This window comes from Falco biarmicus, chromosome 2 (assembly GCF_023638135.1).
Source record: "Falco biarmicus isolate bFalBia1 chromosome 2, bFalBia1.pri, whole genome shotgun sequence".
NCBI lineage: Eukaryota > Metazoa > Chordata > Aves > Falconiformes > Falconidae > Falco > Falco biarmicus.
Window position 1 is genome coordinate 82,043,646 of NC_079289.1, and position 144,179 is coordinate 82,187,824.

General features: G+C 41.4%; 1 long non-coding RNA gene across 1 annotated transcript in view; it reads right to left on the reverse strand.

The window, feature by feature from the left end:
* Nucleotides 1-138,985: 138,985 nt before the first annotated feature.
* The window catches only part of LOC130145300 (uncharacterized), a 7,419-nt gene continuing 2,225 nt past the window's right edge, over nucleotides 138,986-144,179 (reverse strand). The window contains exons 1-3 of the long non-coding RNA XR_008820472.1: nucleotides 144,086-144,179; nucleotides 142,462-142,562; nucleotides 138,986-140,606 (exon numbers count right to left, since the gene is read on the reverse strand). The exon at nucleotides 144,086-144,179 is cut by the window's right edge and continues 2,225 nt beyond it. This is a non-coding gene — a long non-coding RNA (uncharacterized LOC130145300). The remainder of the gene's footprint in view (nucleotides 140,607-142,461; nucleotides 142,563-144,085) is intronic.

A 144,179-nucleotide genomic window follows, 5' to 3' on the forward strand; every position in this document is an offset into this window, starting at 1 on the left:
TGACAGTGCTTTCCCAGTGGTGCTCCGAGATACCAGCTGCAATTCTAAATAGGCTGCAATACAATCCAGTGGCAGAACAGGCTGAAGACCATATTCTCTCAAGATCACCTTGCATGTTTTTATAAAAAAACCAACATGCTAGAAGTTGGACTGTGTAGTCCATTGCTTAAACTGTGACTCATCTATTGGCCAGAAGTTTATCTGATGATAAAGCCATCTCTGGACCCAGCAGGAGCTGGAATTTTCAAGTATAGTGATTTCAACTATGAGTTATGGATAAGGAGAGTAAGTTACTTATAAGTGTACCTGCAACAGTGTTTAGAGAAACATTTCTCCACCTGCTTCCGTGTCAATTCATCTCTTTTTGCAGGTGCTAAGGGGCATCTAAAATGGCACCATGGTATGTGGTGGGAACTCAAAACAAAAAAAGGTTAGTAATGCAATACTTGCTGAGATCCTGGCATCACTTAAGCCAGTGCTTATCACTGATTTGTTTTCCTGAGGATGGTATTTCAATCTACTGCTTAGTTGGATGGGCGGCAGTTCTGAAGAATTTAGTGTAAGACTACATGTTCCCCATTTCTAAACCAGGTTGAGGTGGCCTATGTATCTACTTGTACTGAGGTTGCTAAGACTGTGAGTGTGGTAAGAAGGAATCATGTGTTGAAACAAGGAAGATTCAAGCCTTTACAAAAGCAGTACATGCAACGTCAGTGGATGCATTCCAAGCTATGTCTCTAAAGGAAAGGCATCTTCAGATGATGCATCTCTCAGTTGTCCTTAGTGGGAGTGAGGGAAAACTTCTGCTTAGCAAAACTGCTAGCATCTCATCTGCAGACAGGCTAACAGCAGGTACTTTCAGCTGTTGTGCATTTCAGCTAGGATATTCACCCATTGGCTTTAGGAACAACAGGGCTGTTCCTAATATCCCTGTGGATATTCAAGAACAATTTAAAATACTGGGAGATTCAAGGTGATTGAAGTCAAAGTCCTTCATGTAGACTTGAAGGAAAAGAGGATCCTGTACTTTAAGTATTCCTAAAAATCTTTTGCTTTAGCAATGGTTTTGTTTTTGTGAAAATCAAACAAAATTCCATGAAGAATACATAGATAGAATTTTTCAATTATTTTGGCTATTGAACCACTGTATCCCAAGAATGTTTAGCCTGCAGCACTGTGTACACCACAAATAGTATATAACATTACCCAGTTAACACTAATAAACTCCAAATTGCAGAACACAAACCATTTGACAGCAGTTCTGGGATTATTTTGGCCTCAGTGAAGAAAAGCAACTATCATAGCTGTGAAGCTAAGAGATTTTGTGATGTAGAATTTATGACATACTCACCTCCAACACTACTTATAAACAAAGAGATCTATGAAGAGACAGGTTGTAGCATCACAATGTGATTTTAAAGAGATCTAATATTTTTTTAAAAAATTGGTGAAGAAGCAAGGTATGAAGGAGAGTGGGGCAGTCTACACTTATGATGCTAAAGGAATCAGTTTATCCTTCATTCAGTGAAACTAACAGGTGAGACAGACACACTTAACTCATTATTTCTTTGTCATTACACCCAGTCCAGTAAGGTTCTGGCACAAACAAACACACTGTGCCCCTTGGACAAAGAAGAGCAGCCATAAGGACCAAATTCTCACTCCTATCTAATAAAAGGAAAATAACAGCTGAGAGATTTGTAAATGTTTGCTGTAATTCTGCAACAGAAAAAAAATGTTAAACTCCACATACTGCTCTGACACTCCCATCCTGATCATCATCAGTGAAAATACACCTTCAGTGCAGCAGCTGTAGCTGCTCTAATAAGATATCTACATAGAGAAAATAGGCAATCAAATTTCTGCAAAGTATGAGATTTTCCATTAAATTGTCTCTTCCTTTTATATAACACAGCTGCAACAGTTCTCACTAGCTTTTCCTATCCATGCCTCAGCAAACACAGCTCTCACTAGCATATTTTCCAAATGAATCTGTTGAGATTCAGAAGGTTTCCTCTAAAGATGTCTAGACCATGACCCCAAAAGTTTATCCTGAAAAAAAATAATTGATCCTATAAACAAAATTGATCCAATCATCTACAGCCATAAGTTAAGAAACAGAGAATGTTGCAAATGAAGAACATATTCTGATAAAATAAAGATGGCTGCAGATATAATTAATGTCTGTGTCATTTGCTTCTAGATGAACCTCTGGTAATTTAGTCGATGTATTAATTTTCAAAAGGCCTGTGATGCTGTGGTCTGTTTGGCTGTGTCTGCTGAACTATATCGTTTTACTTTTAATAAGGCAGGTGTTCTGTGGTTTTCATCTGAGTAACAAGTCATTATTTGTAGACTGAATTGCTTGGAATTACTGTAAATTGCAGTGTTTGCTTGCTAGTTGATGGAGTTTCTGAAGTCCTGGATAAGAGCTGTTATTCTTTTCCAACATTAATGACCTATTGAATCCTGTACTATGGCTTCTTTTGGTGTTGATAATGGTGATACAAACTATGCCTATAAGGTCATGTCATTGCGTCTACAAAATGAGCCTTTGGTGATTTAAACAACAAACATACTTGTCTTGGAAAGATGCAGTTGTTGAAGTAAACAAAATGCCACTCCATGCTTACATTGGGTAATGACAGTCATGGGAAATTCCTGTAGCTGCTGTGGAGTCTTTTTTTACCCCTCTCTGCACTGTCAGCCTGAGGAAGCAGTCAGTTTTAAGTTAATTGGGTCAAATCTGAGCAGATCACTCAAGATGTGTGAAGGCCAGTACAAGTTTTCTTTTACCTTTGAGGCTCACCTAAGCTATGTCACAATGACTTAAATGACACACTGGCTGAGTGGAAATCACGCAAAATCAGACACGTCCTTGAAGAATTTTGTGTCTTTGAAACGATTTTACTTTGAAGTGTCTTGCAATTTTTCGTTCAACCTGAAATGAAGTATTTTGCTTCCTCTGGGTGTGGCTAAACCCCACATGTCTTTAGTTAAAGACAAGGAGAAAGTACAAAAAACCCTTGGAAAGTATTTGAAAAGGAAAAATAAAAACTTCTGATTTGAAACTGAAATAACAAAATACTTTGCTGTTTCAGAAATACTTCATTAGAATCAACAGTTTGGACTTCCAGTAACACCTTGTCATTCATTTTGGGTCAAAAGTATCTGCTAAATTCAACATGTAGTAATAGGTTCAATTCCTATCCAAACTGAAATTTCATCCAAAGTTACTGTTAAAATAAAAATCACACAATGTGCTGCAAAGGTCATTGTCAATAGCAAATTTCACCCCTGTTAACTAGCTTTCTTTGAAGACCTCACAGGTTCATTGTTTTCATGGGACAGTCTTATAGGCAGACACAATACTTATTCCTAAGAAACAGACAAACATCAAAGATGTCTTTGACCAACACTGTCTATGAATCTCAGAGAGAAGACTGAGTGCTGAGTAAGAATTGAAGAGTCACAAGAAAACCCAAGAGAAATAAAAAATCCATGCAATTGCAAAGACTGTAATGGAGTAACATGTTTGTATTTGGATCAAAGACATATGTTCTAGAAAAACAGTACAAGTTTATTAGGCTGGATGCAATCTGAATATATTATCTATTTAAGAGATTTTCCACCCTGTCCAATTTGCAGACCTGCAAACTTCTCCAAACATCAGTGCAAACTCTATAGCTACTCTGACTTCAGCATTGACTTCATGGTGTCATTTCATGGGTTGTTATGAAGTAGTCCACGGACACAGAAGAGTCTGAAGTCTGCAAAGCAGACTGACCTATTGTAGAAATGAAGTTGGTTAAATTTTAACATCAATATACTGTACATTTTATCTGTGTAACAGATCGCTTGATTGGTATCATGGAAAGGAAACATTTGTTTATGTGGTCACCATTTTAATTGTCATATTATTGACATTGCCTTAAGAAAAATGCACCACACTCGTATTTCATTCACTACCCTTCACATCTTCACCCTTCAGCACTGAAAAAAATGCTCTATGTTGGACATCACTTTTCCCATACGGAACAGTAACAGTGTTATTGAATAATGCATACAGTAAATGGAAAGCAGTCTTGCCTGCAGTGGCCCATGATTTAAAATTCTCATGCTTTGGGTGACTTTGAGCAAATGACTTCACTATTCTTTTCCTTGAATTCTCCCAGTATATGATGTATGTATAATACATACATATAATGTTATGGACCAGCTCTTCAAAGCCCTTGGGTTCTCTGAATGAAATTGCTAAATGAGTGAAGTAATAACAATTCCCCTTTTCATTTTCCACTTGCAGTGATAAATGATACGTGTACCTGTTGTCCAATCCTCCTATTACACTAAATATGCATTATTATCATCTATACGTTAAGAGCATAGTGCTGCACGAGACTGGAAGGACCATATATAGGACTAAAGGACTGTGAAGGAGGTGGTGGGAGGTATTGTTCCATGAGAAAACAAAGGGTACAAACACTCCCCAGCTGACTGCCCCTCACCAAACCTCAGCTCTGATGTCCTCAGGGCTGATCTTCTTCCAGAGAAAACACAGGGAGAGCAGACCAGCTGGCCGAAACATCAGCACTTTGTGCGGGTCTGGCAGTGAAACATCCTGGGCCCACCTCAGTGCTCCCACTCCCCTCCTTACTACCTTCTTACGCTGAAGCTTACTTGTACCTATACCTGCTTATCCCTGTTGTACTGTACACAGGTGCGCTTTATGCTGCACGAATTTTTCCAGAAGAAGAAGCAGCAGATGCTCTTGGCAGGTGTAAATACTGTTTAGCACATCCCCTTCCTTTCCCCCTCGGAGCATGGCTGCAGGCGCACACACACACACACACGTACGTACGTGGGCACAGAGCAGTATTATTGCACATTAAATTACTGCTGTTGAAATCAGATTGTGTCGTACGCGATGCTGACAATATTGTGTTTTATTGCTAAATGCTACAAATAATTCCTGACGCTCTCAATGATTTATCATGTAGCTCATCTACTCAGGGATTTTGTCCACCATGTAATATCACCAGAATTTTGCCTGAGGAACAACCACCAGGGAGAACCTGCTGTTAAGCCTTGCTTTCTTCTTCTGGAACATATTAGCATAATATAAATAAACAGCACGGAGAAGTTTGACATATTGTATAAGTACTGATTTTATGTTACACTTAAACTGATAATAGATGCTTGCTGAGAAGAAGTAAATTTTCAGAAACTTTCTTAGCCCATTAAACCATTTTAAAATAGGAAAATGTAAAAGGAGCTGGTATGTCTGTATCCACTATAATCCAGCCATTTCTCTATCCTTGCTTCTTATTTAGCATACACAGAAATCCAGACTGCAAAAATCAAGTTTATACTTTTATACTATAAGCATCTTTCCTTTTATATCAGAGAGTCTGTAGCTGCATATGTACCATCGAGCACATGCGTAGCGTTCCTTGCCTCCGCTTGGTTCACACACAGAAAGTATGTTAGAAATGCCCAGGAACAGCACACACGACTTGCTGAATCAAGGGCATATTCGTCACTCACTGGAACAGAGGTTGCTCCCAAAGGAGTACAGCAAATGCACTAATTGCTTAGTTTGTTAACATAAGAATATAATAAAGACCAACCTGGTTCAGGCCCAAGTAGCCCCAAATCCTGTTTCCCAAACTGCCCAGCGGGAGATACACAGGGGAAGTTCAAGTATAGATGGGTCTTTGGCCAAGAACCTCTTCTAGCAGTCAGTGAGCACCTGAGCTGAAGGTTATACAGAGACCAATTTAATGAGTGCTAATGGACTCGTCCTAATTTAGTTAATCCCTTCGTGAATCTATCTGCATTTTTCCTCCGCAGTTTCTCTCGGCAAAGAATGCCTTCTTCAGTGATGAGCTGCGTGAAGACACCACCTTCTTCTGTTTGTTTTAAAATTGCTGCTTGATGTTTTGGTATTAAAGTCCTATTCATTCCTGTGTGACCAGAACCAGGGAACAGTCCTTCCTCATGCCCTTTCTCTAACCCTGCAATAAATTAAACTTGTTTTATCATATGCCTTTCCCTTCTGCCTCTTTCTGAAGCCAGATGTGATCTGTTTGGTCTCTCCTCCTGGGCAGGCTGTTCAAACTTTTTGGTACCTCTTTTGACTCTGCTTTTTATGAGATGAGGGAAGGACTAGCCCAATGTGCAGTCTTCAGGCATTTGTATAGAATGTTAAAAGTGTTTTTGGTCTGGCTCTCAATTCCTCTCCCTAATAATTTCTAACAGCCTGTTTGCCCTTTCAGCCACTACTGAGCAATGAGCTTACAGAAACAACTTCAAGATTTACTTCCTGACTGGTAACAGCTAATTTAGAGCCAAGAGCACTATGTTCATGGCTAGAAATACTATTTTTCCCAGATGCATTGTATTGCACATATCATTGCTGAATTTTTGTAGTGCATAGCAAGATCTTCTGCAATCATTCACAGTCAGCTTTAGATTTTACTGTACTAAGTAACTTTTTATTGCCACCAAACTTTGCTACCTAGCGCCCTTTTCAAGCTTCCTTCTGAGAATATGGCGGCACCCCAGCACAGTCAACATTTCCCTGATATGAAAAATTCATCCTTGTTTCCAATCCTTTAACCAGTTATCAAAATCCATGTGAGACCTTTCTAAATGACAGCTTTATCTCTCTCAGAACCTTTGGGGATGAACCTTGTTGGAAGCTTTCTGGAAATCCTCAAACACTATATCAACTGAATCACCTTTATTCATACACTTCCTCATACCTTCACAGAATACTCGCAGATTTGTGAGTCATGACTTGGTAAAAGCTGTGTTGATTATTCCTCAATAAATCGTATTTTTTTCCCCCATGTCTAGTAAATCTATTCTTTACGTAAGTTTCTGTGAGTTTGCTGGGTACAAAAGCCAGGTGTGACAGCCTTTATTTTCCCACATCTCTCCTGCAGTCCTGGTTTAAGAAAAAAACCAAACAAACAAAAACAAACAAACAAAAAATACCCCAAACAACAAAAAAGTGTGACACTTGTGGGCTTTCTTTTTTCTGATATCCCAAGCCTAATTTCTCAGAATAAGCCAAAGCCTCTAACTCCTTTACAGTTATTTGAAATTATTTATTGTTATTTATTGCTTTGTTCCATACCCTAGTCCACTGTTTTTTACCAGCTAAGACGGATGTTATCTGGATAGGTACCCCCTAAAGAACAGAAAAGTCTCAGCTCTCTCCTTCACTTCTCTGTGGAGAACATAGAGACAAAGAAATACAGTTACTACCTTTCCCAGAAGGAGCAAAGGATATGCTTCCCACCAGAAGCAGCTGCTGCTACTTCATGCCCTGCAGTACCAGAAGATGTGGTACCAGCTGTGCAGATACCTGTTTATGTCGGGGTTCATCCCCTCCAGCACTCATTCAATATTCTTGCACTGACCTGGTCTTCTCTGTGCGATGCTTTCATATCTTGTTCACTTCTGGACCTCACCAAGTATGATAGATGTCCTACTTCTGATGCTTTTGAAGTTTTTGTTGTGAAGTTTCACACCTTTAGGAAATTGCTTCTCACAACCTCCTCTATTATTTTTTCTTGGATCGCCTTAACAGGGTTTTACATTTCACTTGCTAAAGTTTTTGCTGCTAGTTATGGAATTATCCATTTCTCTCTCTGGCTCAGGGCTTGTTTAATTATTTCATGCAATGAGACAATGTGGAAAGGAGAGGCTGAAAGAGCCTCACATGAAGTGCCCTACAATCCCCTAGGAGCTAGAGACTCATGTTCCCTTGAAGTGTTGAAGGGATTTGATGTTGGGTGTCTTTCACTTCAGCCTGTGAGTAAATTCTGGTCTCATCTTCCCCTTTAATTCCACAAGAGCTTGCATCCTGCCCCCCCTGCTTGGTGTTCCTCAGGGGTGCAGGGCTGGCTTTCAGCACGGCATCAGTGTAACCCATGCCTCAGAGCCAGCTTGTCCCCCTCACTCCATGAGGATCCGAGGCACCTGACTCTGGAACCTGCTTTCTGCTCCTGGGAAGCTAGTCACTGCAAGAAGCTCAGTGTTCATATCAGAAGTATATGCTTCTATAGCTCAAGCCTTCAGGCTGTGTATATATGTTATCCTTCTCACAAAGTGCTGACAGTTTGAAATTAAAATATGTCAGTACTAATTAAGTCAAATACACAGTCTTATGATCATGACAAAGTAGTTTGGGTCAAGATTTGTCTTGTAATCTTTCTTAGTAGTGGCTTCTAAGGAAAAGTCCCTTTGATGCTGACCCCAGCATTAACCTTTCAGAATGGAATGTAGTCAGACAAGTTAGTCTGTTGTTTGTGCCCTGCTCTAAAACAAAATAGTTTCTAAAAGATACTTGTGTATGTATTCAATAATGAAAATCCCCATCCTGCTAACATATATTCAAAATTTACTGTTACCCTATTGCAATGACTTACAGTTTTGGAATGCTGTGAAATACAGAGGAAATTGCTTTTTCATGGTGTTTCAATGCTTCTGAAACACAGCTTCAGTGAAATTAAGCTAACTGATTAAATGAGCTAACTCAATCAATTAAATGAGGCCCACTCTCCCATAGGACTTAAAGGGAACACAGCTTCCCTCCAATATATCTATCATGGCCCTGGGGGTCTTTTAACTGGAGATTTGACTGAATCTAAACCCAAGTGATTGTTATCTTAAGTTTACCATCAAAGTTGCTTGAAGATACTACCGTTCTGGTCTTCTTAAAAACAGCAGCCTAATAGGTCTCTGAGTTTGCCAGTGTATGGTAATGAAAGAAGTAAATTTGAATTCTAATTGAAACTCAAAACTGATCTCCACAATATCTGCCTTTACAGGGTGTATTTAGATTATCTTGCCTTGAAATGAACAGACCAGAGTTTCTTCTAGTGCAGTGTTGGGATACCATCAAAGCTTGGGCAACTGGAGGAGTGGTAAAAATAACCTGATCCAGAGTCAGTACATCATCCTCTGATCATTTATTATGCCTTTGTATGGAAGGGAAATTGAATGAAGTTCCATGAAAACAAATAAAAAGAGGAAATGCTCATCAAGGAGATATGTGACATCTTCAGGAACACCTCTCTTGAGAGGCTATCTGTCTGCTTCTCTCCTGAGATGATTTGGAGGGACAATGACACGGTATATAGGCTCTACAGCCACAGAGGAAAGTAAACTCCTGCAAATTTTTAATCCAGACCTGCTCCCTTTTGTGTCCCTCCCCAGAGAAAGTAGCTTCTTGGACCAAAGCAGGAGGAAGCAGCACCTAGAGGGATGTGGCCCTCACTACTACCTTTCTCAGGATCTCAGGCTTTCTGGACGGACTGAGCATTTGGGACAGCGGATGTTTTGGCAATTCCTTTTCCAGGATTGGGTTCCTGAGCAAGCAGGGAGCAGGTATTTTCTTTAAGCAGATTTGTTGGGCAAGATGGTTTCCTCTTTTGTGTATGAATCTGATCTCTGTGGAGAAAGAGGCAGATTTCTGTCTAATCTTCAGCTCTAGAAAATTTAATGCTACAGCTTCCTCGAGGGAGTCTAAGCCACAGCAGTGCAGAACCACCTCCCTTCTCTCAGCTCAGGCTTTTTCCCACCTGCCCATCCAAAAGAGAGGGGAAACATCAGCAAGAATAGGCAGCAGCTCCATCAGACCAGTGATGAGCCCTTACTGCCTATGGATACCAAGACTTAACTAACGCTTCCTGCTGAAGTTACGACATGGTGTGACAAGAACAAAGTGTTTAGGGGTCCAGAAAGTAAGCAAGCAACTAAAAACCTAGGACTGTGGCCTTAGTATTATATCACAGGGTCAGGCAAGTGGGTTTTGGGGTCCAATTTTATGACATTTTCTAGGTTCAATCACAGTACCGGGTACAGAAACCAGCTCATAGCCTTGTTCTCTTCACTGACCAAGAGGTGATGCCAGTCTGGAGGGAGAGAGGGAGCATGTGTCAGGACCTGTCTCCAGACTAGCACTTTCTTGCGAAAATGGATGTTGCTTTTTGCCAGCAGGGAACAGGAAAACTGCATCTAAGAAACTGTTCAGCGTAAACACCAGCACATTCATTATTCATAGTAGTTTAATGAAAGTTTTATGTTAACAAATCTTTTTTTCAGTGGATGGCTCATAAACTGTTTGCTGCCTTTTCCTGTCTTTTTGCTTCTTCAATTCACTAGGTCACATTCATTGCAGGTGAAGTTTTCAAAAAAGAAAAAAAATAATGATCTGAAGTGAGTCAGTGTTTTTGAGCACTCACTAGCTACAAGATGCCTTGTGCTCTATCTGATTCAGCTCCATTATTCATTGCTTGATTTTTTTTAGAGGGAGAAGCATGTTTAAAATGTCACTTATGATACGAAAACTTGTTTTAATACAATTTAGTCTGAACATTTATGGTTCTCACAGTATTCCCATCTGTGCTTATGAACCTTTTCTTTCTACAAATAGGTGATGGAAACTGCATTTTGTTCAGCTCTTGTCTTCAGTGAGAGTCCCATGAGTTTTATTAAGTCTGTGTTTGCAGAGGTCATTGTGAATAACATTTTGTTGAAACAGCAGTCAGAGATAAGAGGTTTATATGTGGGATCCCAAAGTAAGGCCTGGCCATAGTGATTTTCACTAGTTTCAGGATTTTACTCTGTATTTTCTGTGAGCTGACTCTTTGTCAGAATGACTTCTCCAGGCCTGACACTTTCTCTGCTTGGTCTTATTCTGGGAGCAGAGTACACACATCCACTGGAGGTGTGCTTCATCCACTTCCAATGCCTTCTTTCTTCCCACAACAGTATTGAAAGCCACTCCATTCGAAAGCAAGCTGTATTATTGATTGTCAGAACTTTGTGGATGTCAAGGATCCATCTGCAAGCTTGAAATTAAGCACAGGAGGAAGTACTTGGGCCATTAACATTTTGTCAAGCTTCAGGCATGGGTAAATAGATACGGAAGCAATATGCTTCATATCAGTTAAGCCCTTCATTTACTTGAACACAGTAGTACAAATATTGAAAAGCCATAGTATAAGTGAGGAAAATCAGATTTGTTTTCTTCCAAAAAATGTAGTCCAACAGTTTCACCCTTACATTTAGAAAAAACACATTCCTATCCGTGATGTGCGCTGTATTTAATGTCTGTGAAGCCCAGCATAACAAACGACCGAGATAAATAACCAATACAGAAACCCGCTGTTGAAAGGAGGTGGTGTAAGCACAGCTGGCTACGGCTCTGCAGCACTCTGCGGGCAGCCAGGAGGTCTGGAGGTACAGACCCAGGCTGTGTCCCAGCTGGCAGCTCTGCTGCACCACAGCGGAGACAAAGAGGGATGAGGAACCCAGCAGGGTCTTGCCTGCCCTTCATCCACTTCTATTTTCCTAGTGGCCCCGCTGGTTATGTCAGATTTGCATACTTTTTTACCTAGCTACCTAATGATTCTCATCATCAACATTATATTCATAAGCCCGGCACACAGAGAGGGATAAAAGGATGGTGACAGCGAGAGCACAAGGGGAGGGAGGGCTGTGACACCCGTGGTGTTTCTGTTAAAGTTTCAGCCGCCTACCCAAAGAGACAGGTTCAGTCTCCAAGCATCTTCGCTGATATTTCAGACAGAGCCAGATGGCCAAATGACGAATGGTCATCCCTTTCTGGAGAAGTCCCCCTTCATTCTTTGGTGCAGCACTGGTATGGGGTTGGGCTGCTGTCGCTTTCCCAGATGTGCAACCTGCTCAGTCTCTTCCTGCCAAGACCAAAGGCTCCATCACTTGCCCCAGTTCAGGCTGCTGGGCTAGAAGCCTCCAGCTGCCTGTCTGCAATCTGAGTCTGCTCTGTTGATTTTAAATACTAGCAATAATTATTGCAGCAAACAGGGCACACATGCTGCTGTTACTGTCCAGAAGAGATCTAAACAGTCATGAACACCTTTTTGTCCAAGCCTTCTGCAGCTGTTGTTTTAGAGTGCCGGCTTCCCTGGGACATTTTCAGGCACAGTTAACTTTCCCAGATTATTTGAAAGTTATAAATGTTGTGTTTGCCTCCATTTCCTGAAAGAACTGATTTGTCGATGGCCCTCCTGCAGAATACTACAACTTAAGGCATGAGCTGAGCCTGGCTGGGTTCGCTTGTTGATCCTCTCACCTCCTGTCTCTATTCCAATACAGGCCAACACCATCTCTGCTTGGGGATGCCAAGGCTGGACACTGCAAAGACTGGGATTACCACACAAATGCATCTTGGGCTACTGAAGAAGAGCTTGTCCACTTGAGCTCCACTGATTGATGACCTCAAAATGGGTGCTATGGCTGGGCCTCTGCAAAGGCTTGACAAGTTCACTGAGGTGCCAGTGGAAATGTAATAAATCAGATTTTCAGCAGCTGCACGTATATATTTTTCTCACTGAACTGATGAGAGCTGCAATGTAACAGACACTCTGAACCTGGGCGTTTAAGCTCAGCAAGTGAGGGAAAATGCTGATATTATTCAGGAACTGCCTGGTGTCTGCCAATGCCTACCACCACTGGCTGTGTTTTGATGGAATAGCTGAGAAAACATGTTGAAAATGTAACAGCCGTTGAACGTGTTCTTGATTGTTTCAAATTGGATAGTGTTAGCACAGATGGGGCACGTACTCTGGCTGGCAGGAGTAATGGTTGTGTTGCTTTGCTAGAAAGGGGTTTGTATCAACAGTTATCCAAAATATCATTTTATTGTTATCAGGAGTCTCTTTGTGCTAAAGACCTGGATTTCTCCAGAGCTCTAAACCTGATTGTTTCATCAACACAATACTCATGCATGCACTAAATCAACATTTCTTACAAACGTGAACAGGAGGAAATTAATGATCCTCTGCAACATTAGTTAGCTGGCACAGGAAAAGGCCCTTCAAAACTTTTGGAAATGAAAGAAACAAGTGGCTTTTGGAAGGCAAGAGTAAATTCATGAGTCACAGCAAGCTGGTTAAAGACCAGGATTAGACAGTGAACTGGCTTTCTTTGTCTCTACCACATCAGTGTGTCTACAGGGGAAAGACTGTCTGTTATGATGTTTAATGGCCTTTTTCATGATAAAACCAATAAAAAACTCTTGTCTCATAACTCTTGTCTCATGACCGCTTTCTTTTAGAGCAGTTAGGAGTTAATAATAGGGTCATAAATTAAGAGATCTATGCTGCAATGTCATCAATTCTGGGCTTATATGAGTGAAGTTTTGAAGAAATTATGGTAGAAAAAGACCACTGTGGCCATTTAGTAATCCTCTTGCTGAATTTATAATTGAAAACGTTGTAATTCAAAACTATGGCTGGGCTTCAGAAGAAACTGCAATTCATCCCTACTGATGAAGGCCAGTGTTGTCTTGAGCCAAGGGCCAGGTGGGAAGATGGCCTGACCAGGGCGTAGTGCAGCTGTATAACCAGAATAAATGGTGCAACATGAGAGAGATCTCCCTGCTCTGACCTAGACTAAAAAAGGAGCATTTTGCCCTCATCCTGGTGAAGTCATCTCTGCTGGAGTGCATAACTACCACTGAATTTTTAAACAGCTGTAACACATAATATTAATGCCTGATGAGAACAGTGAAAGAGCATTTCCAGGGAAACAAACCACCACATTTCCCTGCTCACTGCCACAATGGGCTGAGATGAAACTAAAGCTGGCTGCGAGCTAATGGGGTTTAGAAACCAGTCAAAACTGAGAAATACAACATTTTACAAACACACAGGATCATACAATGGAGTAAGCCTGTAGAGAAAGGCAAGAAGGAATATGAAGCTCTGTTTCCCACTTCATATTCCCAGCACATCTCCACCAGTTCATCGCCTTAGATCTGGTATGTGGGAGGAAGAAGCTGGAGCAGAGATAGTAGGAAGGCAAAAGGTGCCAGAGCTGGGGCAAGAAACGAAAGGACAGATGACAAAAATGACCCTGTGAGTCCAGTTTTGCACACACACATCAGAGACGTCCAGGTTTAAACACCTTACCCCTGTGGTGAGGTGCTCCAGTGATGGCACCTCTACTTAGAGAAGTTAATAGCAAGAAAGGGCAACAGAAAGCAGAGGCTGACCCAGCTGTGCCTCAGAGCTTTATTTATGAAGGTATTTGATGTCCCCATGTTGAACAGGTCCCCCCCTGCCACCTGTGGAGCAGTATGGGGTGCTCCTGTGCAGAGGCAAAGTTTTGTGCCAAACACTCAAGTGAGGGGAGAGACTGACTGCAATGCTACACTGCTCTGCAGACCCCAGTACAGGCAGTCTCCAAGCCACAGAGACCCTGCTAGAAATGCTAGTTTTTAACCAGTCCGTTGTGCTGAATCAGTAACTAGAAATTCATCCTTTCCTTAGTTCAGTTCTGGCTCAGGATCAATGAAGACCTCAAAACCCCACAGTTCAAGTTTAGTTCCAGTTCAGTTGAAGTGGGGCAGGGGGTGGGATGTCAGAGATGAAGCATTTCAGACTGGTGTTTGGTTCAGGCTTAGTACATCTCTTTGAACATTTTTGTCTGAAATTCATCTTATAATGCCTCTGGTGAAAAAAACAGAACCTGGATACTGCAACGTAATGACACACACATTGCAGCTGGATAGATCTTGATCCAAGACCAACTGATTTTAACTGCAGTGGAGAACTTTGGCCGGGGTAGTTTGATAAACTACACATTAGGATGGTGGGCAAGGTGATGGAGCTGTTAGCAGCAAGAGATGATAAATCTTTTTTTTTTTAAAATGGGAACTGACTGACAACTCTCTCTGTCTCTAGTGTATTACAGGTTATTTCATCTGCTTCTCCCTGCAGACATGACTGAACAAAGATCAAGTCAAATAAATGACTAAAAGTTAGCTGCTACAAAGTGTGACTTTTCACTGCCTGAAACCTGGGGTTGATTCCCCGGCCATGGCAGGTGTGCTCCCTGCAGCACGTGGGCAGGGTTGCACAAGGACAGCATTGCATGGTGTGGCAAAGGTTTGTGTAGCTCATTATTCTGTTTCCAGTAGTGACTGTAAGGGGATGGCTAAGGAAACACATACAGTCAGGCCAGGAACGTAGGTTCCTTCGCCCTAGCAGTTAACCAGAGAAACGTTCATTCTTTGGGGGCTCTAAAATCGCAGCCTTAGCATTGCTGGCATGTTGTTCCAGCCTCCAGAGGCAGGGATCTCAGGACCTGCATGCAAAATCTGAGTCACTTGCAAGGCAGGACATAATGGCTTGAGCACATTTGCATGTCAGTATGTCTAAATGGCATCACACACAAGTATTTGGCAGAGTTTGCGTGTCTAGGTCTCTGCATCTTAAATGTGTGCTCAGGATAGGAACCCAGAGAACCAGCATACTTTAATTCAAGTAATTGGATGTGGTCTTGGAAGCAGGGATAAGGCTTTCTCCTTTACAGGTACATGCCCGAGCCACTAGGGCGTAGATCCAGACCTGCCATGGCATTTTGTCTCCTGCATCCTCAGATGCTTTTTTTCCATGCACTGTCAGGATTTCAAGAATGGAGAACACAAAAACATGTCTCAATTTAGCCCACACCTGAAAGATGTGCAGCATCTGTCTAGGGCCACCTAGGGCACAAGAAGGACCTGAAATACATTCTTTCATTTCCTATGTAGATCAGTCTAACCTGTAAAATATTGCATAAAGCAGGGTTGGGAAATGACACTTTTCCTCTTTTCCATTTTACAGAAAAGAAACTGCTGTAGTAACCGGCAGGAAACCTGATATGGACAGCATATGCCCCCGCTGGGCATCTTTGCCATTAGATCTTAAACACTGCAATGCCTAAATTCTGTGGTTTTATCAGGCTTGGGCATAAATAAGGTGTTAAAAGGTTTGGTGCTGTCAAGTTTGGTGCTGGTCTGTTTGGGGTCACACATGGCTGTAACTCTCTAGAACCTGAAGGTCTATGTGCAAACTGCTTCTAGCATTTATAAACCCACAATATGAGTAAAGTTTTTTGTGTCTCACTTCTGGAGTCTGGCAGCTCTGACCCACCTAAGCCTTACTTCAAGCACCCTTAAAAATACTACTCCATCACTGAGCTTGTTCTGTACAAATTGTAATGCAGATAAAAATTGTTCACATAATGCATTTATGTAACAGTTGGAAACAGGTTTCCATTTTGACCACAGAATATGTCCCTAATTACACAGAAGAAAGTTACTCTACTTCTTTTTTTTTTTTTTTTTTTTTTTTTTTCACTCAGTACCTACAGCAAATTCAAAGCCAGCCACAGAAAGGTAGCCTTTGTTTGAACTGTGTTGAGATTGACTTTGCAATTATTTTTTTCTTTTCTTTCTTGGAAAGCATACATTTATTTCCATACCTTCCCTTTCCACCGAGCAGCAGCATACTTGAGGTGATGAGTATTTTGTAATGGCTTTATGAATCATAGCTCATGTATTAACGCTGTGCCCAGCCCATGACTTAGGAGTGAAAGCCAGGAGATGGAGGCAGTCTGCATGGCCTTGTTAACTTGTTGTGCAGGAAAGAGACAGAAGAGTTACTGAGCTGTTAGCCTGTGACCTGAGGCTGCTTAAGCATAAATGACCTGTGCAGGCAGAGGAGAGGAGCCCTGTCTGCTCTCGGGCTGGTGAGACACACTACAAAGCTGGGCTTTGAAAAGAAGGATCAAGCAAAAAGGAGGACTTAATTTAATTTTTAAAAAAAGCAACTGGAGTTACGCTGACGTCCAGACAGGACGTTTCTGAAAAAGGCTCTTGGGGTTTTGACATATGTCAGATCATTCTAGTCTTAAACCTCTTTAAAAAACATTTAAAAACTTGGATTATCTGAAGCTGGTGGAAGGAGGTTTGCTTAAGTGCCAAAATTCACAGGTTAACAACTATGCCCTTTTGGGGAGGATGACATTTTAAAAAATGCTAAGACAGTGACGGCCCTTTTTTTCCTGCTATGCACAGGTTGGGAAATCAGGGCATCTTTATGCTGTTCAAAGTCCTCAGACAGAAACTAAACCTTTCCGTATAGGCAGTTTCAGATAGTGGGGAAAAGTCGAACTCCTGAGCTTGTTGCTAAGGTTTAGAGGAGAAGGAGATATATGGAAATCCATTCCTAAACAGTTGCAGTGCTGGAGACCTTGGCAACTGAAACCTGGTAGATAAATGTGAGTAAAATGTACCAAGTAACATGTGGAGTAGAAAGCATTTACTATTATGTTCAAGTGCTTGCAGAATGTCTCTTTGTTGTTATATTTACATGGAGCACTTTGCATATAGAACATCAATCTCTTACAGAGCCAACACATTACTGTGATAGAAATAGTAAATTAGCAACAATACAGATCAGGTAGGGGGGCTTTTAGCAAAGGGAATTTACCTTTATCACATAAAATGAAAGAGGAAAACGTATTTTATACCTTTATGTCTTTGTCAGCCCACAGTTACCCCTGCTGCTAGATGCCTTTGACAACATTGTAAAAAGGCATGCATAACAGAACCAGCTACCACAGGGATTAAATAGCCTGCATGCTTTATTTACAGTGACTGCTGCATTCATTTCCCCTTTCTGCCCCTCCTATCCCAAAACCTGAGCAAGGAGCAAGTGGAAGGGCTAGAGGGCAGATGTGCTCCAGAGGTCAAGACATTGACACTATTTTGGACCAAGGTGACAGCATCCCTTTGGAGACTTCAGGGCGTGCTTTGCTTTGCATGCTTTTGCAGGCAGGTATTGTAGAAGTAGGAGGTGGGGAATGAAGAGAGGTCATAGACAGGCAAGTCAGAAATATTTCTGCATTTCAAGAGACAAAAATAAGCCACTCTGGCCTCCACTAGAAAAGTGGTGGGAGTGAAGGTAACCCAGTTGAAGCTCAAGCCAGAGAGGCCAGGGCACAGCTAGGCTTGCCAGTGTGTACCTTCAGTACACTTCCACACTCACACTTCCACAAGAACTTGCCTCATCTCCTGACTGCAAACAAATATTGAAGCTTCAGCTTTGAGTAATCTCCTCGGCTTCCAGATCTGAGCTCACACTGCCATTTCACATGGACTCAGCTGACATAAAACTTGCATTGGTACCAGTTGACCGGGATGGGTGCTCAGTGCTCACCTTTGGCTGCTCCATCGCCTGCAATGACTGGTACCGATGTCTGGCAGCACTCTTTGCAGAGCCAAAACCAATGTGTTGAACCCGTGGCAGTAGATATGAATGGAGGGGCCCAAAAGTATTCTAAAGCAGAGAATCACTGCTGAGACGACTACCACAACCTTTCTTTTGCAGATCTCCGTCCTGCTGTACCTGCAACAAAGACTATGCAGTTGAAACTCACTCTATACACTAAGATACACTGATTTAAGACCTGAACCTGCAACTGCTTCCATGGAGAGGAGCTAGAAGGAAGGCTCTGTTTTTTTTCTGTAAACTAGCTCTATCCACTTGTTTTGGGCTGAGTAGATTTCTTGTTCTTTTTAATAACAGACAGAGTTGTCTCTTAAACATTTGCTTGCATATCTTGCTGGTACCTAATCATTTTGAGAGACCAATAAAAGAAATACAAGAATGCCAGTTTTACTTTATTCTGATATCATTTAGGTTACGTATGTATATACTTCTGGACTAACACTAGAAGAGCAAAGTGTGGTCTAAATTAATCCCATATTTGGTCTTTCTAAAATTGCCTCTACAAGAAAATCCGGGCCCATGCTGAAGTTTTCTTCTTCTTGTGATACAGCCATCTTGTTTCACATAGTACAGGGTTTTGCTGCTTAATTATGTCTGAGTATTTTCATTGCTTGACTAAGATGTAGAAGATTTTTTGCCATTTCAATACACTTCTGCAGGGAAGGGAGAAATAGTTACATAATCCATTACATGCTGTAGTTTGCTGAAGTTTGTAAAGACTGCAGACAGTACATTGTATTCAAGTTGTCCAGATGTTACTAATTTCCCCATTTCCAAAGACTTGCATGACTCCCATTTATTTTACCAGAGGCTAGGCAGTTAAAATCTCACACGCAGGTTTGAAATTCTATAACAATGCAAGAACAGAGATAAATTCCTATTGTTGTACCAAGATTACAGTTCACAGGTCATAGAGGGTTACTAAGGAAGCAGAGTTTGAGCTTTGTGAGCAAGACAAAATGAGAATTTTCAGTTTGATTCTTCAGTTGTCTTGGTTGTCTGAAAAGAATTGGAATTGTTATTGTAATGAGCCTTAAAAATAATTAGCTGTGCTCTTTCTCGATTACTTTGAATACAGAGACAAAAAAGAAAGAGATGTGCCAATCCAGTCCCTGTGCTTAAGAAAGAGGACTGTTATGTATTCAACACGTGACCACAGCCAGGATTTCACAGTTATGCAGCTGAGCAAAATAGTATCTGATGCCCAGGCAGTCAGTCTGTCATCTGGCAGATTTTTTTTTTCCTTACCCCAGTGGCTTTGTGCTGCTAAGGCTCCTTGTGGAGCACCTGCAAATTGTGCTTCCATAAGCAGGTTTGGAAGCCAGTCAGCTGAAGAGGGAAGGAGAACATATGTGTGTAAGTGGTTGGTCTCATGCACATTGCTGATAGATGATGGCAAATGCATCCCTTGGTATGGAGTCCTCAGGCAGTGAATGCCACCCTGGAGGCAGGCACCCAAAACAGTTCATCCAGGGGCAGTATGTTAACAGTACAGTATCCTAAATCTGGGATAAAATAATCAGCTATCAGAAACCAGGGCAGATATAATTTAGCCCAGAGTCTCTCTAATGTGGAGACTTTACACGTTTCACAAGTTGAAGTAAACCCAACATCTGCTTTCTAGACCTCATTAGCACCATTTAATGGTAAGGAATAAACATATCCTTTCTACAGTTTGACTATTGAGGTTGGAATCACTTTAGGCATGGATTATTATATTTATGTATGCCCATGTCTGTGGGCCTACCATTAGCACTGACTAGAGTACACTCATGAAATATGTTTTTGCAGAAGAATGATGTGCATTTTGAAAACGAAGTATTTTCCTGCTACCTCCTCAAGGATGTTCTCATCCAGAAATTGAAGTTATGAAGTTAAGGACTGTCTGGTCATTTATAATCAGAAAAAGACTAAAATGGAAAGTTGACCATTTTAGAGAGAAAATGCACGATTTCACATAGTTTTGTTTTTCAAAACATTCAGAAGTTTTTGGTTTGTCCCAGCCTGATACAAAAGCAAAATTCAAAGCTTAAAATTAACTTCGAAGTTTAGCATTTAGTTCCATTTACCTCTACATATCCTTTTCTTCATTTCCATTGTTATAAAAATCTTCATAATAGCAAAGATGATGATTACAATAACACAAAATAACTATAAAAGCTGGGGGTTTTTCTGTTTCTGGATCAGAAGTATTCATTTGGATGTCTTACATTCTCTGTGAAAGTGATAGATAAAAAACTATCAAACTATATCAGAGTATTAAGAAAGCTGTCCTATTCGACAGCAATAAAGCTGTCAAGATCTGCTGTCTCACAGCTCACTTGGGAAAGCTTTAATATGAAGCTTTTTTACTCATTAACATGCAGATTATTGATGTTATAGCCTTGTTATAGCTCACTGCATGAGAGCATCTGCATCATGATTCCTCACTTGACCACCCACTAAGTTCTCTTCCATTCTGTCCAGGTTCTTCCAACATATCCTTTGTGCCTGAGGTGCCCTCCAGCACCTCATTAAGCAACACATCTAACATCTGCACAGTTTTTTCTCTGTCTTCTCCCAAGGAGGACATCTAGGTGCAGAAGTGTTCTCTTATGGTGGGACTTCCTTGACATTTTTTAGATAAAAATTTATGACCATAGGTATGAAAAAAGAGAAGTGAATTGAAATGCATTACATGATCCACCAAAAAAAGCAGCTCAAGTTCAACTCCAGCTTCTTCTGAATTGTGTAGAAAATTTCCACAGCTATTATCATCCCTTTTTTCTGCTACTTAGAAGAAACAATCCCAAAGTTTTTCTTTTGTTTTAAACACAGATAAAACCTGTTGGGTAAGAGACTTGGGCTGATAATTCTCTTATTTTTTCACAATGTTCAGAAGAAACTTTTGCAGGACAAATGGCTACGCTTCCTGCCCCAAAGAATATGGACCAATATGAAAAAATAAGGTAATATTGTTCATTTTACATAACAGGGAGGGAAAATCATAAGCCTCTGAGTATAAAAGCCAGTTTTTTCTTGGGATAGTGATCTTTCCTTTGTCCACAGAACAAGGTGACACAGAGGAGACAGGAAGGAGTGTGGCTGTAGTCCTGCTCCAATTCCCATCCTTCCATAGCCTTGCCCAGGAGAACCACCAACTGTTGGGAGAAAAATGAACCCTGAACCATGTAGGAAGCCAAGGAGCAGCCTCTGAGGTCTGTGCAAGTTTGTAGATATGCTCTACACCTTTTCATGTGGAGACTGTTTCATGGCTATGCCCAGCTGGCTGTGCCTACATTCATTTTCCAGAGGATCAAACACTCTTAAGAGACAAGTGCCCCCTACTTAAAAATACCATCCTCTCCTTAAATAAGGTTGGGTGCCACAGAAGCATTGTGTCTAATTAGCTCCTTGTATGTTCTCCTGCAAAGGGAAGAGGCTTGAAGTGGGAGCAAGAGCAGACTGAAGGAAGGAAGTGTTTGTATTTTAAATTCCCAAGAAGCTAAAATATTAAAGGAAAAAAATACACAGTCACTCAAAGCAAAAAGAAAAGAGGAACAGGAGAGGATTAATTGAGGGAGAAAGTGGAAAGTCCTGAACCACATGGATTTAACCACTCAGTGCTAAATAGAAATACCAAAATTGTTGGAGGAAAATGCCAGATCAGTGCTACTGTAGGCTGTGTACCTCAGCTTTTGTCCCCTGTATAGCCCCAGACCAGGACTGCAAGTGCGGTCAGTAAATAGATGCTAGACAATGAAAGTTTAATATTAGTAAGACTGTACCTGAAAGTTCAAAGAAGTTTCTAAGAACAGAAGACCCTAACCTCTAGGAGGCTGAGACAGTGGAGATTGTCTATTGTGATTACTCAGAACTGAGACGTGCAGAACCTGAAGCGATCATCCTTGAAAGAAAAAGTAAAATGGTGAAGTGGTCAAGATATAGAACAACTTGTGAAACCGACTGTCAAGATAATGACTAATAAAAGACTTGTTTGAAACCAATAGATTAGGTAATGCTTTGTAGAGACTATAAATGTAGAGCTAAAAATCCTGTAACCCTGTCACTCTCTGTGGAGGTGACCCAAGGCTGCTGCACCGATTAAAACTGCAAACCTAGAGTAACCCGTAAGAGTTTGAGTCTCTTCTTTTACAAAAATATTTATGAAATACACTTGAAAGAGATTGAAAAGAACTCATACCATCATGAAAGTATGAAGCCAAATTACTTCTTTCAACACTCTCAAGAAGATCCTTTCTTCCCCGTCTCGACAGCTACCTCTCCTCCACACTCTAGACAACACAATATATTTGAAAAGACCACTGTTACCTGCAGCTACCAAAAAAATGGGCCTAAACAGCACCTTTTCTCCAATGTAATACTCCTTGATTTACTTTCAAAAGAAAAGTAATTCAAACTCTGAAGAAACTAGCTACATCTTTATAAACATAAGCATCCTGTGTAAGAAGAGCATCTCATCTTCTGCTGGGATCTGTTGGACGTGGGTGTGAAATGAACCAAACTGGCTTGAGGGTAGCCACTGTCGGCGAAAACCAAGAGAACCGCACAATGGGCAACCTCACAGCTGAGTTTGCAGTGGGTAAGTAAGGGCTGGCCCAGATGAGGGCTCCTGCTGGGGTTTGTTATGGCCAGTTCTCACAGACTTCATCAGTTCTCCATACTTGTCTCCTGTTGCCTGATCAAATTAATTACACAGGCCATGGAAGCAGCAAGGCAGAGGCTGTCCTCACATGAATCTATTTGCAGGCTCAAGCAATCCTGTGTCCTAGACACACATAATCTAAAGAGCCTGGCACATTTTTTTTTATTTATTTTATTATTTTTAAGACATCGCAGAATTCATTTGGTCAAATGAAAACATCACTAAGGCACGTGTTGATGTCTGAACTACCCTTTCTAGTCTTAGCGGTTTTAGTGGGGAGTGAGACTGCTCCTCACATGAAAATCATCTCATCGTAATGCAGATGTCTAAAACTGGTCAGAGGAATTACTCCATAAGATGCCTGTTTCCCTTCTTGGCTTACCGAGGCAGTTCAGGGTGCCTGACACCAGCAGAAACTCACACTGCAAAGGCTGAAATTTAGCTGCACCATCATAAGTAACCAAAACCATAAAAACCCACAAAAGGATACAAAAGCTCTGCAGAGCTTCAACAAAATACTACATAGCAGAATTAAAATTTAAAGTACACTTAATCATTTGGCTACATATTTAAAACTCGGGGTTTCTCATTCTCCATGTAACTTAGTGAGAAGCCTACCAGTGCTCTCTAAGGAAGCTGGGCCAGCCCATAATTAATTGCTGTCACTCCAAAAGACAGCAGTCAGTCATCCACCAAAGACAGGCTAGCTCAGCAAGAAATGATGGAGCAGCACTTAAAAGCATATTTTTTTCTCCAATGAACAAACTTGATATGATGATCTTTGTCCTTCCCCTCACATCACCTTGATAGATACCAATTTTTGTGGATATGATTAAAAATTGATTGAAAGTACCTCGTCAGAGTCTTCTTTCTTTATAATAGAGTAGAATTATTTACCCAGACAGGTGTTTTTCTGCTAGAGGTCAGATCTCCAATCACTGGCTTTCTGTGGCATAAAACCAATCAACATTTGTGCCATGGTGTGTCACTAGGATGTCTCATCCACAGATTTCAAGCAATAAAACAGTTTTGCAGCTTTACACTCTGATTCTCTTTGTCATGCTAAGTTATTCTCATGATGGGTCATAGCTTTACTGTCGGAAAGAATTGGCACCGTGTGATACTGGGTGATAAATTGTGATGCTCACACATTAATCTTCTGGCTATCATCTCTCCCCTCCCCTTCAGTTTGAAGGGTTAATAAATATGTTGTAAACATTTTGCCAGAATGAAATTTGTCATAGAACCTGCGGTGTGAGATATCTGTGTAAAAGAAATATGAAAACAGGGAAGTATCTAGTTTGAGACTGTTTTCCTCCCTAAATTTGAGTTAAATGATTAATGAGTTAATAATTTCTGCATAATTAATTGTTTCACCTGCCGAAATTTTAATCTCAGGGTGCAAAACAAAAGTACACCTGTGCATATGTTAGTGTTTCTAGGAGCTTATTACACTATACTAATATGTATGTATGCATATGTATGTGTGAATATATGTATATATATATACATATATGTATAATTAGTATAATCTGTCAGGAATATAAAGTTTAAAATGGTTTGAAATCTGAAAAAGATTAATTTCTCAAAAATTCATGCCAAACTTGTCTACTGGTCATATAGGTTGCATTCACTTGGTCTTCCAAAGAGTTCCTGAAGTCTAGAAGAGCCATTACCAAGTCACTGAGTATCATTAAAGGCAAACTGTGGGTACTTGGCCCTTCAGCTATCTCAGCCTTGTGTGTACTGAGCAAACCCAATTTTGCAGCAACTCTCTCTGTGGATCACTGATTGGAGTAAAAGATTTTGCTGCCATGAAGTTCATGCCCAGCTGCTTTTTCTGTATGCATTTTCTTCCGCTGAGGATATGGTTTTGGTTTCCCAAACAGGCCAGCTTTTCTCTGGTGGTGAACAATAAATATGAAAGTCTTTTATCATTTCTCTCTATACATTAAAGTGGATGCTATACTGCAGCTCCAAAGAAAAAACAAATGACTAAAGCAGTAGGCTGACAGACTTTGGGTTCTGAAATCCTTGAAGAACTCCTCTTTTTCCCAGTCTGTTTGCTCATTTAAATGAGATTTGCATTAACTCCAGATAAGAATAACCATTCTAGTCTGTAGGCTATTTGGAACATACATGTGAGACAGTTCTGTGGACTCCTGTACAGTCAATGACAAGATACAGGCACATTTAGGGAGAGATTAATCTGAATTATTTTAAACATACAGAATCACCCAAGGACTGTCTCGCTTCTTTTCCCTTAATGCCAGAAAAGTCTGAGGGGCTACCTCACCTATAAACATTTTATAAACTCTTAAAAACACAGTTCATACTGCATGTTAACAGCTTATGCTCTGAAAACACAAGTATCATTACGAAGCTGTGCAACAAACCTGACAAGAAAACCCAGCAGCTCCTGCACCCTGAGGGAAAAGCAGCACCTTGCAGCCTGCTCCAGGGACCAACCCTAGAGCCCATGGCCCTCGTGAGAGTCAGCCTCCAGACTGTCATCTGCCAACAACTCTTCTTTTATGCTGGCAAAACCTCCCTTCATGAGTCTTTGCTCTTTACTACCATAGCTGGCTATTGGTGGCAAGGTGATGGTTTCTTGTGTAAGTTGGTTGTAGGTCACTTTGGGATTTCTGATTTTGTACAAAAACCAGTTGCATGAGACAGGAGGAAGCATTAAAATTCAATTTTTCTGTATTTCACTGTCTTCTATCCACCATGGCCTTGTTTTATAGTGCATGAGGCAACACGTTATGAAAAGAAGGAAAAAAAGCATCTATCTGCCCAAAAGAACAAGAGTGTTCTTCACACCAAAAGCCACAGGACATAGGTTCTCCTTCAGTTCCCTGTTGTATGTGGGAGGCAAAAAATTGTGTGATCACACTCGGCCTTCAGGTTTAAAGGTTTTCTGACTCCCTGCGGTTTGCACTGTGACCCAAAACGCTCTAACAGATCCCAGCCTCAGGGTCTCGTCACAAGGTCCCAGTGGGCAGAGCGCCAGCTCCATGAGGTGTGAATGGTGACTGACTCACCTGCTCCTCTGACAGCTCCAAGCCATGGGAAGGACATTTCCCAGGTGGCCCTGTCTCCACAGGTGGGAGGCTTCACTCAGTTTGTGCGAAAGAAAAGACGTAAGCTAGAGAAGACTTAAGCACACCAGAAATACTGAGTGAAACCCCATTATTTGGGTGAGATACCACACACCCTAATATTATGGGCAACTATTTACTTTACTGTACGTAGAACAGATTTAATAGCTGTCAGGAAGAACAACTGTTCACTTAGAAAGTCGACTTAATTATTAATCTTCAGAAGTTCAGCAGCAGAAGTGGAACACATAGAGGCTTGTGGTCAGAGGCTGCTCCGAGGCGCACTAGTGTGCTGTCATTTATGTCAGTGCAGGAGCTATGGAAGAACTGGAAGCAGAAGGTGAGCCTTAAGACTTCTGAAGAACTGACTCTGCTCCTGAGATGAAGAGTTACCTTATCTCTAATGTTAGCACTGTAGGGGGAAGGAAAGCAAACAGGGAAGGAAAGTGCACCAAGCAGTAAATGTGGAAGGAATGCAAGCAGGTAAAACAGTGATGGAGGCCAGCTTCCCTTCCCTTTACCTTCTTTCTCACATCAAAGTACAAGGTGTTAAAAGAATGACTGTGTCGACTGAGGCAGGCAGGGAAAACCCAGGAGGGTCACTGAAACAGAGAGCGTGTTTCACAGGCTGAACACAGAGCAAAGGTGGAGAGCGTTAGCGGCACAAGTCGTGCTGTAACTTGTGATAAGGGAGTGGAGCAGTCAGCTCCTACAGGACATGTTCAGTATCTGTTTTTCTTTCTGTTTTGGAGTATGTCAGTGACAACCGTGTAATTAAAGTGCTGCAATGCACCTCTCTCTTGAGCAGGCTTTGTGTGGATTTTCTCAAAATATCTTGTCTGAAAGACATCTTCCACCAATAGCTTCCTTAGCTCCAATGCTGAAACACTGAATACAGCCCAAAACCGGAGGGGAATCATGTTCACTGTTGAATCCACATCACTACTTCCTGCATTATTTTGGATTCTGGAAAGAAGTTTCAGAGTCAGATATAAACTCGGCTCAGTTCAGCTTACTTCGTAAATCTGGTGAGGTCACAACTTGAGAAAGCCTGGCAGCTGGCTCCACTGCTAAACCACACGTGCTTATCTCAGGGATGAATTATTAAGCATCTGCTTTGGTGTGACATCCATCAGGGTAAGGCACTCACCATTTTATCCAAGCTGCTGCACGGGGCGCAGTGCTCCCTGCACACATGCCAGTCACCTCTAAGCCCTGTTGATTGACTATTGTCTGCAAATCAAGCGCAGAGTACTGATTAACAGAAAGACTTTTAATTGCCACTTCTCTTGAAGTTCTTAGCAGCAAGGGCAGAGATGGAGGTTTCACAGTGACCCCTTTTCAGGGCCTTAATTGAAGGAGCCGATGGAGTGATGCCACATGAATGCACTGGATTGCTCCTATTCAATGACTTGAGGGCCTCCATAATAAAGCACTGGGCTTAACTCTCATTCTCGGCTGGAGATGTAGGAACAGAAAAGTAGGCCCGGTAGCTCTTACGTTTCTGTTAAACAGGCATTAGACTGTAACTCTTCGGGAACTTTCCATACCTTTCAACTTGAATCTGAATTTAGTGATGCTTTTTTCAGCGTTTTCAAGGTGGAAAGGAAGGTTTCAGCTATTACATTTCAAATTCAGATATGCATGTTCATGTAGCCTCAGGCCAGAGACTGAAAAGAATCTATAAAGTGGTGAATAGGAGATGGAATCTGTGCTCTCTGGTAAAACAGCTCTGTTTTCTTCTTTCTTTGTTTTTTATTTAACAAGGCATGAACGTTGCCTCGCACTGCAACTGCACGCTAGAGAGCAGGCTGCAGAGCTTTGAAACGTAAATGCCATTTCTTTCTACCCTCCCTGGAGTTCTCTCATTTCTATTTGTTTTCATTAGTAGACATGAAAACAAATTAAGGCATGCAACACTCAATAGAGTAGGACTACAGCAAGCACAACTGCTAGCACCTGGAGCATTTTATTACTCCAGTGGAGTTCCTACATTTGAACAAAGCCCAGCTGCCTCAGAACTGTTGAAGGCTGGAAATCCTTCTCCCCTCCCATTCATACAGTTGTATGAGGTTGTTGATCTCACAGCTCAGTTCCTCTTTTACCCACAAAGCCAATTCACCCCCCAGCCTCCCCCTGAAAGATCTGTTTGCTTGAATGCTCAGGGTCAGATTCTCAGCCAGTTCAACTGGCTTGCTCCATTTGCTGTATTAACTTTGGGTTTAGTATCCTCATTACGAATATGTCCAGATATATTTTAATAGTAATATCAGACTAGGAATATGATAAGCACTTTGTTTCCCTCCTGTGCAACCTTCACACTTATTAGTGCAACCATGTGCTAGTTCCTTAGTTTTGTTTTCTAACCAAGAAACTTGGTTGGAAAGTTTTCTTGCTGACACAGTTCAGTTTTTCACTTATTAAAAAGGTTCTGAAAACATGGGACATACTTTCTTTGGCTACACAAAGGGTCTTGGCCTTTCCACATGTCAGTCCACCTTTTGCTGCTGTTTTCTTCCATTTTTTTCTTAGATATGTTGCTTCTATTTTAGTAAGTCTTCTTAATTGCCTGGAGAAGAAACTTAAAGCGCAGCAATAACAAAGCCAAGTGTTCTGGGTCTTCACTGATAGAGTGACATGAGGGGAATTGTGCCTGAACTATGCTGGTCACAGAAAAAATGACCCCCTGAGAAGGGGAAAGGTTCACAAAAATGAACCCAAGCATTAAAATATGCGCCTACAAAAATACTGAGGTTTTTGGTAAATCATCTTTCTTATTCTTCCTGTTAGTAAGATGACAAAACTTGTAAATGAATAACTGAGAAAAGGTAACAGAATGTAGGAGGTCAGAATGAAAAGGATCGATATTTTTTATTTCAAACTCTTTTTTTCCCCAAGAAGAAATGCAGCCTCTTCTCAAAAATAAAACTGAGAGTATCTTGAAACTTCCAACAATTTAGAAAGAAAATCTGCTTTACTACTGAAAATTTAAATAACAGTAAAAAAATAATATCATATTCTAACATTTAATAATGTGAATAAGAAATAACAAACTTTTGCAAATACTGTTTAAAATATTTTTCAAAATATTGTTCACTTTGAAAACAAAAAATGACTGAAGAAGTTAATTTTTTTAAATTAAAAGGCTCTCCATCCTAGACTTTCAGCTGGTGTAAGCTATAGCTTCTCCTACTTTATAGTCTAACTGAAGCATATTTTCTTGCAAGGAACTAAACCCCACTGTGACACATTCCATAAGGTAATTAGTTTCACTGAGAGGTAAGACACCTGTGACATTTCTGTGGCTACCGTAAGCATCGCAGGGCAGAGAAGCAAGATAAAACTACAAGTGTATACCATTACCTCAGCACCAGCCACGCTGAGTATTTTATTGCTCGTTGGTGGGTCAAAGTCCCATGGTAACTCCAGCTGTGGCATGCTGCTAGATTGCTTAGGAAACTAGTGGGGTTTCATCCCCTCTGCAGAGGGCCCCATGGCAGCATGCAGATCATACACCTACATCTTTGCATCCTGCTAGCAGAGGAGCAAGCCTACAGTGGTATGGAGCAAACATTTTTCTAGATGCTTGCGTGTGCTACATAGCTACCACCTGCCAGTATGTACTAATGGACTGGGCACATGTGAGAATCCACTCCTGTGCTGTGCCAAATTTAGGCACAGATATTTTTCAGAAGTAGAGGGAATTTTAAGGCATTGTGTGTAGTTCTGTATCTTTCCCCTTGCCACACTGCCAGTTTTCATCTTCGATTTTATTTTCTGTAGAGCTTCTTCCCAGTGCCTTCTCTTGTTAATTAGGGTGGCATCATGCCAAGTAAAGGGTTTTGGCGATTACTAGAGCTCCTGAGACAGCTTTTGTAGAAAGTTGATACAATTTCCTTCACCCCCTGGGAATGCGCAGCCTTAAAATTGGATTGAATCTTCATACTCCTGAATCAATGAGGTCAGCATATTCCTTGAATCATTTCCCTGCTTGCAAAATACACACAGGACACCAGATAGACTTACATTCAGTGAAGACATGATTATGTGCTGATCTGACTGCTTCTGTTCCCGGACGGAAAGAAATGCCTAGTCTTTGACCTGACTCTGCAAAGCAGTAAGCAGTTTTGGTGGTCTAACTCTAACAGCTCTTCCTTTACCTTTCAGTTTCATTTTTACTATATTAGTATTATTTTCTTCTGGAATTAAAGATTACAGCTCTGGCAGGACATTTTAGCTGTCTCCAGGTTAATAAGGGGGTACCTGGGTGAACATTCATTAATTCTGCATGCAAGCTTTTTAATAACAGAACGGGGTTTAGACACCAAGCTGTTTCCATTTCAGACTGGAACATTTACTGCTTGAAAAAGGGCATGGAATAATACTGGTCTGCTTACTTACCCACATTTTCTCAAGTGTCTGTAAGCTGTATTTTTGGTGGAAATTAATGCAGGTGAAAAAGCCACCTCCCACGTCTGACAAACGTAATCTGGAACCAAAGGGAGAGAGGAAAACTGTGTTGGTGCCACTCCCCCCATCCCTGGAAGGAAACTTTAAATTTCCTCTATTTTGGAATACAATGACATACAGAAGAAGAAAAAAAATGTCACCACCCCAATCAAAAAACTTGAATGAAACATTCAGAGATATTCTGTTGATTTAAAATTCTGCAGTGTGACTAGCACATGTTCTATAGAATACAGAAAAATGAAGAATGAAACAAGCTTAGTCTGAAACAGAAAAGTTGAAACATTCCATATTGAAGAAGTCAATCAGAATTGCCTGATTTCTTCAAAGTTTTCTCGTTACCCTTCAAAACAAATTTCTCTGAATTGACAAATCTTCATGAAGTGTGTCATTTCTGACAAACCAGTAATTTTGGACAGAATCATTCAGCTGCAACATTTCTAGTCCTGTGTGTAATCTTGTTCTGAAATGCTGTTTCTGATTAAGATAAGCAAATACTGATCAGCAGTGGCTGATGCATAAGGAGCTCCCAGCATCCTCAAGCATTTGGCTGCAGCACTGCTGCAGTTCCTCCCTTGCCACCTGATGCTGGCCAACACCACTCACACCCCCCAGGCACCACGCTGCCTTTTGCTGTCTGAAGCTGCTTCTGTTCTTCCGAGGATGCTTTTAACAAAAGGACACGTACTAGGTAGGTTCCTTTGGTCTAACTCAACTATGTTATTTTTATCTGATCCTGTTTTATCCAAGTTAGTCCTTCCCACCCTCCCCATGATCCCTGGACAACTGGAAATGGATCATAGCTGGTTTATGCATTCACTGCACAGTTCCTGCTTTTGTTCTCTTAGCCACTGCACACAGGAACACGTGTTGTCTAACTTCAGAGCTCACCTTCTGACCTCTCGACTTCCCAAAGATGTTCCAGTTTTCCTCAAGTCCCAGATTTCATAAAGCACCAGTACTTCAGTAGGTGTTCCTGAAGCTGGTAGCCATCTCTACGTTTTGGAGGGGAGGTCATCGTAACTATGTAGATGCATACCCATCCAGAGGTGCTTAGTCTAGGTGACCACATGAGCTTAATGTGACAAAGACCTTTTAGAGAAGTATATTTTCCAGGTGTTACAAATCTGTCTTCATCTTGATCATGTGATAAACGCAGTCATGATTCATGTCAAAAATAGAATGTACTGTGGTAAGTGTAATTGTTGTACCCTGTGTAAATCTGGGACCTGTATCGTAGTTGTGGTGAGTGGGCGCGTGTGGTTCTCCTTTAAGACAATGTGATGGCTTCCCTTTCCCCTGAGGCAATTGCTGCCTGGAAAAGCCCGCCTAAGGAAAGCAAACCGTGCCAGAGAAGGCCCGCTGGAGGAGGCAAAGACCTTGAGATTTGAGAAAGCGTGCCAAAGGAAAGCCAATAGGAGGAGAAGGCATACCCTAATGACCCAGTGGGGAAAGAGCGGGATGAACATCTGGCGAGAAGAGATTGGTCAAGATCTGGGCGTAAAAGATGCTGCTTTTAGGACTCGGGTGCGCGTGTGGTGGAACTAATTGAGTTCTCCGCGCACCCAGTGCTGTTTTTACTTATTGTTTCTCAACCTAAATTGATTGAACCCAAAATAAAGTTGTTTTAATTATTATCATTTATAACAATTAGGAATAGATGGGGGGAAAACTTATTACATCAGTCACAAAAATGGACTTTTCTGTAAGCACCCGCACTTTCACACTTTGTTCTAAAATGAAATTTTGTTCACGCTTTGTTTCCTGAGCAATTGGATAAAACCCCCCTACAAACACTCCACAGTAGCAGTTTTCAGACTGCTCCATGCCGATGCCTGGGGCAAACGCATGATCCCATCAAGGGATACAAAAGAAGATCGTGAAGTGATAGCTACCACCCTTTTTGTTATGTCAGTGTTTTGCATCTTAACAATGAAGGCAGTAGGGTAGACTCTCCTTTCAAATTTTGTGAGTAAATTGCTTTCTTGTAAAAACTGGATTTTCCACTGACAGATGGCAGCTACAAGCTGTCAATCATTTTAAATTCAAAGGACAGATGAAGCGCAACAAATGTATTGTTATTGCCTGCTAGGCTGGAAATACGTCCAAGCTGGTGTATTGTTCCTTTGTGTTATGCTGGATTCATAGATTTCACAAGTATAATACTTCTGCCAGGCACTAACTGGAAGAAAAAAAAGGCCACATGCAATTTCTTATGGACTTCATCAAAAACACAAACATCATCAGACCCAGATCCATTCATAGGAAGAAAAAGAGTTCCCTCCTGTACAAACAGTCGTTTAAGCAGATAGACCTAAACAAGCAGAACTTTGGGGGGGGGGGGGGGGGGGGGGGGGCGGGGCGGGGAATGAAAAGGAAAAGAAAACTGTGCTTGCTTTGGAAAATTTGTGTGATCTCCAGAACTGGAGCTGCTGCCCTCCAGAATATATGAGCAATCAGCCCTGACCACCTCCATCCTCCCAATGCCACGAGTGCCTGTGCTGCTTCCCTCCTGTGCTCTGAGCCCCTGACGTTCAGAAAAGCTCCATAGGTATTGCCCAACACATGCCCCACTCCCGTGCCTCACCAGGCTCTTTTTCATGGTGAAAACTCGCTGAAGGTGCAGCTGACTATTGGCCAGGCTGCCTCCAGCTTCCCCATGCAGGGCTGGCATGGCCACTCCAGCTAGTCCCATCCATCACCAGCTGCGGCCCCCAGCCACGCTGCCCTGCAGCCTTTGTTCCCAGCTAACGTGGTTTCTGCTGGCTGTTGCCACTTGCCAGGACAAATCTCAGCAGCCCCCAAGATGCTTCAGCTGTTCAGAGAAGCTGTACAGAGCCACAAGGGATCACAGCCCCAGAAAAGACTGTCATCTGAAACATGATGGGTATCTTTTGCCTCCCTAAAACCAAACCAAAACAAACCTCAGAAAACCATTATCAACAAACCCGTCCAATCTTTGCTTGCTTAACGTTTCTTTATCCCAAGCCAGCTTTGGGTTTTATTGGTTCATCTGTGTACCCTGTGACAAGCTTATGAATGCCTGGTTTTCTCACCTCTATCATATGATGTCTAGCTTAGCAGAAATCTCTCTGTTTCAGAGTGTAGATGCAAATAAAAATCTGTTTAGACCTAATAATTTATCAGTTCTAGTCAACTCTTTCACCTCTAAAACAGGGACTAAGTATTTTTGCCCTTTCTGGAGCCTCCTGGAAAGGGCTGGGTTTCTCCCTGAAGCATTTGGGAGAATTTATTCTTGTAATTAGGCGAGAAAAACAGGAATAGCCAGATTGAAACCAGTATATCTGTAAGAGTAAAACAAGCAGGGATTAGTGCTGTAATTTAGGCTGAACTAACTCCTGGCTGACTCCACTTAAGACCATACATGTAGCTTCTGGTCTGGAAGCATGCGACAGAAGGACAGTAGGAAAGGGTGGAAAACCAACAATTGTAATGAAAGTTACATTGCATTAGTATCTTTATGGAAATGCTGACTAGTCTCAACCAGGGTAGTGGTCCTATTTTGGTGAGTTTGTGGAACAACTCTCAACAGCTCTTTCTCCCTGCTATCTTTTCAGGCAAAACCTGATCAGTTTTAAAGAAAAAAATGGGTTCTGTTTCTTCAAGTGAAGCTGAAAGCACTAAATGACAGTTTAAAATCACATTTTTATTGTCAATTTCATGCAGGCAAAAATAAATTAAATTAATAATAAATTTTTGACATCTGAGTTACAGAGCTAGGAAAGCAGCCCTTATGGCAGATAGGGTAACTATTGCTAAAGAAGACCAGGTAAGCAGACTTGATAAACATAGGGGGAATTGATATAACACTCCTCTCTTACCATAGGTCCTTCACAACACTGGTAGTATAGCAGAAAAGTTCTTTGAATTGTGTATTTTTTTTTACAAAAAATGATTATTGGTCTGTACAACTCCAGTGAATGGTGAAATTGGTTAAGACATTCTTAGTTGATGGCATTTGTACAGTACATTGTGTTAAAGATACTTCAGGCTGGGCAACAGGAAGGAAAGCTTCCTAGTTCTGGTGGCTTTACTATGGCTCTGTGGCAAGGTGCAACCCCTGGATGAAGAGGAAGGAGCTTGTTCCTCACTCAAGAGCAGCTCCATGTGGAGCTCAGTCTCAGCAAGAGACTGATGAAGAACTGGGAAGGGCAGGCTCAGTGAAAAGCAGGAAGACAAACAGCTGAATAAGTGAAGTATGGGAGATTAAGTTGGAAAAAAAAAAGGGGATCTTCTTTTGAAGTTCTTTTGTCAGATCTAGGTTCCTGTCATTACAAATCTAGAAAGCGATAAACACAGATAATCTTCCAGTTAATGTTTCTCAGTGTTACAAAGCCCAGGCCATACACACAAGATTAAAAAAAAAACCAAAAAACAAAAAACAATTTTTTTTCTTCCTTTGTTCAACAGCTTTATGGCCTGTTAACAGGTCACTGCAAGAACTTGTATTGGTGGTGCAGATCTAATTATGTAAAACATGAACAGACTCAAAGGCAGAGCAACAGAAGCCACACAGGCACATTTATTTGATGCCTGTAATTTTACACTCATTGTCTTCTGACACGGCCAAAATTAACATAGGTACACTTCATCCTTTAACTTCAAGAGCTTTTGCTGCCTTAACAGACTGGGAAACAAATATGCAATCTTCCTGTTGCAACAGGACAGATGTTCAGTGGCTCTCAGAGGGCAAATTCTAGCACAGATCTTCAAGGTGCATCAGGAGTTCCCCTTAATTTCTCAAATGGCACATCTGTGCCATCTTCTCAACTGGAGGTGCATGTCCTGGCTTCAGCAGATAGCCTATGTTACTTTTTTTTTATTTATTTCCTAGAAGGTCACAGTTCAGGATTTCAAGGCTTATGTGACAGTTTTCAATACATAACATCTCTGAATCAGTGGTTAAAACCCCTGAGTCAGGCCAACTGCTTGCAGACAAATTTAGACAAATTCAGACTGCTCTGAATGTCACAAAAGTTTCCTGCAACAGATGACATGTGGTTAGATGAGCATCAAAATGGAAATCGTGGCATACATGAAAGAAGCGAGGCACCCGTTTTGAGAATATTTCCTGTAAAACATTTGATTTTTTTCCCATTTCCTTATCTGCCAGGTACCTGAGCTGTGGAAGTCTGTCAATAATCTGATGGTGGCTTTGAATTACAGCCTGCATAAAAACCTTTGTTAGGCTTCGGACACAACAGACCATTGTCTCAATTTATCAAAGCAAACTATGTATTTTTTTTTAAATTATTCCTTTCTCTCTAATCTGTCTTTGTGAGATTGAATTTTCTGCCCTTCTAGCAGTGAAGACCAAGTACCATCAGCCACTGAAAACAGCTTGCAGCTGAAAGTTTTCCTCCCCCTTACTGAGACATTAGATGAAACAACAGGTACATCTATCACACTAGTGGACAAAGATTTCTTTTATCATTATTTTCACTAAACACCAATGGGAATTTAAGCCTAGTAATTAGAGCAGATGCACAGATCACTGCTGGAGCCATTTTCCGTGCCAATGATGATACTTTAAAGATATTTCTATTTCTGGCTAATCCTGTCCTTTGGCTACTAAAGTGACCCAAAATGGTCACTTTCAGGCTTTGACAGTAAGAGACTCATGCAGCACTCACCACTAATAAGGACACTAACAAAAGATGACAAAAGTAAATGGGCCCAAGTTTTTGCTCAGTTGCTCCATTTCATTATTGCTCTCAAAGTTTAATGCTGCTTAATGCCTTTCAGAATTAAATAACCTACTCACACTGATAAGCAAACGGCGTCCTAACTATACGACCGATTTTTTGGAAGGGTTCTGTAAGCATATTGCCATTCATGGGAAGGAAAAAGTGAGCAACAGTGCAGATAAGGCACTGAACTTTAAAGCAGACCAGTGAAGTCACTCTCCATATTGCAGCTCTGTGCCCTCACTCTGTGAACCAGTTCATCTGCAGTTACCTGTCACTGTCTCACGAGCACACTCTCAGCTTTAAAGTTCATGAGCAGAACTATAAGCAGTGCAAATGTGCTCGCCACCCTGTTAGCCAATAGCCCAACCACGCAGAGACTAATATACAAAAAAGCATTTGTTCCATCACAGGAAAATTATCTCAGGGCACTGCATTCTACAGATATCAGGGTTTATTACAATTCAGATAAGATAAAATATTCCCTCTTTGTATTTGCTGCTCTATGTGGAAATGAAATGATTCTCTCCAGTATTAAAGATTTTTTTCCACCCTCACTTGATTCTTATAAACCAGATGACATCTCCTGCAAACACCAGCCAACCCTATACATTGGCCTAGACTTGATTATTATGAAGCTATTATACAAGCAACAGTTCTATCATTTCTTTGTATTCTAGCCTCCAAGTAGTTCCTTTTTTTGTGGTGGGTTTTGTTGTTTGTTTGGTTGGGTTTTTTCCTTTCAGACTACTGAATGCTTTTAGGCAGTTTCCTAGTCAGAAGAATCTCTGTATCACAAGGACATTAGATATAATTTTGACTGCAGTGAAAAGGATGTAATCCAGGAATAAATCTAGTGAATCCATAAAGTCACGCAAAAGAATTACCCACATGAGATCAGAAACAGACCCATAGTTGTGGCTAATTAAATTGGCTTCTATTCATATTGTCTTCTGCTTATAAAAGAGGTACTAGGCAAGATGCCCACTTGTGCCTTGATTTTTCACAACTGCCTTCCAGGGTTTCCACCAGCTCCTGTGGAAAGCATTAAGTAAGCACAATAAAGAAGTCAGAGGCTGCAAACAGAGGCAGGTTGGGCTGATGAAGTTTTATCACTTAAATTTGAATTAAAAAATTTCAATTCCAGCAGTGATTCATATTATAATTCAGATTGGTAAAGTATCAGGCTTTAAAATCAATTACACTGGATCAGAAGCCATATTTGCAGATAATGCGCATAGGGGCACTCTTACACAGCAATGACCTTTTAAGCTGGCACAAGAGAGTTTCTACTACTTGGCAAAGTATCCTCACACAATGCTAAGTCAATTGTATTAAACCTATTTCAGTCTGTTATTGAGTATATAACAGGAGAGGACCGCTGAGGGCAAATCCGCCTATCCTTCCTCAGAAAGGAAAACCACAACTGACCTGACAAAAACATCATTTATCCCATGTCTATCCTGCACACCTCCTCTTGAAGGAAGAGAAACAGTAAAGAATCAGGAAACATTAATCCATTTTATATATCACCAAGCTTTCCTCAAAGCTTTAGTGTCATTAAATTACAACTCCACAGGTAAAAACAATAGTGTACTGTGTGATCATCATCGTGTGTACAGGAGGGACCATTAGCAGATGATACTTAAGATAGCAAAACCTCAAAATTGCTAAGTACTATAATCTGTACAACCTTGTTTCATGAGAGATTATCTGATGATTCCTTGTTATTTGCACGGTACACAGGGATTTATAGCCCAGGCAGAGACTGAACACCACCCTAAGGAGTGTGATGTTCATGCTGACATGTGCAGAGCAGCAAGCACTGCTGAGAGAGGGAGAGAATATTCAGAAATACAGCAGTAAGATTAGATGTCATATGCTGTGCTCTGCTATATGCATATGGTTCAGCAATTTTACAGGGAGATTTTTTGCTGTTGTTAGGAATCAAATAATTTGTGCCAGAGACACTCACATCTCTAATGTGGATGTGGTAAAAGAGTTGAAATGTGGACCAAGGGGACTGAAACCAGAGCATGGGAGAGGTATGTCTTGAAAAGTAGGACTCACAATAAGACACTTACAGCTAATATATAGATCACAACAATAAATTGGATGAAAGACAGCAGTAGAGCTAATTTATCAATAACAGCAGTAATAGGAATAACACCTATTATTAAATATTCTAAAAGAAATTTTTGAAAAATGGTGTGCAAACAGGCCTGTAGTCCAGAAGCAGTATGGTGGAATGGCTTGTGGTACCATGGAGAACACCAGAACAAGGTCAGACCATCAGGCTGGGAAGGAATGGGGAAATTTTGCTCACCACCAGACTTTCCTCGGTTATATAGAGTTCCTGAAGGGCTTCCTGGACCAGAGGGCTGCTAAGGGGAGGAGTGCAGAGGCACACAGCAGCAAACAGAGCAGCAAGACCCAAGAGCTGCTGCATCCCAAAGATCATAGGGAGAAGCTGGCAATTTGCCATTCTCCATGTGTGGGGAAAACAGCTGTTGATAGATGTCTATGTTATTCCACCACACCTGCAAATGGCCACCCTTATGGCTGGCTGCCAGCACAGAAAGAGATGACGGCCTTCTTTGTAACCACACCTCTGTAAGTGCCTCACATACGTTGTTCTCGCTTGGCTCAGTGTAGCCTGTTGCACGAAACCCACAGAGAAAAATGAAGATTTTGTACACCAGAGATGGAGCCATAGGACAGCGGTAAAGGAGACAGATACAGTGCAGGAGAGACTTACTGAAGACACACACAATCAATAAAGGGAATAGGAAAAGAAGCCAGCCTTAGCAGCCCAGCCACTAAACCCTACAGCTTCTCCTCTCAGCACCTTCACTTCTCAGTTTTTTTAGACAGAAAAACATGTTTACCTCTGTTGCTGGGATATCAGCAAGCAAGGAATATGTCTGTCTGGCTACAGATGTATTGTGCACCCTGAAGATGAGGCAGCTGGATGAATTGCTCCACTTTTGTCTCAGATCATACATTTGGAGCAACTTGTTCACGTGTTTCTGCAAGGGCAGGGCTCAGTGAGTTTAAGGAAATATTTTTGCTTGATATCAAACATCAGTTTTGTTTAGACTGTAGGACAAAATCATCACAGTGTTGTTAATACTCTGTTTCTGCAGTCAGAGTTCTGCTGTTTGGGAGGCGCTTTGAAAAGGGAAAACCAGACAAGAATCAATGTTTGGTGCTGCATCAGTAATCCTACATACAAAAAGCTATATGCAATAACTCTTAGCACAGCAAGTAAAACAGAGCTAGCTTTCTGGTGCCTCAGAGGCCACCTTGATGGCAATGCCAGTTCTCAAACCAAGTATTTTCCTCCCCGTGGGTGTCAACAGCCCTGCAAAGGTGTATTACTTAGCCATTGGCTTATTCATGAGCAAGCTGTAATGAAAGTGAAAAGCATGTTATCTCATACCACAGCTTTAAATCCATGCAGAATATGTTGTCCTAGAAAGAGTGGGAGAAGAACATAAGCAAAAAGGGGAAAGGGGGATGGGGGTGGGGAAGGGGAAGTCTCTCAGCAATATTTGAAAAAAATATTCCAGGAAAACCTGGGAAATAACAGAGAAAGGGAGCAAAAACTTTTTCATAAACAACTCAGACAACCATTCTATATAAGAAATAACCAAAGGTATGATGGAGGTATTAAAAGTTACATCCAACATAATGCTGGAGATGGTGCTTTCATTAAAAAAAAAAAATGGAGGCAACCTTCGTTTTCTCATAATAGCCAAGGCCTTTCAAACATTAGGATAGATCTGGGTCATCCCAGTGAGGGGACTGTTATACTTGTTCAGTCATCCAAGGCTTCCTTTGCTTTGTAGGTTCCCAGAACAGAGCTGAGGCATCATTGCAGTTCCCATACCTGTCTCCCAGCTGTAAGTAGAAGAGACATTGTCAGAGGAAAGCAGGCATGGCAGGGCATCCCTAGGACCAATTAATTTGAGTTTCTGACAACATAAATTAGCACAGTTTAAGTGAGAATGTGACCAGTCTGGATTTGTAGAGCAGATCAAGCAGCAATTGTCCTATGTAGTCAAAGTCAATGGAAGTGACAGATTAATAATTACGGCTTTATTCCATGCTTCAGTCATAAAGCAACCCACTAAATCTCACTGAATTATCTGATTATACAGAATATCATGTCACAGTTCACCATACGCTTTCTTTCATATTTTAATGGTGGTAGTACGTCTAACAGTATTCTCAGGTCCACTGATTTTGCCCTTACCCCTTATTCAAAGCTCAGTTTTCCTATCCTAGTTGTCTGATGCTTCCTCCTTTTTTTATTGTCTCAAGAAAAGCACTTAATGCTTATGACTGAATATCCCACTAAAAAACCTCATTAGGACTAGTACCCAACAGAGTAACTGAGTACAGTACATCATTTCACATGCTGAAACCATTTGACTAGAAATTGAACATGTCAGAAATTTTCTGTGCAGAAAAAGCCATTTCATCTAAACATACATATTTTGTAAACTGTCAAACTATAACAGATATTTTTGTATGAACAGTAACTAACCAAACAACTTTAAGTCTTCCAGTTTATAATGGATTTTGAGTTTGAATGAGAAGATTGGGGTGGGGTGGTATTAGAACAAAATGGCTTTTATGCAAGTGAAAATGTTTTAACAGGCCTGACCATTTAGTACTTGTCCATAATTTTTTTTGGGGGGGTGGGGTGAGTGGGTGGGGTGGTGGTGAGGAGGGCAGGGGAAAAATAGAGCATCTGGCTCAGCTCTTCTCGAAGTGACATACTTATTACACAGGTATGGTATGTCATGTGCAGTTTGGGACACTTCTTCCCTTAGATAAACACACCGACATTGTTGGGTTTTATTGTGGCTTTGCATTAATGTAATTGCAAAGTCTTGGCCCTTCTGCTTTAACATCCTAATACGTAGGTCACAGAAAAGCATGCATGATTAGGGAGTTCAAGACTAAAGAAAACACAAATGCATTCTTAGGGACTATGTTGCCCACAGCATGCAATTCCAGGAGGATTCAGCAATGTGAAGTTACATTTTTTTTACCCTGCTAACACCAAAAGGCCACCCGTAGCTACTTAATGTTAGGTTCACAGACTCCAAAGCATCCCGCCACTGATTCCTGTGGAAACCCTTGCTGAGCTGCATTAATCAGATCAAAGTTGTTGTTAGGATGCTAAATGACTACCTGGTAACACCACACAAGACCTGACAGTGTATTACTGGAGTTATTGTTTGCAGCTGCTAATACGACAGAGGAGCCATCCCTATGGGGCCTCTTGTGCAAGGGACCAATTACCTTGGTAGATGATCATTTAGGTCACACACACCCCAGCTGGCTCCTTGGCTTCCCAGATAAGGTTCTCCATGTACTAAGAAAATACTTCAAACAACACTGTTGGCAGGAGGTAAAGGAGAAGGCAGACAAAGCTGCCGGTTCACCCAGGGAATGAGTGAAGCACCATCCCTCCTAAGCAGGCTGTTAGCCATTAAGTTGGCAAACGTGATCCAAACGCTTTTTACACCCTGAATAATTCAGCAGATGAATTTACCACCAGAACCTCTGGCAGTAGATCAGTCTGGGATTACATCATCAGCAGAGAAAATTAAGTGTGTCGTCTTTCGGCAAGATAAAAACATCCATCTGTTTCTGTTCTTTATTAATTTTGCCTGTAAGTAGAATACAGAACTATACATTAATTAAATGCATATGACCGGTTAATAAATTTGTTACAAACTGCTCTCATGATGCCTGTTTCTTCATCAAGCAGAGACTGAGAATGTGTGAAAGGAGGACTTTTTACAACAATCGTAGATAGATGACAACTAAGCCATCTAGAGTTTTCTCCATAGAAAATGTCAGGGGCAAGAGGAATTCCAGCAATACTTCAATTTTCTTATTTTTGCAATTGGGCCCCATGTGGCCCCACAGGAAGACAAAGGTCTTCCCCCTCCTTATTCTGCAAATATGATCAGTAGCAATTTTCTCCCCTTTGCTTACAAGTGCAGGGAGCTAATGCCAGTCAGGATTGCTACTAATATAATTCTGTGAATCAATGAGCAAAGAAGTGCTAAGAAAATGGGATAGCAAGCACACTTCCCACGTTGCCCTGCCCCTTGGGGTCTGCATGCTTCCTCTGTGGCCATGCACCACCGAACCAGGACATGAGACCAAGGTAAGAAGATGTATAGAACAAGAGAGGGGGAACCTCCTGGGTCAGCCAAGCGAGCATGGCTCCTACCGCTAAAGACACCAGGGATGTGGCAGTCATGGAGTTTGTATGGTTTCTGCTATTGTTCAGGTGCATTAACTTGGAATGAAGGTAGAAGTAATCCTTAAAAGGTCAGCAGAGACTTGATAAAGGAAAAAACCCACACTCTTACATTACACAAGAATCTATTATTAAACAGAATCTGAATAAGATCCAATGCTTGCAATAATTTTATAAGAACCTTTCTAACCAGGTTAGGGGGGAAAGTGCCTTTTATGAGCACTCCTTCAAGTCATTATTACCTGTCAGTATCTAGCATTAAAGAAATTGGAAGACAAAGAGAAAAGCTTCTGCTGGTATTGCAGATGTTAGCGATAGCTTGGCTTTACTAATATACTCATTACAATAGTAACAACAATGAACTACTACAGACTACTTTTTGTGACAGTGTTTAAGCACATACCACCTCATTGCAAATAGGCAAAAGCCAAGGTTATTGCAAAGGAAAAAAAGCATATCTACAGAATATCTGGAAATGGAAAACACAAGGTAATATATTGCAACTGATACAGCTACATACATTTTTGATGGAACAGATTTAAAAGTTAGAATAGTTTCCCTGTCAGGAAAACTAAAGCTCAGCTAGGACCAAAATTGGCCAAGGATGCCAAGTACAACAAGAAAGGGATCTTCTGATACATGAGCAGTCAGCAGAAGCACAGGGAAGACATAGGCTCATTGTCAGGGCAGGGCAACAAGTCATAATGCTGACCAGGCAGATGGGTCAATACCTTCTTTGCCCCTGTCTTTACTGGTGTAGCTGGACTCCAGGATCAAGCGCGATCACCAGATCAAGTAGCTACAATGACACATGTGTCGACACACCAGTAGTGGAGAAAGGACTGGTCCACAGCCTCTTGCAAGGGCTCAAGCAACAGAAAACTATGGGTCCAGGGGGAAACTACCTCAGGGTGTTAAAAGAAGCAGCTGACGTTGTTGCAAGGCCGTTACCTCACATTTGAAAGGTCATGAAGATCAGGACATGCCTCTGATGGCTGCAAGGGAGCAAATACCATACTTATCTACAAGCAGGGCCCAAAAGAGGACCCAGAAAACTACAGGCCCATTAGTCTTACTTCAGTCTCTGGGAAAGTAATAAATCAAGTCCTCACAGAAACTATTACGAACCAAATGAAGCAGGTGACTGGGGAAAGCCAGCACAAGGGCAAATCATGCCATAGTAACCCAATCACTTTCTACAACATAACATCTGTCAGCATTGGGAGCACAGTGGATATTCTTTTCCCAGACTTCAGCAAAGCATTCAGTAATTTCCCATGGCCTCTTCTGGACAAGCTGGCAAGGTATGGATTGGATGGGTGGTCTGTGAGATGGGCAGGAATCTGGCTAACAGGTTGCACTCAGTGGTGATCAATGGTTTCTACTCAGGCTTGCAGCCTGTCAGAAGTGGGGTTTCCCAGGAATCAATACTGGGCCCCATGGTGTTCCACATCTTCATAAATGATCTGAATGATGATACTGAAAGCACCCTCACCAAGTCTGCTGATGACACCAAACTGGGTGGTGAGCTGGACACAACAGAAGGGAGAGCCATCTTACAGAGAGACCTGGATAGGGTGAAAGAGTGGGCTAGAAAGACCAGTATGAAGTTTAACAAAGATGAGCATGAAGTCCTACACCTGGCACAACGTAACCAAAGAGCCCAGTATGGGCTAGGATATGCGTGGCTGGGGAGCAGCCTTGCTGAAAAGGATCCACGGTTCCTGATGGACAACAAGCTGAATATGAGTCAGTGCACCACTGCAGCAACAAAGGCAAATCAGGTCCTGGGCTGCATCCACAGCAGCATTACTAGCAGACAGAGGCATGGTCATCCCACTGTAGTCAGCACTTGTCAGGCCATGTCTGGAGTACTGTGTTCTGTTCTGGTCCCCACAACTCAGGAAAGACACAGACAGACTGGAGAGGGTCCAAAGGAGGACCACAAAGATAATTAAAGGGCTGGAGAACGTTCTCTGTGGGGTAAGAGCGAAGGAGTTAGGTCTTTTCTCGCTGGAGAAGAGAAGGCTCAGGGAAACCTCATTATTTCGCTACTTAAAGGGCAGCTACAGAGAGGATGGAGGCTCTCGCTTCACAAGGAGCCGCATGGAGAAGACAAGGGGCAACAGGTACAAGTTGCACCAGGAGAGGTTTCATCTTGACATCAGAAAAGTTTTTTTACAATGAGAACAATCATTCACTGGAACAACCTCCCTAGGGATGTTGGTTTAAACTGGAGGTTTAAAGATATGATTGGACAGGGTGCTAAATTATCTCATCTAGGCTCCTTTTCCAATGGAAGGTTGGACTGGATGATCTTTCAAAGCCCCTACCAACCTGAGTTGTTCTACAGTTCTATGAGTCTAAAGTATGAGGGGGAAAAATGCTTCATTTCAAGCTGAATTGCCAATGTTTACTGTATCCCACACAGAATACTTCAGCTTGAAAAGAACAAAATACCTACCCACCCAAGCCCAGCACAGCCCCGCCCCCCCCAACTTTTCTGAATAATATTCATAAAATGATATTCCTCCTGCCATTTTTTGAATGTTTTGAGAAACAAAAGCTTTTGATATTTTGGCTTTTTATCCTTTTGGAAAAAGACTACTGAATGCTTTGTCCATGGTAAGTAAGCTCTCTCAAAGCCAAAGCCACCTACCTCTTCCTTAGAAAGTTCCTCTCAGACATTTAAATTAGAAATTCCAAGTGTTCTCAAAAGTAGTAACATGGTAGCACAGGAGTAAAACAGATGAGTAGAAGTAATTAAGCAAATTACACATTTTCTTGAGGAAAAAACCATAGCTTAATGGGAGTGCTCATCAGAGAACTAATATTTAGATAGCAAAATTTACAACTACAGAGAAGAGTAACAACTGAAGAGTAACTTCATAGCACAATAATTAGTTGCATTCTAGCAATTACTTAGGAATTCCTCAAGAGGTAGCATTGATTAAAGCTATTTTCTAAGTATATTAGTAGGAAGTCTTTAAAAAAAATTGTGTCATGTTTTTGTTGATGATTCAAGGGAACCAGAAAACTAGGGAAACTGCATTTCATTAAGAAATGAAGCAAGAAGGAAAAACATACAAAAGAGGTGAAAGGCATCAAACAAAGAAAATGAAGGAACAGGTTAAGGTAAATAGAATCCTATATCATGTAAGTAATACTAAAATATATTATTTTTTCTCTCCTGAAGAATGAATGAAAGCATATGTGGGAAATGCTGTTCTAGCAGCCCTAAAGCTACGTAGCAGAGCTAGCAGCAAAGGGTTTACTAGCACATACTTCTCTGTCCGGTCTCACCTGGGCATCCTAGTCTTCACTTGGAAAGAAGAAATAGTTCAGGGTCCTTGCCCTAGTACTGTCCCATCCCACCTCATCCCAGCTACACAGACCACAAGAGCTCGGGCTCCTAAGGACATGCACATCTTTTCCAAGAGAAGAATAAATGGATGGATAGATGCCAACTCCAGAGAGTCTTTGAGCCTGCAGATGACAAAGCAGTAGAAACAGGGGGCAAAGAGGTATGCCCTTAATAGCTCTCACCTGAAAAAATTCAAGTCTCTGCCTGCTACTGATCCCAGGCTAATTTTGTTGAAGCCCATAAGGCTGCAACAGGGACCCATTTAGTTTTTCAGATACCCGATATCCATGGCAAACATGCTATTGTTTTCTCTGCCCTTTGAACAGGAAAATTACCGCAATTCTCCCTGACTTGAAATCTCATCCTTTAGCACAAAGCAGCTGTTTAGCCTCTGGTTTGTGTTTGGGCTTACCCTGCTCCCCTCGCTGTCACACAGGTGACAGAAAGGTGCCACAGAAAGGTACAGGTCAGCACAAGGAAGTCTTTACATCTCCTGAACACCAGAACCTTCTCTGTCTGCATGCATCTGTGAGCTCTGCGCACAGGATGCTGCCTTGATGCCTACCCAGAAACGGCACAGTACCACCAGCCAGGGGCAGACCTGAGCAGCCAACAGCCTCTGAGGTATAGGACCTGGCCACCAAAGATAAATAGAAACCAGAGCAAAGCCAGGCTGGGGCATTTAGCTTTGGGGAACTGAAGGTGAGGATAAGCAGAGCGGCTGGTCCTGTCCACCCAGGCTGCTCTTTCCTCATCACCACTGGTAAAAAACTAAATCTGGTCATTTTCGTGCTGCTTCAACATAGGACTCATCCATCGGTCTAGTATCCTGGTCTCCTTCCACCTTGTTAAGATTTTGAAGAGTCCTGAAGTACCAATGGGGGAATGGTGTGGTAGTATCACCTGCTCCACTGCACCATGTTGCAGTGTGTGTATTTGTGATCTCAGATAACCACAGACACAGAACTGTCACCAAGGCTTAAGGAGCTCACTGCTGCCCAGGTACCCCCTGACTCCACACCTGGGCCAGTGCTCACATGCCCCAAACACACCCCCAGGTGAGTCAGTATAGGCAGTCAAGGAAATTGGCCTGAAAAACAGTCAGGAAGGAACAATACAAACACACCCTTGTGGGATCTGGGACAGTCCTTTGCAAAGTCCCATCCACAGCTACTCTGTCACCTCTGTCCTCCTCAAATCCCCATGCTTGCCAGCACTGAAAGGGGAGGACAAGTACAGAATGAATGGCACTGCTACAGGCTCCTCTAATTGCACAGTCCCTCCCTGCCAGCCCCCATAGACTTCCTCTGTGGAGGAGGCCTGCAGTAAATCCTGTCACTACGTTTTACTTCCTAGAGATTCAAGATCAGATTTTCCCCTCATTTACATACAAGTCTAAAGCCATTAACCTCCCGAAAGCAATTCCTTCATCTGCTGGTGCAAGGAAGAGTAGAATTAGGTCATATGGACCCAGTCAGTCCTTTCTTTTTTTTCTTTTTTTTTTTATATCAGCAAAGGCTGGCAAGAATATTTTACCGAAAATTTAAGCAGCAGTTCTCTATACCCCTCCTGCTCTTATTTAATCAAGTAGTCACATCAATGCCATACAGCCCTGCAGTATAACCTGCAGCAATATGTAAGCTTGTATTCATCACACTTTCTGTCTAAATGCTCTTGCTAGACACACAATTGTTTTTCCCTTGAACCATGAATGCTTATGGCTTTCAGGTTTATTTTGTTGTTGTTGTTGATTCCCTCCCCACCCCCCCCGCATCCTCTTCTTCAAAAAATAAGTTACTTCCAGAAACACATTAGCATCCACACACTGCAACTTACAGCCATGAACCAGCCCCTACCTCTCGTTCTGTCCATGTTTGCTGGTTATCTGGATTTGCTTCTTCAGATGGTAATCACATTTTTAAAGCACAAATGTTACTGCCTTTGTCTAGGAGTGTGCAGTATGGCAGCAATTAAGAGTCATGCACCTACTACCCCATTTCATTCCACTCCCCTCAGCACACTAAATTATCCAGCCCTGCTAACATTTGTTTCATCTAAATCCCCAGTTCTGCTTGTTTTTTAGAGGAGTAACACACATTGGTATGCCTCCGCTCAGAGACCCTGCTCTTTACTTTCAGTGGGAACACCCACTGGTGGTTTTGCCTGATGTTCCTTTGCTGCAGAGCACAAGATGCTGTGCTTTCAGGGCTCCACTTTGCTGCAGTTCTTAGCTGTCATACCACTTGATCTCTTAAGCACAGTCAAACAAATGCAGGCAAAATTTAAAACACTACAAGATGTAAAGTTATTCATGAAAGACTTTGAAACAAGACACAAATCCCCACATCTCTCTGTGAATCAGATCCTCTTACCTTTGCCAGCAAAAACCCTTCTCACACTAGTCCTTATACTAGCCAAAGATCATCTGGGTCCAGTATATAGCTTTTAAAAATCCACTGTAGTCATTCTGCTACCTAAAAGTTATCCCAAGCAAAGGAAATCCTTAGCTATCTAGCTTGTTTGGCAACCTGTTCTGTTCTCCAGTATAGGTGATAGACAGCTTCTTCTACCAGTCATCAAACAGCTTCACCTTTGAAAAGAAACTGTCAGGGTATGAAACATGCGGATGTCCAAGACAAATAGTCACTGCACACTTAGCACAGTACACACAGGAACGCCAGCTTTTTGCAGACACAGAGATGAGGTACATAGTGAACTCATCTCATGCAGTTTCTGGACTGCTGGCATAGACAAGTCTGGAAATACACCCTACAAAATAAGTAAAGAAAGGCCTGAAAGATTCAGGCTACTCAGTGAGGTCACCTGGAGACAGTAATTCCCATTTAACTATATTTTATTCAACTACCTCAACTACGCTAAGAACAAGACCCTGAAACCAAACAGGCTATCAACACTTCCTACAGCAGGTAACAAAAGTATTGCCTACTGTTCTTTTACCCTTCCTACCTCCTCTTAGTTGATTTCCTTTTTTTCCCTTTCTTTTTAATGCTCAACTTTTATTCTTGGCTGGTTGGAGCTAATGAGACCCACCTGACCTGGCAGCTTGTGTGAGTCAGCAGAATGACTTTCCACCTCCCAACAAGGTTCAAGAGCTACAAATCTGCTATAAGGATAGGAATACTTCACCTCTCAGGTGCTCTGGGGATTAATTAGCATTTCAAAATCATATTTTGAGATCCTCATGTGCAAAGTGCTAGAGAAGTGGCTATTATTATTCTTGCAAGCCATAATCCTGGATTAGTTAAAGCAACTAGTCAAACAATCAACAGAATTTGTCAATGATGAGGTAATGAGTTACAGCCAGTGACATTTCTAGGACAGAAAGAATGAATTTTATAAACAATCAGTATGTGCTGCATAGAGTGAATAATTTGTAATGAATAATGTATGCAGTTAATTTAGCCTCTTTGCCAGCTTGCAGAAAGTCCATGAACAGAAAGAGAATTTCATGACCTTATTTTGGGAATGTAAAAAGGAAAAATGTTTTTTACTCTATGGACATGTCCTCAGTAGGTCTCCATTTCTGCTTAAGGTGTACTGACACAGTGCAGAGACAGAGGTAGGTAAAAGGAAGGACATCTTTGTCCTATATGGAGTAGGAGCTAGGGGGATGACATGACCATAAAATCTCCCATGCCTACTGTATGCTTAGCCTGTCATGTGCAAATTATGGCAAAATATTTGCCCATGGGCTTTGTATGTTGTATACATCCACATACCTAGGCTGTAATGAGAGCTGTTTTAACAGTAGCAGAACTTACTGAAGCCATGTGTAGAAACAGTGTCACTGTTCTATGGATATTTTAGAAAAACTTATTTAGATAATTTCTTGGCTGACCATGTGGCTATTTCGTTACTTCACAAGTTCTGTCCTGGTCACCAACTGGGATTGCAAAAGACAGAAACAGATATGTTATATACCACCACCACCACCACCTTACCTTTTCAGTTGTAGAATGGGAATTACGGTGGTGGCTTCTCCTTCTGCTAATCCTGAACGTCAGACCTCACTTGTTCATGATGATCTTGTCAGAGCTATAGTAAAGCTTGTGTTTGAAAGTCAGTAGTTAAGAAAAGTGCCCTCATGTGGAAAAATGTAGCAGAAGAAGGGATGTGAGATCAGGGGTTTCCTTATTTTCATCGATTTTTTGTAGGTTTCAAACCAGCAAACATGAGAAATTCTTAACTCTGGCTCACCAGGACCAGGCTGTGAAGATTCACATACAAGCTTGAGTTCTCCCATACAGTTCACACTGTTCACTACATGACCAGAAAAGTTACCACGCTTGGTGGGGACCATGCTGGCTGAGCAGGCTCCCTGCCACAGGTCAGCCACCGCTTCCCACCCATGCCTTTTCCCACGGCAGCTTCCCGAGGCAGACCAGGATTGCTCCCCACTGCTGTTGCAGAAGGGAGCGTGTCAGGTAACCTTGTGGCTAAAATGAGGGTTGAATTGGTGAAAACAAATGCTGCTTTCTCATTTGTAGAATAGATTTGCCTCCCAGCATTAAAATACACAGAATATGAATATTAAACAATAAAGTTGCTGTTGAGCTGGCTCTCCCTGACTGTACAGGCTCAGCTTGCAAGGTCCAAGATGTGTCCTTTTCAGTGGGCTGAGGACATCTGCCCCTGTGTGCTGTACTTTAATTTCTCTCCAATGCACTTTTAAGCTGTCGTTTTTGCAAATTATTTTTTTTGAGGAAAACTGAAGTGGGTGCATGAGTAAATACCACAAGGCCAGATCCCTTAAATTATTTCAAAGGGGAAAACCAAGGCATTGCTTTAGGATAAGAAGAAATCAGCAAGGAGGAAAAAAAGGGGATTAAAAATATAGACTGCAAAAGGTGGATTTTGAAGGTGACTGGGAAAAGATGAGTAAAAAATGAAAGGTGTGTATTTGTGAATCAAATTAATGTATAAACATGTAAAATATGCCAACCTGACACAGAGATGAATGTATATTCTTCTCTAAAACTACAACTAGCTCATCACTTCACCCTAAAGAGCCATGCATTGAGTGCCAATTCACAAGAAATCCACTGTATGTGTGGGCTCTCCCTGACAAGTACAAACGTAACTCCCTGTGAACAATTGTCAGCACATGGAAAAGGATAAATTTAAGCATAATTTTAAGCAGACCCATCATTGCTCCCTCCATACACCTGGCACAGTTACCCAGAAGAATCTTAGCCAGCTTATCTGTGCCTTGGATAGTGCTGCAATGAATTTAGGAGTTCAAAACAAATACAGAGCCAGGATAATATAGACTAATGGGAAAGCTGTGGTGTATGTGTAACAGGAACAATTCTTAGCTTAGAGGAACATAATATTAATGCTTACACCTGCTGCAGCTTCCTAAAAGAGTTCATCACATCACCTTCCTAAAACTCGTGTCTATCTCCTTTCAATAAACTCCAGTTCTCTGCCACTACAAATTGAAGCCAAATTAGAAGCTGGGGCTCCATGGAAATGTTTTTGAGAAGTTTGCAGGTGGGAGGCGTTTTCATTGTTCTGTAGTTGAAGTTGATGGGAATTTTCCTTTTCCTCCCTCTGGCTTTTTTTTCCTTCTTTGTTTGGCACGCCAGTAATTTCATTAGTTTCTTTCTTAGTAAATTATCCCAGGTGGCAATGTATCAAGCAAAAGGCAAATATAGCTGTCATCCATAGCACTACAGGGTCAGATTTTTTTCCTTTCTGAGTGACTCTACACTGCCACTGTGCAGACTTTTCCTGGTTAAGCATGTAGAAATGCATAATTTATCTGAGTTAATTCTGGAAATTGAGGACAGAGCTACAGGCACTGAAGATGCAGGATGCAGCTGCATTTTGAGTCTTCACTCTGTAGGTCTCTGTTTGCAGTAACTGTACTGGGGCAGGAAAACTTAATTTTTAAATTATTCTCTGTATCAGCTTGCTGGGGTAAATTACAAGAGCCTTAGGGTTGTTAAACTCACATTTCTGTAGAAAAGCCCATTGTTCACGGATGACAGTTCAAGAAAATGTGTATAAAATGGCCATTATGACTTTAAACAGCAAATTATACCTGCAGTGGACACCATTTGTCAGCATTAAAAAGCCACCAGACTCTTAGCTTCCTTTTCTTGGAAGCTGCTGTGGGCATGAGAGAGAAGGGCTGGGCTGGGGGTCAGGAGGACAGAGAAGCACAGCTGGGGGCTGCTTTTCGGCAGGAAACCTACTGAGCATCCCCCGAGGCCACAAGCAGGCTGCACATGAGCATGCTCCCCATTTTTTTGTGACTGTTGCTCCCATCCTGCAGGCAGGTTTCCTTCCTGCAGTCAGCGAGGCAGTGGGGCTGGTGCAGTCCCACCCCTGCACCCACGGGGCCAGGGTGCACCCGTTCTTGGTAGATGCTTAGGCACAGCTGGCATCCAGCCATAACCCTTTCTCAATATCTGAACTGTGTAGCTTTTTGTATTCCCTGCACCACGGTGGCTTTCAGAAAGAGAGGGTAAGAAAGCAGGGAAGAGCCCATCCCAGCATTTTTCTAGCTGCCAGCAAAGTCAGTTGAGGGGAAAGGACATCCAGCTCAGGTGACCCACCTTCTGGAGAGGGTACAGTCCTTATTTTACCCATTCCCTTATTTTCAGAAACACCTTACAAATACCTTCCTGACTGATTGCAAGAAACCCTGTGCTGTCCTCAAATGCTAGCTCTCTTCTCCACTCAGGGACTATCAAAGTGCTTTTACTGTCCTTATTTCTGCACTTTGATTTTTCCAGATGTGCCTTGTCTGATAATCAGCGAAGTGCTTTTATTTCTTGTTAGCAGTCAGCAGCTCTGACTACTCCAGTTAAATCTTCCCTTTCATATACCTGCAAGCCCAGAAAGTTCTGTGCTGGTATCCAACACTTGTTTTCCACATTTTTTTTTGCGAGGAAAATATCTGTAGCCAGAGGTTTTACTAAGGAATCAAAAATCCAGGACTACACGCTGTCCAGCTGAACTAGCAATCAGTTGCTCGTTAACATCAGAAAGCAGTTACTTATTAAAATCATTGCATGTGTCATTGACATGAGGACCTTCAATGTCCCAGCTTGTCCTTGATTCTGGTGACTTCTGAGGAGTGTCGATCAGACAAGGTCCACAGCACCACCAAGACTCTTTTCTAGGGAGAAGTCCTGGCTTTACAGGCAGCATAGAAATTGCAATAGGCCACAAATATTCCATCATCACTATTTGCATTATTTTCTCTTCAGAGCTGATGAAGGTGGGGTCATCTTATCCTCAGTCTTCCAGTCTGCTTTCTCTTAATAAAAAGTTGATACTGATTTTGGGTGGGTTTATGTGTCTTGAGAGATGAGGCTGTCCTTCTCATGATTTCCTACATAATGTTGGGCACTTCTTCAGTGATAACAACGATACTAGGAGGAAAGAAAGTCCCAGATTATTCTAATGTATGCCACATCTTTTAAGCATGCCAGAATGCATTTTCTTAGTTCTATTTATGCTTGTCTTACACCACGGTCCAGCAAGCCCTGCAATACTTGAGGCACATAGCCTATTTATTCGGAACATTCACTGGCTTTACACTGACCAAACACCATTTATTACCTGGGTCAACTCAGATGACCTTCAGTGTAAACCCACAGCAATGTTGGATTAATAGTAAAATATCTTAAAGTGTCCTATGTGACTCAAAAGCTTGTTTCCTTTAGCTGTGATGTTATATTGGGAGGGGAGAGTGCTGCACCTATATTTCTGTAAGTGAAAGGCATTTTTTGTGTCCAGAGCTCCTCTGGGTTCAGCCCACCCCATTCAGAGGTCTCCATTTTTTCTCATATTTTTATGGCTACATTTTTCCAAATTCTGTATTACCTTGGAAAATGGCAGAAGAGCTCTTCTATTTGCATTAATTAGTGGGGTGATAGTGCAGTATTAATTAGCAGAGGGTACTTACTATACAATCTCTATACTCTGGAGGCATAGTCTGATTCACACAGACATCCCTGTAGCAGAGTTTCTATTTTTCTATTGAATGGAACTGAGTATTTTCCTCAGAAATAGGCTATTTCTCAGCTGAGCACAGAGACGTACTCTCTTCATGAATTACAAGCTGTTAGGAATTCAGAGAGGTACCAAGCCCTGCATCACAGTTGTTGTTTTGTTGGTTTTTTTTCTCACAGCATTTTTAACTGCTTCTTTTCAATCAAAACTGTCAAAATGATGCTGTAGAGCCCACAGTCAACAAAAAGTGAGCGTGTGGGGCTTCTTTACTACAGTGTCATTGAACAGAAAGATCAATTTCTATTTTGGCAGCCAGTTTAGCTCTCAGTGAAGCCAGTGGAAAAGCGTCATTGCTTTCAGCATGGATTGGATCAGGTGAACTCTCTACATCTCATTATGCAGTTCATTTAAGCAACAGGCCTGGAGTAGCTTTCTATGGCTCTTTCACTTATTTTACACCACCAATATCTCCATTTTGATTTCTTGACAAATTGTCTGGCTATTCCCAGAATACAGATCACAAAGGGAGGGAAGTATGTCTCTTCCAGAGCTATAGGGAACTTAACTGTAAGGAATCATCTATTCTGTATTTATTGTACTTGTTGCCACCAGGTTTTTTAGCTGACTTGGGATAGAACCATATCTTCTTCCCAATTTAATGGTTGAAAACATCTGTGAGTCTAGACCCTTGTCCTAAATCAAAACTTTAGAGATGCCTTACCTGTTACATTTCTTCACAGCGTTCCATTTACTCCCCACCACATTAACCTGGAGTAACAGTTAATTGTGGAAGTAGGATCATCCACTCCTGAAATCTGAGTACTTAGTGCAGCCCAGAGCTTCAACATTTCTACAGAGAGCAGTGTAAATCAGAGGTCTTGAAAGAGGCAGAAGACATGAGACAGACAAGTGGCAGCTTTCAGTAAGGCTAAGATGCATGAAGACAAAGTAAAAAGGTCAGAATTGTTTCTTAGAGAGAAAACAAGGAGAATGTGCAACTGTGATGTATAAAATCATGTTGTATAATGAAGGTAAAAAAAGAGTATATGATTGCTAACAAGGGTCCAAAAGCCAGCAGAGTATTCTTTTCAAAGAAAGATATTTTATATAACATATCATTAGCTTGTAGAACTCATTGCCACAGATATCAGCCTTCTATAGCTCACAACAGTACCATCCAACTACAGTAGACAGATTTGAAAAGTAGATATAATGTATCTTTACCCCTTGTTGGTTTGGAGGTGAAGGGAAAGAGCAGATGAAGGGAAGTGAAACACTCTGGGTGTTGGTGACAAGAGACAGTTACCCTCTGTCCTAAACTGAAAAGGAGGAGCTGGCTGTTCTTCTACCTTGAAGCTAAGATTTAGTATCTTAAAATACAGAGATAAACAGGTTCAGTGAAGATTTCAAACCAAAATTTTCAGGCCTAAAGAGCCAGTTTTGACAATGGTCACAGAAGGAAGCATACAGAGAGGCTCAGAAAAGGACAGCCTGTCAGTGTGTAGCATCTTTTAGCAAATAAGTACACAGCATGACAAACTGGAGTTGGCAATAACTGCACTTGGAGGAAGAACTGAACCTTGCCTGTACAAATGAAATAACTGTACAAGAATGTAGATTCACTGGACTGGTGCTCACAATAAGCCTAATACAGAGCCCTAGGCTGGCAGCCAGTGGCAATGTGTTTACATTTGTAGAGTATAGGCTTAATTTTCAGAGAAACTATCTTGAACTTCAGATGGACATGCCATTGGATCCAGGAAGCCTCCTAAAAACCACGGTGGTAACTTTTATTTCAAGATACTATCTATCTCAGCTCATGGCTGGAGATACTAGATTATGCATTGAATTTGTACAATTAGTGGGCAACAGGGACACTGCTTGATTCCTGACCTTAGGTCCCCATTGCCTGTGAAAGGTAACATTAACATCTCACTATACCAAAATGATATTCACCCTTAGTGCTTTCCAGAAAGTAATTGTCAACTGCTATGGACTAGTGAGTAGCTCAGCCACTTTCATCCCTGGTAATTAATTCAAAAAGATCAAGAGTTGTTTAAGAGCTCTTAGGACTATTAGCTTCTATCATGGTTTTTTTTCTTTTGGTGGCTTTTTTTTTTTTTTTTTTTTTTCCCCACCAGGAAAGGTCTTAAGTGAAAATTCAGTGACACTTCCTTACTTTCTGACAGTAATTGTGATTTCCATATTAAAAAAATGAATCATTGCCACTGTCAGTAGTCCAAGGCTGGAAACAGCACAAAAGCAGAGAGGTACCTGGGATGCTACGGATGTTTCAGTCTGCAGGGTTTCTGAAGGACTGTCTTCAAAGTGAAAAGCAATGTCCAGACTTGCTGCTGGCTGAACTGCCCAAGACGGGTAGGGAAAGCAACTTCAGTGTCTGCTGATTTCTCAGCTCCACTCCATACTCAGCACCTTCCCCTCCTTCCTTCCAGTCGCATGAGGTCCCCAGGTTCAGAGTCAGGTGAGCCCCTGGGAGAGTGGGGAGGACACAACTCAGGCTGCACACTGGTGCTTCTGCAGCCAGTGCATATCCATACACTTGACCCCGATGCCATGTAAGCATGGACAGTAAAACCAGAATGACACCAGTGCTGGCTTTTCAGAGATCATAGATGGCAGACACCCTTGCCTTGATGATTGGTCTTCCGCCTTCTGGGCACACCTCCGCAAGTGACATGGAGCCCTTGGTGATGCACTGTGCAGTAGCAGATCTGCTCTCATAAAATTTTCTTTCCCCCATGCAGTGGAGACAGAAAGAGATTGTACCTCTGCATAATAATTTTCATCATTTTCCTGTTCCTTCTCATACAAAGCAAACAAACAAGTTATTGGAGGATTCGGCAGTGAAATTCGACTAGTGCATCCTTCAGAGGCCGTTGGCAAAAAAGAGGAGTATATACAAGGATAAGGGAAAGGCAGAATATAGTCAAGGAGGTTTGCAAGCAGGTAATTGCAAATGAAATCCACCATATGGTCTTGAAAATCTCAGAGGAGAAAGAAAAAGAGGCTATATATACCTTAGCTCATAAATTACCACATTCCAGTCCCACCCACATGACTACAAAGAGAAACTTTAACAGCTCAAGTCTTCAGCCGTGCTACCATCCTTCCCGTCATGTCTTCTCAAAGCACAGCTCAGAAAAGCTGCACCTCATCACAAGAAGAAGAATTTCCAATCCCTTACCAAAGGTGACTGTGAAGGCAGAACAGCCTAGCTTTCATTTGCGTATGCATTTTTAAACCTTATTTGAAACACTGCAAATCATAAATAAACTTTGAAAATATCATTCAGAGACGTAGTTCTACCTTGCATTACAGGTCCCCTGATACAGAATAATGCAAGGTTATGTGCTTGCCATATTTTAAAAGGGCACACAATATATATAAATCCATGTAATTATCAGCTACTTATTGTTCAGCATTTGAAAAGGAGAAATCAGTTTGATGAATGCAGTACAAGAAGAGTCACAAAAATTTATGGTAAGAATGGCCTTTCTGGTTTTTCATGCTCAAAAGCATTGTTTTGGTTTTAGTCAAAGCTAGACACATATTAATTTTTCATATTAATAAATTATAAAGGTGCACTATACCATAAAATATCCATTAGTTAGAAGTAAACATGGGAACATCTAGCAAATTGAGCATTGAATCACTGGTAATATAACTGGCCAGAAATTTTCAGTGAAATATTTTTTGACATGAAATGTCTCAACAGATTAAATTATAAAACCTTTTGAGGAAAACCCTTGATTTAAACAGGTTTTGCTTGGGGGAAAAAAGTATATATTTCCCATTCAAATTGACTTTGCCTTAAAATGTAATTGTAGTAGGGGGGGGGAACCAAAACCCAATTGGTAAAGCAAAACTGTCAGTTGGCCTTAACTTCTTACTTTTTCTCTTCAGATAATGTTACACCATTCTTGACATCTGCATTTTTCCATTATGATTCAGCATGGGAATTTCTTGTGGTTCCAAAGGATAAACAAAAAATCTGGGTACCTAGGCAGCCTGTAAAGTTTTGTGACTATTAAACATAAACAGATTTTGAAGAAATGTGGCAAACATGACTCAAGAAACTGATGAAGCACAGAAGACATTGGCTTTAGGTTATTGAAGATGAGATAATGAAATCCTGTTCCCAATAAATTGATTTTTAATGGGAATTTAATGGGACTGGAGGGAGAATACCCAAATGCTAACTTTAGCCTAGGGAGATAGATTAGTCTTCCTATGTTTCCTCTTCTGTTGGTTGAGAATTATAAAATCTTGCATTCCATCATCCCCTACGAGAGCTTAGCTGTAGCCTCTTTCCCTCCATTAACTCTAACAGGCCTAGGAAGGATGCCCTCTGTCAGCAGGTACCAGCCCCCTTGCACTCTCACTCACAGGCCCAGTTATGAAGGAGCATGTGCTACTGACTTCATGTGTGATTCTCCACGCTAAAAATAAAGATCACTCATAGAATTAAACCTGGGATTCCTGCAGATAGCAGTTTTCTTAGCCCCTGACTTTTTGTTTGAACGGAGAAAACTGACTCTCTCTGAGAAACTATGCTGTATTGCACTTGTGGACCCCGAACATGCCTTTTGCAAAAATAGCTAACCTGGCACTACGAGTGGAAAAGACCGATGGGTGCATCTATTTTAGCAATTCACTTCTTGTAACAGGAGCAGATCAGCAGCCCAGAGTGGTTGGTGCTGTGGCTCCTCAAGTCTCCAGTACTTTTGATTGAGGGATGTTTATTCAGGTTAGGTATGATCTGCCTGCATGCTATGTATCTTAGTAAACTAAAAGGGAAGGGATGTTGATGCTTGGTGGTAAAATCCATTGTGTTCCATAGAAGAAGGCTTTGAAAGGATCTCCAGTTTGAGCATAATTTCTTTCAAGTGTAGACCTCCTCCTAAGGGAAATTGTTAGGATATGCCTGTGCAACCCTTTATTAAGTAAGGTTCAGGCTAGCTGTAGCATATTGCTGAACACTTCTTGCACTTAAGAAGCTGCATGGCTTTTAGCATGAAAATTCACACCTGGTATTAAAAATTAATAAATAACTTGTCTGTCAGGGTGCAGGCAGGAAGACAAAAATTTAGTACTTCTAAATGATATTATGTCAGACACAGACACTGTCACAGTTCTGCTGCAAAAAGACACAGACTTAACTGCCCTCACTTCCTTTACTGCCCTCACAGTTCAGCTGCCTTCCAACCACAGCGAGCTCTGGGACGTGATTACCTGTGATAATAAGATGCCATATAACCTTCAAACCTTTATGAAGTTTTTCAAACCACTTCCAAACTTCTTGGGAAGCCCAGCCCACTTGCATTAGTATGGAATTTAAGTATGAACATAATCCCGAAGTTATGTATACAGAAATCTTTTGTATTGATGCTTGGAAACTTCAAGCTTCAAATGAAATTGAAGAAGATAGCTTTTCTACAGTGGCGTTTTCATCTGAAGAGTAGAGTAACACAGATTCTCCTTCAGCAAATGTACATCCTGAGACATCAAAACATCCTGAAAAAAGATCTGTGGCAGGGCTGATTCTGTGTGAACAAAGAAAAATTTCTTTGATAGTCCTGGCTAAACGGAAACAACTTCAGGATTTCAGACACAGTCCATGGAAAGCCTCAACAACAGCCATATGAAAGGCAAGACGCTACCTCAACTTTTGGCCATACTCCTCCCACATGGTTTAAATTCTTAAAAATGCACAAAAGACCAATGTCACCTACACATTGAAAAAAAGACTAACCTTGGCCTTTTTTTAAGAAAGCCTTTGAGGCAGAGCTGCTCCTGATGTCTTTCTAGGCCCTTGCTGGACTTTCTCCCAGGACTAAGGGACTCCCCAGGGCAATTTACCTGCAACTGCTGCTCCAACAGCTGGAATGTACTGGTGGTATTGCCATGCTGCCAGCAATACTCTGGCACAAACTGCCCAGGAATAGGGCTGATGAAGAGGGTTACTGCAGGAAAGGTGCAAGTTTATGGTGTGAGTCAGTGGGTAACTGCCCAGACCTAGACCTGGACCTCCCCAGACATGGAGGCAGTCAGAGCAACTGGAGAAGACCCCAAAGAGCCACTGCAGGGATGAGAAAACCTCAGGACTTGTGCCCTTGTGTTCCCAGGCTCCCTAGCATGGGCAGTGATCTGAGCCTCCAAGGGGACATCAGCATCGTTGTCATAAGGCAGGTGGCTGAGCCACCCTAGCAACACTGCTATAGTGCCCAGAAGATGTGTCAGAAACAAGCATGAAATCATAGGGCAGCCTCTCCTACTCCTATCCCCAAAAGGCCATTCCTAATCTGTTCCTTGCAATTCAAATGTTAATATCTTAAAACACATGAACTTTAGCTATTGTAAGTCTGGAGAGCCTCGTTAACAGACAGAAATCCTGCCCTTCTACAGTCCTGCCTAGTGCCTGACCCCCCTGGCACCTTGCAGCAGAGAGTTCCATGGTTTAATTATCTCCTGTGTGAAAAGAGTTTTATTTGAACAGTCTGGAAATTGCTGCTTTTCGATTTATTTGAATATTTTCAGTCACCAGTGTTACACTAGACGGGATTTAATATATCTTTATCATACTCTCCTTTGTTGGTTTCCTTTCTGAGGTGAACAGTCCCAGCACAACCTTTTTGATATGAAAGATTTTCCATGCCCCCAATCATCTTATTCGCCCTTCCATGAACCTCTTCTAGTTTTCTTTAAGATAGAGCACTGTTACTGTACATACATTTGAGGTAAGGCTGCATTATTTTTCTTACTATTCTCTTTCTAGTCCTCATCCATCATGTAACGTTTTGTTTGTTTTTCTGGGCCTCAGTGGTGTACTGGGAAGGTCTAAGTGAGCAGCATATGGGGTACAAGCTTCCATCCCTAACCATCCACAGCTGATTTAAACCCCAGTAAATTGTGTAGATATTAAAAAAAAAACAAAAGAGCATCTGTGTTTCACAGCACTGTAATGCTCCCATTTGATACCAATGAGTGGAACAAATCTTTTAGCAACTCCCAAGTGCACTTTGCCATTCTGGGTGAATTTGTTTCTGTAGCCCATCACTGTTGAGGCATGTAAAACCCTTCCAGGTGTAGCATAGGGTGAAAGGGAAGCATATGGAAGGAAAGGGAGGCTACTTAATGCAAAGGGTGCATAATAAAAACATGACAGCTTCCCACAGCATAGATAAGTTCAGGCAGTGGTGGTGGGGTCAGGTACATCGTGTACTTCAGTCAACAAGCAGAGCTCTCCCCGCTGAACAACACACGAACTTTAAAAAAAACCAACAGAAAACAGATTTAAAAAAACCATGAGGTGCTTAAAAAGGCAAAGAATTCACTATATATACTGTCCCAGCTCCACCTGCTGATCCCACAATGGTGTGTTTGCCCCAGCTCAGTTATACCCCCTGTACTGGGAGCCAAGGGATAAAGAGGGAGGCTGCGCAAGAAAGCTAGGAAACTGAATTTAGTATCCTGCCCATGGCCATAGAAATTGAGTCCAGAGCCCATGGCTTTATATTCTGGACACTAACCCCTCCCAGGTGGCACTGACATATCTTATATGAAGACATGAATGAAATTAACATGTTGCCAATGTGATCTAACTGAGCTGCGAGAGTATGAGACAAAAGGAAAAATGCCATTGGATATGTTTGTACAGGTCCAAACAATCCATCTGGGAGAACTAGGGAGGGTTTTTCCCAGCATCTCATCTCCTCTGGAACTAGTTTGAGCCTCGGCTAGCTGATCTATACGAACAAAGCTATTTATGGCTCAGTCATAAGTGAAGTTGAAACCTGTATCTACTACCACTTTAGCGTATATGTGAAGTATTAACAGTGTCACCATGTTCCACAAGCGAAGCAATCTGGATTTGCTTTAAATTACCCCTATTCCTGGGGTAACAATCAGATCATCGACAGTACATTAGGTAGCATTTTCCATCAAGCCAAGGAAAAGCAGCAAGCAGAAGTGCAGGGAGACCTGGTAAATATCACCCATTGTCAATGGCTCAGGGGAATGACCCTGGTTTTGCAGCTGTCAACCTAACATCAGCACTTTACAAATGACAGTGAGGGGTGGTTGCAGTGATGAAAGGAGCAGGTACAGGTGTCTGGTCATTATTTGTTTGCAGGCAGGTTCTGATAACAGTATCTTACCCTTTCAGCTCAAGCCATAGGAGAAAGGAAGGGGGCTGTCAGTCTGCCAGATATCTTGTTGGCCATTCTTTGGCATGATTCCCTTCCCTCCGCCCCCCCCACCCCCACCCCCACCCCCACCCCGCTTCATTTTATTTCTTCAAACAGCTATGATGGTTTGTATCTGCAGATAGTAATCTCTTGGCAGCTGGTAATGAGCTGGGCTGGACCTTTATAATGCCAACAAGATAGAAAGAGGAAAAATAGGAACATCTATGCATCTCAAATACTGTAAAATGGTGCTCTGCACTCACACCAAGCCACACACTGTATCCCTAAACCGAGGACACTCACCAGAAGAGGCGGCTGCTTCTGCTGAGGAAGAGGACTCAAGGTTCAGGAAGTCACCTGGGAGTAAAAACAGACTAACAATTGCACCAAGTAGACTTACTTGCACCATACTGTCCAGCCCTCTCTCAGTACTGAAGGGTGAAGCAGAATGCATCGCATCCTCCTTTGGGCACCCTCATAGAGGAAATACAGTGGCCCAAACACCCAGTGCTGAGCTGTATGCAGTCCTCGCCTGGCTGCGCAGGGGCAGAGAGGCTCTGAAAACGAGTCAGTTCAGGAAAACCAGTGTCAGTTCAGGAAAACCAGTGTATTGCCATCACATCTGCCAATGCTGGATTCAAACAGTGGCCTGAGGAAAGGAGCAGAAGGATTATTTTTAAGTACTTTTGCTTCCTCGCCCCTTCACATTTTGCTATTTTCACTACATGCAGGTTGTCTCACAGGGACAAAACTGGAACTTGAGCCCACCACTGGTGTGTACCAGTGTGTGTACACTGCATTTGGAAGGCAGGCTGCAGGAGACCGGAGCCTGTGGTCACTTTTGCCTTCCCCTTGCAGGCCCAAGCTGAGTCCAGACACAAGCTCCACCAGCTTTTGCAGCCAGAGATACCATGATGATCAACAGGTGTCCCAGCTTTTCTGGGGCAGCCTCAGGGTTTAAGTCCCATATTTGCGCATCACAAAGAAATGACCTAAGATGTTATTTGGTCCCAGAGTCTAGTATTACATAATGTATAATAGTCCTGTGTACATTGCACTGGGAAGGTGGCATTTTCCCGTCTTCCCCACTGAAGCTACAGCCTCCCTGAGGAACCTGTTGAGCAGAGGAAAGAGGCTGGGAGGTAGGGGCCACACACTTGAGATCTGAATATTTCTGTTATGTAGCCTGATGTGGGATGAAGAAAGAAACACCCTGTCACGATCTCACATGGGGAACGCGTCTTCTGAGGCTTTTTTCCCGCCCCCATCTCATCATTCCCTGTACGGGGTCCTTTTAGGAGGGATCCTAGAACATCTTATCTAACCTGAATCAGTTCTGTGATATCTCCACAAGGGCACTGGAAAAGAGGGACAAGACATCAGATCACCATTTCTCTACACCTGGTACGAAGTTCTGGGCCTGCCCACGCTATGGAGAAGCGCACCCTTGCGGTATCTTCAAAATGCAGCTCAAAACGGTGTTCCCCATACTTCCACTGCTTCGCTGCTCACAGGTGTATCAGCTGAACCATCTCAGAGGCAGCTATGGGGCTTTCTGGTAGGTGAACTCTCGATGTGGCCCTAAATCCATCCTGGAGGCCACTTCTGCACAGCACTGCAGACCTGCCAATCTGGCCCTTTGAGTCTGGAAGACCCTAACCAGTGTTACAGGGCCAGATGGACCTGACACTGAGGTACTTCCATTTCTAGGAGCATGAACCTACACTAAAAGCCAAAGAAAACTTTCAGAGCCCAGAACAGTGGTTTAATTTTCCACCCCATTCGTGCCCAGTGTCTAAGCATAATTCAGGATCCTCCCATAACCCCTTCATAATTGCTTTCTGTAGCAAGGTTTTTACTTCACTTGCTGTAGCAATGCTTACAATCTTGTTGCAGCATGTTTGGGAGGGTCTCCTCAAAGCTGCATCCTTTTGGTTGCCAGATGCTCAGCTGCACAGTGCTCAGACCCAAAATGGTTTCCTGCTGCTGCATTTGGCTTACAAGTAGTTCTCTGTTGTGATCCATGACTGAAGGCTGCATGCTGCAAAGATGGGCACTGCCACTTGTTTAGGGAGAGTCTGACATGGGTTTTAATTTCCTCCCAGCCCTTCATAGCTTTTGTCATTTACCTTACTACACTCTTACATTTTATTACCCAAGTTGAACTGCTTTAGGTTCAATCATAAAGTGCCACCTATCCGACAGTTTTCGGTGTAGGGTTGTCCCTGGGAGCATGTTCTGTTGGCCTTTCATGCTGTAAAACAATTGTGTGCAATGGTATTAGGGCACAAGGAGCCATGATGGATAACTGGTTGTTAGTTTGGGTTTTCCCAGTTAATTTAGTTCCTCCAGCAACATGAAGAAAAATGCTTTGAAAGAATGTACTCCAAACAACCAGTGTCCCCTGTTGGCTTTTGTCAGTGCTGCAGAGACATTTATTACCCTCTCCTAGAACAAAATACAGTGTTAAATATAGAAGCAATGGTTCAAATGGCCATAACATGTATTGGGGCATACTATGGATTAAATTGATTTCAAAGCTTAGATTTAGGGAAAATTTATAGTTAGGGACTTTATTTTTCTAAAAGCTTGGCTTAGTTATTTAATATTGATCTTAAGATTATGATAAAATACATTTCTATTGATTTCTGTGAGGAAAAAAATCATCACTGCAAGAATTACTGGCTCTCTATATTGGGAGGATTAAGATGCGTGCAGCTCTTTCTGGCTCGGGTCTGCACGCTGCAGTTATGAAGTACCAGAGGGGAGTGGATACGGGAGGGTGGGGCAGAATCACTGAACTCCCATGATTCCATGTCTCAAGACAAAGGAAAATGACCCAGGAAAAAAAAAAGGAGGGATCATTCTGGTGTGGTGTGGATTTTGTTAATAAAATGTGGTTGATTGGTCTCTTTTATAGCAGAACAGAGAATATATGACCTTTGCTTCAGTCAACTGGCCAATCTATTTAGCAAATACATAATTCTGCCTTAAAATATATGCTGTTACAAGGTTAAAAATAGTCTTATAAAAGAGGCGTCACCTCTGGGCTAGACTAATACTTTGAGTATCACAGTTGTTACTTAATATAAATTAGGACAGCAAATTTCTGTATTTCCATTTTTTATAATACTTTTCACAGGATGCCAATTACATCTGGATTCATACTAGGTAGCACACAGTTATGGAAACAATCCTCATTTAATCAATAGATTGGCAAATGCTACTCAACATGGGTAAAAAATATTTTTTCTTTCTAGAGTAAAATGAGTGTAAAGTGAGTTAAACAGAGAGTACAATTCAGCAGTGGTGGGCTAAGCTAAGTTAGGAGGATATTCTGACTTCCAAAACCAAATACATTGATGCAAAGTCAAGATTACTTTAAAAAACTGAAACATTCAAAGTATGGAAATGCCCAGATTATGCATTCTAGCATCTTCATCCCTATCCTGTGCTATATTAATAGGCATATAGAAAAAGATAAACTATAAAGTCATGCAGATCTTGAGCGTATTGTCATAGCATGTCATGCCTTTTGTCCATTCATTCCTTAAGGAAAAGATTCATCCAGGACTCACTATAAACCTAGCCTAACTAGCTGATTTATCTGAGTCTATAGCGGCTCTACCTCATCAGAGTACAAAACAATTAAAGCATACCAATGTTTCTACTGCTTGATGTCTTTACAGAAGAAGGACTGAACAGATACTGCTCACATTAAATTCACCTGTTGCCTTTGAAGACTGCAGTCACAGCATTATTTCCCACTGTAAGCTGGAAAATATAATCAAGGTATCACTTTGTGACATGTTGGCTTGGGTGTATGTTTACTGCAGCGCTTTTCTGCATGTAATATATTTGACTTGTTCATGTATACCATCATTCCCTGTGGTAGGTAAGTTAATGAAACTGTTTCACCAGCTTATGAAGCACAAGTCAGAGTTCTGGGGACTTTCCTTCTCTGCCTTACAGGCTATATGTGGCTATTTGACAACTAGAGCAAGTGTACATGCAATACCAGAACACTGATCATTAGCCTTGTCAGGTCCTCAAAAGGTTTGTGTTTAATATTAGCAACTGTTCAGTGCTTTGAAGTAAGTATTGCTGTTACTTGTATTGATTCCAGATGTCATAGAAATCTAGTCTATGACTCGTTAAGATCTGAGGGTTAAACTTTATGCCAATGCCTAGAAATCTTGCTAGCAGTTAGCACAAGTGCGTGAGCAGAATGAGTTAACATCATCAGGGACTCCTGAGCAAATCAGCAAGGAAGGGAGGCTCCAAGGGCACTCAACACTTCAACAGAAAAGGCTTAAAGAAGCAGTGTTCTCCCACAGCTGTAATTCACTTAAAAGGCTTATTGGTAATGAGAAAGCAAGACTATCCACAGAGCTGAGGAAATCGTAAAGCTGTACCAGTTCCTATCAGAGAAGCCCGATTCAAAGCCTGTTGTAGTTGAGGAATGAGTCCCACCAACCTTCATGGGCTCTGGCTGACACAGCAAATGACTTAAGGACTCCACAACATTAACTACTAGAGAAAACATCAGTCTGTTGAAGTCTGTCCTTACAAACCCAGAAAATACCAACCAATCTACAAGAAGCTAATATCAGCATATCCTCAAAAATCCAATTAGTGGCAGCAACCTTGAATTTTACCCTTGTCCAAAAATACATCTTCCTTTTCACAGTGGGTTTGCACTCTGCCCCCTCCCTAACACACCAGCTTCAGTAGCTGACTTTTCCCATCCATGCCAAATTGTAGACTTTCCTGTGAAGTAATTTTGTCTAAATTGCCTGTGCACCCACCTATCCTATCCCAATTTTAGTCCATGGCATTTTGTTTTCAAATTAGTTGCTGTCTTAAACAGCTTACTGCCTTCAATCTGTTCATTTTAGGATTTTGTTTACCTCTCTGACAATCTCCCATTTTACCTCATTTCTTCCTCAGGCTGCAGAGGCCAGCACAGGCTAATCCCTCTTCATAACACAAAGTCCAAATCTCTAGAGTATTTAAGATTTTCCTTCGTAACACCTTTTAAATTTCAAACCTCTAAGCAATTTTACTAGTGCCCAGAATAGTATATAATATTAATATTTCTCAAGTTTCAGTACAGCAAAATAACCTTTACTTATTTATGGTGTATAATACCACTCACATGGAAGTTAAGGGTGCTTCCTTCATAGCTGCAGCTCTGTAACTCCTGTAAAAGCATACAGATGTACCATTTTGCTACCTGCTGTTTCAGTAATAGACCTTCTTCTCACTGGATTAGGAAAAACTAGTTCACTGAACACTCCTTCCCCCAATCTCTTCTGCCTCCTGTTTTTCACTTTTTATGTACAAATGTCTATAGCTCCTTCCCAGTTACAAAGACAACACTGCTCTATCCTTTACAAGCACCAGAGACAATAAGTGTTGATTGCAAATAGGATATCTATTTGAAATGGATCATGCATCCTACTCATTTAGTCCTTTTCTCTTCTTAGGTGAAAAATGGAAGACCTCTCACATATAATTCTCAATTGATGAAATTCACTGCTGAGCAGAAGGCCAACCCAAAGTCTATGCAATGCTTAACTGCCTTTAAAGCACTGTTTTGAAGGTTTCTGAAAGCTTAGGGAAGTGATATGTCTCTGTGCTAGTCCCCCTGCCCAGGGATGGATTTCACTCTTTGTGAACTGTCTAGGAGAAGAGTTTGATTTTTATTCATGTGCTTGTTGTTTGAAATTACTTGAACCATGGTTCATGCCTATGCATTTCATAAGTGCATTGCCTTATCAGTAGTAAAAATATGCAGAGATACCATTATGCAGGGCTTGTTTCCACAAAAGACTCAGATATTGATTTACTCATAGATGGTTATCAGCGATAGTGGTTTAAGTTGTAAATGCTGCACTTCGCTGTGGGAGCAATAGACACAGTTCTATCTCTTATTTCTTTTTCCTGGTGGACTGATTCCCAAATCTACTGTGAGTTTTAAAGCTGAATCCTTCTAGAAAGATATGCAGTGCAGAACTGTAAAGATTCTTAACATTATTGTGGTTTCTAATGTTTTTCAAGCAATTAATTTAGGTGGAATTTTGAAAAGTGAATAAAAAGGTCATTGACTCAAACCCATAGCGTTGATTCACATAAATAGGTATGGGTGAATCTTCACTACTTTGCATGAACAAATAGAAGGTACTCTACACAAAAGTGGTTGTGGAGATGCTAGTGGTTTGCACATTGTTCTCCTCCACTCCATGGATGTTTTATTGTTCAGATAACAACTGCATAAACATTTCTGTATCCTATCCAAGCTCATGAATTTTTCCTTCAGACAAAGAAATTAGTTATCTAGGAACAGTACTGGAAGGAAAAGATCCCAACTGTGCAACCCAGCGTTAGGACTTCACTACTGGGACTGAGTACACAGGACAATAGTACTGGCAGACAGCCCTGAAGCTGATGATCACAATGTAGACCCCAAGTGGAAGAAGAGATATCTAGGGGATCAGCAGCCTAAGGGTTTTCTTGTTCTTTCCCTGTAAATGTGTGGAGAATAGGTATTGTTCCTCAGGATAACATAGCAGGATAAAATCTAAACGGGGACAACTTGGTTTTCCTGCTCCCAGCTCCCTTATCAATGCTTGCCAACACCTTGCATCCGTAAAATTGAGCTGTAAGGAGCACTACACAGTTTACATCATTATTATCTGTTAAGACAGCTTTCATAAATCAAGACAGACTTTAAAATTGTCCACATCCATTTAAAATACTGCAAGGCCTACCGCAGAAAACAACTTTATCCAGCATACCCAAAAAGGTATGTTTGTGTTAGGCTGCGGGTGGAGGGCTTTCCCTCAGGCTTTTTTCTCATTCTTCCTTCCTTATGAGCATTTCCTTGTGGCACCAAGGTGTTGGGCTGGTCAGCCTCCTTACTTACCAGACCCAGAAGGGAAAGGGCCATACAGTTTTGTATTTGACGGAGAACTTTTGCCATGAAGGAGATCTGCGGCTTGTCTTGCAGTAAGCAAGAAAGGGGGTGAAGCTTTTGAGCCCTCTGGTCTGTTTAGGGCTGGGACGTAACTGTGTGACCCTTACCACTGAGAGAGAAAAACAGTCCTAAATGGAGGGGTGGCAATTAGTCCTGCCCTAGGCATGGAGGGCAGGAGCCTGAGCCCCGCTTTGCTCACTCTTCTAAAGCTCTGCCCTGTCCCATGCAGTATGTGCTCCTCAGGTACTTAAGCCCTGGTTTCTGGTTCAGCTCCTGGTGCCTGCGATGCTGTTGAGGGAAACAGCAAGTCTACAGCCACCCCAGCCATTCTGAGTTGCTCAGCTGTGGGACTATCGCTGCTAACACTCAGTGCAAACAGGGGGACCACAGGCATTTCTGTCCTGCAGGCAAGGCACCTCTGCTGTCTTCAGTGAAGAATATGGGGACTTCTGGCTGTCTTCATCTCAGAAAATCTTCCAGGCATTGAAACAAACATCTTTTCAAAATAAACTGCCTGGGCAGATGCTGGAGCACTTTTGGTCTATGCCAGCCAGCATACTCCTAAAGGGTCTCCCAATGAGTTTTGGGAGCTCACATAGGTCAAGAGCTGCTCCTAGCAGGCAATTTAGAGGGAGCCACCCTCTTTTTATGAGCCTGAGAGGGTTTATCAGAATGGAGCACGTCTGTCCCTACCGTGAGGCTCGGCTGGCCTCGCAGGCTCTGTAGCTGTTTCCCCTGGCAGATGCAGAGCTCTGGATGCCACCTATCCCAAGGCTGTGAGACAGTTATCTCGACCCTGCTCATGCAATGAATGCTCTGCAACATTTCTTAGGTGGTATAAATGCTGGAGTCCGAGATAATGCTTGCTTTTATTGCGCCACAAGTCCCAGCCTTGATGTGAATGAACCACTCATACAGTGAGTCTTTCTGGAATCAGCAAACATGTATTTATGGAATAGGGCCCTTCCTTTGGCATTAATACACGCTGCCAAGTATCATTATCCCTACTCTTAGCCCTTGCTACTTTCACCCATTGCTCCATCAGCCATGAAGATGTTCTTTACTGGAATGAGCACTCCCTTTGGTTATTCCCTTCAGTGCCTTTCTCCTTTTTGACTGCTGGCTGATTTTTTAAATCTTGCTGCAGCATGATAGAATACCAAGCACCATCCAACACAAGGGAAAGAATAGATTATACACACTATGTCCCTTCATCCTTAGTATCACACTCATTGTTTTGTTCCAGAAAAAAATGCAATATACCAGTGGTGCAATGGAAGGCATTTGATACGGACACGGATTTCAGCAAATTTCAATCATACAACGATATGGACTATTAATGCATGGGAAGCTCAGTTTGCAAATCTTTTTGCAATCAAAACCTCACACTGCTTTCCTCACTACTTGTTCTGAGGGTCCTAGAGCTCCCATATTTTCTGGCATAGGGGGAGGGGTGGCAGGAGGCTGTTATCCATGCCAGAAGGTTCCAAAGCAATGAGGCAGGGGGTACTACAGCAAGAAATCAGCCAAAGGAAAAGCCCTTGCTTTCACTCCCCTTAATAGTACACAGCATGAAACCACATCCACACACAGCTATAAAGACACGAGTACTCCTACTGCCCCCCAAACTCTATGCTCTAAAAAGTCACCTTGTGGGAAAGCAGCTTCCCCATTTGAAGGCACATGCCAGAAAGTCAGATTGGCAGATCAGGAGGCAGACACGAATTGACTAGGAATAAAAAGAAAGGTGGTAATTTCTCAGAGGCAAAATTGAAACCAAAACAAAAGCTTAGCAACCATTTTGTTAATGCAGATTACACAAAATTTTCTTCACAACAAACAATAAATGGCCTATAACAGCTTCCCTGAGCCAGCGTAGTCTTTGAGACTCCAGACCAAACTTGGAGTAATGGCAGAACTGAGTAACATTTTTCCTTTTTATTTGTGATATTCAAACAATTTCATATCTCTTGTGATTTCAGGGAATTTTCCCTGTCCTAGAGACAAGAAGTTGCCATTCCAAAAGTATTTGTTATTAAAAGTTATTTGATTCTCTCTTTCTTTCTAAGCATCATATATTACCAGTGAGCAGACAGTCCAGGAGACTATGCTGTGGTTTGGTTTGCTGTGACGCATCAGTTCCTTGTCAGTAGCTGCAAGTAAAACGTTTTAAATGAAATCACTCATTTGAAGCTAGAACTTGATCAAGCCTCCTTTGTAAACCTGACAGTTATTTGTTTTATACTTCACTTGGTGTTGGGTCGAGTTACCATTGGTCTTAGTAGTCACTTTATAGTAAATATTGCATATTGAAAACCATCTAGTATGTTGTTCCTAGGTTAAATACGTATTGCTTTATGCAATGTTGCAACTTTTTGGAGGTTTTGATACACACTGTTTCAGATGCTGGTGGGAACGGATGGAAGAATCCTGAAAACATCTGTTTGTTCATTGTATTGATTTCTGCAATAAATGAGTCAGTAAAAGCAGATGAAGGAATTTATATATGCTATAAATGAGTTATAGACACTTTCAACATTCTTCTTTCTAATTCATACTTCAATAACATTACAGAAAATATATTGTGTCATTTTCATGAGTCTTTGCCTTCTCCTTCCATAAATATGATGTAGATATTGATTTTACCAAATTAAAGTATAATCCAAATCTTTGGCTATATGATTATTTTTTTTTTGAGTGTGCTGGTTTTGTAACTATCATCAATTTTGTCCCTGACCTGTACTTCAAACACAAGTATATTAAAATGATTACTGGTTTCTTATATAAATGGCTGTTTATAGTCATGTTATTCTCTCTCCAGTTTGGCTAACTCTTTTTAGGCTGGTTGTGCCTCAGCTCTGTAAGTCTGACACCTGCTGCTAAAAGGGGGGTGTTCATTTTCTGGCAGTAAATAATGAAATGAAACAAATACAATCTGTAATAGAATCAAATGCGAGTTCAATGAGTCCACAATTCAATTTGGATTTAATATAGTTGCTTAATCCTGTTAAGGGGTGCCCTCATGAGAAAGATGCTTTAGCAGCCCCAAGCAGAGCTTGAAATGTGAGGACAGACAGTTAAAGCTGGTTTCATGGTGCAGTAGAGGATGAGAGGGGACAATATACTTTTGTGCCATGCGCAGAGCCAAGTCTGATGACACCATTCCAGACAGAGTGAAGGTTGCTGAAGAGACTTCACAGAAACCATGGAGAAAGATGTAACAGTTATCAGTGTAGGAGATTATTTTCTGTTTTCTCCTTATCCTGAAAGTTCCACAGGGCCAGGTGAGGTGTTACATATATCTGTTGGATATGTTTGCCATTTTTTGTTTTGCTTTGATGGAAGTGTCTCACAAGAAGCCCAACTCATCACTATATGAGGCAAGGAAGCTTCATGTGTGGGAGAAGCAAGACAAGAGAAATACTAGAAATGAATTTTCAATGTACTGACATAGAAACAATCATTAATTTTTGTGAAGCCATTGTTTCGTCTAGGAATAATTAAGTTTTGTAAGACACAACAAGAAACCTATGCAGTTATATCACAAACTCTGTTTTTTAAGACACAGTCCTTAAACATCAATCACACTTTTCCTGCACATGTTTTTTTACAGGCATAGAACATCTTCCACCAGAATTCACTGTGAGAACAGGTGGCACCTTATCACTCCAGGAAGATAAGGAGCAAAGGACTTACTGTGCCCATAAAACAGATTATGGAACTAGCTAGGAGGAAATTATCTGGGTTGTTAGCATCAGGATGTGAAAAACCACACATCTCTTAACTGCTTTAGAGGCTGGCACTGCAGGGAAAAAAAAAAAAAAAGGTCACTAAAACAAGTCTGTTGCTATGTCATACCCCAGTTATCCTACAAAGCTATTGTTTTTCCTGTCTCTTTTCAGATTAACTCCTCATATAAGAGACATCAGCCAAGAAATATTTGCCACCAAGTCTTAGCAATGCAGGTTTCTTTCTGCTCTTCAACACTTGATGTATTTTCTCCTTCCCCTGTTTTGAAACAACCTCTCTTGAATCATCCAGCTAGTCACATTCTTGAAAGTTTTACTAAACTTTATTTGCAGTAAAAGGCACTGGCAGAACTGTCCTTGTCCACTTTATTTGTATCCATTTTTCTGGGACAGTGGATTCCAATTTCTAATATTTTTTTAACTGAACTCTAAAACGTTTGTGACGTGTCCAAGATCTTCTATAGTGGTCATAAATCCATTGACAATGTCCAGGTTTTAACATATTTTCTGTGGACCTCTTGAAAGTAGTCTTTATATGCCTATAGTTTCTATAGACCTTGCACTGAAAATGACCGAGGTCTACTGATTTCTAAATCTGGCTTCCTTGATGGGGCAGTGCTTAAATGCAGTGATTATAAGGTGAAGCTGTAAAGTAAAAGTTGATTCCTGGCTACTTCATGTCCAAAATAGGGAAAGTCATCTCCTCTCCATGTCAGTATTCATAAGTAGAGAGTTGGTTAACAAGTAGGTACGGCCAGGAGCAGACTGTGGTCCCATGCACATACCAGCTGCACTGTCTCAGCTAGCTTGTGGCTGGTGTCCTAAGCGTTTAAAGTACAATTGTTGCATGTCATGCAACACTAATCATGATAAAACTGACCCTTTTACTCAGTGGACTTGCTGCTTGAGCAGATTGCCTGAGCATGGAGAGAGCTGAGTTACTACCTTGGACACTATCATTGTCCACTGGGGACAAGGGCCTAAAGGCCCTTAACTTCTTAGACACTCAGATTAGATGCCTAACATTCACCTGTGTGAATACTTTGTCCATTCCAACTGCATGTCAGGCAAACTTTCCACTTAAGGTCAGGTCAGCTTCTGCACTAGCCTTATTTTTCCCCAATGTCCTTCCTTTCATTTCAGTGGGTGATGAAGTCACATATTGAGACTAGAAGATGACAAAATTGGTCCTTAGAATCACAGGTAAGTTACCAGGAAAGTCACACAATTACAACTATTTTTTCTTAGTTATGCACTGAGCAATCTGAAGGGGAAGTCACTGAGGTAGACAACATCAAACCCCAAGGAGCCACTCCTGCAACATCATTTTTCAAAGCAAAGTCACTTGTCACTCCATTGTAAACTGTGTGTTTTGCAAGAAGGTATAGATGAAAGGAACTGTGTCCTTCAGCCTGGAGAGGTCATGGTAGAGCTGCATTTTGGGACCTTGTGTACTTGGGTGACCTGATCCTCAACCACGTTAAAAGCTCAATAGAAATGCAACTTGACATTATCATTACATTGAGGCATTTAGATAGAACCATAAATATACATACTGCCTTAGAGAACACAGATAGACATATTATTTGCCCTAAAGACCTTAGAATCTGAATAATGAAGTAAAATTACAACTATTACTTAATCTATTGAATATCTCCCGTTGCATGGCAGACCCTCAGCTACTTTAATAATAGGGTTGTATCACCTAATCTCATGTACTGAATATTTAGTGCTGAATTAAAGAATTGTAGACATTGAGTTGTTAATGCCATTTACTGTGCTTCTTCAGTATTCCACAGTGTTCCTCTTCTTCAGTCTTTTTTACCTAACTGCCAACTAGATATAGCACTGTTGAGCTTGTCAGATCATGGTCCAGGCTTCCAGCCAAATGGAAACAAAATTTTAATCCATGTTGCCAGTTGTCAGGGAGGGTGAATTGATCTAATTGGCCTGGTCCCTCAGAACTGTTTTACTTCTGGGTGCTTTTGAGGAGAATGCGCTGCGTTATTGAGCATCTATTCCTTTTACTTTCCTGTGTATAATTTGGCATCACTGTTAGAAGAAGGTTAAACAGAAGGAAATGGATTGTAGAAGGCTGGATATTTCACATAACTGATCTGAAATAATACTAGGAAACTATAATTTGCCTTTGAGTCTTATATATCTACTGAAATAATCCCAACATGTCCTGCTGGATTAAGAAATAAACTTACTGTCAGACATCCAAATATAGTTTTCTTGTTTGTTATTGTGACTGAAATGCAAGTATTGAGAAATAAATGCAAAACATTGGTGCTCTAACCAAAGAAAGATGTTTGTGGTTTTAAGACTGCCAGAAAACAGAGAACAGCTTCTTCTTGGCTTTTCTGTCTTGCTATCCAGGGGAGCCAAACATGGTTCATCTGTTCTGAGCAGCAGGACAGAGATCCTGTCCGACCCCCTGGTGTCATCTCCCCTACAGAGAACACCAAACCCCACTGAAGAGTCTCTTCCTCTGGGATGAAAAAGTCAGTTCTGATGCCAGCTCAGATGTTGCCTTTAGGAGAGAAAATAATGTGGATTCTGAATGATTCCAGATTGCTGGAACTACTAATTGTGTTCCTGTGTGCATCCATTAAAAATACAATTGTATCTTTTAGAGAAGGAAATAATTAGACTTGAAATGAAAGTGTTATACTTAGCCTACCTTAAAGGAAGAATATTAGATCACTCCATTCATTGTTACTATTGCCATTCATGTAACAATAAACAAAAGCTGTTGTCCCAGTTTTGAAGTGTTTATTCCACTAAGAACGTACATTCCACTGGGCAAGCTAAACCCCTTTGAATTGAGTTTATTGATTTGAGTTGATGGAAATGTGTATGCGGGATGAACTCCTGGGAGAAGGCTGGCAGCCCCAATGCACAGCAATGATAAGTCTAAATCCTGAAACAATTCTATTATTTAACGTAACTTCCTCATTGTAACTGAGGGGAAAAACCCCATAATTATTAATTCTGCAGAAAAATGAATTCTTCACATGTGTTTCAGGTGGGATTTTTTTTCATGTTTTCCCCCCTCTCCTTTGGAAAACAGAAAGAAGTTTGGACTGTCTCTAGAAAGGAGAGAGACAAAGACAGTAATTTTTCTGGAGAGTTAGCCATCATTATCTCTATTATTTAACATGACATTTGTGGAGATACAGTATCTAGCCCCATATGTAGTGACTGTGGCATAAAAATAATGGAAAAATGCCTCAGCCAATATCACATATCCCTGTCTTTCATCCCATGTCCCATCCTCCCCACAGAATAGAGGGAGCACAGCAGCTCCCATGGAGCATTTTTAACAGGAAGCATTGCCCTTTTTCAGTTGTCTGCTCTTCCTGGAGTATTCTGTACCGGAACTCACAGGCGATTTCTGTGGTGTTTTATCCCGTTTTAGATATGCTTATTATAGAATTTCTGTTTGGAGAGAACTACACACCCTAGAATAGCCAAAATCTCTGTTTGATGGTTTCTTGTTTTCCTGGAGTCGTATAATACAGGTCATCAGTCTTCTGCTGGTGAGTTTTATCTGTTGACTGGAACTGCTTTATAAAATGAGACACAGAGCAATACCAGTTTCCTAACTAGTTTTGATAGTCCAATGGGAAATTTCCAAATTCCTAGTGTTGCCAAAATATACACTGAAGAACAGGTCCTTTGGGCTACTGTCAGACACTGTTTCCCAGAGCTATGCTAACTTGTGATTGTAGCATGTGGTAAATTTGTTGCTTTCCAGGGACACAAACAGTAGAAAAGCTTAATGATAAAACAAAGGAAAAAAATGAAGCTAGACCTAATGTCAAGCTTTTAAAGAGAAGGTTGGGAAAACCAAGTAAAGTTAATAGGAGAAACCAGCTAGGAAAGTGGTTACACTGTAGCTAAAAACGGGAAGTCCTTTTTTGCTGATTAGCATCTCTTCCTGAGGAATATTTCCATCTTTTATTTCAGGGATCAAAGATGGCTGAAGTTTTGCAGAAGTACTCTCTCCCTTTTCTCTTAGGTTTGTCAGGATGCATTTGTATGGTTCTTTTCCACCAGTTATGGCACTAGGCAATTATTTCTTCTTAAACAGCTAAAGGAATACAAACTATTTAAATGTTCTTCTACATGGTAGCCAGCTCTTTCAGATACCCAGATCTAAGATACTTTTAAAAATAGACCTTATTCGTCCTTATTCAGCCTATTAACCTTGCTCCTAGCCCTTTCAAAAGTGTTCCTTATTAAATATTGTACAATATTATATATTGTATATAGATTATACTTACTTTCTGTTGAGTTCATGGCTGCTGGCAAGCACAGGCTTTCTCTGGGGACCACAGATGGCACAAAATTAACAGATTGATTACTTAGAGTTGTTTCTGGTGATCCAGATCTCCACTAGGATGTGGGAGAAGGCAGGACACCAAAGACTCCTGTTGCTTGCTCAGGTGCCCCAGTCACAATGTACCATCCTGTCATTGGCAGCCACTTGTCCATCTCTAAATAAAAAAAGTCAGATCTTATGCTTGCTTCAGACAGAAACAGAAATATAGGTCAAGGCTTCCTTTTATTTCACAGACGAGAATTGTTCTTTCCTGTCTTAGGTCTGAATTCACCTCACTTCACTTTAAGACATTTCTCTGAACCTGCTGGTTCGTAGAGGGGATCTGGGGACACACTAAGGTGAAGGCAGGCACCTCTGTCAGACACATAAAGTTCAAAAGGAGAGGGGGAATCCAAGCTTCTGTATTAGAAGCTGCCAATAACATACCACTGTGTAATGCAAGTTCCTACATAGCTAGGACCCAGCTTCTCCTGGTCCTTGTTACAGTAGCACAGAAATATTAGCGATGAACCTGTTGCCACTACTTCATCTCTGCAGCTTCTACTATGGAAGATACACAAACTCCTAAAAAGGCCTTTACGACACCAGCTAGAACTGGCACAACCAAAACCAACAATCTCTGCCTTTGTTTAAGTGAAAATGGAGATGAGAGGAAGAAGAAAGTCAAACAAATGCTTATTCAGGTAATTAGGACATTATAGGAGTGTGTAAGGGAGCATCTGAGGGCAGTTTTACTACTCAGTCTCCCTCTCTCCCATCTGAAAAGTAGAGAGGCTTGGTACGTATGTCACTGTACTAAGTGGTTGCAATTCCACCCAGAGGAAAGCATGAGAGCACAGCTTTTTGCCAACATTGGAAGCTTGCCAAACTCTGTGGCATTTGAGCAGTCATGACTTTGTCTTCATCTGCACAGATTAAATATGGATGTGTATATTAATTATGTAAATGTGCAACTGCACATCTCAATCAAGTAGAGCCAAGGATACACTATCCTTTGCAAGTGCTGATTGATGCCATACATGCAAGAAAAACAGAGACCATTCAGCTCATTGCTAAGTATATTCTGGAGAGGGGAGGGAAGGAAGAAGGGAAATTTGGAAGTAAACAGTGTTTTATAATGAGAGTGAAACTATAAATGTCATAACTTTCTGTAATACCTAATAGCCTCCACTCAGCAAAACAGAATGCTTGCTTAGCAGGAGACAGCTCTAGAAGACAGTGAAAACACATATTTAGAGTGAGATGAATACCATTAACTATAATCAACACACTCATAACAGTTTTAGTCAAGGGCGGAAACTGGGCTTTGATGTGACATGGTAGAAGTACCCCCATTTTTCTGTAACTTCATGTAAATGACAAACAAGTACATGAAAATCAGTGTTACTACATCAGTGTAAACTTGATGCTCTGGGGCAGAGAATGGATAAAATTTCCATGTTTAGCTTTGTAATTGGTGGCATCACTAAATTTGATCTGTTTGTCTGCATGCTTTGTTTTAAGCAAAAGAATACAATACAGGCTTTCAAGGAGGGTGAATTGGAATGTGCATGTGAAATTTCCAGATTTCTGTCAAGGCACGCACAAAAACGGTGTGTTAGAAAAACCTCATCCTGCAACCGACTAGCACCCATCTCCATTCCCTCTGCTCAGCCCAACAACTGAATGCTCCAGCATCTGCTATCAAGCCACAGATATTGTTAAAGTGCTAGAAAATTCATTTCTCTGACAGACTGACAAGGCCCGTAAAAAGGCTAAGCAACTCACCCATTTCTCAAAGTTCAGGAAGACAGAAAAGAAAACATAGGTTTCAGAAACAGCAGCTGTCCAGCAGCTGGGCAGCGGAAGAGGAGGGATGGACAGGAAGATCACAGGGCAAGGCAGAGACCAAGCATTCTGCCATCACCCAAGTCCACTCCCAAGGAGACTCAGAAGAGTCAAACCCCAGCACTTCTGTGTCTCCTGCACACTGATCTTACCTACACTTACTGCCATCAAAGATGGGCATTGAGCGCTCCCTGCACAGTACCAATTGCTCAGCACAGGAGGTCTACTCAGAAAGACGATTTCCCTGAAAGTCACAAGTAGTTTTGAGTCCTGTTTATCTAGCACCTCCTTCCAAGGGCTTGAGATATTCTGATTTTAGGATGTCCTTGCACTATGAATGGTGTATTGCATGATTCTAGTTAAGTAACACACTTATTCCTCCCTGGGTTTTTCAAGCTAACTTTTGTGTTTGGTACATTCTGACTGTTGGCGTTAAGGTGGCTGTCATTCTCTTTAGTGAGTTCTATCGGGGTTTTCTGGTAGTATGAATGCAAGAGTGATTTTAAAGTGAGATGATTATGATGCCTATTCTGAATAGATCAGTTAGGCATAACAGTGACCTGCAGGTTAGGATCAGCATCCAACTCGCTCTCTGCTGCTCTTGTGCTGCTCCTGTTCACCCAACAAATTCAAGCCCAGAATGTAAAGCTGCTCTGTCTCCACTGATTGTGAAGACTGTGGGAGTTGGTTAGGGGATGCTCTGGCATGCTACATGTGGTTGTACAGTTGCTCTGTGTGCAATGATAGGTGTCAGAAAGCCCAGGAATATCTAAGAAAACTGTAGCACATAAATGCCTCTGATAATCACAGAACTTGGACATGGGGAAGACTGCCTTACTACACACATCCTCTTTTTCACATCTGTCTTAGCTGGATTTGAAGGCTGCCTTTCTACACACATCACCTTTTCCATGTCTATCTCAGCTGACAATATCACAAAGTTGAACTTTTGCTATGGATAGATACAAGCCATTCCAGGAGACAGGTTTTCCTGTTGAACTGGCTTGGGGACTGACAGCCAGTACACACCTTAACAGGTCTTCTCTTTTGAGAACCTGTGAGCTTTCTCAGTTCCAAAAATTTCAAAAATTTTTTCCAAGACACGTGAGAGTGGATTTAGAGACATAGCACTGCCTAGAGTAAGAGTAAGGACAGCAAGACAGTGAAACTATTGACTCTGCTCTGCACCTGGGCAGCCATGTGTATGAGTGCGGAAGGTGGGCTGACTGACGAACTCAAGACCAGCTAACAGATATGCTGGATAAACACATGATCACTTAGCACATGGCACTGAACTGATTTTTCAAAAAGCAAATGTTAACCATACTGAACATCTCCTGGAAGCCTTCTGAGCTTGGAGGTTATGTCTAAGGAGTTAATCTACTCTTAGTACATTTTCTTCATTACCAAAAGATCTGGTAGAAAATAGTAAATGCTGTCTCTCTATACTTAACAGACAGCCCATACCCTGCCTGTACACTGCAGCCATTGAAGAGCAATTTGCATATGGCAGATTCTGTGAAAAAATTGCCTATGATTTTTAGGATATAAGTGAGCTATGTTAGATATATAGCAGTATTTGCCCACTTACAGTCAGCTAAATTAAGTTAATATTCCTCTTCTAATCCCTTAACAACCATATTCCCCTGGACTAATGCCAGGTGTTCACTTGGCCCTAGAAACTCTACCTGAAGTCACACTCACAGTGACATCAGCATACACGGTGTACACAATTCAGACCATGCCAAATTACCTGGTGCAAGTTGTCTCTGTGCTTGGTTTAATGGATTAGGGATGTGCAATTTTGGCTACTTCTCTGAAGAAGACTATGCTGTGAAATACGGTATTTCTGTTCTTGGAATGAACTTGTTGATTAAATCTATCCTATATATTGCTAACTGAGATTTCACTTTCATAGCTACAGAAAGCGGTCCTTTACACCAGGAGCTCCAACCTTCCTGTGATCGTGTATCACTATCACGGCCTGCTGTGGCAGCTCCCACATACATTGTGTCTAGGAGGAGGTACTTGGGTGCTCAAGCCTTCAGCTGCATGATTCAGGAATTTTTGCCCTGTATTATATTTCTGTCTTTAACCTGGTAGGTTATGTATATGTGCACTGACCCATTCATCCCCTTGCATTTCACCTATTGATTCTGTCCTGGTTTCATCTGGGATAGTTATTTTTCTTCTAATTAGCTGGTGCAGTACTGTGGTTTAGATTTGGTGTAAGAATAATGTTGATACCATATTGACGGTTTCAATTGTTGCTAGATAATGTTTATACTAAGTCAAGGAGTATTCATTTTCTTAGGCCTTGCCAGTGAGAAGGCTGGGAAACTGGGAGGGAGCAGAGTCAGGACAACCGACCCAAACTAGCCGAAGGGGTATTCCATACCACAGAACATCATGCTCAGGATATGCACTGTGGGGAGTTGGCTGGGTCCTGCTGATCACAGCTCAGGGACTGGCCAGGTAGTGAGCCATTATATTGTGCATCAATTGTTTGGGTTTTTTTCCCCTCTCCTTTGAATTTTATTCCTCTCCTCCCTCCTTTTCATTACAATCATTGTGATGATGATGATGATGATGATGATGATGATGATGATGATGATGATGATGATGATGATGATGATGATGACGACGACGATGATGAAGATTATTATTATTATTATTATTATTGATTTTATGTTATTTCAATTCCTAAACTGTTCTTTCCTCAACCCTCAAGTTTTACTTTCTTCTTGATTCTCCTCCCCATCCCTTGGCAGCCAGGGGCAGGGAGTGAGTGAGTGGCTGCATGGTACTTAGTTGCTGGCTGGGGTTAAACCACAACAACTCATATAGTTTCCTGTAACAGAAAACTGGCTGGTCTTTCATCTGGCTAAAATGGAAATGAAATCCTGACAAGCAGGTAAAAGAAAGTGGCATACAGACACATGAACTACTATTAAACACCTAAAGCTTTAGTGTGGGCATTTTAAAGTGTTCCTAAGCCTGAATATATGCTTTTAAAGATAATCTGAATTTATCAATGATGTTCAAATCATAGACAAAGTTAGCCCTTCAAGATTTGTTAGACACAGACAAGTTACATATACATTCATATACATTTAAATTCACCTCCTGCTTATTTAGACTACAAGCTTTATCTTCACTTTTACTGCTAGAGTTTATAAAACTTTACTCAAAGGTCAACATAAAAAATCATTAGGAAACTGAAAAGTCCTCTCACCTGATCGAGTGATAACCTTACAATAATCTGAATAGTCTATCTTTTTGACCTCTGCCCATGCTTCCTGCAAACTTTAAAACGTCAAGTTAGGTTTGAGATGCAAATGTAAATTGAGTGAAGTGACAGTCAGTGATGAAGGACTGTGTGACAGGATTCCTTGCCTGTGGACTGCATAACAGATGAGGGGTTTTAGGAATCAGGTTTCCTCAAAAAGGACAAGCTTGTTTAGTGTGTTAACCACAAGCATATTCTTAGGTCTCGTCTTTTATAATGTGCCATAACCGATTCACCAAAGGCAGATCAGTTAGAATTCTCTGGACTAAGGTGGACTGGTCACCTCTGCCGTGTGTTTTACACAGTTAAATTCTACTTTCCCAATTTCCATGTTTCCTGATGTAGATGTGATGTTTAGTGCTATATTTTGAATGGAAAATATAGGGAAAATATGACAGCCAAAAATTAAACTAAGAGTAACTTTAAAATATTTTCTGCTCTCAGATTTCACCTAAAGGACTTTGTATTTTAAAATGCAAAATTTAAAATTAATTTTCTGTTGCCAGATTGCAGAGTCTGTGTTAGGTGAGTACCCATCTGCCCCACCCCCATATTGAGTTATTTGCTCTTGGGTTTGGACCTGCTGTCTATACAATGAGTGTGGGACAGGTCAGAGAGACAGAGAAAAAGGAGGAAAAAACTGTGACGAGTGTGAGGAGTGCTAAATGATCTGAAAAAATAATGTGAATTACAAAATTTTTGTTTCCATATAAAAAACAGTAAAAATAGGTAAATGGAAACTCCCCACTTTTATTCCCCAAAAATATCTCATAGTTTTTCCTTAGAGATGTTTAAATAATTAAAAATTGCCTGATACCAGGCAGTAAATGAGAATGATAGTAGGGAGTATAAGATATAAACAAACTATAATCTGTGCAATAAACAGATGAATAGGTGAATAAGTTATAGAAATAAAGGACAGATCTTGACATGTCCTGGCAAAGACTCGTATGAAACCAACTGCTAAATCAAGGTTACCACTGCATTTGATTCCCAGTTTGACCAGGCATGTCCATAACTTCACAGTTTCACATGCACGTATAGTTTATATGTGCATCCTGGGAAGCTTGGAATTTCCTCTCCACTGCATTTTTAAAAATATTTTTAGAGAATTAAATTAAATTTTGTTGGGGAGAATCAAGGGGTTAATCAAAGATAAAATCCAATCAAGATTTTGCTTGGAAAGTGTATCTACATAGAATTACCCAGTTATACTTGGGATTTTCTTTTTATATCAACAGTTTTTTCATCGCCAAACATATTCTTAAATACATATACACAAAAAAATGTTCTTAAAAAATGTGATTTCATTCTTCATTTGTAATAACATAAATGAAAACAGTAAAATGTGGATAGTAGGAGCATCACCTCTAAGTAATAAAATGTCTTTCTTCCTTTGTGTTCAGAATGACATCTATTTCATTTGATTTAAGGTCATATATTGAAAATGAAAAAGTGTCAGAAGCCTTTGCAAATTTGAAACTCAGAATCAGAATCTGTTAAATAAAATTGCTGTTACTTATGTCAACTTGTTGATTCCACAAGATTTAGTGTTCAGAAAATTATAAAGCCTTGATCACCTGTCTTTGGATGTTTTCTGTTCTTTTCACATAGGTTTCTCTTTGTAGAAAAGGAGTAAAAGATAGTTTGCATTGTGTAAATCAGTTCATTGAAAAAAAAAAAAGTGGAGATACACCATACTGTGTCCCATTTTTTAAGAAACAGTCTTCTTTTGTCACCATAACCAGGTCAAACACATCTTTTAACTCTTTGCTCCTGAGAACTCTACATACTGTATTTCATGGGAGGGTCCCAAAAACTCTTAGAAGTAAAGCTTACAAGGTTCATTATTTTGACTTGTTCAGACAGACCAATGTGATCTTCTTTATTTTCATACCTGAGATGAAGTTCCCTCATCTCTGCCAGGCAAGGATTACCCAACTGCCCAGTAAATAGTTCCAGTTTATACAATAGATGCCTACGTATTACAGTTCTCCTCCACATAAAGTCAGCAGTGATCCCTATGATTTTCATGGTTTTAATTTTATGCTCAGTGCTTTGTTGTGGCAGAACTAGTTGCTTCTTGATGTTTATTAGGCTTATTTTTTATTGTCTTGATAGACTGAAGCCTTATTAGTGCTCTTCAAATTAACATGCCAACTACAGGACATGGAATTGTGTTTGTATATACAGTAACATCTGAACTTCGAGTCAAGTTGCTTGACAAAATGTTTGTTGGATGCTAGTGAGGAAGATCTCACTTACCAACCTGGCAGAACTTCAGGCCATCATACCAGGGCTTTGCATTTTCTCCTCTTTTCAGACATTAGCAGGTTTTGCGTGGCTGGATTTTCTTGCTCTACCATTTTCCAACTCTGTGAAACTATCTGTTTACAATCTTAAATCCTTTGCAAGTACAGCTTCGCTCAGTGGGGCTAATAAATTCACATCTGTTGTCAGATGCAGTGTGCTTGAAGTTCAGGCGTGCTATTAAAGGCAAAGCAGCTTCAGCCAAGATTTCATTTCTGAAGGCAGAAAGACACAGCAACTGGTCAAGATAGTTCCAATATACTATTAGGTAATTGAAGTTTCCATCTCTGTTTGTCTGCATGTTGATGAGATTAATTTGAGCATCTGCAATTAATTCATAAGAAGCCAGATGTTTCATCTCTCTCTCTCTCTCTCATTTTTCCATGTGGCCTGAGAGCACTTTTATTGGTAAGCTCCATACAAACTGACATGTACTAGGGTTATATCTCTTGACCTATTTTCATACTATAGGTGGGGTTTAAATCATTCTCCTTCATAATGAGGCTTTCACATCTGATGTCAAGGTATGCTCCGTGCAAAGGTGAGAAAGCTCATCCCAAGTAATATACTCTTTTATTTCCTAAGGCCCTAAATGACTGGAATCTTGGACTTACTTGTGCTTAAATTTCATGTCTCGTGAGCAGTATCAGATATAAAACTTTTTAGTAGAGGGGCACTTGAAGAGAAAGTTTTGCAGTACGTGTGTGTATGTGCTTGTGTGTGAATGTGTACAAAGTAATGAAAATTTCAGAGAAGAGTTTTGTACCTAAGGAGAACAATATAGGTTACTCATTATCAGGACAATTCTAAGAGGGGGACAGTATTAAACTGGGGAAGCATGGGAAGGAATTCCTTGGTTTCTGTGCTGTTAATTAATCCATGCCAAAACTCTATTGTCATGCACTCAGCAAGTTCAGATGTTTTCAGTCTGTGTTTCAAGATATGCCCAGAGAGAATCATCATTTCTAGAGTTCTCTGGGTACATGTGGGTTTGTCCAGGATCAATCTGATTAAAAGCAGTTATTTCTGGAGTATGCATAACTTTGAATTTATCTGTAACATATACAATTCAATCACTGGAAGAATATCAAACTGTGTATCAAACTATCCAAGATCTGAAATAAATAATTGCAAATCAATCCCTTTTTCTACTTTAGCCAGACAATATATCCATTAAAAAACTGACAGCTCATTCAGTTCTAAGCGGAAATAATGTTAATGACGTTAGTAAACTGCCAAGTACTGATGTGGGAAAGGCTTACTAAGCATATTTCATGACCGTTTCAGAATTATTCAAATAACAATTCTTGCTTGCTTGTCTAGGAAATCTCATCTTGCTGTGGTCTGCTATGGAGTGCCAAGGCAGAGCAAGCCTGACAGTCAGCCAGTTCATGCCACTCCTTTCTACTGTTTTTGCTGTTTCTTACGTGGAGCAGGACAATGCGTGGCAGGAGGAAATGCTCACTTCTGCAAGCAGGAAAGCTGGGGCTGTTGCTGTGTCTTCTGACTACAACATGCAGAACCACTGCAGTAAAATTTTCAGCTGTTTGTGGCATTAAATCTTGTATATCAACTTTCCTCTTTCTCTTCTGCATGCAGTATAACTTTGTATTTTATTTGTATAACTGTACAACAAAGGCAAGACAGCAGGTGCCTCTGAAGGGGTGCAGAGAGTCCCACCCTGGTGCCAAAGGGACATGGGAGCAGGAGTGGCTGCACTTGCTGGGGAATCTGATGTGTAGGGGAATGGAGGCAGAGATCATGACCCACTGGAGACGGCAGCTGAGCCCGCTGTCTCAACAGCTGTGTTGGGGCGCAATGGGGATCAGCGGCTACCTAGGGGCTGGGGCCGCAGGGCTGGGGCTGCAAGGCTCCCTGTGGGAGGGTGCAGGGCAGGCCCTGCCTATCCCACCCCCCAGCCTGGAGCAGCCGGGGGCACCAGGGCAGCCCCAGCTGTAGTCACCAGGCACCTCCCTGGGGATGGGGACGGGCCAAGGTGGGGCCAGGACATGGGACTGTGGGTGGGCCTGGCTCAGCAGGGGCCATGGCTGGGCAGGGCAGGGCTGTGGGGAGCTGGAGACGGACCCTGCTGCAGGGCTGATGGCCCCGGAGGGGCCAAAATGGGGTCCTGGCATGTGTGCAGGTGTGGGAGCCCCAGGGGCTGGGGAGGGACCGCCCAGGGGTGATGGCTGGTGCCCTCAGGTCCCTGACGACATGATGCTTTTCTCAGGGAAGGTTCACCGTGAAGGCTGTCGCACAGAAGAGGAAACCTTCCACAAGCCACAGAGCAAGCTCTGCGCTCGCTCTTTGCAGAGCAGCCCTGCACTGAGTAGGGCTGTTGCTGGGGCAAAATTTCCAGAAGTTCTCAAGTGGCTGAGGGGCTAGATCCCCATCAAATGTCACTGGAGAAGGATTTAAGTTCACAAGTCATTCATGCTCTTGAAAATGCAATGCCAACTCAGCAACGACCTGGCCAGCACATAGGCATGAAGGAGGCCGTGGGTGGGTTAGCCACTGTCTTCCTTCTCAACACCCGGCACGGAGGCTGGTGAACAAATTCAGCACCCCTGTGTCAGACACTGCTCAGATTTGTGCAGGATGACAAGTTAGGAGCACTGGGCCCAGAAAGCAACCACTCTTACAAAACCAGCAAAGCGCAGCCATTTGTCTTTTAATTGACTCCCTAGTGTCTGAATGATGAGAAATTGACGTGTCTTTTCCTTAAAGCAATAAAAAGTCAAAAGAAAGAAGGAAAGGGAATAAAGTAACCCCAAAGCTATACACAATCAGATAAGGAAAGGCACCCAGGGGTATTATTATTAATGAGGAAATTCACCATATTTACACCATCAGGCTGTTATTTCCTTTAGCAATATATATATTTCTACGATGATGACGCTGATCGTTGCTGTTGTTATTCTTTCCCTAGAAACTATTATTTCAGTTACTGATATTCTGTGCCAGATGTGACTATGGCTTTCATTGTTTCAGAAATGGGTATTTTGTAATTATAACACCTATATTCACTGTTACCAACGTTGTCTGGAGTAGATTTCTTTTTCTTTTGTACAGTCAGACCTTCCTCCGATGCATTTCTACATTTCTAGTAAATAGAACATTAGCAAACTACCACCATGCTGAATCTCTACAACTTCCACAGAAATCCCATATGGTGTAGGAAACTGTGTTCTTTCTCCCTTTTATTGTCTGTTAAGGTTTTACTGACCAAATGGAATCCCATGATGCTTTTTCTAAAGTCAGTTTCCCATTGAGCAGAAGGTCTTAAATATTTTTCTTCTTTCTCGCTTTCTTCTTGCTTGCTTTCTTCTTTCTTTCTTTCTTTCTTTCTTCCTTTCTTCCTTTCTTTCCTTCCTCCCTCCCTCCTTCGTCCCTTTTCTTTTCTCTTTTCTTTTCTTTTCTTTTCTTTTCTTTTCTTTTCTTTTCTTTTCTTTTCTTTTCTTTTCTTTTCTCTTTTCTTTTCTTTTCTTTTCTTTTCTTTTCTTTTCTTTTCTTTTCTTTTCTTTTCTTTTCTTTTCTTTTCTTTTCTTTTCTTTTCTTTTCTCTTTTCTTTTCTTTTCTTTTCTTTTCTTTTCTTTTCTTTTCTTTTCTTTTTTTCTTTTCTTTTCTTTTCTTTTCTTTTCTTTTCTTTTCTTTTCTTTTCTTTTCTTTTCTCTTTTCTTTTCTTTTCTTTTCTTTTCTTTTCTTTTCTTTTCTTTTCTTTTCTTTTCTTTTCTTTTCTTTTCTTTTCTTTTCTTTTCTTTTCTTTTCTTTCTTCCCTTCTTTCTTTCTTTCTCTGTTCAACAGACAATAATTTGTTTTCTAACAGATAAATATATCTCACAAACAAAATAAATAAAGAGAAGTACAGCTTTTCCTATACAAATATGAGCAAGCGGGATTTCTGAGGAGTATTTCAGTGTCAGCAAGAAATTCTTTGCATCTAGGATGAAGTTAGTTGAAGGAAAGGAAGAAAGAAGAGATAAGAAAATACATGTAATGGAGGAAAGACAATTGCACAACACAATTCAGTGCCACAATGTGATTCTGAAAGCTCCTAGGACCTACTTCCTACCACTGTATGATGCAAAATCATCTGTATTTGGAGAGGTAACAGCTACAGAGGTTATACAAAAAACTTATGAGAATTGGCCTGCTTGCATGTTTGGGAAGAGAACTACATCCTACTAATTTTTGTAGAGTTGTGGTTTTGTTTTTGCATCACAGAATTTGGATCTTTTTTATGGACCTACCTCTATAAGCAGAGACCAATATATTGTTATTTCCACAGCACAAAATCCAAAATAAAACAGTGATATAACAGTGCCATACCAAATATACTAATATTTAAAAAATTGTGTTCATGGAAATTATTTTGTTTTGATACACAGTGATTCCAAAGAGTTTGTAGTTCCTCTACAGCAACTTGCAGCTCCTGTTTGCTTAGCTCAGTTATTTTCCTCAGGTCATACAGTATTTAAGTCTATTAGCTTAATTTATTTATTATCAGTTTTTTCTTAAAATCATTTGGTTTCTTATTTTCCTGTCCCTAAGATAGCTGAGTTCCTAGGAATGGCATAGCTATGGCACTTCAGTTAATTTTTCAGCTGTCAGATGAATACATCTTCCCTCAGCCACCACTTTAATGTGAACATTCCAGAAGATATATTATGTATACAAGCATGTTACAAACTATGCCATGGCGTACCAGGAGTATGATCAGGTTGCCTGTGATAGTATATATCCTCTCACAATGCCCATCATTAGAGTCTGCTATAGTCTTTCTTCTCCCCTCATGCTTCCTAGACCTATTCTTGGTCACCTGCTGTTCCCCTCCCCAACCTGTGCAAGAAGGTGAAAGCTGGTACAGTGCCATGAAGAGCTGGCTCCCTTTTAAAAATGTACTAAAATATAACCTAATGCACAGCTCAGTGAAACATGGACACCCAGAGGTAACTTCTGCTATAGATAGGGTTACATTCTCAAAACAGCCAGCAATCTATCTCCTACACTAAGGAGCTCCAACCAAAGCATGACAGCCAAAATTCTTTGAACTGGTTGCTCATATTAAGCATTTTCTTTGAACTCTGAGAACCTTTCTCCACCTCTGCCTACCTAAGTAATTTCTATGAAAAAATTATTTAGAAAACAGATACAGCGACCAGTATTTTGCTTGTCATACAAAAGAAACAGATGCAGTTACCGAGGCTGCTGGGCTGCACACTGATCATTGATTTCACCCACTGTGTGTATTTCTGTTTGGGAAATAGATCTAGTGCATTGTAATTCTTTCAAGCTCTCTCTTTTAACAATGCTTTGTATATTAATGAGGTTAGAGTTAATCTATCATTTGCAAATGGCCTGCTGTGAGTCAATAAAGTTTTGATAGGAAATACAAATCCAGCTGGGATATTATTAGAGAAAAAGTCAGAGGCATTTTCAGGCAGAATAGGATGATAATGCTGCTGGCTCCATTGCCACTGTCCTAGTGGGGAGGCAAGAGAAAGGGTCCCAGCACCCACGTCCCGATGACCAGGGTTTCTGTAGCATAAGCAAATAGTTATGTAGTTCTAAAAGTCCATTTGGTTTTGACCTTATTCTTAGGTACTAATGAGGTTTTGAAAAGGTATTTGTCTGGAAAATCAAAACATCATTTAAACTTCTGTCTTATTCTCTTTTTCCAGGGCATTTTTCCTCAAAATAGTTCCATTTTAATTAGCAACATGGCCTCCAAATGCAGGACCCCTCTTTGGTTTCACTTAGTGCTGATTGAAAGGTGTAATTCAACAGAGGAGGGAGCACCACATGGGCAGGCTGTAAATAGAACAGGCATATCCAAATACTTGATGCTGTTGAGAAATTCTGGGCTCACCATGTTTGGTTTTAATTTTCTGACTATCCTTCCTTCTCATACCCTGACTATTAATACTAAATTGGAATTAGCTGGCTACTTATTGTAAGTGCTTATTAGAGACAAAAGACTGGCCTGGAGGAGGTCACTGGTCATTTATTCTTGTTGCAAAGGCAACCCAGCATTAAAGAAAGACAGAAAGCGTAAGAGAACCAGGCAGGGTTGGAACAACCCTGCAAAGACACTAAGGCCTGCATTACAATTCTACTGAATAGAAAGTGGTGTTACCCAGATTTGAAGTTACCCTTGAAAGTTCATCTAGTGAAACTGAAACCATCTGTTCTCTTTAACAAGGATGTATTCAAGAATTGAAGAGCTTGAGTCAGAGAGAATGACATGCATATTAAAAAGCAACATGCTGCTTGAATATTATCAGAATTGAAAATAGCTTTACTCAAGAATGTGCCAAACAACACACACGTAAATCATGTCTACTGGTAGGTAATGTAAATTTACTGATACTGATCTGAATTCTGAAATCAGACTTGCTTCCATAAGCAGCAATTAAGGTTGAACCGCTTGGAAGCCTAAGAGTATATATAAACAGGAAGGTGTAGACTAACCTTTTCCCTGTACTCTGCCCAGCAGAGCAAAGTAAAGACCTAAAAGTTGGAAATGTCAGACTTCAAATTGCCTGTGATTGCTTCATCTGTCCCTAGGAGAGGTGCATTAGGTTACAGTCTCTAATTTCAGGGTCATTTACAATTTTTTCTCTAGGACCCCTGCCTTATTCAGCATCTGAGAGAAATGTTGCTTATTTAACAAGCAGCTCTTCGGTATTTTACTTTTCCTTTGTTATTCTGGGCATACTCCTAAGCTGTATAACATGAACACTTTTCCAGTCCTGCCTGGAAGTTTAAAACCTTAATTTTCTCATGAGGATTTCTATTGTACTCCTGATGACATCATAGTGCTCCGAAAACTTCCTCACAACAGGCAAAAATGGTTGAAAGTAAAAACCCTGCCCTTGGGTGCCTAGTTAGCTATGTCTAAATGGTGGAGTGAGAATGTTCGACACTGAAGCCTTCCACAGGGTTTCATCCAGACTAAGCAACCCCCAGAGATCACAGAAGAACCCTCCAGATTGCTTTCCAGAGGACACCTCTTGCCTAAGGAGATACATCCAAGTCTTGCCCTGACAGAGAGCTAGGGCATGGCTGAGGTGCACAGCACCCGGAGTTCAGTGTTAACCATTAGGACACTTCCTTTTCTTTGAGTGACTGGACTTACACTCATCTCCAGATATCCCAGGATGGCTCTGCTAGCTTGTGTTGGAGTCCACAGCTCTCCTACAAAATAGACACCAAGGCTGCAGCCAGGCAGATGACTAGGAAACCAGGAGATCACAGCTGATTACGATCCGTGAAAAAAACAGCTTCACAAAGGTTTTTGGGCAACTGACATGCAGAAAAAGACCTAGCATGTTTTCCAAGATCCTCTTGGCAGTCACCATAAGCAACTACCTCCTACTGGGGGCACCGAACTACTCAGAAATCTAGTTCTAAGTGGTTTGCCAGTGTGGTATATGAATTCTGAAGCAGAAGAAAAATCATGTTCCTTAAGACAGTGCTGAACTACTCTAACAATAACAGAACACATAAAAAACAGCTCTGGAAGGTCCTTTATTCTTACACAGTTCATTCCCTTGCCCCCAGCCTCTCCTCCCTCAGGGCAGGATCAACTATTTCTAAATTATCTCTGGCAGATATTTTCCTGACCCGTTCTTAACACAGAATGATTGTAAAGCTGAACTATACGCTTGTTACAAAGAACAATGAAGTTAAATAAAAGGCTTAAGAGCAGAATCAAGAAACATATTTCAGGTCCAATCTTGCAGGCACCTTGACTATGGAACACCTAATGTTTTTTGTTGTAATCCAATGAATACATGAAGTGTAATCTGCACAAAGTATCCTTACTTATGAATCTGGTTCAGTAATCCATGCTGTTACACTAAGGTTTGAGTCTGATTCCCAGTGGCTTAAAATTATATAATACTTCATCCATATTAGCTCCCCTATAGATAAGAGATTGCACAGCATTTAAGATATAGACTCAGAAATAACACAAATCCTGTGACTAGAAATTCCCTTTGTTTAGTTTAAAGTTGCTAGAGCATGAAGTTTATTTTTACAACCAAGACAACAAGCAAAGGACTTTAAAAGAAACATCAGAATAGCTGTTCAGTAGGGGCTGATTCAGGTTGGGAGGAAAAGAGCCAGATGAGTCCTCTCTCATAGCAATGTCCAATGTGGTGTGATGAGAGTCAAATAATGGGACATCAGTCAGATTGCTGAACAGCTTTTTTTCCCACCATCCCGTCCAAGGCACCTGCCTCTAGCTGTGCTGCAATATCACATCAGTTTTACTCGCAACGGTTTGGCTGACTGAATATAGAGATGCTTGTAAGGCACCCAGCTACAGGATAGTTGTATGTAGCTGGCGATAATGGCCTGCTAGTGCAGAAGTGCCAAAAATTAGCTAAACGTTAGGATACAAATAGGAGCACTGGAGAGTTCATAGATACAGTAAAGGCGGCCATATATATCCATACATATGTATGGATACACATACCCAGACCTATATGTACTGATTCTATCTTACTGTCTGCAGCAGATAAATAGTGAACAATATTTCTTCCTGCATTTTCATCCTACAAAATGCCTTTTCCGTTTCTATAGCAACTTCTCTTGTTTGTAACTTGTAGTTCGTGTTAAAAATATCCTGAATTAAAAGGGAGAAAATTCTAAAAATTTAGAACAATTGGAAAAGATGGCAATTTTAGAATGAAATAAAGTCATAGATTGTGCTTAATAAGTAGCCTGTTCACCATAAGAAGCACTGAATGTAACATCCATTATGTGTCTTATAAAATAGAAATGGGGGTCTTATTAGTATGTCTTAGGTTCTTTCTTACAACCTGAGTTACTGCCATTTGAATGACTATGTAGTGTTCTCCATCAGAAATCCCACCACTTGGTAATGAGTAGAGAAGAGTTCCACCTCTAGACATACTTGTCTTCCTGCTGTGGGACCCCATCATACTGACTTCAGAGAAATAAGTGCAATTAATGTGCTCCATTGTCAACTGTAATGATTGCAATAGGTGTCCCACATCACATGAAACCAGATTTTGTGAAGAGCTTTAGCAATGGGCAGCAAGAGAAACTGTGATGGATACCATTCTTTTCTAATTCCATTAAATGAACAGAAAGTCTTTTATGGATCATCCTTCAGCTCCAGGTGATAAAGGTCTGAAACAGTCCTTCCACTCACCATTAAAACTTTATGAATACACATGTTTTTTTGAAGGGTAATTAGTCTTTGTTGCCATGCTGTGTTGCTGTAGTTTGGGCAACATAGAACATTTTATAATATTATGTAGGCACAGAAAGGCACACATTCAATATAAAAACATAGCTGTGAACTTTTTGGCTGCAGGGCTACACTACAGTCAGCAGAGCAGGAGGAATGTTCTTACAGTGGGCTCATGGCCTCCACTGATTTCTCTGCTCTCTTCTCCATGCTGTGTCCCAACAGTGACCTACCTTTGTGAAACAGGAAGGACTTAGCATAGGACATGGACAGAGCAGGTCCATCCCAAATTCTGGTCTGTGCCTACAGACTCCTCTCTGCAAAAGAAGAGGAGAAAGAAATTGCAAGAAAAATGGGCAAACCATAAGGTCAAATTTGTTAATAAGCAACTTCCTTCTTGTGTGCAAGAGCCGATAAAAACCAACGAATGCAAGAGTGGGACACCGCAACACCTCTGCTTTAACTGAAGGCACTCTGAAATATCTTAATTAATCTGTTTTCTAGCTAAACTGAATATTTGTGGGGACAGAGACTGCACTGTATTTGTTCTGAACAGAACACATTGTCAGCAGCCAATAAATTAAACTGCAGTAAATGGAGTCATTCTGCTGCCACACAGTTCTGCACAGACATTCCTGCTGGGACTCTTGTATATTGGTGTATGCTTCTCCTTGAACTTACTCGGTTATCTTCATCTTTCTCCAGGCTGATGATTTTCAATTATTTCCTTGTTGATCTCTGTATTTTGCCGGGGGAGGTGCAGAAGAAATCTTTGCTTCCTTCCATTCCTCATTACATTCAGCAAATCACTTTGCTTCAGCCTCCCCTCTACTGCTCCCAGCCATCTTTGCCTTTTAAAAGTTTCTTGGTTCTTTCTAAGTTATTCATACTCCATTTCAGCATGAACAATTACTCTTGCAAAGACATGTAGTTATGACAAGAGATATGCAATTGTATGAGTAGTTATCAAAAAGGTCACAAGATTAAGACTTTTGGTACGCAGAAAACCAGTTTCCCTGCCTGTCCGCTGATTTTCCAAGTAAACTTAAATCATGTGAGTTGAATGTGGCAAACTACAGACTAGCTGTCCCTCTTGTCTTTCTTTCCTCCATCCACAGTTTACAGACTTCTCTGTTTCTTTGTTGCTGTTCTTCTTTACACCATCAGTCTTAGAAGAGGCACTGGGAGGTAAATGGCTGCCAAGGTCTCATCAGCTCTAGACAGGAGTAGAGTAGGTATCTCACTGCAAATTTGCTTTTCTGACTGCAAGCCATTCTGCTCTTCCTGCATGGTAATTTTTCACTCTGTGATGCCAGAAGCAGTTGGTTCATGTTAGTTCAAATGATCCCAAGAGTTATTATCCAAAGAATTAAAATCCTAAAAGGTATCCAAAGAGTCAAGGTAGAGCATTTTTCTTTCACCAGCCTTTGACCAGTCCCTTCTTCCAGATGTTCTACAACTGATGTCAACCTTAGTCACTCATTTCTTAAATTCTTAACTGAAACACAAGGGCTAGCAGCGTTTTGTTTGCTCACAGACAGCCAATCTTAGCTGCAGTAAATCGCTACAGTTCTTAAGAAACTGATGTACCTGTTTAAAGTGGCCAATGATCCACCACACACAAGAGTCTGAAATTCCTTCTGACACTGGATGATCACTGAAAAATTCTAAAGTTCATTTGAGATGTGCATGCTGATCCTTTGGTAACGCATGGATTACCAAGAAAGCCAGATGCCTCTTACGATCTACTTGCTTGCAATGTCATCAGCTTTTTCATGGTGACAAACATATTTCATAAAATGCATTTATATTAAAGGCATATCCTGTTTTAAGAAGGTGCTATGCCACTTTTAAAATGTGGCATTTCAATCTGTACTAAGCAGGTATTTCATTCAGAATAAGGCCAGCTTTAATAGTAATGCAGCCATTTTTCTGCTCAGGGGCATTTTTTGCATGCTATACTAAGCATGCTGAACACAGGATACTTTGCTAGAGCTGCCAATAATTATTCAGAAAGGTCCTTCGATGACACCAAATTCAGTGCAACTGCTGAGGACTGAGGATTTGGTGGAAATGTGTGATGTTTCTTTTCTGTGTTCATCTCTAATGATTTCTGACCCACTTAACATTCAAACTTACCTTTAAAAAAAAGCCACTTGCTCAGCACGGAGAAAGCATGGTGTTTGATTCCCCTCATCTTCTACCCTAAGGAAAGCAAAGGTCCTTAGACCTTCCTGCTTGGCAGACAGCAGTAGGAATTTTTCCACCTTCTTTGGAGAGACCTGAGGATGTCCCGCTTTGATACCTATCCCAGCCTCTGGAGTAACCAAGGAGGGCTCTGCTCTCAAAAAAGTGAACCCTGGTTTTATGATAAGCTCAGTGTTGTAAAGTCTTTGGGAGCTTGCACAGCATGGGAAGTCAGGCAGTGTTCAGATATGGCCCATGCTGCTTACAGAACTTCATCAGAGTCAATGTTTTAACTTTTGAGACAGCTTAATTTACATGAGCCACAATCACCTGCCCACATAGTGAGACCCCTGATAGTCTTACAAAGAAGCACCCTTCACTGACTCCAGAAAGTTTCATCTTGGTAGGGAGCTTAAAGGCTTTCCAATGGAAGGGCAAGTGCATCTTCTAGGAATCCTTGCTTGGAACGGCAATAGTTTCTTTTGTGGCTCCAAAACAAAGGCAGCTTTCAAGAAAGCTGTTAAGAGTGGTGTGTGACACCTCTGCCTGTTCCTGCCCTAGGTGACACAGAGATTTCCACACAAGAAAGTTGCACAAATTCAGGTTATTTAGCCCTGACAGAGATTTTCAGGGTTTTATCAGGGATTGTCTGTTGGATGCACACAAGCCAGAGCTCAATGAAAACCTGCCATTTATTTAGCTGGCTATAGGCTGTTGGGTAGGTATTTATGCCTCAGTGCCTCCAGGGTGCACTTTCTTGTAAAAAGCAGTTGGCTCCGTACAGAAATAGGAGATTGTAATTGGCCACCTTCTGTGCTACATCCTTCCTGTGAGAAGTTCTACCAACCTCAGTAAGAAATAAAGAAACCAGCCACAATGAGAACCACTCCTCTCTTTCCTTGATTACCAGTAACATACACATATTAATTAGTGGAGTGGTTGGCAGGGGAAGGTTCAGCTCTTCCTTTCCCTATGCTTCAGCAAATCTTTACTGTCCTCAGTCTGTGGCAAAGAAAAGCTTTTTCAGTGCAGGTTGTAACACACCAAACTTTAGCCCTAATCAAATCCACATCTGGAAGATATTAGGATGCACTACCATTTTTAAAGTGTGAATGTTAGGACTTACTCATTTACTTTATATTTTTAAAAGTAAAGTGCATGCTGTGTTCCAGACCCCTCCCAGTGCTTTGTACTTAAATGTGCTTGTGTTCCCTTATGTTGCCTTTTTGGTTTTGAATGGTTTTCTTCTGGCCTGTGATCTACTTCATAATTCAAATGGAAAGTTTCTGAAAATAAGAGGCTTTAGTGCAGGAGAAAAAGTGGCTTTAATTTTAAAAAATAGAAAGTATCTGTATCTTGTTCTGAAGTGCAGTGATACATAACCTTCTGAGGGAATGAGGAAGCCTGGGTATTTTAGAAGGTGGGATGGATCTCTAGGAACTGCCCTTTGGTCTTCTAATACCTTCATGAACGCATATCTTGAGGATTTGAAGCCAAGACCTAGGTCACATTTACTTGCAGAGGAAAAACACCTGAGAGCAACTTCTGACAGACCATTATGCCAAGGAGATGAGACTTCCACATGCATCTGGCCTCTTGATTGCTTACTCTGAGAATGAATATGCCTGATTTAAACAGCTTGCCCAGGATAACAGGGCTATATATTTCACTTCTATACCCTGTCGGGTAGAGCTCTATGGCCAGCAGAACTCTGTGTGTGAACCTTGGGGGATTCTATTTTCTGTCCCTGGTCCTGACCGACCCCTTTGGCATGGACACGGCTTGCAGAGACCTCTCAATCAAAGAAGGTCTCTCCCAGCAAGGAAGGCAAAGGCTGTAATTAATTTCCTTTAACCTTCAGTCCCACATAGTGTTGGCCCTTAGAATAACCAAAAGTAGGTACTGGATACTGGCTGCTCACTACAGGCTTCTGAAACTTAGGCACCTAAGGAAGAAAGGCAGAATTTTCCCTCCTTCAAAGAGGAACAAGACCCTGCTCTGTCAAGACGGACAAACTGTGCTTTTGCATTAGGACCCAGGGTGGCTTCTGCAGATGCCATGTGGGGATTTCTGACTACATCCCAACTTAGTAAGGTGAACCAGCCCTCATTCCTCTCCCAAGCTGGAAACAGGAACTACAACACCCAGAAGAATGTTGGTAAGTCCTTTGGGCAAATCCCATATCTGGATAACTGAGGGACCAAGTTTGTAGGGAGTGCCACAAAACACATCTATTCTACAGCCTATATAGCTGGTCTTAGGACCTCTCAGCTTCACTAAAATTTTGAGCACAAAGTAGGAGCCTAAACAAACCTGATCTCCACCTTTACTTTACTTTAAAGGAATATAACATAGAGAGGGCCACAATGGAATGTACAGAGGGCACCAGGGCAGGAAAACGGTGGAAGGTCAGTATGAGCACCTGGAGGTTATCTCCAGGTGGATAAGAGAGTCCTCTTCTTTGAATCTGGGACCATGCTAATCCTCTACTAGTGAACAGATTTATAAAGACAATTTTCTTAAATCTAGAAACTTGCTTGGCACTATTTCTAACCAGATCTGTTATTTTCATTACTGTGGCTGATGGCTGTGAGTTCTAATCCTTTTAAAGTCAGAAAACAAAAGGGAAAAGAGCTTCAGAAATCATGTCCTCCCAGGATGAGTAAGAACGCTGTGTTTTTAAATTGTTGAGTACAGAGTGAGCTTAAAAGGAGAGACCATTTCCATTGTTCTGAGGCAAGAATCACTGGTGGTTTCCTTTCAGCATAGTCCCTTTGCACAGAGCGTGCAAAGCAGCTGAAAGTGTCTCTGCATGGCCTCACTCAGCCTCTGAACAGACTAAGCAGGATGTGTAAGAAGCAGCAGCCACTGGGTGTGTCATGCCTATAAGAAATTCATAAAGTTAAATTTGGCTTGCAACTTCCTTTAAGCCCACTACAAGAAACTACCATATCTGGTTTAGCAGGCCTCTCATCATGCAGTAATTATCTCCCTTTTAGGAACACACTGACAGAAAGCATAATAAAATTCTCATTACAGCCAGCAGCAAAAGTCCTGTTGAATTCAGCAGGAGTTGTAGCAGTGGATGCTAGCATCCTCCAGGCTGAGAAGGAAGAGGGAGTCTTCTACAACTGGAACTGCAGTCTGGTAGAACTGAAAGTGTAATTAGTTAGATACCTGTGTTGTAAGAAACCAACCATTTCTGTTGGTTTTTTTTTTTTTCTTTTTTGCTGAGCAACCTAAAGAGCCTTCATTTGCTTAAAACTTCTCATCTCAAACAAATCCTTTCAATATCAAATATGAACGCAAACAATGGAACACTTAGGCTATGATAAGCTGGAAACTCATATCTACCATTAAAACACCCCAGCACTTTTAATCCTCTGAAAGGTACACTTTGTTGTGAATTCAGCTTCTTCTCTTTCAACTTTTGCATTTAATTAATCTTTGTCTGAAGGTCATGTTCTTGTTACTCAGAAGCATGCCTCAGTGGTGCTAATGTTCAGCTGAGTGACCTCAAGTTGGTTAACAATTATCACCCTATAGTTTTCCAGCCAATTATCTCCAGAGGTACTAGAAAGGATTATTTATTATCTCTGTCTCACTTGGTTAAAAAAACCCCACAAGTATCCCTGAAAATTAATTTAGTTTCCTTAGGGAAGATTATAAATCTACAATGTAAAATTATGAAAAGGCTGTGAATCTTAGACATGTTTTCAATCTATCTGGATATTCATACAGTCTCTCTAGTGCAACAAACAATGGTATGGTTGCAAAGTGTTTTGGGTTGAGTTGGTTTCTTTGCCGTATGAAAGGGCGTGATAGTGGCTACCAAATGTGTTTTGGATTAATTAACTTTATTATAACTGGACATCATGGTGAGCTATAGGGGTAAATAAATCATATTTTATTACGCTAGTGAGTATTCTTCTTGGTACTGCTTCAACACTTAGAAAGCCACCTAAAACTAAGATTTCAGTGGCTAAGTGCTAGACAGAGGCCAAAACCATAGTCCATGCCCCAGAAAACATGCACTATAAATATGAGACAAAAAAATAACTGTTTGGTGACCAGGAAATATGAGACAGGAATAATGGAACTAAATGAACAGGATTAAGATGGCATGGGATGTCAGTGGGTGATAATCAGTCAGTAAGATAACTTGCAAACCACAGCAAATTCACATGGCTATTAAAAGAAAAATACTTTCTCAAATACTCAAAAATAAGACATGCCAGGGGACATTTTTACCACATGAATTTTTGTATTGTTTTGATTACAATATGGGGGTAGTACAACTTGCTGCTACATCTGGAAAAGAAAAGGTTAAAAAATACACTTCTAGCCCCAGGGTTGTGGGCCTGGCAAACCTGTGTAGCATAGGCAACAGTCCAAAGAAGGACTGGCACAGACAAAGGGAGGAGGCAGAAAAAGGGAGAGCTCTGTTGAGGTCCTCTGCTTGCCCTGCCCTGGAAGGAGAGCTATCTTTAGAAGGTGGTCTCGTTCCCCTAAGGAGAGGACTTTTGGAAATATTGAACATACACTTTCTGTAAGGACAGTAAAAGACCAAGACAGATTTTTGCTGTGACTGCCCCAGAGTCCTTAAAGCTGAAATCTCTGGCCACAACTATTAGGTATTTGGCACTTTTACAGTGTAAACCTGACTGCAAAAGGCCCCCATTTCCCCATGTGCACTATGATATTTGTTCAATGTATCTCAAGGAATGACATAGGACTTCTTCCTGCCTCTGTGCAACCTGAGGATCAGCTAGAGGATTTGCATCTGCGGGTTTTTTTTCTTCTCATTCTTGCACCTCTCTATTGACCTTGATTCCTTGTCATTGATGCACTCTACATATTTTCTTTTCGTCCAGCTGCACAGCCTCACTTAGTTGTAATGAAGGGTCTAAGGCAGAAAGCTAAATGAAGCCTATATGTCCCCCTTGTAGACAGGATATCCTTAGTTGTAGCACAGGGAGGCAGCTAATGAAGAGGCTAGCTTTGCTGCATGTCAATATGGTCTGTGCAAGCCAGCCAATTTTCTCTGTTATTCTATGAGAATATAATTTCTTTCTGGAGTGTTGTGAATACTTGCTCTTTAATATTGATGGGTTTAATGGATCATTTCTCTAGGAACAGCACACAATACTGTAGGGCACTTGACATTTATATCAAGGATGTAGGGCAAAATTCTATTGTACTTTATGAATAGCTGTGCCTATGCTATTAGAAACCAGGGGCCAGATAACATCAACTGCCAGAGCATTTTGTCCCACGATGGTTCATAGGGCATGATTCCTAGGAGTAAAAGTAACATCTGTAACGTTTATAAAATTTATGAGATGTGTTTATCTCCACCATAGCACTGTGTGTGCTTTGCTGGACTTTAAACAACAATGTATGATTATCAACCATGAAAATATCTTCCCTTCAAAGTTCCAACAAAGAACAAAAGCCAAAAGCTTTGGGGCCTAGGCCACTGAATTTTCCTGGGAATTTTTCCAGTTTATCTTTCATATATTTAACAGCTCATAAATTGGATTTCATATGTTTATCCTGGAAACCAGATTCTCTTATATTTAGGTTCTTATCTCACCACCCTTGTCTCCTAGAAGAGCCTAAAGCAATACAATTAATAGTCTACTCCTGAAACCACTGATCTACACATCCAATTATTTTAGAAAGACAACGATACAAATGCTGTGAATTTGTAGTCCTGTCCTTGAAAGAGTGGAAAAACAATACTGGTACACAGAGGAATTCAGTTTTAAAGAGAGCTTGAATATTCATGTGCTGTCTAAAATGCCTTCTCTTACCAACAGTATAAGAGTGATATATTCAATGTATCTGGAAAATGCACTCTCTGAAGTAAATCTTCACCTAGCATGCTTATAAACCTAGCCACAGTAAAGACTAATCACAGTTAACAGTGAGTAGTGTGGGGAAAACAGACTAGAAATAAACTGCCAGGCAGTAAAGTCCTCACATAGCAGAACCCTCTTGAAGAGCCAATGCAAACATCCCCAGACTCCTAATTTATCTGACTTCTCTTATTTTATTCACTTTCATGCTTCTTATAAATATCTGTCACATATCTCCTTAGCTGCATTAAGCCACTGAAGAAGGAAGACTTTGAAACAGAGAATTTAAAATGTTGAACAGGCCAGTGATCACAGGACTACGTAATTAACCAAAACAAGTCATTCTCTTCTATGGCATTACACATAAAATAACTCCCCAATGTTATTAAAAAAAATTAGAATACCACCAAACAAAATCAAGGCCCAAGTATCTCTGTGTTCTGTCAGTTTTCAGTTCTCTGTGCCCTCTCAGTCAGAACAAGCATCAGGAATAGTATCTTGCCAGAAAGGTTGCCTACACCACCACAGCTTTGGACTGAGATGTGAAATGGAAACTCATACTATCTCAGGCAGCACCTCTTACCAGTGCCACATTCACATAAATTAATTTGTCGTTACTTCAACTTCTCCTTGAATTCTAGATGGACAGGATTAGCTTACAGATTCAGTGCAGGAATCTCTTGGTAAAGCTGTTGGTTGCTGTTGCACCAGTCATTTGCCATTATCCTTAGTGACTCTTGTGGCATTAAAATCTCTCAGCTTCTGCACTGGCCCCATTTATCCCTAGCCTGGATGGTCCACCTACTCCTCACCTCTCGGAGTCTCTGCGGACAGTAAGCATTATTGACTGACCCAGGCAGCAAACTTAACTTGGAAAGGGGACATTAATTTCAAAATTTCTGATTTCTCTTCAGTTTCCTGAAAGGGCATGTTAGGCTTGAGTCATGAGGTTTAACAGTCCTTGTCAGGCAGGCTTGAATGCTCATATCTGCCTCTGTAAGAACAGACTTTAGCAAAGCCACAGGATTTGTCATATACCATCTCTGTATGTGACACAGCATCTTCATTTCCCCCCTGGATCACCAAACAGGACATTTACCTTCCTGCCTGATGTCTGGTGCTTCTGCTCCAGTCCTCAGCCCAGTCCCTTTTTTAACTCAGGCTATATGTCTTCCTGACAATGGCATCACTGAGGATCAAAGCCAGCTAAGCCACAGGGGTGACTCAGTGACCAAAAAATGTTGGTTAAAGTGCCACTGTAGAGTGGCATTCTCTGGATGTATTGGCATCACCAACATTTAGCGCTCCCCAGAACTGATTTCTGAGGTTAAGCCCAGGGAGAGCTGTCTCCCTGGGGCTGGTGTCATGGGTATTAAATGAAGATAATAACTTTGAAGGTTTTATCCTCTCTCCATCTCAAAGTAGAGAACAGAGCTCTGCGCAGCCCAGAGGGAGAGGGAAGCAAGGATCACTCCTCCTATTTTATTTCCTTAAAGATTAATTTCTCATGGAGAGAGATTCAATCAAGGGGCTGGAGCTTCAGCTGCAGCTTTTAAGTGAAAATTTGTGTTACGAGACTTTCATTTATTTGAGAGAGGTTTGTTTTGTCCTTGCAAACTCTTAAAAAGGATACTTTTCAAGCGTCTTTTTTAATGGAAGATAGTGTAAGTTTAACCTCAGTCTTGCAGCTGATGATGATGCAAGAAAAAAACCCAAAGACATCCACTGACATTGCATATTAAAATATACCATATCCCATGATGGTGCTGGATTCCAAACACTCACAGAATCAATGGAAAATGATGTTTTGCATGGGTGGTGACCACGACCACCTTTTCTACCTCAGCAATCTCTTTAGTTGGCCAAGACTGTAACTGTATAAAGCTGGCACATTAATCAGTTCCATTGAGTAAGGTGTCTTTTGGACTAATACTAATACTGAATTTCTAGTGTGAACTTTCTAAGGTCAGGAATCCTGACAGAGATTCTGAAATGGCCAGAGTAGGGGCTGGAAGGGTATTCAAGCACATATTAAAATGTCAAAATCATGTTTCCTACCTCTCCTTTCCAAAATATTTTATAAATCTTAAGTAATGAACCCCAACAGCATGTAGTTTCATAAAGAATAGTAATTCTTCATTTTACACAAGAGAAGGGAATTCATCCTGGCCACAGAAAAAGCCAGTGTCAGAACTGGAGCCTGTAGCTATCAGTACTAGCATCTAAACGTGAAAGCAGCCCTTTAGATTCTGCCTAATTGCCAGTCTAAATTAGCCATTAATGACTTCTCCAACTCCCATTTCCTTACTGCAGCAGGACAAAAATCAGAATGCAAGAGGAAGAAAATGCCTGTGCTGGGACTCACAAAATCTGAAAAAGAAATTATTTTCAAAAGCTGTTTTTCTTCTTAGATGTTATGATGACAGCTGCCCTCAGAAAAACACAGACAGACAGATGGATAGGGAATACTTTTGTCATGAGCTGAACCCAACATCTATCTTAATAGTTTTAAGTCAGGTGTCCCATTGTAAAAGAAGAGAAATGGAATAGAACATGATAATGAAATAAATTTTCCACTGGATCTTCCTCTTGAGGGATGGGGATAGAAATACTGCAGGGATTTCTACATCTCTCTGCTTAGCCGTTTTTAGAGGGAGCCCCCTGGCCACATTAACCTCCTGAAAAATGTCCTTTTGGGTATCCTTGGGGATATGGAGAAATGGTGCTGTAGGCCAGAGCCAGAACACTGTTCCATTTTTCCTTGCCCTGCCATCAGCTGCAGAAGTCATGGGCTGTGACCCTTGGAAGCCAGGTGGCTGGGTGGGAGTAGAAGCATCTAATTTCCCACAAAGACAAAGGAGTATCCAGTCACAGATCTCTTCACAACAGAGAGGATACCAAGGCCTCCTGCTGACTCTCTTAAAGGCTAATTAGACTGGAAACTCTTGGCAGGTCTTTACAGGAATTGTGCTGCAGGGACTGTTCAGTCATTTCAGTACTTCTAATAAGGAGACTTGACATATAGTACCTGCAGAATTCTGTGGTGTATCTCTGGATGCCTTTCTTTCCTCCCTGCTTGCATGCCAATGTCACTATTGCATGCAACATTTATTCTCATTTTCAGACTTCTGCTGCACCTGAGCACAAAGGAAGACAGATCTGCTTCCATACATCTGCTGTTTTGCAACCGTGCCATGGGCAAGTTCAGCTTGCAAAGTTAAGGAGCATGGTTTAGTTCCTATGTGCTCGCAGATGGGCCATCAAACATAATGTGAGCTGAAACAAAATATCTCAACTCATTGTGCCTGGCAAGAGTTGCTGTAGCAGATTCTGGGGGTGACTGTTTGTATTCATGTGCAGGCTCCCAAAGCATTGCTGAAGTGACAGCCTGTTTCTTTAAGAACTGCTGCTACAGAACATTACAATACAGTGATACAAGGAAATTGCTGCAACTCCCTGCATGTTTGATTTCTTGAACTATCAGTAGAAATGCTCCATCTGTGTCTTCCCATCTGTACTGCACGTTTTGGCAAGACAGCATGCCAAAACCGACTTATCCTCTATCTCCCTCCTCCCCACTAGGACCTCATCCCTCCTCCTCCTCTAGTTCTTTTTCTTCAGAAACACTGGGGAGAAAACAGCATCCAATACAGAGTTGCTGTTTCTGTCTCTTGCTTCATTTCTGATTACCCCGAAGGGAGAGGATAAACCACGTCATCTTCCCACTCTGCCCTGCAAGGACTACATGGGTTACAAAATTCAAAGGGTCTGGCTCTGGGTAAAACTTGTGATGGAGGCAGGAGGCTCCTGAAGAGAAAGATTATGTTGTCTTTTAGCTGCAGGGAACCCTGGGGGAGAGAGCCAAAGCTACTGTAGGAGGAAGCGTGGGGCGTGAGGCCAGAGGGAATGGAGATCCGATGGAGCTGAGCCCAGGAAGGAAGAGGAAGCCCTGCAGGGTCAGTCTCCTACTGCCAGGGGAGAGGGGGGGTCAGCACTGCTGCCCTTTGCCTCCCGTAGTGCTGCTCTTCTCCTCATGCATCCCAGCCCCTCGTTCTCTCTCGGCAGCAGCAGCAGCCTCAATGTGCATGGGTGTGCCACAGGCAGGAGAGAAAACATGGCCCCTTTGATGCTCCCAAAGTCTGCTGCTGGAGGCTGCTGCTTACTCTGTCTGTGGCTAGCTGTCCAAATGAATTCCTCTAGTTTGAATACTTATGGATTCCCTTTGGGTTTTATTCTCATATAGTCTTCTGACTACGGCATTCTAGTAGGTATGCCTGCTAATCCTAAAGTTATCACTTATTTCATCATAAGAAGGCTTGTTTGCCTGGATAATTTTGGACTGACAGGGCAGAGGAGGGGGTAAGACTGAGATTTTTTAAAAATTGTGAATGTCTTTTAAAAATACCAGAAACATGCTGGGTTTGTATTTCTCATTTTTTACACAACTCAGCCACCTGGTAGAAAGCACTAAAAAAAGACAGAGTGACTTTGCTTGCCACAAACATCAAATAATGAACAATCAAAGCAAAGTGATTACAAGCAACCCAGAGGCAGAAAACAATTTAGTAGGGTGACTCAGATGAACTGTCACAAGAAAGGAGAGCAGTTAGAGACAAAGCGCTAAACCTCAAAAATGGCCCAGTGGCACACACCAGGTAATCCTGAAGGGGGTCTGACCTGTAAGAGCTTTTAAAGCTCCTTCCTCTCCTAGATTGCCATCCAATAAATCTTTTGAGAACAGCCTTATATGTGAATGTGAGTAGCTATAATGGAAACTTTCATATGCCTGCAGTTAGGCATGTGCTCAAGTACTTTACTAGATCTACTATGTAAACGTGAGCAAGATTTAGTGTTTTACAGAAGGTAGCTGCAAATAGTAAAATGAGCAGGAGGCACAAATCCTTTTCCCTGGGATTTCTGGAGCATGTATGGTATTTAATTGATAGTTACAGTTTCTCATTCCTACTTCTTCCTCTCTCCCTCCCTCTTCCTCTGCCAGCATGAAAAATTCAAACACTCACACACACAGAGACTCTCACAGTGTCCTGATCTGACCTCACCACCAGAAGCAATATGGGACATCATTTAGCTATTAAAAAAAACAGCCCACAAAGCGTTGTGAAAACAACCTCAGTGGGCTTTTTGTTAAGAATTAACATAGCTTCCTCTCAGAAGAGCAAGCAACTGTGTTTAATCTAGGTCTGGCATCAGCTTCTCTAATGGCACACCTTCGTCCCTGTCCCTACAGGCAGCCTAGCTGCAGGGCACCTGCATCCCAGCTCGGGGTGGGAGCGGCCACCACCACATGGTGCATATTGCTTCCGTGAGAAGGTGCTTGAGTTGTTTCTCCACCAGCTGGTTGCCCCTGGGGTTATTACTGAGCAGCAGCCTGTGTACCATAAGGTGTCGTTTTCATGCATGAGTAAGTAACAAGTCACTAGTCAGTCTTGTTACACCAGTGCATAAAAGCCTGCTGGTGCTATAAATAAGTTCCCCTTTCCCAGTTGTTCCCTGGCATGTTCACACCACAGCTAAGATACTGGTGTCCAACAGTATTGCCTGGCTCAGCTTAACATCTCCAGACCCAGAAATTTTTAAGGCTGGAACACCAAACTGTTCATCATCCTAAATCGGGGAAAAAATTATAAATGGTGGTGTTTGCATAGGGCTTGGCTGTGCATGTCCTCAGTGTATGAAGTGTTTCGGACATGACTGTCCTGCAGATGCCTGGCACATGCTCCTACAATGTTTCACAGCTGTGTTTTCACAAGAACTCCCCCTTGTATGAAGCACTCACTGGGCTTTTAAGGCAGTGCCCTTTGTTTCTAATAGTTATTGATTCCCTGAATGCAGGGGAATATGGATTCAATTAGCTAGTCATAGCACCATAGTTCAAGGCTTGTCAGCATTTCCAGTATATAAGCTTCTGTTTTCAAGGTTTCTATAACATATATATATGTATATATATATATACATATATATATACTTATATAAATTTATATAAACTTTATAAATAAAGTTGGTATTCAAGGTTCTTTTACAGGTGATTAGTTCATAACATGCACTAATTACTTTTTTTATTTTAGTACCAGCGCTTACTGCAAACATATAGTGAGTTTCCAACAAAAGTTTCTTATTAAAGATGGGCACTTCCACTCAAGGCAGTGCTAGGCAGCCATATTCAGAATAAGTTATTTTTCTGATTGGGTGAAAAATTACTTGCAGAGACTTCTACAGGCACTATGAACTGCCACTCCAGAGCACAAAACTTTCCCATTGCAAGGAATGGAAATAATCTAATAGCCTCTGAAACGAACGACCCTTTAATGTAGGCATGACCTATTCCAATGTTTTTGAACAAGCTACTCTACTGCTATGTCTTTTCTCCAGAAATATTCACTTTTTCACGTTTCTCTTCATTCTCCAACAACAATTGGGCACCAGTGCTCTAGCAAAATCTTTAGGCAGTACTTACCCACATCTTTACCTTAGCTTTAAAAAGGGGACATCTCCCCACCTGAATAAAGGACTCCCATCTACACACCTTTAGGCTGTTACTGCACTGCAGCCTATGGAGATCTCACTGCTGGCTCTGCAGTGCCCCTGCCGCCTGGCCCTCCAGTTGTGTATTTCTTCCCGCTTTGCACCTGCTCTAACATCACTTTGCAGCCAGGTCTAGAAAAAGGTCAAGCTGTGGCCACTGACAGCTGCACTGGCTAAGGCAGTGGTTTCCTCCATGGCAAAAATACACAGTCCAAAAAGCCATCTCACCCAGCATGCTCCTACATTTGCAAGGCAGCTTGGATCCTAGTAGTATCTTCCCAGCAAAACCAAGGATTTCCTAGATGGAAGTTCCTCCTGAATTAGCGCTCAGCAGTAATGTGAGATGCTGACGCTTCGGGGGACAGTATCTTGCTTGGAACACACTGGGGGCTGTGATCCAAAAACCTTTGGTGCTCAGTGCAGCAAGACACTGCCAGCCAGCTGACTGGCAATATCGCAGCACTGTGAGAGGCAGCCTGCCTCAGCTTTCTTGCTGCAGCTGAGCCAGGAACTCATCAGAGCTGCTGCTTCTCATCATGGCAGGATAATGCTCTTGTAGGAGGTGCTGCTAGCTTTCCCCTGCTACTGCGATCGCAGGTCAGAGCAACCAGGATCCACCATGTCTTGTTGTGGTGGGCTTTTGTCCACATGAGAAGCAGCTGCTCTTGGCTCCCAGCTCCTGTGGAGCTCAGCGGCAGACTGGTGAGTCTGAAACTATAACCCCTGTCTGTTCTTTTCCTTCTTTTCTGGGTTTAGTGATTCAGTGTTTGAAAATAAGAAGTTCCTACTATCTTCCAGAAATTGCCTAATCCACTTAACTGGAGTTTTTTTGCTCTTCTAGCTCTAAACCTTCCTCATCTTATCAGTTCTTGGCATTACTATACCAGAGCAATACTTCCACCCATTTTGCTCTTCTTCAGGGGCATTCATTCATTCTTTTCCTCCTCCTATTCCCTGACAGACAGCTGAAATACACTCAGGATTTCAGTGCTTGCTATTTTCAGTGCACGCCACTGAGCTGCCTATCATGGAAGGTACAAGTTTAACATTCAGAACAGTTCAGTCTGAGACCACTTTGCATCACCCTGTTTGCTCTGCCTGGGTGCATGTCTTTGCCACTTCCTGACAGCAAGCCAGGCTGGGATGTGGGGACACTGTTCCTTTTTCCATGCTATGCCCTGTTTGGTTTCCATGTGAGGGAAGCACAGTGGATGGGCCAGGTGAGTTGCAGCTGGGCCTCTGAGCTGGGCAGCTTGGGGACAGGAAAGGTTCACCCTCAGAGCATGTGCCCTTCAGGATAGATGCAGCCTGAATATCTGTTTTCAAGATGTTTAATTGTTTTTTAACTTTACCCTTTCTATGATCTAATATTGCTTTTCTAGCTGTAGTGTCTTTTACTGTGAGTGTTGTTGAAATATACCAACTCCTAAAATACCTAAAATAACACGGATGTTTTTAATATACTTGGTATAAGGATGGCATGTTAAAATGTATTTACATCTCAAAAAATTTAACCCGAAGCAGACTTGATACTATCTAAATAATTTGTTTAAGAGAACACAAAATAATTTCCTCCTTTTCCAGGGGAGATATAATATTTACAAAATCTTATCTTCACAAACAGAATTTGTATTTTAAACATGCAAATTAGAATTTGCACACTAAGGACAGTCAAGCTAAAAAGAAATTAGGAATATGTGATCAGCAAAGGAAGAAAAAAACTGCTGGAATGTATCGCCATTACAACATTGATATATGGCAATCTTATGACAGGTAAATGTATAAGGACTTATTTGCCAATGCAGAACACTCTCTATGGAACATTGATTTAAATATAGCCATGCCTTCCTCTCTTCAGTGGGTCATAATGTAGTAGTAGTATGTCCTCTGATGTCCTCTACTTTCACAGTTGATACAGGGACCCAGGTAGAAAGATTAGAGAAAATGGGTGGGAAGTATCGTAGCAGACTGCAGCCATTGCCTTGATATATGCAGTGACATAGGACCAGTGCATTTCTGGAACTGGTAAGAATTGTTATTAACATCATGCTGGGAATATGCATCCCTGCAGTCACTCAGCTATGGTTTAAGGTGACATGCATTGCAGCAGCACAAATTGTACTGGCATCATTAAGGCTGAGATGCCATTGCTATGCCATGAATGGTAGCCTCTCCATTCCTTTTCTTCTATGTGTATCTGTATAGGTACTAGCATAATGACAATTATGTATTCAGATTGTTACAATGTGAGCAACAGTAATGGCTATAAGGGAGCTATAATGCTGTGTCAATTAAACAATATGCATTTTAAAAGTGCTTAAGTCTGAAGCCACATAATAGCTTGCAATCATTCAGAAGGGCTTTTAATAACATATTACCTAAATCAGTCTGTGTCAGCTGTCCTCTGCCCACTGTGGGGTGAAGGTCTTTTTTGCAGTTTTCCTGACTGGTTGTGAACCATGATTGGTTACTGTAGGCTGGCAATAACAGGATGACTTTCTTCTCCAGGACTTCCCCAGGTGCTCTTTCCCAATTGAAACGTAGGCTCATCCCCTCCTAAAGATACTGTGACCTTCACTGGTGTTTATTACTTGCAACACATTTTCAAAACATAGCCAGATAAAAATAAAGGGGTTTTTAATGCTGCCATAACTGCAATATATTTCCTGTGGATTAGATAATTTATTTATTAGAAGCTGTGTGCTTGTAAGTAATCTGCCACTGGGCCATCCCTTCTGCTCACCCCAGCCCTGTGGGGAGAGGCCAGAGCCTCCACCTTAACAGCTTGTCTTTGCCTCCATGTGGTCAGCCAGATGGGCTGCACTGGTCCTGTCCAAGCTCTCTGAGACAGCACAGGCTGCTGAAAGAAGCTTAAGCCTTTTGTCTAGGATGGCACCTAAAGATTTGTCTGTGACTATGCCCATGAGTGCAACAGGAAACACCTGTGCAGCTGCTGGGGCTGGAGCCAGACCCAGGATGGCAGCGCTGCATGCCAGGGCCTGGCGGCTGGAAAGCAGCAGTGAGGGAAGATCTCCAGGAGGCCTCACCGGCCTCACGCTGGGGACCATCCCTGTCCCTGCCAGCAGGAACCTTGTGCTGGCCTCGGGCCCCGCCACCCCCTTGCTCACTGGATTTTGCAAAGATTGTGCAAAACAGACCTGTAAAACTGCCGCCGTTTCCCCACAGCTGCAGAGGGGAGCCATGCCACACAGTGGCTACGTGCCCACCCTCGCTCCTCAGCCCCGGCACCCTCTGGGGCATGAGGACACAATTTCCAGGGCAGCAGCTTCTCTGGTTGCTTAATAAAGTACCCACAGAGGCTCTGGGGCTTTTTTCTTCTTTTTTTTTTTTTTTTTGGCTACATTTTATTGAGATGATAATAGTGAGGTGTCAGACTTTTCTGAATGCTCGGAAAGAGCTCCTTTCTGGATCTTCTGTCTAGTCAGCTTGTCACTCCAGGGCATTGTGTTACAGAGAAGGTGAGAAGAGGCAACAACCACTGCCACATGCAGTTGATGGTGTTTTATGGGGTCAGTGGTTTCTAGCCTCTGCAAAACAACCTAGAGTGACTGAATTTGGGCTCCTCCTCTGGCTTGCTCTCCTCAGGCAGGATGAAAGCACCAGCTCTGTTGGTGCTTTTGCCGTGCCAGGCTTGCACCTCTTCTCACACCTCCCAGAGACCATACCTCTCTCTAACTGCAGGTACTGACCAGCGTGTAAAAGCAGGAGAACTGTATTTTGTAGCATAAGGAGGCAAGCCAGGCTTAATTTTTCTTTAATGTATTATGTTTCTGTGGTGTTTTTTCTCTACATGTTGAGCAGTATGTGCTACACAGTTAACTTTGGGGAAACTCCACAGGTTTGGCATTGACATCGCTCAGGATGAGCCCAAGCTGACCCACAAAGCACTGGAAAGGGGTTGATGGTAACAGGTGTTTCTGATCACTGTTCACAAAGCCCGTAGAAAGGTGCCATTGTCATTTTTAGTCAAGTGCTTGTGTTGCAGTGCGTTGCAGCGTTACATCCAGCCACAATGCTACCCCTATAACACTGAGGGCTGGAAAGTATGTGGGCATCTGGAAGTGCAGCCCAACCTGTGAGGTATTCAGTATCTGCAGCATTTTGTATAATTGTCTCAGCTTGAGGAGTAACTGCTAGAGCCATAAAAATGCATGCTTGGTGGGGTCAAAAATGGCTAGTGCAGGTTTTGGATTTTCTAGATTTGAAAGTTCACTGTGGACATGGGTCTGGTTCTCATTGTGCCAGGAGACATGCCTCTGGCCTTGCATCTCTCCAGCACTGGAACTTCTACAACATTGTGCCTGATTTAGGGAGTTACAGAAAATAAGGGTGAGTACCAGATGAAGGAGAGTCTATTGACCCCTTCCATTCTTTTCACCTAACTCAACAAGAACTTTTTCTTAGCCTTCACTTATCCTACCATTTTTAATTTTTCGTTTTCTATCTCTCAGATTTGTTTCCATGATACGTTTTCCTCCATTTTCAGCTGTTTACTATTTCTCGCCTTCCCTTTCAAAAGATTTCCCAGCATACTTTAAATTTGCTGTTGTGAAGTTTCATCTGGCAAATCCTGCCCTCCATTTGGTTTCCTCAGAGGCACATTTATATGCTAAATGTGTTCAGTTCTTCTACAGAAAATGGAAGTTCAGGCACAGAGGGATGTGAAAGGCATCTAGCTCATGGCTCAGTTCCATGCTTTCTCCCACAGTGCAAATGCAGAGAGTGAAGTAGCCACCACAGGAGTGTGCCATGGTGAGGGAGAGATACCACTGTGCAGTACATCCTCACCTTCCTCTGGTCCAAGTAGCAGCTGGAGGAAGACAGCTTACTCAGATGATGTATGCAAGCCTCCTGCTATCATCCCCACCAAGGACTGACACTGAAAGAACCAGGACTTTCCTTTGTGGCCCAGTTAGATGCCACCTAGATACAGTAGCATGGCAACAGACTGCTTGGTAGCTGTGCTAGAAATGAAGCACTAACCATTTCTCTGTGTTGCTGTCTCCAAGGAGAAGTTCAATATAAGTCAGCCCCTTAACATCAGTTTGACATCAGCCTATGTCTTTGCCACATTAATTCAATTTATTACCCATTTTGATCCATGCTTTGCATTCTATTTAGGATGTCAGGGGACCTGTTCATCCCTAATGACTAAGGAAGCATTTGTGTTTTATAAGCTATTTGGGACACACCATAAGGAACTAAAAGTGTCTGGTTTATTTTCATTGTTAAATTTACCATGTACCCAATTCAGATGCTGTTGAAATTGATAGCAAACTTACCGGGGACCACTGCAACAGAAATGCTTTCTGAAATTTAAGAAGCCCCATCAAAGATGTTCTCCCTCCAAAAAGGGCCTACTGGCGTCTTCATAAATAATGCATGGAAATGTTATCGGGGTGGGGAGGAAATTACAAAACGTTAGTTTGTTGTTCTGTCTTTTATCTCTAGCTAAACTTTGATCTCTAGAAAGTGTATCTACTGTCATGTATAAGAGTTTCCTTAGTCTTTACTTGGTAGCATATTAAAATTCAGCTGACTAATTTCACTGGTTTTCTTTGATCTTTTCCCTTCAACATGAATTACTCTAGCTGAAGAGTTCATATTTGCTGAAGCAAAATTCATCTTCCTTCCTCTGTACCTTCAGACATTTGGGAGTTTCACTGTGCTGCTTTTTTGCCTACCTGTCCTTGCTTATTAGGTGTATAGCTCTTTCTCTTTGCCTATGCTCTTGTTTCCATGTGGTGTTTTGCTGTCTCAAGTATTCAGATTGCTGCAAGTGATGGGTTTCTGGGGCACTTCCCCCAGATGCCCCTATGGATTACAGAGCCATATAGGACAGTTTCCCCACTGACATAACTCTAAGTAGCCCATCAGTGTCCATACTCCTTTTTAAAAGAATGTATTTATTTGGGAATGAATGTTACGGATTTTGGAGTGTGGGATAGGAGATCAGTAGTGTCTGTTAGGGTGCAATGGTAAGACAAGTTTAGTAACAAACCAAGAAAAAGTATGTCAGGTTGTTGGCTTCTTGCATACTTCTGCTTTTGAGTCTGTATTTTTGCAATGCTTGTGATTATATGGATGCTTGGACCACACAGTTTGCCCATCCCCACCCTAGGAAAAATGGACAAGCCATGGCAGGACATGGGCCAGGAGCACTCTTCCTCAGAAGTGCAGCACAACACGTGTAGGCTGGGCTGTGGAAGCAGTAACATCCTTCTCAGCAAACTCCCTCAGCCACCCAGAACACAGATGATCAGAGGCAGATGTGCTCCCTACATGTCCCACCCACTCACTGCTCATTTGCTCCTGAAGGGAGCAAAGAAAACATATTTTTCTTGTCCCCATATAAATAGACTCCATTGCTGTCAAACCCCCAATCTATGAGCACCATGCACATATGCTTGTGTACTCACACTCATACTCCACCTGCTTCTTTCTACACAAGTACTATATTAACTCTCTGCAGAACAAAAAAGCATTTTAAGAAATCCTTAGAGATGAAACAAGGATCGGCTAGAATGCCGTTTACTTGTTGTTCACAATTTCACAGTTATGAAATCCTACTACATATTACGGTCCATGCTTCTTTTCATATAGGCGTGTATTGCCTGTCCTCAGGACATGAGGATGTTTTTTCACAGGACTGTTCAGAACTTGGAGCACAGTGCTTTATCTAGATGGATCCTCAACATGCAGTGATTTCACCTGTCAAGGCTGCCAGGGGATACCTGATGCTTAGTTAGAATTATGTATTAGAGATGGAGATTATACTTTTCCAGACAAACAGTTGTTCATGCTATATTCTAGTAAAACACTCCTTGTGATTTGACATAGATCAGTACAAATTAAAAGAGGAATGAATCTGCAGGGCTTTGTGCTAGTAGAGGGATGCACTGGATAAGAAATTACAGATTCCAAATAAACCTCAGTGTCTTGGGACAAACCCATTAAGCGGTATTCCACCACAAAAATTATTTTCATTCAGCTCCAACTTTCGTCCATTATCATCAAACCCTTGGTAACATGTGGAGCTTGAACTGCAGAAGTTCAAGCCAGTTAACCCAACTGATTTTTTGAGACACACAAACCCAAGGTATCTGGGCAGCTGAGATCTCTGCTCTAACAGTGCCCCACTTAGCCTCCTGGCATAGAAAAGCCATTTGAAGTGCAAAGGGAATTGTGTATTACTCATTCAATGTGCCAGTTCACCGACTCAAGCTAGCTATGACCTAGGCAGCTGTCCATGATACATAGTAGTCAGGGCTGCCTGATGCTGATCCTGAAAGGTGTAACACTATGCCCTGCAACAGTTTTTGTGTGCTGATGGTTTAGCTCTACAAATCTTCACATTATGGCCTGCTTTGTTCCTCTTCCTCTCCTTTTCAAGCCCAGGACATCTCTGAGCATACTAGCTTCCAGTCTCAGTGAGAAGGATTTTCTCTCCTAAAATTATGTCTGGGACAAATGCAGAATGGTCAGGGTTGGAAGGGACCTCTGGAGATGGTCTAGTCCAACCCTCTGCTAAAGCAGGTTAATGTAGAGCAGTTGCACAGAATTGCATCCAGGTGGGTTTTGAATTTCTCCAGATAAGGAGACTCCACAACCTCTCTGGGCAGCCTGTTCCAGAGCTCCGCCACCCTCAAAGTAAAGAAGTTTTTCCTCATATTCACATTGAACTTCCTGTGTTTCAGTTTGTGCCCATTGCTCCTTGTCCTGTTGCTGGTCACCACTGGGAAGAACCTGGCTCCATTGTCTTGACACTTGCCTTTAGGATATTTGTAGGCATTGATAAGATCTCCTCTCAGTCTTCTCTTCTCCAGGCTAAGTTCTCTCAGTTCTCTCAGCCTTTCCTCATAAGGGAGATGCTCCTGCCCCCTAATCATTTTTGCAGCCCTCTGCTAGACCCTCTCCAGTAGTTCCCTGTCTCTCTTGAACTGGGGATCCCAGAACTGGACACAGTACTCCTGACGGGGCCTCACCAGGGCAGAGTAGAGGGAAAGAATAACCTCCCTCAACCTGCTGGCCATGCTCCTAATGCACTTTAGATAGCATTGACCTTTTTGGCCCCAAGGGCACGCTGCTGGCTCATGGGCAACTTGCTGTCCACCAGGATTCCCAGGCCATTCTCTGCAAAGCTGCTTTCCAGCAGGTCAGCCCCCAGCCTGTACTGGTGCACAGGGTTGTTCCTCCCTTGGTGCATGACCCTACACTTGCCTTTGTTGAACTTCATTAGGTTCCTTTCCACCCAGCTCTTTAGCCTGTCCAGGTCTGACTGACTGGCAGCACAGCCTTCTGGTGTATCAGCCACTCCTCCCAGTTCTGTATCGTCAGCAAACTTGCTGAGGGTATGCTCTGCTCTGTCCCCTCATTCAGACAACTGATGAATAAGTTGGACAGGACTGGACCCAGTAGTGACCCTGGGGAACACCACTAGCTACAGGCCTCCAGCTAGACTCTGCACTGCTGATGACTGAACCCTCTGAGCTCTGCCATTCGCCAGTTCTCCATCCGCCTCACTGCCCACTCACCTAACCCACGCTTCCTGAGCCTATGTATGAGGGTGTTATGGGAGACGGTGTCAAAAGCCTTGCTGAGGTCAAGGTAGGCAACATTCACTGCTTCCCCTCGTCTCTCCAGCCAGTCATTCCATCATAGAGAAGACTATTAGGTTGGTCAGGCATGATTTCCCCTTGGTGACTACTCCTAATAACCTTCTTTTCCTCCACATGCTTAGAGATTATGTCCAGGATGAGTCTTTCCATCACCTTTCCAGGGACAGAGGTGAGAGTGACCATCCTGTAGTTTCCAGGGTCATCCTTCTTGCCCTTTTTGAAGACTGGAGTGACATGGGCTTTCCTTCGTTCCTCAGGCACCTCTCCTGTTCTCCATGACCTTTCAAAGATGGTGGGGAGTGGCTTAGCTGTAACATCTGCCAACTCCTTTAGCACTGGGTGGTGCATCCCGTTGGGGTCCATGGATCTGTGGGTGTCAAGTTTCCTTAAACGATATCTAGCATGATTCTCCAGACTTCCTGCCTTGCCTCCAGGGTCTGGGATTTCTGAGGGCTGGCCTTAGCAGTAAAGACTGAAGCAAAGAAGGCATTCAGTAACTGCCTTCTCTGTATCCTGACTCATATCTCAGACAAATGCTGTGTATGACAGCACAACAGCTCTCACCCACAGGGTTATACTGAGCTCAGCAAATCAATGCTGTCTGCTGAGAAGCAGGAAGAAAGTCTCTACCAACAGAGGAGGGGTGAAGCACTCACTATCATGTCAGATCAAATCATCTCATGAATGCATCATGCAAGGCAGCCCCTCTGAAAAAGCAGTTTAACTCTGCGCTGCCATCATGCTGATGATGAGATGGTAATTTAGCATATCAGTACCTGCATTCTTTCCTTATCTGAGCTCTGGGTCCTTCAGGCCAGCAGAGCTAACTGTTGATGGTGTTACTTCATGATTTACCACGTACTTGACAGCCATTTAACTTTGTTACTTTGTGCTGTGTCTTTGCTCTCGATACACTTTACAATGAAACTGCAGCTCTGTTGTTTTTTTCCGCTAGCAGGCAGACACCACAATCCAGGACAGAGATTGCTGTAGGACAAGTGTGGGGAGAAATGATAATTCTTTTTGCCTTAACTCCCTGCATGTCTGGTGGGAACGACAAGCAGAAAATGTCAGTCCTCTCTGCCTCTAATTTGCCTTCTCATTTCCATATATCTCCTCTTCATGCTGACATGCAGCTCCCTCTTCCAGCTTTGCCCCTGGAAATCACAAGAGCTCTGAAGATTACTGCTTTTTCACAGCTCCATAGGTATATGGCAGTTGATTTCTCCCATTGAATGCAAAGGTCATGTGCATCCAAAATCTAGTATTTACACTAAAGCTTCTCTTTCACTTTCATAACACTGGCCAGGTAAATCCACCGAGGACAGCTGGAAAAGTGGAAGCTTGCTGTCTTCAAGCTTCCTGAGTTGCTGCCAGGACATGGAAAGCATGTTCTCTAGTATTTATAGGATGTCATTAATGTCTAGGAGTAAAATACAAAAAAAACCCCACCAAAAAAAACAACCAAAAAAAAAAACCCAAGGGGTTACAGCCTCCTTCAGGTGCATCCACCTGCTCCAGTGTGGGGTCCTCCATGAGCTGCAAATAGATATCTGCTCCACCATTAATTCCATGAGCTGCAAGGGGACAGCCTGCCTCACCGTGGTCTTCTTCATGGGCTGCAGGGTGTCCTGCTTTAATCCCAGCCATCAACTAAGTACCACGCAGCTGCTCGCTCACTTCCCCCACAAACCTGGTGGGATGTGGAGGGTAATTGGAAAAAGGTAAAACGTGTGAGCTAAGAACAGTTTAATAATTGAAATAAAATCTAATATAATAATAATAGGATAATAATAATTGTAGTGAAAAGGGAGACAACAAAAAGAGGGAGAGAAATAAAACATGAGAAAACCCAAGTGATGTGCCATACCTGCTGACTGATGCCCAGCCAGTCTCCCAGCAGTGATGGCCCCTTCCCAGCCAACTCCCCCCAGTTTATATATATACTGAGCATGACGTTCTATGGTATGGAATATCCCTTTAGCTAGTTTGGGCCAGCTGTCCTGGCTCTGCTCCCTCCTGGATTCTTGTGCACTTGCTCCCAGGCAGAGCATGGGAAACTGACCAGTCCTTGACTTAGGGTAAGCACTACTTAGCAACAGCTAATACATCAGTAGTATTATCAACATTATTTTCATATCTGATCCAAAACACAGCACTGTATCACCTACTAGGAAGAACATTATCTCCATCCCAGCTGAAACCATGATGCAGGGGAATCTCTGCTCCAGTGTCTGCAGCACTTCCTCCCCCTCCTTCACTGACCTTGGTGCCTACAAAATTGTTTCTCTCACATATCTCACTCCTGTCTCCAGCTTCAGTTGCTGTTGTGCACTTTTTCCCCTTCTTAAATATGTTATCCCAGAGGTGCTACCATCATCATTCATGGGCCTTGACCAGAGGTGGGTCCATCTGGGAGCCAGCTGGCATTGGCTCTATCAGACAGGGGGGAAGCTTCTAGCAGCTTCTCACAAAAGCCATCCCTGTAGCCCTCCAGCTACCAAAACATTGCCACACAAACCCAACACAATTAGTTACTTACATAAATGTCATACTGTGTGGAGGAATAAAGAGCACTGAGCACCCCATCACACCAACACTGTTTTTGCTGTAGAATCTTGAAGGTTAATTTCTTCCCAGCAAAAGTGAGGGTAGGACAGTATTTGAGCTGCAGCCAAGTAAAATCATTCACAAATCAGAAGACAGTGGTATTTCCAGGGAGTAATTTACTTCCTCTATAACCTGTATAACCTTTTGGGCATAGTTTTTCTTTCCACTGGCTTTAAAGGAATTTTAAGCCTTATATATATATATATATGCCTAAAGTTAGGTGAGGTAAATCCAGATTCTGGGTTCTGTTCCATAAAGGGGCTCCATGTGGTCAGATCCTTTGTCAGATCAGATCTTCAGAGCAGGTCTTCACTTCAGAATAGGTCAACACAAATATGAATTTCTACTTTGGTGGTTTAGAGCCTTACTGGGGCAAGGTTCTCCTCAAAATTCTTTTGCCTCCCTTGCCTTTTGTAAGAAACAGCACCAGTTTTAGCCAGTCCTTGCCCTGCTTTAGTAGCAGTCCTTGCCCTGCTTTAGTAGAAGCCAGCAGTTGTGACATCACATGACTCTATTAGATGAGTTTTAAACCAACTCTACTTGGACTTCTAGTATCAGCCAAGTCTTATTTGACTTTTAATTATTGAAAGCAGCATTGTATTATAAGAAAGCACATGGTATATAAAGACTCCTGGTGGGAGAAAAGACCCATCTTTGCTGCTCTATAGCTCACACTATTGTTCCTGTGAAGCAGCACTGACTGTTCGTAGGCCAGATAGCTCCCACATTCTGCTTCAGAAAAGGAAACCAAACTCATAGGCAAGCTCTTCTCTCTTTCTCAGTGTTTTCCAGACTATTTTGGATGTTATGTAGCACTAGAAAAGGTTCCACCAAATCACAATCACTTGTCTCCTTTAGGAGGAAAAGCACTGAGATATTATTGAGTTTCAGGCATTTTAGGCTGTCTTATCAATCTATAAGGCATGGGGAAGGGAAGCAGGCAACAGAGAGATCTTCTAGAATTCATTGAAGCACAATTGCTGAGCTACTCACCATGACTGTATTGTTCCTTGCGGATATATACAGAAGCTGAATGTGGAAGGTACAGTGCATTTCAACTATCCCAAGCTTACAGATGTATAACGAAGGGATAAGAAGTTTAAATAAAGTTTAATGTAGGAGACATAAACAAGGGCATCCACATGGTAAGACAAAGGCAACATGCTCAGCAATTTCCCCTTCTGAAAAAGGTCATTTCATAAGCAGCAAATACAATTTAGCCTGCTTTCAAGTACATCATCCTATTACACTGATCTCAGTTCCCCTCATAATTTTGATATTATTTCTTTTTTCAATACCCTCACAGCAGACTGTCACATTTTTCACCTAACTTTGCCAAGGGCCAGAGGAAGCCAGCCTTGGCACACACAGTCATAGCGCTGGATTCATCAGCAAATGCTGCCTGGCTAATGGACTACCACCCTCATTGCTGGGCAGACCCCACTGTCAGATAATCACCAAAATCTCCCAGTGTCTTTCCCAGGCAGTGTTTTCACAGGAAATCAGAACTGGATTGAAACCAGGTATCACGAAGCTAAGGATGGAAGATGGATGACAATAAGATTGTGCATTTTACCTAGTGTTTGTCAATTCTAATTTTGTCCAAATGAAGACATTCACTTTTCATGGGTCTGTTTTGCCTTTTTTCCTCTTCTTCTGAGAAGCAGATTGCTTTGTGGAAGGCAGTATCACATTCTGCTCCCTTGGAAGGGCTTTTGTATGTCTGCTCTGATAGAAAAATATTTAGAAACTCTTCCTCCATGTACTTCAGGTAGCATTAGGAATTATAACAGGACAGAAAAACAAGTTACTTAGCAAAAGCTCTAACCTACAAATAAAATAGCCTGCCTATTTTATCACCAAAGCAGACCTGTGGATGATCTGACTCAAAAATTGCAATGCAAATCACCACCGTCAGAAGTTAATGCCTACCTTAGCAGTGTGTCTTAGGCACTGATCCCATGTCAGAGAGGCAGCCAGGTGCTATCCTGATAATACTGTATAGGCAGTCCAGGGTGTAACTTCATCGTTTGACACAGAAACAAGACTTTAAACAACTTAATTCTTCACCAATCTGTTTGAATTCCTTGTAAACCATGGCCTATAGCCAGACCAGCTTGATTGTGATCCCACCAGCTCTTAGAGGTCAAGCAGGTGAGGTGCAAGGGGAGCAAAGGGATGCAGGAGTGAAGGAAGAGACCTAGACATAGTAGAAAGGGTGTTATCAGTTTACCATGTGCCGTGACTGCTTTGGACTCTATAACTCAGCAACCCAACTTTGTTTTAGAGGAAAGGCTATTTTCATGAAAAGTGAAATAACCTTTTAAGGACAATCCTCAGTCCCTGAAGATACCCAGACTCAGTTTTAAAAAGTGTACTTTCTGGAGTTGACTTATCACTAAGGATTTAGCAGTGGTGGAAGTTTCAGAGGAGTACAGAAAGCAAAACTTTCCATCTCTGCTGTGCTATGAATCATGCCTTCCTAGAGAATGTGTCTCATCTTTTCCCACAAAGGCATCTGCAATTGATTTGCAAGTGATCACTTAGCAGAATGGAGCCCTGATCTTGAAAATGCAGTACAATACAAATAAAGGATAATAAATGGCAGGCTTCATAACTCTTCCTAAGGCATGCAGATACAATCTAGTCACCCAAAAATTTAGAGCAGATTGTCAACTGGAGCACTCCACGGTGCCTTTATCCAGTCCTTTAAATGTATATTTAAGAAGGAAAGAAAGATAATCCTGTGATTAATCCCAAGAAATGAGTTCAAGGGGAATCTCAGGCCAGTGGCAGAGTTAGAGATTGGCTTACTCAGTAACTGTCAGTTAATATGGCTTAACATGTCAATGCCTCCATTTTCTGTCAATGAAGGGCAAACAAGAATTCACATCACTTTGGGAGTGTCTGTCTTGAAGCTTTCACGTTTTTGAAGGACTTTGGGACTGCTAGGTGGAGACTGTATATTGCACAGTCTGTACAGCCCTTTTTGTGGTTTACTTAAAAGTTTAAATAGTCCCTTTGGTGAACTCAACTGCAGAAGTACCACCTGTCAAAGATATAGAAAACAGTGTTTATTTCAGGGACATTAGGAGGGAATACATAGCAAATGTTCCTCAAAGTAAAATGTTAGAGCTATACAGAATCAAAATAATGAATTTTTGTGGATGGATCCTCAGTAGTTCTATGCTCATTTGAAATTGGCAAACTTATTTTTCCACTGATTTAGCTTACATTTTTTTCCACTGTTCCTAGACAAAGACAGTGAGGTTTAAATTTGCAAAAGTCTTCAAGGAAATTTGCTCTGGGCAACTCCCAGTAACATCAAGGAGAATTGTAAAGCTAAATCCCAAACACTGGAAAGTCCTGAAAATCTAGCTGAGTTATATGCCATAAAAATAAGGACTTTAATGAAAATCCTGTTAAATGCAGTAACGTGAACATGGAAATGAAAGATATGAGCTATAGAGAAACTAAAGGGAGACAGTGTCTATAATTCTGTAGGCAGGCTATTTTCATAGCTAAACCTGCTTGTGCATGCTGGATGATAAATACCTCGTGCTTTCAAGGAGCTCTTAAATAAAAAAAGGCTCCTTGAGAGATGCCTACCAATTCTGTTGCCATGGCAGCTGCAAGCATCAGTGATAACCCAGGATTTCTAGGTTATAATGTGCATGCAACCCCATTAACAAGTCCCACAGAGTAGTCCGTGTTAGTGATAGATGAGGTCATCTGGCAGCCCAGTCTCAAAACTTGGAACTCAGAGATCTATATCAAAGCAAGGTCTGTTTCTGATACACTGTAGTCCCACATGTTCATGATACACAACTGTCAAAGATGCATAATACCTTTCAGACAAAAATTTTACCTGAAGTTTGCAGGCTGCCCATGCATTCAGCTGCTGCAGTCTGGACTTGGAAGTTAGGAAACCAAAGCATAGAGAAATCAGAAAGCTGGGCACAGAGAACTCAGATCACATGCCAGTAATCAAGAATAAATACTGTTCTTTTGCTGTCCCTCAGCCAGGTGAATGTTGTTTTCATTACTCAAGCATCAGCTCTTCTAAAAAACTCACTGACAGATTCTTGCTTCCTTTCAGTTCAAATCTGGGACATACTCATCTGTTTTAAAGACTCTCTGGAAGCAGAAGAGACAAGGACAAAGCACAGAGGGGCAAAAAGTTACAATTTTTCCTACTGCTTAGCCTCAGATTCACCACTGTGAGGTAATTTCCTACCAGTCATTGGTGTTTAGTGCTGTCTTGCCCTATGTTATTGAAGGAAAAGGTACATGTAGCTATCTGCTTGCTAATGCGTGCCTCTTACCAAAACCCTGCAGAGTGCCTAATAGCATCTTCAGGAGCAATCATGGTTCTGGACAAAAGGCATTGCCATCCTGCCCCGGGATATTCCAGGCTCAAAACACTTCAATTCCCTGTTACTTTGCCTCTGCATCACCCTTACCTGTTCAGAAAATAGAGATGATGATTTCCTCTTCCCCACCTTGCTGTGTGTTCCCTGTCCTTGGCTTGTCAGTTCCTTTGAGCAGGAGCTATCTGCAATGACATGTATGCATGGCATTTAGCACAACCAAGCCATTTTTCAGTTGAGGCATCTCCTAGATACAATAATGATATAACACTGGTAACAAATAATTGCGTGAAGATGGTACCTCCCAGTTCCATAGATTTTAGGCTTCCTTTCTTTTGCATACCTGACTAAAGGAGAGAATTTCTGCCAGAGGGAAAATGAGTTCTGGCTCTGGCTCTAGGGTCACTAGTACATATGTGCAACTTCCCTTTCTGTTTAGATGACTTTTCTGTTCCCCAGGTCCACTACTTTCATACATCTTTTCAGACTCAAGGAAGTAATTTATTGTTATGTCAGATAGTGCTTTAAAGTAAATGAGAGCATTAATATGCCACTATATATTGGCTGTCCTTTTGATTAAGGCATCAGTAAATAAATGTTCAGATTGTTCAAGTGAAAGATAGCTCCTACTCACAGGCAGCTTTCCATAAATCTCAAAAATCCTGAAATATATTGAAACATTCAATATATCTAAATAAAATTTTCTCCTCTTATAAAGAAGATTTCTGTGAATGGACTGATCATCTTAACTACTAGACTAGAGAAACATGTTTATTTCACATATTTTATTATTCCATTATTTTTGTTTCAGAGTTTTGTGGTGAAATGTGATGGAAAAATCTGTTTGTATTGCAAACAATGGAATCTAGTTCATATTTTATCCAACCTAAACTAGACATTTTTTTTTTCATAAGACTGTTTTTAAGGGACACTAAAAAATTGCTGCTCATCTTTATTCCAGAATATTGTAATTGATATTAAGATCTGTCACTGTTGTATTACACTAATTATAAAGCAACACATATATATTTTCTGAAGCTACAGTGGTATAGTCGCACTATCATTAATACTGCATCTATGCACTTCTGGATTTTACAGGACTGCAAACTGGATGCAGATCGGGCTTAGGTATAAAGTTAAACCTGTGCCACATTAACTATAGTGCAAAAAGCTGATGCATATATGCTTGTTTTATGCTAGCTGTGAGAATACAGATGATATCTGGTTTCTTATAAAGACTGCCACTGCAATATTAAACCATAAAACTAACTCTCTGAGATAATCTGAACCAGGAGAGAGAGTTTTATCTGGACCAGTGTTTTGTACTGTATGGCTGCATCATTTTTTATTTTCCATCAGAAGCCCTAGAGCTGAGGCTATTGAATTGTTCAAGCACAGTCCAAATAACTTCTTAAATTCACTCGCAGGCTTGATAGTATATATCTTACCCTCTACAATCTTCCTTAGGACAGCAAACAGACCTATGATAAAAGTACATAATATGCAGAAACGTGAAGGCATGCTGCCATTTCTTGGAAATGGATCCAAGATTCCATTCTGGTTAAGATGAGAGGCAGAAACTTCAGTCATTCATTATTGCCTTAAGGCAGAGTTTAAGGAGGGGAAAAAAAAGAAAAAAAAAAGATCCTCTGTGGTTGCTAAAATGCACAGGCGGGCAATGATGATTTCAGTTCCTCAAATAGCTACACTGTAGAATAGGGCAGGATAAAGATAGAGTGCTCTGAGATCCCCCGGTGAAAGGTATTATCAGTAGGCTGAGTATTTTAATTGCTTTTATACTGCTGATTTCAAACTTGAAACCATTGAAGCTGCATCACTTGATATGTCAGAAAGTTCCTGTAAAGGTGAGGAAAATAGAATCTTCACATTTGCTGTCATTTTCAATCTCTTTCCTTTAACACCCTTCCTGCTGCCATTCTCCTCCTTGCCCCTATTTCCATTAAGTAAACTAAAAAAAAAATAAAAAAAAATCATTTAACATTTTGCAGAGAATGAGTGGAAGAGTTTCAAGGCAAAGTAAATACCCAGACACGCCCATTTTTTTCCTACCACTAAATAATATTGCACACAAACCATTCAAACAGTTAAAAAAACATTTTTTTTCCTAATGATTATTTTCATGTTAAATTCACTGAGGTGAAGAGCATAAAATTTCAACAGGCTGCAGTGCTCTTCTGGAGAAGAACAGCTGGTACATTTTATGCAGGTAGCAGAATTAAAGTGCTCTTTCCAAGGAGAAAGGATAGATATTTCTGGAAGATTTTTTGAATGTTTTCATTTGATAGCTTTTCTGTTTTAGCAGTGAAAGCTGGGAACACCTGGACCTACAGAATCCAGGGTTCATTTTGCAAATTGGACATCTCCTTCCACACCTCTCCCGCGGATTAGGTAAACCAAGCAAATTTTAATTCTGTGCCAGAGAAAGCATTGAACATGGACACCACCACCCCAGATGCTGCTGGCCAAAAATTACTTATACTGGTATGATTCAGCTTTAAATATCTTCCATGGACACCCTGTTTAATCATCCAGCTGTACTGTCACATTCAGCTGTGTGAATTTCCTTACCTTTAGAGCACTCTTTTTGTAACTTAACCTGCGTCTTCCAGGAGCATTTTAAACCTATTGTGTCGAACTTTGCCTTTGATACTTAATGAGAATAATAGGTTTCCAGTATGCAAGGAAGAGAAGTCTGGTGTTGAGCAAAGCCTGAGGGCTGCCCCTGAGAGTACAGACACAGCTATTATCTTTCCTGTGAAGACATTTCAGTTCCATAGCTCCAGGAAACATACAGTAAAATGTTCAATTAAACTGGATTACATGTTCCTAGTTGGTCAGCTGTAATACCTAGGCTTGAGAAAGTATTAGGGGATCCAAGAAAGAATGCTGTTTCTTTAGTAACCTCAGAGCGCTGCCCTTTATGTTTGTAGATGCATTTTGCTTTCACCTTCCTTTGCAAATTTTCCTGGGAGCAATCCAGTTTTACAGAATGACTGCTATTACTACGAACATTATATCCTGCGCAAAATCTGGTCTGAACACCTTTGCATTGCAACAACTTAAGCTAAGAAGGGGGATTTATTTACTTCTATATTCCTTCATTGCATTACATTTTTTATTATGTACATCCAGTTCTTTCATTGCTTGCCAGCACTGCCCCTGCAGATATCGAGGCCTCAAAACCTTTCAAGAGTGAGTTATCCAGGTAGCTCCGTTTCCTTTGTTCTTATCCAAGACTGGTTCAGTTCTGACATGACATAAGAAAGATGCAAGATAACTAATCACTACTGCAGTGCATGCCTTTATTTCCTGCTGTAGCCATGTGACGATGGTTGGGGTTGCAAATGTACCTTGTTATATGGCAGGGATTGCTCTCCATTGGCTCCTGTAGCAATTACTACTAGAGGGAAAGAGCATGGTGAGTATTAGAGTGGAAGAAATAAAGCTGTATCGGAGCAAGTCCCTTAGAGCCTTTCTATTTATTCAAGTTCAGTGTTTTAGGAAGTCATTACTATCCCAAAAAACAGCTCAGCATAAAAATGTATTTAACTGAAAGCCATTTTATTCAGATCTCAGGGCAGACATAGTACATTGTGTTAATTCAAGAATTACAGCTATTTGTTTAATCCCCTTATTTCCTCCTTTAAGCCTGGCATTATTCCTTCTCTTGCTCCCAGACACGCAGGGCTAGGCAGGTCCATTACATTCACTGTGCAAGGCCCAGCAGAAACCTGCCAGCGCATCCCAGACTTATCCTTCCACTGCTTCAATGTTTCTAAATGCAACAAGTGACTGCAGCTCTTGCCTCTAGAGGAACTGCTTAGAAAAAAAGCTCCTTGCTTTACTTTATCACCATCTGGAAAGCCCTCCCTGATTCACAAGCTGACATGGAAGTTTGATTGAATTCTTTCCCAGTCTCTCTCTTCATCATTTTTAACCAACCCCCCCTGAGGAATAAGTTTCCTCACACTAAAGTAAATCTATCAGCCAGCGTTGCTGTGTCTCAGAGTGAAGTGATATACAGAGCTGGCTCCATTTCCTCCTCCTCCAGACTGGAATCTCAGCTGGATACAGGTAGACATGAGCTTTTTAAAAATCCCCTCAGCATCAGAGATGCACCCTTTATATGGAACTGGCAGCTGCTCCTGCGTGAATACTTACACATTTTAAGGTATCTTTTGAATGGTACAAAATGTGAAAAAAAAACCCCAAAACAAATATGAGAACTAATCCAAGGGTTCTCAACACACCCATTATAACCTGTTGCAACCACCATCTTTTCGAATGGGTGCATCAACTTCCATTATAAACCTGCAGCTTATGTCTGGAGGATGCAGCTGAAAAGACCAGGAAACACTATGTAATCAATTATGGCTTCACTTAATGGAATGGTGGTTGCATCTAGCTCTCTGCTTTTTAAGTCAGTGCTGGAGGCACAAGTTTACTGAATAAACTTATGTAAGTGTGTGTGTAGGAAAGGTGAGGAGTAGTCTTATGGAAGGCAAATGGTAAGCATCAGCTTATTTTGTTTCTATGGGTAACAGTTCTCAAGTTGTTTAGAATTATTTTACCCAAAATCAATGAAGACAAATTAAAGAAAGTATTTTCCTTTTGAAATTTTTCTTACAGTCCAAGAAATCTCACTCTTGCTCTTCCAGACTGATCTTTTTGCATATGCAAATTAGCAAATAACTAAATTATGTGCTGTGTAGCAGTCGATAGCTGACACAGCTATTTTTTATTCTAAATGAAAGGAGGACGTATGTTGGCTTCCAGAAATTACTGGCTAGCTTTTCAAAAAGTGTGAATTAGAAAGATGAATATTATGATCCATAAGATCAGAAAATGTTACCATACTTCTTAGGAAAAGTAACAATAGCTGCTGCAGTAGATTTCTGCTTCTTTCTTCAGCAAAAGTGAGCTTTTTTGCTCTATGTTTGTACTAATGTAACTGCAGTGATGGTGTTACACAGCCACCAAACCTCTCTGCTTAAGATATGGCTGAGCACAGTTCTCAATGCTGTGACTTTAGACCGAGTTTATAGAAGCCCCTTTTAGTGTGGATGGCCTGGATTTGTGGAAGTGGGAGGGAAATTGTTATACTACCTTCATCACATTGGTTCAAGCTAATAAAATATCACTCTGAGATCCTACGGTGTTCCAGGAAGATATATCAGCTCATGATTTCCAAAGTCACTGTTTTTCTAGAGAATAATGTGGTGCTGTCATTATTGACCTTAATATAACAGGAGAATTATGCAACCAAGAAGTCATAGTGCCAAGGTCAGTCCTCATGGGAGATGAACCAGATTTTCTGAGGGAAGAGGTAGCTGAGACATGGGGTGTGCATATCCAGAACAGACTACATTTGCATAAACTGTGCTGGCATCTAGTTCAGTAAGGAGTTCTTTGTAACACTATAGTGAGATCTTATTTTAGCATTAGTTAAATACTGCATTTTCTCTTAGCATGAGTTACCACATCATCAAGCCATTAGTATTAGTTAATGGAAAGTGAGCACTATGGCACCACAAGCTATCATAACATTTCCTGGAAAACATATATGATATTTCCAGAAGGCATCCTAAACTACTTTTTTAACTGCTTTACATTCCAGGAAAGAAACACCACAAGCAATAAGCAATTGTAAACATTTTTTAAATAGCTATCATTTCAGAATTAGGAGGAGAAAAAGAATAATAAAGGAAAGAAATAGTCTCAGCAGATGAGCTTTGCTCTTGAGCTGAGATTTGCTGGAGAGCATAACAACTCAGAGCTCTGTACAAATACTTAGGACTTCTACCTTTGCAAGCCACATAGCTGAAAGATGGAAGACAGGAGAGGTGTGGAAGAGGTTTTCACCAGGCAGTCTGCAGTTGCAGCATCTTTGTAAACAACTTGCTTACAAAAAAGTCATTTTAGTTTTGTAAACCCAGAGTGATTTCAAATTGTTACCCAGCACATGGTGTTTGCAATGTGCTGTCTTAAGACCCACTACCAGGAGAGCAGGTGAGTAATAGGTGAACAAAGTGATACCTAACAACAGAGTGAAAAGGTGACACGGCAGGTCTTGGACTGCTGCAAATGTTAATTTTCCTGGGAAACAAAAATATTCCCACAAACCCAGAAGTATGACAGAGGAGAACCAAAACTGTACACAGAAAAAAGCTAGAGAAATTAGGTTGGGGGCAGAGGGTCCTTACTATCTCATGGTGAGTGGACACAAGGGATTGAGGAATCAGAAATTAATGAGACACAGGTGTCAGGGATAACTGAAATATCATATCAGCTTTTAAAGGTATTTGATAACCCTTGACACACTTGTATAACTAATACCTTTAAAGACCTGGGCAGAGCGTCTGGCTTCTCTCTTTAAAAGAAACTACACATGAATGCTATGAGCCCTCCTAAGACAAAGGCATTCTGCTTGAAAGATATGAATGGTTTCCAGCAAAAGAATCAGGGAGGGAGTTCTTCACCTAGTTGGTGGGTGGGTTTCTTTGGAGGGTATTTAGAAAGACCTGTTTAGAGTCCTGGTCTGGTGTGGCCTGGAATGGAGAAATAGGCAGAGGGATAGATGAATGGGTATCAGTCCTCTTTTGGTTGAGCGGCCCTGTTTCTTTTGTTTGGATTAGAAGTAAGGTCAGTTTAGGGAACTCCATCAGTCCATACCCACAGACACTGAACTAAATAAAGCCTGTTTAGATTTTGTAACGTCCCCCCTGACAGCAGGCCATGAGAGACTGTGATATGAGATGATGCCTAAGGCAGCCTCAGGTTACACAAGCTATTAAAGTTTTGCTTACTGAAAGCATCAATATTGTTATTGTGAAACATCTGGTTCAGGCTTTCTGGGTAGATTGCTGAGAAAAGGAGACTCAGCCCTGAGAAATGCTTCTGCGTACCAGGGACTCCTGGGGATAGGATCAAGAGAAGTCAGCAGTGGTTGATTCCCCAGCCGTAGTTATTTCCTTTTGAAGCTGTGGGGGATTAAATGTGCCTAGTGACTCTGAGAACGTTAAATCCTAGCAGTCATGAACACTGGTCAAAAAACGAGAATAAGGGAGAAAACAGTTCAAGAGATTGTGAGTTTAGTGACAAAACAGCAACCTGCACTCATAAAATGTTAGCTTTTAAGAAAGATGGTTACTTCACAGTCATTGTGACACATGAAGGTAATAAAGCCTTATCTGGTATGACAGGAAGGATTCAAACTCCTGTTAATGCCCAACAAGTGCATACTGGCATTGAAATAACCAAAGGTATTCAGGGGATGTTATCAGGCTGACCTGAAGCAGGTCAAAACAACTCCAGGTTCAAAAAAACCTTCCTGCTGTCCTCAGTACTGAGATTGAAAGAAACAACGTACGTGAGCTACACAGAGGGCCAACATAAGAACATCCCAAAGACAAAAAACCATGCAATGGCAATGGTCCCTGGCAGCCAGCAAATGATTGCAAAAAGATGCAACACCAATAGAAATGGTGAAAGACAAGGTTCAGCAACCTGTGTCAAACTTGTCAGGAGGTGGTTTGCAAAGTGTTCAGAGAAGATGCTGGGAAAGGAGTTTACATGGTCACAGCATTTCAGTAAAGACTCTGCTTACTTTCAAAATGCAGTGCTCTCATAGCATTGGTTGTGAATTGATATTTTGGAGCATAGTAGCTCTATTCCAAATCTCTAATGCAGCGCTGAGCAAGGTCCTTTCTTCTCCAGGGGTCTCTCCCCACCCCACACATACTTTGTCTACCTTCCCTGCATAGCTTCCAGGCTCCTTGGGCCAGGAATGTCAGTTGCTATATGACAAGTGATGCCCTTGTTAAAACCTTTTTCCAGGCATCAGCCTCCTACAAATAATGGTGCATGGTACAGCACAATACAGTGACAAAGCTGCACTACGTGCAAGGAGCTTATGCTAAGCTCTGTAATTAAGACATATGGGGCCTTATCCACAGCTTAGAGAAGTCAGTGGAAACACTGTCTCGTAGGCTGGATGACAAGATGGTGATGAAGCAGGTTTTATTTTAAGGAATCACTTTATTCTATTTGGGGATATTGTGAGGCTTCAAGGAAGAACTGTGCTATTAAAAGGCATGAAAATGAAGAAGGGGGAAAATTAATAAAGTAAATAAAAGTATATCAGTGTTATAAATGGGCTTAAACTGATATCTGAAAAAAACTCAAACAGTAAAAATGGGATTTATGTTAGTGGGTCACGTTTTCACTTGTGGTTTTTTTGTTGTTTGGGGTTTTTTGTTTGTTGGGGTTTTTTTTTGTTTGTTTAGTTTTTTAAGGATCTACTCTGAATGTAAGTAAAGACTCTCCTCTTCCTTGCACTGTCACATAAATTATTTTATGGCATAGAGGGTACTGATGGACACGAGGAAATGAGAACCTGGCTCCAGATAATTTAAGTGAATTATAAGAAATAACTATAATACTAAAATAGGACAGAAGGTACATTTTTATCAACAGTAAAGAAAAATGCCAGTGTGCCTGCGGGGTGAGTAGCTGGCTGGACCACTTCATGCAGATATTCAGCAGATTTGTTTATGTGACGGTTTGCCTGTTAACAGGAAAATATTGATTCTTCCAGCTTTGCATATCAGTGCCCTTAAGTGCTCTGGCCAGAAATTCATAACACGGCAATACAAAAATGAAGTTCTCAAGGAATGAGTCTGGTCCTAAATGTTCACTGGGCAGAGGGAAGCATTTTTCTTGCTCACAAAATGACATTCAGGCTCCCAGTTTCCTGTCTTGCAAGGTATATGGTAAAGGCTCTGAAAATAAAACGTACAGTAAGCATGGTCTGTTGTAACCCAGACAATTATAGGCATCACAACAATAAATTTTTAAACAGTTAGGTAATATATAATAAATAAAAGATGAGCAGGAAAGCACTCACAGCTACTACCCTAATGCATCTGGAAAGTAATTAACTTTTTTTTTTCTTCCGTTAAGAATGTAATGTATTATACCCTGGCAAAGGAGGAGCCTGGCTGTGCATCCCCAGCGAGGATTTATCTGAGGTTGGATTTGGAGGGAGCAGACCCGCCATCCATCCTGCCAGTGCAAAGCATCCCTCCAGCATCCCACCCCTGCTCCAGCGCCACCCCTTCCCCACACAGCAGCAAGGTGCCATGGCAGGGGTGGCAGGGCTCAGGGTGGGCACTGGCATAAGCATGGGGCAGGAGGGCAGAGGGACACACCAGGGCCCGCCGTACGAAGGAGGCTCGGGGCAAGGCTCACAGTTGTCTGCTAAGGACTAATGGGAAAATAATAATGGAAGGGAATTGCAGACATATTTTCAGGCCAACATGCCTTTCCTGGAGCTCTTGGCATGTGAAGAAGCTTAAATCTTCTTATTGCAGGGGCTGGCACGGCTGGCTAGTCACTAGAGCCCAGGACTGGCATTCGTCTGAGGGCCTTGCTTGGCTCTGCCATTTCCAACCATTATGAGGGTGCAGCCAGGCCAGTGGCTCCCTGGGGCTGCAAGCACTGCAGGATCCTTAAGACAGGGGCACCAGCCAGGCCCTGGCAGCCCAGGCCCATCCCACCCCCAGCCTGGAGCAGCCAGGGGCACTGGGACAGCCCCAAGCATCAGGTGCCTCCCTGGGTCAGGATCAGGCCAGGGCCAGGCTGGGATGTGAGCTCATGGGTGGGCCCGGCTCAGCTAGGCCCATGGTCGGGCAGGTCAGGTCTGTGGGGAGCTGGAGACTGGTCCTGCTGCAGCATTGCTGGGGCAGGGGCTGATGGCCCCGAGGCTGACATGGGTCCTGGGCCATGGGCAGGGTGCGGGGAGCAGTCAGGGCTGCCATGACGTTCATTCAGCTTAGTCGAGCCTCTGGCTGCCTGAGCTGCTGGCCCCACTGAACAGTGGAGTGAGTCTGATCAAGGTCTTCTGAGGTGAAACAGTTGCAGACCACTGGGTCACTGTGTGTTTTCCCTGGTGAGAGCGGGAAAAGGTCCTCAAGTGTGTGTTGCCAGAGCCAAGTTCAGTGGAAACTCCTGAGAGTGGTTTAAAAACATGGAGTTTGCCAATGTGGGTAATGCATTGACTTTGGCATTTACAACAAATAGCACAAAACTGCTGTGCTCTGAGGTGTATTGCAAAATCAATTACTGCTGGGAAGTTTTGGAGAATGGAGATGTTGCTGACAGGCAAGTTTTAGGACAGTGAGAAACCTAAATTCATTTATGTTTTCTCAGATGATCTCATTGGTGGGTTGGTTTTTTTTTTAGAATTAACAATGCCTGTAATCCATTGTCAAAGATACTAGCGGTCAAGGTGGGTGACTGGGATTAATGTAGATTTAAAAATGCATCACATTAAATGCAAAATAAAGCACAGACTAAGCAAAACTCTAGGTAATGTTTTTTAGCAGACAGCTTTTCAATGTTAGATACAGATGATTCGATGGATGGTTTTCCATGTCTGATTTATATCATGTAGATACAGGTCATTGCTCCATGGTTACCCACTTCCTGGTCTAAACCAGCTACCCTTGTGTGTCATTTCATTTATACTCAAAGAAATCAAGTCACAACCAGACACTTCAGGGACTGATTAATTCCTGGAAACACCTGGTGGAGCTACACTATTATTAGACATGAACTTTTGACATGATTTGCAGATCAAATCATACACAGAGATTAATCTCTCCTCAATAAGCACAGTCCTGGACTGCATCCCAAGTAAGGCACCATGACCCAGATTTCCAGCTGTGGCTGAGCAACAGCACAGAGTCAAGCCCCAAAAGGAGAAGGCCTGACCTCAACTTTCTGTGTGCTAGTCCAGTCCCATAGCAGAAGTTAGATCAACCTGTGCCAGCTGTCCACAGAGGGTGAGGTCTCCAGCAGTCATGAGTGCCCCAGTTGTGACCCTTCCATTCAGTCATGCTGCAAAAGTAGTCAGCAGGAAAAAAAGGAGTTGGAGAAGTGCTAAATCCCCTCTGAGCTCCTGGAATATGTCCCCTTTGATGGCTATACTGACTCTACAGTTTCACCATGTTTGCATTACATAGCTGAAGCTGCAGGCCTGTCTGACTTTTAATAATGCAGATGGACACAAGATTGTGTCTTGCATAGACAGAACCCTTGCAAAATACAATGTTGGAGCATTCCTGCAGCTGTGCATGAGGTACTCCTGCTCTTCTGTCTCTGGCATCTTTTTTCTGATGCTTGTTGTGGTACTAACGCAAACCCATACAAGATGACAGACTGATCTTAAAACTGTGTTTGTGGGATTCATCCTGAACCTCCATGTGACTCGAGCTGTGTATAATGTAGTGGCAACTGTTTAGGTCTTTCTCTGGACATCCAATCTACACATAAACATGTCCTTAAAAAGAACACTGGTAACATCACAAAATTCACAGTGAAAAGGTAAGAAATGCTTAGATTTGTCCTCTCACTTCTGTGTATATGTTTTAAGGTATGGTCCGTACTTATGCAGTTGCACATTATTTGGTCCATAGGGAATGGTCTAATTCAGTCCCACAGAGCTGGGGTTGTCTTGTGACTCCTTTGCTCATTTATGTGGCTTTGTCTCAGAATCCTTTGCCTGAGTGTCTTGGGTACATTGCAGTCAACATAACTGACAGTGAAAAGCCTAACTGACATACTTAATATAAGGGCTAAGGCACAAGGGCATTTCCAATGCCTGATTTCTCAGATTACTCAGTGCCCATTTATGCTGCTTACTACTGCATTTAAAAATCAATTCCCAGTCATGCCTAAGTGACACAGAGGAAATCTGTGGCCATGGAGTCTCCAGTGTCTTTCCCACAAAACCTGCCTGCTGCTTCCTTCCCTTCTGCCTCTCAGCTCCTCCATTGTGCTGAAACAGTTGTTTGATTTTTCTCCTTCTGAGGAGGGCAATTGCAGCACTCTGAGAAATGAAAAGCAGATGAATTTCAGCAGTGTGTTACATTAAGCTGTTCTTTGGCTCTTTAATGGAATAACCCCCTCCAAACGTATTCTGTTTGACTATATTTTTTTCCTTTATAATTCTTCCCTGATTTGCACTGTATGCTTGTAATTGAATATAAAATAATTAACACACAGTAGCTATCTTCTTTTCCCTATTGTCACAATATCCCCTGGCACTAGTGAGCACCAGCAAGGAGGCTTGACATTCTAAAAACCTTTTCATTTCCCAATGAAAAGAGGTATTTAGGCTATAATTAAATTTAAAAATGCCCGAGTGGACTCCAGAGGCCACATTCACTTTCATGTACATAGGTCCACTCCCATTGACTAAAATGTGCACTTGGATCACAGATTCATTGATTTGCAGCTTTGGTCTGAGCCTCCAGTGCCTTTTATTTTCTTTATTAGGAAGCAGCTTACTTTCAGTAAGTTTCTTTGCTACAGCCGTTGCAGATACCTTCTTATCTGAAGCCCCTCACAGCACTAATGATACAATCATTTTCTGGAAAAATGTCAGTTATTATCTCTGTCTTTGAAACTCTTCAAACATCCAACTCCATTTTAGTTCTTAAGCAAGCTGGTATAGACAAAATTGTTTCCAGAGATCCAAAAACATTTCTATAACTGTATATTTTCCAATTAATTCCCTAGAAGATTAAGAGAATTTACATTTTCCAGTGGCCTTGGAGCACTACTAGCAGGTTTTTTCCCTGTTGCACCAGATAATTGCCTCCTGAGATTTCAGCCAAAATTCAGAAGTGATGCACAAGGTTGTGGTAAATTCTGTTTGATCTGTTTATATTCACACATATTTCCCAAAAGCCAAGCTCCCATCCAAATGCTCTCAGACTGACTTGGAGGTACTTAGTTGCAAACTGCAACTTATAAAAAATGAAAGCAGGTCTTGCAGAATAGTAGAATATAGAAATAAAGAAGAAGTTTCCCCCAGCAGCATGTCAATGGGTCAAGAAAAGAAAAAGGTTTTGAGTTCTAATTCTACTTTTGATGGCTATCCCATAAATAATCTTGATCATCTCACCTCCTGTTTCTCTGTATTACAGTTAAGACCATAAGGGAGGTTATAATAGGCCAAACCAGAATTCTGTCTATCCCTGTATCCCATGTCTGGTGTCAAACAGTAATAGTAGCTTAAGGACAAAATATCAGATCAGGGCAAATGTGAAACAGGGACTTTTTAGACCTGAAGTGGATTGGCATCTTGATGTTCAGTAACCATGGATGGAGTTTTCATTTGTGGGCTTGTCTAATTGCTTTCTTAATGAATTTATACTCTTGGCTTCTGCAACACCCTGTGGCAATAAGCTCTGCTGTTTAATTATGCACTGTGTGGAAAACCCTGACTGTTTCTTTTAAAACCTTAGTTTGACAGTTTCATTTGAGAGACACTCCTCCTGTGGTATAAAAAGTAATTTCTCCTGTTTCAGCATCGCCTATGATTTTGGAAATCACTTCTATCTTGTCTGTTTTCCTCATGGAAGGTAACTATTCTATTTAGTTTCTTATTGTACAGAAACTATTCCACAACAACAGTCATCTGTGTTGGCCTTCTTAGTACTTCTGTTGGTCGTTTTCTGATTCCAGAGAAGACAAGACCAGAACTGTAAAATTTAGGTGCATTGCTGCTTGATTTGCTGACTTCCAGACATGCTTTGTTTTCCTTTCCTTTTTTTTTTTTTCCTGTTATTTTCTTTCCTCTTTCTTTGCAAACAATTTCTAGCACAGTGTATGACTGACCCTGAACAGTGAGCTATTTTCACAGAGCTACCTATGCTGATATGAACATCTTATCCTTTGAATGGTAGCATCTGTTGTGGGACTTGTCACTCTTCATGTATAAGTGGGATTATTTTTCTACATGTGCATCAGGTTTTCAGCTGATCAAAAGACAATTTCACCTGCTGTTTTATTGCCCATCACTCACCATCAAGACATTGTCCTGCAAGTCTCCACGTCAATTTTAGTTTTTATCACTCCTCAGCAAAGGTTTCACTTTTCCTCTTTGTTCTCCTTTCCAGATCATTCACTAATACATTGGAGAGGACAAGTTCCAGCACAGATCTCAGTGGCAATCCCTTGCAGCACTTTTTGCACTGTGATAACTGAGCATTTATACTTAGATATATTTCCTGTCTTTTAATCACATACCGGTCCATGAGAAGAACTTGACCCTTCCACCTCACTGCTTGATTTCTTCATTTATTTTTGGGGAGGGAACTTTCAAGTGTGCTTTGCCAATGGGTTCATCACAGAGTCATTGACTTCCATTGATTTTAATGCCTGCCTGCATTACAATGAAGTTATAATAAGGAAACTCCTAAGCCGCAAGAAACCTAATATTTGTCACTGTTCACACAAATGTTCAATAGCTCCAGAAGTGTTGACTTACATGGAATGTGGTGCCTCTGAGGTGTGTTAGCCTTGTTTCATGCTGCATATGTTTAGATGTGAGTGTCTATAGGAATGTTTGTCTGGAACTCAGGTTGTTTCCTATGCCAAACAATTTTTAAAATCTTGGCTGATTTCAACCAGATTTGCAGAGGTATGAAGGTTTGAAAACAACCAGTCCTTCTAGAACTAGGAAGAAAGGATTGCTGGTGAAGGGTCAAGATCTCATAGTGTTGCCACAGAAGTATAAGTTTAACATGAGCACGTGTTAGAGCACCTTGTTAGACAAAGATTGAGAGAAACAGGGGAAGAAGGAGAGAAGGAACAGGTGGTATGAAAGTGTCTGTTGTAGGGATAATCTTCAGTCAGATCTTATGACAAATTAGACGCTGGAGAATCTAACCATCAGTCACAAAAGACTTCGAAACAAGGCTTTGGTCATTCACAGACCACATGGCCTGATGGTGATAAAGTTTGTCCTTGGTGTCAACAGCTTAGCTCTACATATCCTACCAACATAGATAGCTGGCCGTCTATACTCCTGATTTAACAGTTTAGAAGACATATATCAATTTAAAATAACTAACTAACTTACTAAATAAATAACTAAATAAATAAATAAGGTGAAAGTGGAAGAAGTGCCATGGAAAATGTATCAGCTTTATTACATTTTGCTTTGTGAAAGAAACTGATGTATGAAAATAAAACTGTCTGCAAAGCGAAGTAAGCGTATAGGAATGTAGATAATTAATAAGAATAAGAGAATCAGGCAGTTCCTGGTCAGATCAACAGCTGTTTTATTTGAGGAAAACTGAGCCATGTAAGCTGAACTAGTTCAGTAAGTTACTGTTGTAATTGTGGTGCTGACAGTAAGCAAACTTACAGCAACTAATACCTCACAGTGTCTTCGCTCTGCTCTATTCCCTTATCTGGTGTACCTATTGACTTCACTCTTGCTGCTTATGTAAGAAACTACAGTACACCACTGACCTTTTATCTTTCATTAAAAAAAAAATCACTACAACACCATAAACTGATATTATATTGCAAATTCCAGATTTATGTACACAAACAATTATCTCGCTTTAATAAACATATATCAGTCGTGTCCACTGAAAGCTAAAAGGAGCTTGGCAAAGCTAATATTTCTTAATAAAATTTTATTTCAGTGAAGAAATTCAGATTCTGTGACACTGAAATATTTACCCATTCATCTCAGTTTCAACAAAATATCTCACTCCATAAGAAGGTCCAAATATTCCATTTTCATATTTTGAAACAAAATGTTTTAATTTTCATGTTATAAACAGCTTCTCATTTGGAAAGAAAGACCCATTTTTATTGGAGTTTTTTAAATGGTTTTAACTTTCTGGTAGAAATTGCTGGTTTCATTTTCAGCCTAGAAAAAAACTAATTGCTAAAAATATCATCAGCTGGAGATGGTATGTTTTACATTTGCCAAGGAATTGAAGAACGTTATTTGCATACCTCTAAAATTCAGAGCTCTTGAAAATCATGACATTTTTAAAGTTATTCATTTTGATTTAGAAATTTTACTTCAGACATCTCCAACTAAAATAAGAAGATGTAGAGTCACTAAAATGCTCAGGATTCCACACACACCTGCACAATACAGAGGGATCTTCCTAAAAGAAGAATTTTTAACTTATAACTAGAAATGGATTCAGTGCACAGTAAGCGTGGTTTTTTTATCAGCAAACAGCCCATTAACATAGTAGTGTAAAGAAACAAGAGCACATATACAACTACAATGTTCTTGTATGTATGTTGTATTCCATCTTCATTGTGTCCCAAAACATTTTCTGCAATGTGGCTCTGAGTAAGACTGCAACGATGTCCAGGCAGCTTAAAAGATCTTTTGTCCCACAAAAACCTGTTCTTTCAAGGAACTGATCTTTATTAGGCAGGCAGATTTTCCATCATGGCTGTTCTGCTTTGCCCACGTGACATCTCATGCTGCAGATACGACTGCCAAACTACCTGCCATTCATGTTTTAAGCTTTCTGCGCTGGCACACTGTGTCACCAGACTTGCTGTTGTCCTGCTTTTAGTGTGCCTCTTCCTCACCTGCTTTCTGTGGAAGGATGGGGGGTTTTGCTCTGTCTGTTTCTTCTCATTCTTTTTCTGCTGAGTTTTTGGTTCTTCTGCCTTGATTTCTCTTGGGCCATTGCTTTTGCTGCTAAGAAATGATGAGTGCAGACTTTCTTTTGTTGTTGGTTCTCAACAACTCTGGAGAAGCCTCAGGGAAGTTGCCATCTTCTCTTTCTGGCGTTCATTGTCCCTGCAGCCAATGACTTAGGAAGGTCCTCAGTGTACCCCCAGTCTTAGATGATCATAGACAGGATTTTGAAAAGGGCTGGATGAATAATGCATTTTTGGTTTAGTTCCCAAACTGAGACACTGTGGGTGGGGAATGAGAGAGAAAATTTTGGATGAATGTGGAAATTTATCTGATACAAAAGGAAAAGCTGTGTTGTGATTAGTGTTTAGAGCAGGGGTCCTCAAACTACGGCCCGTGGGCCGGATACGGCCCTCCAGGGTCCTCAGTCCAGCGCCCCGTATTTACAGAACCCACACACACACCCCTACCGGCGGTTGGGGCAGGGAACCAAGCAGCCATAGATGACTGCCTGCCACTGCATCCGCGTGCCGGCCCCCTGTTTAAAAAGTTTGAGGACCCCGGTTTAGAGTCCCAACAAATAATCAGGACAATTTTTAAACAAAAAAGTTACCATCTTGAAATGAAATAATATCAAAACTGTGTTTTTAAAGGCCAAATAAAACATATTTATATCCTTAGGAGAATCTCTCTCTTTTTTTTCTTACTCGAACCATTCATCATATTTATCTAAGGGATCACAGGCAGCTTGTCCACCCAAAAAGGGCTTTCATTTTTGATTAATTTACTTTTTACCTGCTTAAAAGCAGATATCCTACTGTGAGTCAACACTGGCATATTTAAATCACTAAGGCACTTAAAAAATCCCACTCTTCACCAGCAGAATTCACAAGACTTAACCCATATTACATGGGCAATGTGGTACACAGAAGCAAACACATTGAGTATTTGCAATCAGTGAAGGGAGCTGTGCTGATGACATTGATTGTATCTGGGCAATTGCACCATGATTTTCAGTGTACCCAATACAGAAAACACAATTATGTCTTCATGTCTTTTTTTGTTTCACTTTTCACTGCCTAGGTCACGGTGTTCTTAAAATTTCCACCTAATATTTTTTTCAGAATAAGTTGATTGAGGAAGTTGGTGGTAGAACATGGCCAGCAGAATCCCTCCTCTTCTCCATCCTCTGCCTGCCACAGATACCGAATATCTTCATGCTGCTCCAGATGCTTTCTCCTCCTCACTGTATATCTCTGAATTTTGAAATTGAAATGAAGGGACTTTCAAACATTCCTCTGCATCTAAAAACGGCAGCAATAAAAGCTGGATACATGGAATTAAACCAATTACCACATACGTAACCAAACTGGGAAAAGACAGGCTTTGTGTGGTGGTCACTTATGGATCATTTGCAAAAAAGAGGTCTTAAAAGCCTTCCTGCTAATATGCTGAGTGCTAATAAAACATCATCAGGCTTTATGCTGACTCTGAAAAGACAAGACTAAACTCTCTCTTGTAACATCTTAAATACATGTAGCAGCTGCGTGCACAAACTGACTAAACTCTTCTGTTTTACAGCACACTATCTCACACTCTTAAAGACTGGTAAAATTCAGCCTTGACTCCCTGCCAGGCACAATATGAAGAATTCTATAATTATCAATCCAGCGATGTCATTTAAAAGCAAATGCATTATCATGCACAGAAATCATCTCATGTCCCCTGTAGCGAGTTCCACAAGGACTGTCACTTCATTTGACTATAATTCTGGCTATATTACATTTAAACCTCTTCCATCAACAGACTTCCCCAGCCAAAAAAAATATTCTTTTATTGATAAAATAGCATGCAGTCTGGAGTGGCTGTCAATGTACCTAAAGGTCATATAATGTCAGAATCATTATCTTCAAATCATCTCATGAGCCCTACTTTGCAAGCTACCTATCAAAACAATAATAAACACAGAGAACATGTGGTGCTACATAAAAAATTGTGCTGTCATTTTAAGAAGTATGGAATACAAGCAGAAAGATTCCTCCCTCCTCCTCCTCCTCTCAATATTGTGCAACCACTGTATTCAGCAAACCATTATATGAAATGTAATTAATAGTATGAACCCCCCTTTGCCAATACCTTTTTTCTCCTTGAGCCACTTGGTAATCCAAGACAATGCATTTACAAGACAGATTATCCATTGCAGAGTTGCCGGCTCTGTCGGATCCCACTATTTTACCCTGTCATGGATCAAAAAGATTAAAAGCAACTTTAAAAAGCACATGTTATGATGCTAAGTCCAGTAACTCTAGCCTGTCTGCTTCAGCTCAGATTTGAAACTAAGCAAATATTAATGTTTTGAATGGAATCGGAATCAATGTTCTGTCAACCAGCTGCAGAGACAGGGGTTGCTGTTTTCCCATTTGTTTTCTGGGTTTAGTTTTCATAATCCAGATGTTTTTCAATCACTGTTCACAGCATTAGGAAGACTGTGCTCATTCTGCAGTCCTGGGCATTGTTCAAACTAGTGTTTCCAGCCACACCTGAGGTGGGAGCCATGGGTCATTGGTTCAACAGGTTAACATGACTGACATAGATTGCAGTAACTCTAAGAGTGATTACATTTATTTGCTGACCTAGATCTTCTGTAGATTAAGACATACTCCTGCCTTCACCTTTTTTTACCCTCCTATTTCCTCTACCTTAAAAAAGATAAATTGGTTAACAGTTGTAGGCAACTGGAAGGCTTCACATTTCACTTCTCTGTTTTCTTTTTTTCAGTGACAAAAGCAGCGAAGGAGGAAAGGGGCTGAGATCAAAGAAATAACTGTCCTGTGTTTACCTCAGCCAGCTGTACCACACATTACCCCACTCTGTGCTGGTATCAGACACTAGTCGTATCATACCCTATTTGAAATCAGCCAGGGTTGAAACAGAAAACAGACTTTTAAATTTGTATATCCAGAGCTGACCATGTTTAGCAGAGCTGAGCTGCATGCAATGCTCTGCATGAGCTGAAGTCAACAAAAAGCAATTTCTCCTTATATTACTGTGAATTATTTACTACAACATTTGGAAATGACATCCAGATTCCGCACCACCACCACCACCACCCCCCAGCCCTTGTTCAGAACTTTATTGCAATGAAAAGGGGAGAAGTAAATGAGTAGTAGGAGAGGGGAAATAAATCCCATTGAAATGCACTGGCTGATAAAAGAAGTGTCTTTTAAACAGTGCCTTATGCAAGAATAATTGTAGCATTTGTTACAGTGCTGTACTGATGTACTTAGGACCCTCTCTGACTATGGCAGAGATGTAGGAAGCACAGCTCCAGCTAGAGTATTCATGGGGCTGCAGGGCTTTGCTTATAGGTTGTTAGTGAAGACACACCAAATTAGCCAGCCCTGAAGATGGGGGGTTTGAATTCTTCGTATAAAATGTGGAGGGTTTTAGAGCTGAGATATTAGCCACACACACATGCATGCATGCAAACACCCACACATGCACAGACCAGAGAGGAAAGCCTTCCCTACTGCCAAGTGACTGAGGACATCACCTCTGGCACAGAGGACAGAGCAGATATTGTGCATCTTGTGTTGTGCCCTGAATACAGAAATAGGCAGGGCTGAGAACAGGTCCCTGTCTGTCTCTCTCACACAAGCATTAAGGGGGAGAGCCAGCTGACTCCTGAAAAGACATGTTGCCTATTACTCCCTGTCTCAGCCCCAGAGGTAGCTCAAAGAGAAGTACATCTAAAACTTACTGTACAGGAAAAGGCTCTGCTCCACAAGTTACATCTGGCTCCAGTTCTGGATTGTAGATGTGAACCTTCCTCCTCGGATCCATAGCTCAGGAGT